The sequence below is a fragment of the Dama dama genome, chromosome 5 (genome assembly GCF_033118175.1).
Source record: "Dama dama isolate Ldn47 chromosome 5, ASM3311817v1, whole genome shotgun sequence".
Taxonomy (NCBI): Eukaryota; Metazoa; Chordata; class Mammalia; order Artiodactyla; family Cervidae; genus Dama; species Dama dama.
In genome coordinates, this window is record NC_083685.1 from 7621412 (window position 1) to 7765590 (window position 144179).

Here is a 144179-nt window from a genome sequence, read left to right on the forward strand (position 1 = left end):
GTGGCTCTGGGGCCACCACCTCCTTAAATTTCTGGCTTAAAGTGACACACGCCATGGGGTCTCTCCGCAGTTTTTTGTGGGAGCAGGGCTAGAGGAGAGGCCTTAACGTCTGGGAGGGAAGCCAGGGTCACCCTGAGAGTACACGCAGGAGGCCTGGCCGATCTCCTAAAAAAACTGGAAACAAGACGGACCCCCCCGGCTCTCCCAGACTCTTTCCTGGCGCCATGCCTTCCACGAGCAGGTTAGTCTCCCAAACCCCGACACTGAACTTGGCTGTGCTCCAGCAATCCTTGAAATTGGCAGAAAAAACTTGTTGGCAGTTCCCTTCCTATAATAAAATCTGCCTCTGCGTGAATTTCCCCCCAAATCAGGATTTCTTACAAACGAAGTCACCTCCTGATAACCGAATAGCTTGATGAAGAAATGTAATTTTTAGCTGGGTGGAAAAACAGCACACCAAAGTTAAGTCTCTTTGTATACAGATCCTGTTTATTGAGGTTTATATACGTAATTTATCAACAAAGAAAACCAGCCTGGCTGCCCCCCAAATGACCATGAAAAACGACGATACTAACCGACGGTGACACGCCACGCACGGGACAGGTGACCTCAGACCTGGCCCAGCATCTCACATGGGAAACGATTTCAGACCAGTAAACACACACCAAGAGGTGGCTGTGACCTCTGCTGGCACAACTGATGGGAAGAGGAAGAAAACCAGATAACAGGTACAATCTTTAGATTTATAATATCCAATTCACTGACCTCTTTTGGCATAGCAATGCATGAGAGAAAACGGATTTATTTCTTCAAAGGTGTTAGTTACCCTTTGGCCACAAACAGAACAAATATGTGACCATGTGGATGGTTATGCAGCAAGGGACACAAGGAGAGAGAAATGTCAGCGTGTGAGGACGGACCTGTCCTCACCCCTCACAGGGACCCATCTTCACTGTCTCACGTGGACCCCTCAAAGGTCTGCTCGAAAATAAGACCTCTTGCAAAGTTTTAACGGTGGACAAGCCCATTTCCCAAATCATTTTGAATTGGCGAGATGGGAAGAGTCATGTTCAAAGAAGCTGCTCCCAGAAGTGCTGCTTTTAAACCCAATCGGCTGTTTTCTGAAGAACGTGGAGTAAGAGGCTTCCATTTAGGGAGCTGATCAATCAGGTGCTACAGTCAAATCTTGAGGCGATGGCAAGACTGGTTGGGGGATTTGGCACAAGGAAGAGTCAGAAGTGATGCTCTGCAGGTAGACTTCAGCTCCTGAAGGCTGGCCATACAAGTACCTACCTGCCCTGCTTGCTGGGGCCCATACGCGCCGCTGTGAGGAGAGGACATCATGAGGAGAGGACACCAACATGCTTTTCTGAAGTTCTTCTATGGTGGAGCTGGTCTAGAGGGACGCGTTCGGGGAACCTGTCCCCAAGCACAGGGCCTTCAGAAGAGGTAGATGAAAGCAGTACCTCATGGCAAGTTCACGGCCAGGTGTTACCCAAGAAGTGCACGTGCCTCTCGGCACAGCTCTGACAGTTAAGCTGTTGTTGAAAAAAGTCTGCGGGCCATGAGAAGGGGTGTCCGCCCCCACACTGCTATAGGCTTCGCTTCAATTTTATTTTGTGAACAAAACAAAATGAAACAGAAAGGAGTGCGTTTTCTTAAATAACAAACTATACAAATAAAAAGGAGCAGAAGCAGTTAAATGTTTTTGATGAGAACAAAGAGAGGGTTCAATAAATAATATAAAATGCTTTTGTGCTAAAATAGAACTCTTGTTTATATATATATATATATGTATATGTAGTTTGGCATCTTAATGTTACCCAGAAAAAAGCCACATCTGTTAGTTAAAACATAGAAAAATACAAACAATAAAACTTAAAAAAAAATGGCCAGTGCTTAGCTTATAAACCATATATAAAATGTACATCATGGAATATATCAACTAAGAAACAAGAAGTTGAATTTCAAGTCCTTTGAAATATGAATACATGATTAGAAATATTTCTCCATTCCCTACCCTCACATGAGAGACATTTTATGTTAGGAAAAAAACTAAAATGGAAGCATAGTTATCAGTTTTTCAGAGATGATTTTGCAATTTCTTAGGTATAAGAGAGTTTACTGTAGAACATGAGTTATTTAAGTCTAAAATGAAGAATTAAATTTTTCCTATATATGGTTTTGACGAATGCATATCCTGTTAATCCATTTTCTGTAACATGTGCGTTTTGTTTTTTTAATAAAGGCAATTTAAAATTTGGGGTGCTACACTTGTCAGTAAGTGCTAACCCAGCCATGCCAGTGAAGTGGCCGGTCACTCGTGTCCCCATTGCCAGAGCTGAGCATCTCTGTCACCCTTTCGTCAGAGAATGGCTCTCTTAAGTCTTTGAGGATGAAGGAAATCTAAAGGCCATTATGATTCGAGGAAACCAAGAAGTATCATTTTAGAGTTCAACTTTCATTCATTCTACAATAAATTTTTTAAAATGTGGCCTGGATACAAAGATTCTTATTAACATGAATTTAAATGATTAATTCTTTAAAGCTTCTCAAGTCAACCCGATGCAGGAGGAAAATCATGTTAGAACTTTAGAGGGAAAAAAAAATGTTCTGAGAAATTCAAACTGTTAGAGCGCACTCCGCCTGGCTCAAGCGGCACGCCTCGTGTTATCGTCGGGGAATCACAGTAACTGCAACGCTTCTGCGGCCATGTCCCCACCCGACCCGCAGGGCAGGGCACTGAGAGCCACCCACACCTCCCTCTGGCCCCCTGCTTGGCTGCCAGGCACACACAGCCAGACGGGCAGCAGCTCTGGGCTCCGTGGGCCTTCCCCAGGGCTGCTGGATGACAAACAGGGGCAACCTAAAGTCCTGGTGGAAAGCAAACAGCCTATTTATTCTAAGTCTAGCAGCTCCACAGTCAAAGAGACCAAGTCTTACAAGAGTTACTGTTCAACTCCTCTTCTTCTAAGAGGAGGACAGCCCTGAAGCCCCAAGTTTAACTGTAACTTCCCTGGTCCTTGATGGTGTAAAGAGATGAGTTTTTACCAGCAAATAAACTCCTTTTTCTCTTTGCCCCACTTCTACCAGGACGTCTCAGGATCTGTCACAGATCTGAATGAAGGCTGCTGACTCCTCTCTGCCATCCCCCGGCAGGCGAGGTGTTCACTTTCCAAGTATCTCTGAATGACACACATACATTTCCCTGAATGTAGGTGAGAAAAATTACAACTAATTAAATCACACAAGAGAAGTTTTATCTTACACCGGCACATTGCACATTTTTAACAGATTTACATAGAGCGAAAAAAGTCCAACTTTGGGAATTTTCTTTTCTTCTTGATGGTTTAAAATTTTGAAACATCAGAAAAGTCAATTCCACAGAAAAAGTCAAACGTTGTATTGGATTGACTAAACTATAAATTCCAAATGAAATTTAAAAAAAAAAAATCCTCGGGGGATTGGGGGGGAACACACTTTGATCTTCAGAGTTAAACCACATTGTCAGTTGGTCAATGACATTTTTTTAAAATGACCAGTGAGGGTCTTCAAACAATTGTTGCCAGGGTCTGTATGGAGTATTTCAAACTGCAAATCAAGGCGAAACGTTGCTTTAAGAAGGTCGTTGTTTGTGGCTGTTGCTCTATTTACTTCTCCAGCTTTGTTGCTGTCTTTCTTGAACAGAATGCTATCTTTCGTCTCTTTACATACAGAACTTGAAGTTGTCGTGTCTGTGAATGGACCAGTTAGAGGCACAAGTAGTGAAACGTTCTCATTAGCAGTGAAATAACAGCTGATTTCTAGCAGTTTTGCTGAAAAATTATACTTAAACATGACAGAGAAGGAAAAAACCATGAGCCCCAGTGACATAAGGGGATAAATGCACCAAGGAGAATGTTAACAGGCCAAAAAAAGAAATAACCTCAGATTCTCCCAAGCTTCTAATTCATTTCATAGATGTCACACAGCAGCGTAATCAATTTTTAGGCTTTGCTTTAATGATTCCTTTGCTTTATGAAATCAAGACATTAACATAGTTTTATAAAAATATCAGCTTCGATGATTTTCTCAAACATTAAAACATCCCAACCATATAAATCTAAAATAATGATAGTACTTGTGCTCAATTTTGTCCTTTTGAACGGTCCAAACATAGTTACAGCCAAACATGAAGACCTAAAACAACCACGTACACCAAGTCTTCTAAAAACAATCGACTTCTTTGGCCATGTGGGTACCAAGTGCTGGCACAGAAGGGTCCCGGAAAGTCTTCCACCTGGCAGTAGAGACACGTACCCCATCAGAACGGCTGCACGAATGAGTCCAGGAGGAAGACTGGCCTCTCTAGGGCTGTCAAACTAGACCCCAACACAACCCAGGACCCACCCTAAAAAAGCCACTCATCCTAACCTCACAGAGTACTTTTAATAAGTGACATCCACGTGACACTTCTCAGCCCTGTCCTTATCCATCCATCTTGAGTTGAGGGAGTTTCCTTGGAATAAATCTGAGGCAACAGAGCTCTCGGGGTGTTTCCAACTCATTTTTCTTTTCCAAAGGGAAGATGACCTTATGTTCTGGTCCAGAGCTTAAATGATGTTTTTCAGAGATGCAAACTGGCATAGCTGGTGCCCTGGGTATGCAGTTTTGGGATGCTAAGCCCAGACCCCTGAGGTTCATGTACCTTCTCCACGGAGAGGTTGCATCTCTCCTCTGTCCAGCAGAGGCGCGAGGCTCAGCAATTTCTAAACTGTAATTTACTCATCTCTGAACTGGAAGCGCTGAGCACACACGAGCTTGCAACAGAGCCGCTAACAACAGCAGTGACAGTGACGGACAATCGCTATGGGAAGATGTTCACTCGTCATGAAGTGCTTTTCCATCTCTGTTTTTTTGTTATTTCAACTTTTTTTAAAAAATGGAATTTGAATACTCTTCTTCCCTTTACACATCAGGAGAATCCATGTAAACAGTAGGCCCCAACTTCTACACTGCAAACAGCAGAGAGCAGAACATGTATATTACACTCCAACTAGCAAGTGAGATAAACAGTAAACCTCGCAGTTTCTTCTCCAAGGAAATTTCTATGAAACAAAAGGCTGTTTCAGTAATTATCTTCCCAAACTCTCAAGACATCGTTTCGTTAAGAAGGACTGACTTTCCCAGTGAGCACGGCACACGAATGTAAACACAGAGATTTGGAACCACTAAAAATATCAAGGACAGGATACAGATAATTACGATGTCAAGTTATTTATATTGTGAGTAGTCGACTTGGAAACAGACAATAAAAGTGCACTAAGAATAGGACAAATATGTTGACTTTGAAAACTACTGTTATTATTTTTAGTCTGATGACACGGAGGACATCACTGGGAAACACACTGGGTTTTAGAACCCAGCACTTATTTGGGGCCTGACACCAACCCCGGGGAGAGGACGGCCACTGGGACCCAGCCATTGCTGTCACGGGATGGCCCGTCCAGGCCCGGGATCACTAATGACAGTTGAACGACAGCACAAGTTCAACACACACAGTTAACCCCTTCTGGCACATTCATCTTCGGCATTCCTTTTTCAATAAAATTCATTTTAAGTTATACTAAAATGTCAAACACAGTTTCTTTCCTTGACTCATTCATTACCGAGATGCTTCCTGAGGTCAGGCAGAGGGAACCAGAGGTGCTGGGTCACATGACCGCTTCTGTCCAAACCCAAGACAGGTGTCCCCCCAGGCGGTCCCGGGCACCCAGACACAGGAAAGTGCTGTGGACTTGGAGGGTTTTGAAAATAGCTATTGCCTTGAGATGTAAACCGCCACTGTCTCTCTTGTAGAGCCACTGCGAACCTTCTGAAGATCTGTGATCTGATGCCTCAGGTGTTGACTGCTCCCACACCCTCAGGGGGTGGGGATGGGGTGGCGGGCAGGGTCCTCAATCCCCAGCTGCCTGAGCTCCCTGTCACAGGCAGGCTGGTACCCGTGGGTGCAGCACCCATGGGGAGGGCCCAGGTGCAACCCTCTAAGAAAACCTCTGCAGCTTTCAAGCCTGGGAGAACAAGAGACACCCCCGGGGTGGTCTGCCATCCCCCTAGTAGCACAGAGCAAAGACAGTCAAAAACCCAGGAGCGGCTGTTGATGGACAGAACGTGGCAGTGCAGGGCAATCTGAACAGCAGACTGCTCGATCCCATCTTAGCAAGTCTGAGATACGCTTGCTAGTGGATGTAAAAAGTGCCGTGATTAGTAGGGAGCATTTCAAGTTCTAGGTTCACCCATAACCAACAGAAACGTATGGCAAAGAAGGAGAATTTCATTTCTTCAGTAGTTTCGAGGACAGAGAGATGCGATGGTGGCAGAGGCCCTTAGGAGGGAGGAGGCACCCCCGAGCCTGACGGTGGTCACCACTCCTAGTGGAAGCATCTCAGAGTCCTGGCCCCAGCCCGGCCACAGAGCACCCTGGATGGGAGCAACTCCGTCTCTCATCCTCACACTTTTCCCCAAGGCTGCACTCTGAGGACTGAGCAGCCCATGTGGACTGCCCGGAGGAGGAGGTGCTTTCTCCCGGGACCCTCTCCATCAGTCTGGGGTTCAGAGGCCGTTGCTGTTCCTGTGGCAGAGAGGTGGCTTTGAGAGTTCCACGACGGCCGAGCGGGATTTGTTGAGGAACTTGGGGGCTCGCCGTAGCAGCCGCTGGGCCTCCGTGAATGTTTCTGTCAGCTCTTTCTTCCACTGCACAAACTCTGGGTCACTCTGAGGGCAAACACATGGAGGGGAGGAGTTGGGACAGTGTCACAGCTCTGCTGACACATGTGGAAGCCTCTGGCCAGTTCAGATGGCCTCGGAACACCCCCCCAGGGAAAGCACACCCCATGTCCCTCCCCTAGGCCAGTGAGGAAGCGGGGAGGCACACAGAGACTTCCTCCAGGGGCCCCTTGCTCAGAGGAGGGACCAAGCCCTTCAGAGGAGCCTCATACGGCCCCACTGGGAGACTTGCTGCCTTGACTTTGTAGAGCAATCACCTGTGATCTCTGATGTCTTACCACAACTTAGGTCTAGAAGATAAAATATGAGGAGTTGGCTTTTTGTGGCTGAGCTGCACAACACATGGGATCTTAGTTCCCCAACAAGGGACTGAACCCGCGCCCCTGCAGTGGAAGCGTGGAGTCTTAACCACTGGACCACCAGGGAAGTCCCCAGGGAGGAGTTTTCACAAATTTAAGAAGCACCTTCGCATGTGTAATGATGTCATGAAGTAATTAAGCATATGTTTTACTATCAGCTATTGGTTTATCTCTCTAAACATGCTCTCTCTTTACACACACACACACACCCCACACACACCCCCCGCCCCAGCAGAAAAGCGTTGAAGTCACAAAATAAGCACATCTTTGTATCTGCTACTGCTCTCTTTCTCTAAAGATGCTCTTCTTCACACCTCCACACCCTCCCTCAATACCTCAGTAGGTAAGTGTTCAGGAACTAAGTCTGAGCTACGACAGAACTTCGGCAAAGAAAAATGGCATTTCCCTGCTCACAGTTACTTGGGGATCTTATGTTTATTTAAACACAAACCTCAATTTAAACATGCTTAAAGAGCAGAGCAGATCTGGGAAACTGTGGAACAAATGCAATTTGAAGCCCCTGTTAATTACTGGATGGTTTCCAGAGAGGGGGTAACCACGTTATTTCCTGTCCTTCCTCCTGTCATCTTCTAAGAACACTTCTTTTAAAATAATTGTTAATTTGCCGAAAACTTGTGTCTTCTGCCTTTCTTGCTAAGTTTGTGAGTGATGAAGCGTGGACTGAGAAAATGTCAGATAAGCAGGCAGGCATCTTTGCTGAACGTTTACATCACTGTTGTAACCTTCACCCCTGTGGGAAATGCAAATGAAGACTCACCTCACACTGCAAGACAAACTGCTTCCCTCCTTTTATCCTCAACAAAATGCACTTTTTGTCTTTAATCTGAGTTTCTTCCACGGACACAATCTGTTCCATTGTCAGTAAATTTTGCTGTTGGTAAAAATAAATGATGAGTTACTTCACTTATTATTGCATGAATTTTTAAGTTAATAAATCATACTGAAAACTACCAGCTCAGATAAAGAAAAAAAAAACAAAACAGCCATCTTTCTTTCTTTGATGATATTCTAGAAGCGGGGGAGAAACAACTACAAGGGAAATGTACAAACATTCAAAATATCTCAAAGAAAGCTGCAAAGAGAGAAATATCTCTATGAGGCAGAAAGCAAAGCTGTTCCCTCAGCACAGCACTGATGTGGGGAAGAGTGTGGAGCACACACCTCTCCGGCATCACACACTCCCCTGGATGCAGTCAATCCTGCTGCGAGGGAACACATGATATGCAGGAGCCAGGGGGGTGGCACTGGCTTTGAACCCACAGCTCAGGAAACGTTTGGGCATGTTAGCTTGTAAGCAACTGCTGTTCTGATCATATCGAAATGATGCCATAAACACAGGTGATGTGCTTAAAAGATGGTCCCTCTGGGTCCATGGCATCATTGCTTCTGGTGAATGCCACAGTGCCTCTGAGCACCTTACCATTTTATGTTTTTTGGGGTAAATACTCCAGGAATCCTAAATGAAAAACAACACCATCATAAACTCACATTTCTTTTCTCCTGACTTAAACTTAACGAATCTACCCAAGCACATGACATAGCTTCATGAATCGACACTAAACATTTTCTTAAAACCAAGGTAATTTATCACATCCAATGGTAAGCAAAATAAGATTATCTTTTTTTAGTATTCGAATATTCTGAAAAGTGAGATAATCTCCCTTCAATGTGTACAAAAGTGACTTACTAAGGTCATTCACTAACTGCAAATAAACATTATATAATGATATATGTATGGATTAACACTAAAGTGTATTATACAATTACATTCTGCAATGTAAAAAATACACATGTAATATTATATAAAATATAATTATATACACATATTTTATATGTGTATTTTATATTACACAATATTTACTAGTACCTGAGTTATAACTGAGGATACTCCCAAAGAGTTTTCTTAATCTCAACTCAGATCCTGGCTGCATTACTTTTTAGAAGATGACTTCTACGGCACTAGCAGTAGTGAGAAGATCCTGCTCATTTGTAAAGAACGTGGTCATGCTCAGACAGCAGTCACTCACAATTAAATGGCATCTTCACCAACAGGGATTTGCAAAACTCATTCCAAAGCCGAATACACCAGGTGTGGGCTCACCACTGGTGGGCTCCACGCTCCAGGCAAGGGGAAGCCGTACTCCAATACGCCAACTACATTTTTCACAGCTGGGACCGCTGTCCTGCTTATGGTGACCAACCTTCCCTCTCCAGGAGCAGAGAGCCTTCCACCTGGGCCACCCCTTTCCAGGGACACGAGCCCCAGCTCCTCACACAGCAGGCGGCTGGCAAATGCTGCCCAGCCTCCCACAAGTGATGGTGGGGATCGGAGATTTCTTTCTTCTCATTCACAAACATCAGCCCTTGAGAGGACCTTACAGGGCTGCCGTGTCTGTCTTCCTGTCTAATTGGATGGAGCCCACTTCCGGTCTTCTAGACAGGTGCAGCAGGACAGGAGGGCAGGTGCTCTGAGCTCGGTGCCAAGCCTCTCGGGCTGCACCAATGACCTTGCTTCACCTGACCCCGACTCGGGAAGGCCTCATCACGGAGACAGGCAGGCCTTGGTCAGAATCACTCCTCACCCAAACCTGTCACTGGGGCCAGACCTTCCCTCTCTAAGTCCTGGTTCTCTCTTTATAAAGGTTGGGCCTCTAAGGGTGCGGAGCAAATTAAATGTGTGTGTGTGTGTTTGTGTGTGTGGACAGCACCTGGCCCAAGATAAATATGCAAAAACTGTAGTAGTTGTTACAATTCCTTTTCTTTTTTAATATTAATTTTTATTGGACTATAGTTTGCTTTATATTGTTACCATTTCCACGTCTCCCCTTTTACAGATGAGGAAACTGAGGTTCAGTCAACAGAATGTGCTTCTGAGTCCCAGAGACACGAACAGTGTGTCTGAACACCTCTGACTCCAAAGTCCCAGTTTTTGTCCCCTTTTGGGATCCACCCAACCGCTCTCCAACCTTCGGCAAACCTGCCTGCTCTGACTTCCCTGGATGGCACATTCTATTTTGAAGGGGTACCAAATCTTTCCTTGCTTCAGAGGAGTCTGAGAGTATGAACATGAGAAATCTCACATACACAGGTTAGAAGAGATACACAGAGCACGGGAGAGCTTTTACAAACACGCCAGCGATACAAAATCACCATGGAAACGCGCTCGGCCGTCGCTGCAGACTTACTCGCGACTCGCCCTCTCCTCTCCACTCAAGTCTGTTCGGAAAGAGGTAAAAATAGCGGCGCTGCCACTGGGTCAGGAAAGGGTTCCCCAGCTTCAGCATGTACCCATGCATGATGCAGTCTCTTCCCAGGGCGTAATCTGAGGCACAGAACACAGCGAAGCGTTCAGCAGGGTCGGAAACAGAATGCCCGTAGGCTTCTCAGAAAAAAAGAATGACACGCTTTCTGGAAAAAGAACAAGTTGCTATAAAGAGAACAGTCTATAGAAATCATTACTTTTGCTTTTAAGCACATGAAAGAACAAACTTCTTCAGCTCTCTACTCACATATTAGATGGCTGTTTCTCCATATTCTGATAAATTCAAGATGCTCCTCTATCACTCTGAGAGGGTAAAAGCCTGTCTGCTAACTAGTTTTTTCATTATGCAGGGTGACAGTTGGGGAACAAAGGGTGATTATACTGTGCCTAAAGTACCTTTGCCTTTACATGGCATTGGGGTTCTCCCTTTAACGGTCTATTAAAAAGAACAGCAGAGAGGCGTCTTTGTCCAAAAAAACCAAAGTAACACAAGGATCAAAACTATTCTTTCTTCCACTTAAGGTTATAATTACCCTTTGAACATGTGGTTATGTAGAGAGACCAAGCTAATTTGGGCTCATGCCAAGTTCTGATTACATTTTTACAGCAAAGTATTGTCTTGAAAAAAAAGGTCAATTTTAAGTAGCTTGCTTTGCCTTCCTTAGAGGCTTTGGTGGTCATGCTTAAATCATTCATTCATTTATCATTCACTCAGTCATTCAGTTATGAAGGGAATGGATGCGTAGGTGCTAGGCACAGCGGTGAATAAAAGAGACAAAAGTCCTAGCCTTCAGGGAGCTAACACTCTTAGTTGGAGATTCATGTAATAAATAAGCAAAACCCACGTTGTATCACATGGACAAAAGCAGGAAAGGGATAAATGAAAGAGGGCATGGTGAGGGTTCGTGGTGATGAGGTACAGTTCACGGAGTTGCCAGTTTAATGAAAAAGGTGTCTGAACTTCTCAATATACTTAAAGTGTAAGTCTTCTATTTTTACTTCAGAGATCTAAGCCTAGACTGTATTTTTGTGTGAGGGTGACCTCTGAGATATTCAGCCAAGATCTAGTTATATCAAAATTACTTACATATATTTGAAGATAAATTCATTGTTCTGCTAGATGTTCTAATTGCAGCTCTAGTTAAAAAGCTACACTTCAACAAGGTCATTAAAATATATATTTTTGTTTTCTGGGTCCAATCTGCCAAGATTCTAGTGACATCATAGGTCTCTCCTGAGCAAACTACTGAGGCTGTAATTTCCTGTGTAAAATCCATTCCAGAAAACGTGGTCGATAGTGATCTCAATGGACCCACTTCTCTAAAGAGCAGCTTAGAAATAAAGCCCCTTCTCCTGCAGAGTGGAGGTGAGCAAGGGTAAAGGGCTGCCATGCTCCCTTGGTGCAAATTCAGGTGAGTTTCAGCCAAGCAGTCATTCATCCTGGGATGGAGGACACTTTTCTAAGTAGGTGATAAATGCTACTAGGAACAGCCGACAAGACCCAGGAACCCTGCATCAAGATGCCCCAATCAAAGCAAGCTGTTCATAGATTGAAATGATTTCTGATCATTCTTACTATATGTTAACCTCAGGAAGGTCTTTGCTTAGAAGTAAAACCAAAGATATCTTAATCACTAACCACAACAAGTTTAAATCCAAAATCCACAAAGTCTTAGAAAAATCAAGACTGACAATATTTGGTGAATCAAAAATGACCAGTTTATTTAATACTGGATGTGATGTATTTCCCTTTGGAAATCCTAGTAGGTCACTCAAATATGGCCAATAAAACTATGGCTTGGTGACTCTTTAATGCTGTTTGTAATATGTATATACTCATGCCTCTGGACAATAAACATGTCTAATAAAACATGTCTAATAAACACCTCACATGTGGTGAGGCTAAGTTCCTCACCACCCTTTTTGGGGCCCAGTGGAAAATGAAAATGCAGGTTCCTTGTTAAAAAATTATTTAGAACGTCAAGATGGTGCCAGCAGAGCATTAACCTGGGGGTGGGGGCTGGGGGCAGGCCTGATGATACCACACAGGCCAGACGCCCATGAAGCTGGCCCTGCTCCTGACACCATCATACTTACTTTTTAAAGGAAAAAAAGCTTCCAAATTGGCTCTAAAATACTCCAAGATAAGAAGGCAAGAGTACTGACAAAATAATGCTGACAAAACCCCCATACATATTACATGTGTGTGGACTAAAGACTTTGAAATATCAAGAATATACATATTTACATATGCACGTGTAACTGAATCACTTTGCTGTGCACCTGAAACTAACGCAATGTTGTAAATCAACTATATTTCAATAAAAATTAAAAAATAAATAAAATAGATGAAGACGAGTGACTCTGCAACATCATTTCATGCTGAACACTCCCAGGCCAGGTAAAATTCAAACAACTGATGGCATTCCCCTCCCTCTCCCACCACTGGAAAGGACTTTATGACCCAGATACCATTTTCTGCTTTACCAGAGATCTTGAAAATTCATCGTATTAGAAATATCTTGAGACACACCGGCTATTTTACCTTCTTCATGGCCAAGCTGCTTATTTTTAGCTCTCTTCCTGGCCTCGATTTTATCCATGTCTGCATTCACTGCTTCATAAACCGTTTCTGCCACTTCCTGCTGCCAGCGCTCAGAGATCACCAGAGGGAAGTTCTTGTAGAGTTCTTGGTCGCAATCAAGAAGCTTGTTATTTTAAGAAATCAAGACATGTATGATTTGACATGCTTACAAAGGCAACAGATTCCAAAGCACCGTAACTGTGTGTGGGAAGATAATGAGGTGACAGGCTATAACCATTAGGAGACTACTTCTCAGCTGTCACAAACCTCTGCTGACGACCATCAAGCGGTCAGGCGTATACTATACAACACGGAGAACATAGCCAGTGTTTCATAAGGACCGCAAACGGAGTAGAACCTTTCAAAACTGTGAATCACTAGTAAGTTATATAATATTGTACATCAACTATACTTCAATAAAGTTTTTCTTGAAAAAAGACAAACTAAACAAAGGACAATCCAACAACCAGGGTCCACCACAGGGTGATATATGATAAGGACACTTCACTTCCAACCCTGTGTCAGTCAGATTCAGGCCAATCTTCTACATCATCCTTACTTTGTTTTTGCCAATGAAAAATTAACATATACAGGGTTTTCTTTAAAGTACTAGAAGAATCTGGCAATAAAAGAATATTTCAATTATAGTGAGGCTATTCTATTCGTGGGATTTCCAGGGGGCAATAAAGCTAAAGAATCCATCTGCCAATGCAAGAGATGCAAGAGATGTGAGTCTGATCCCTGGGTCGGGAAGATCCCTTGGAGAAGGAAATGGCAACCACTCTCGTATTCTTGCCTGGGAAATCCCATGGACAGAGGAGCCTGGTGGGCTACAGTCCATGGGGTCACAAAGAGTGGGACACGACTAAGGGACTGAGCACGCACACACTTTTTATTTGTAAAGACAGGAAAACAGATCTCTGTGGTTTTAGAGACATCAACCAGGGAGAACCCAGGAGGGCCCGCTGCTCTCTACCCACCCTCCATTAATCTGGAAAGTGAGAAATACAGAAAGGTCAACCAGGCTGAATTTACCGTTCAACCCACAAACCTTCCAACAAATCCACCTTGAACAGTAGGATTAATCTCAAGACATGTGAAGCGTTTAGGCAACCTGGCCTTTTAGAGGCGCTATGATAAAAATTACACGTAATGACAGCATCTCTCTGCCAAACTATTACTCAGAGTTCTTCGTTTCTTCCCCCTAAGTGAGGCTGTGCTCTGAAAACGAGCTGGGAAAATGCTTTTTCATATCTGAGCTACAGTTTTGTGGCAGAAAGATAAGCGATCCTACTGATAGAAAATAATAGGCCTGTCTTTCAAAAGCATAGCTCTTTCTAGAAGCTTGACTCACTCACTCCCTTGCCTGAGAGGTGAGTATGGGAGAGATATTACTATAGGCAAGTCACTTAGAAGAAAAATGGAGAAAGACTGAGGGTGAGGCTCTGGACCACAGGCCTTTGGCGCATCCCTAAACCACTGAACCACTGGACGAACCTGCATCCAGGTCCCAACGGGGATGCTCTCCACCCGCCCTTATTGATCTGTTACCCGAAAGTGAAGATTTCTGAGGTCAAAATGTGTACTGTTTTTCCCCTTTCTGCTTTCTTCAGATGCCCAAACCAAGCTGAGTGCTGACCTTTTGGGTGTCCTGAGTGTGAGCACGTGTGTGTGTGTGTGTGTGTGTGTGTGTGTGTGTGTATGTGTGTAGTGGAGTGTCAGAGCATCAAGGCTGGGTGAGCACCCTGTGATAACACCGGGACAGATTCTGGAGTCTGGTGAAAGTGAAAATACCCTCCTTTCCCAAGCAGTTGCTCCGAAATGGATGCCTCTGCTTTATGTATAAAGGGTTCCAGCTCCTGTAAGGCCAGAGAGCCTTGGTCTTTGTGACTCAGCCTATGTGAAAAATGCATAAAACAAAGCCCTACCAGAAGTAAGCTGTTTTTCCTTAAAGATGATGTGCTATTTCGGCTGCTTTTTAAGAGACACAGTCTTCTCAGCTCTGGCTCAGGAAGAAGCAAAACCAGCCCAACAGCAGATCTCAGCGCACCAGCCAGGAGGCGGACACAGGTGACCCACCCCAGAGGGGGCCTGGCAATGGAACCGCTGGCTTCATGGGGGGGAAAACCAGCGCTCCCGAGGCTTCCGCAACAGCCCCGGCTCACTCTGTAATAAGTGAGGGTCTGAGCCCAGCCTGTCTGACTCCAAAGGCCAGACTACAGCTGACAAAACCAAAAGCATGAGAATCCCCTTTGAATACTAAAAACTTCACGGGCTCCCATGTGATATTCACTTTCTTTTTAGTGTCCTTTGCTGGAGAGAAGCATGTCTGATGACAAAACTCTTCCGTGACAGCAGTGACCCTCTGAGAAAACTCTGTACAGGGGCTGTCTCCGAAGCTGCAGGGTGGTAGTTACACCCCGACAAGTCCTGTCATCCAGGCCACAGGAGAGGCCGAGCCCCTGGGCAGCGGTCGGCTGTATCCCCAGGGGCGCCAAGGCTCCAACCAGGGAAGCGGCCGTGGCCCTCTCCGCTGTGCTGCTCCTGGGCTGCTCCGCCATCCTCCATCCTGAGAAACTGACCCCACGAGCACACCAACCACATTTACAGCTGGCTGCCTGGTAGGAGAGACCAGGAGGCGGACACAAGGCCAGGAACGCAGCCCGCTGAGACGACACGGTGGCGGGGTGGGGGCGGCTCTCAGAGGTGTGTGGTGGTGGTGGTGGGGAGACTCGGGGAAGCTGAGAAAGTGGGAGCAGTGAGAACTTGACATGCAGTGACAAGCTTTGACTCAGCAGCCGAAAGAGGGCGACTTTGTCTCGTGACTCATCATCTCTAAATATGCCCTTGTCTACTTGGAAAACAATGATAGGAACCAAAGTTTGAAAAATGCAGAGGATGCTATATGTACAAAAAACAGTGATTATTTCGCTTTTGATTGACAAGTGTGAAATGATTCATGCTGTTTGCCCTTTTCATCCTAACACAGAGAGACTGAGAAATTTGGGAGAATTAAGACGGCTGGCTCTCTGGCTTGAAGCTAGGTAATGTTTGCCATCACATGGTTGTTTTTCCCCCTTCATAATACATCTGAGTTTTCTATTAACCACCAATCTATCCAAATCAATAACAATGTGATTATTTTTCAGTTTATCAAACATGAAATGGGTGGTCAAAGAAAGCTCTCCTACGGGAGGGACTTCCATGACGGTCCAGTGGTTAAGAATTCGCCTTCCAATGCAGAGGATGTAGGTTCCATCCCTGGTCTGGGAACTGACATCCCACACGCCACGGTGCTACTGAGCCCGCACATTGCTAACTAGAGAGAAGCCCGTATGCTGCAACTAAGACCTGACAAAATAATCAAATAAAAAAAAAAAGCTTTGTAGTCTCTAATTCAGGTCTTGATCTCTTCTACATTCATCAAACACGTGGATATTCATCTGCAAGTTACAGTCCAACACAAACAGGCCAGTACTAAGACAGTTATGAAGTCTGATTTCCAAAAGAAAGAAAGAAAAAAAAAAATCCCCCTCCTAAAATCTAGCCTCACAAGTGTACCTTGATGCCTTTGGTATCCTCTTCATCAAATGAGCCAATGTCAAAGGCGTCGGCTGCATTGACTTCCCCTCGGGGAGGGATCAAGGGTGGAGGGTACTGGAAGAGCGGGAGAAGAAGGGTTCGGTTACCAGGGGACTGGACCATAGGCCCAGCCCGCTATCCTATAAAGAGTTTGCTGTGAAAGACATCAAGGTGCCACAGTCTGTGTAGCACTCATTCAAGCTCACACAATCACAGTACAAGGTTCACAATGGCCCCCAAAGGAGATGCACCCTCCACGATCCAGTTGCTAGAGGCTGAACGCCTGCAACAGGGCAGGAGGGGTGTCCCACACCCGCAAACGCCCTGAGGCTGATGCTGGCCGAACCAGAGCCTGGACTCTAGGTCTAAACAGGCAGGACTAGTAGAGCATCAGTCCTCAAGTGAGTCTGTACACAGACGAGTCCAAAGCGGATGATCAACGATGAGAAAAAGAAAAACAACAACTTTAATTTGGGGTGTTTTCCTGTATCAGAGAGAACGTTAAAAAATATCTTACAATAAGCCAAGGAGCTCATGCTGCTACCCAATCATGCTAATTCTTAAATTATGTGGGGCTGGGCTTGAAAGTATAAGTGTACGACGTATCCTGCATATTTTTTACATGTAAACGAAGAGGAAGAAGTGGTCCCAAAGAGAATGAGCTAGGAGACAGTGCTTGGATAGAAGAGCAAGAAGCTGAGCTGTGGATGGGAGAGCTGGGGGCGAACTTGGGACAGAGCCAGGATGCAGAGATGCAGACAAAGATGCAGCTGGAGAGAGTGTCGGGGCTGGTACTGGAGCGGGGTCCCAGCAGGAGTACCTTCTGCAGGTAGACATGCTGCCAGTCGATGCCTCTGAAGAAGTCATGCGTTTTTAGCTCCTGTGCGCTGCGGGAGAGACAGAATCACAGCAGCAGTAAGTATGCATTCGGAAAACTAAGAAATGGTTCACAAGCGTCATCTCCTATTAAGGACACACAGCAACAACTATTTTCAGTTCTTCAAGACAGCAGGTAAAATATGCTTCTTTCCAACCACCCAGGAAACACTGTGATGTTTAGCAATGCTTCACGCTGAGCTTAGGAATATGATCCCATATAATCAGTTACAGGGGATGCTTACCTCGGCCTAAGATGACCTAGGGTTTTTGCAGACTATCTCTGTGTCTGCAATCGTGAGAACAAATTTAACTAGGAATTGAGTTAGAGCGATCTACATATTAAAGAGATTTACAGCAAAGGTCTACAAGTCCTGATAGATCAGATAACAGAGATACAAAGCAACAAGTACTAATTTCGAAGCAAACTACACATCTAACAGAATGGTGCATGCTAAACCCCTTCATAAACTGAAGAAAACAATTTTTCCCAAAGAGCACTGCTGCTTAAACTCAGTTCACTTGGAACAGAAGGAGTTGCAGACTCTAAGGAACACATACCCGTCAAGACACACAGCTCCTACGTGATCCTCCCCTACCCACCCTGAACTGAAATGGCAGATTCTTGATACATTGAAAGGAACTGAACTGCTTTCTGGGGGGAGATGCTGAAATGCAGAAACTTCGGCCTACCCGCCTCCGTGGCAGCCAAGGCGCTTACTGACATCTCGCTGAAGCAGGCCTTCCAGAAGGGACTTGAGCTCCGGGGAGAAGACATCTGGAAGTTCCACATTCTGGGGGTGGGAGGAGGGGAACACGACTTCAAAAACGCATCTGTGGAAACACTGCCCTCACCTTCGACCAGATTTAAAGGCCATTTCTTCCATAAGGATAGTGTTAAAGAAAACTGCAGATACATCACAAGTTAACATTGACTCTATAAAGAAATGCAAGGCCGTTACTCATCACTTTCAGAGTCAATCGACAGGCTGGAGCCAGAAGAATTGGGTTTCCTCCCTCTTTTGCGTCCCAGTCATTTTGCCTTTTTCTTTTTCTTTAGTTTTGGTCTTGATTTTTCTGCATCTTTCTCTTACTGTCTGTTAGCAAATCTTGTTATCTGCCTTGGCATCTATTTCCATTATTTTAAGAAAGCATATTTTTTTTTTTACACTAGTTGTAATGGAATGAGATAGGAAAATTATAATGAGAATAAAAACGGATTTTGACTTTCTTACCATGGTGAGAGTCATTCGGTCTATCTCATGCTTATCTTTGGTTTTATGTTGTCTGAAAGGGCTGTGACTGTAGAAACAAAGAAAATTCTATTACTAGATGGTTTTGGGTAACAGCAAATACCGTTGACTAATATGACAAACTATTATGTTCTGTCACTGCTCATTCAAAACTGCAGGAATACCAAAGCCATAAACATAGACCATTTCTAGAGGAAACCTGATGATCAGGTTGACAATCAGACATATCAGGTCCTGAACGAGCAAAGCTGATGTTTACTTGAACTCTTGATACTCATGTCAGTGAAGTCATGCTACCAGAATAAACTTTAGCAAATATATTCCAAATGACAATTTAAAATATCACTTGGAAAAAAAATCAGCCAACAGGTTTTTATGAAAATGATAGTCATACACATGACATCTGTCACATTAGTATTTGAGATAATAGTAATGTTCACACAGTTTTTTTAGAAAAAATGGATAAGTCCCTCAAACAATGCAAAGAACTGCAGTTGAACCAAAACACAACATGAACACACTCCCCCGCCCCAGAACCCAGTAATTTTAAGAAATACATTCCTTTGGTGGTAAGAGATACAAACCAACCCTGTGCTCCCAGACCCTCCAGGGTCTGAGAACTGCTCACTCCTGTTCTATCTAACTTACAAATGACTCCAGATCTAAGAGTCAGAGACGCTGGGCTCACGCTGTGACTAGGCTATTGGCCATGAGTCATTCATGGAAACCTCGTCTCAGTCCCTTCACCTCTGCATGCCATAGTACCACAAACATCACCGAAACAGTGAAAGGAACGACTGAAATAATGCATGTGCCAACAGCTGAGACCATGGGAGGATACGGTGGGTAACTGACAGACATATGAGACAAATGAATCTAACTTAACAAAATAAATGTCTCTTTGTAAAGATATTATTCTTACTCTTGATTATGTTTTTAAAATGCTGAAGCTAATCTTACATATCTCACACATGACTCTAAAATACGACACAAATGCACTTATCTACGAAACAGAAACAGGCTCACAGACCTAGAGAACAGACTGGTGGTTGCCAAGGTGGAGGGGGGTTGAGGGGAGGGATGGATTGGGAGGTTGGCATTACAGCTGTCTACTATTATATACAGAATGGACAAATGACAAGGTCCTACTGTACAGCACAGGGAGCTATGATCAATACCCCATGATAAACCATAATGGAAAAGAACAGAAAAAAATACACAAATACATGCATAACTGAATCACTCAGCTGTACAGCAGAAACCAGCACAACACTATAAATCAACTATGCTTCAATAAAATATTTTTTAAAATAAAGATGCTCCTAGCATTAAAAGAGACTAGTAAACATGCAAACTAGAAAACCCTGGCCTTATTTACTTACTTGAAAATTAAAGAAGGGACATACATGATAGGATTTTCTGGTAGTAAAGACATGTCTGTAAAATGACCAATCCTACAGATTTATTTGGGCCTTCCCTGGAGGCTCAGACAGTAAAGAATCTGCCTGCAACGCAGAAGACCTTGGTTCTATCCCTGGGTGGGGAAGATCTCCTGAAGAAGAGAATGGCAGCATTCTTGCCTGGAGAATTCCATGGACAGAGGAGTCTGCTGGGCTACAGTCCACAGGGTTGTGAAGAATCAGATACACCTGGGCAACTAACACTTTGACTTTTCACTTTCATAGGTTTATTGATAAGGCATATAAAACATAAGTTGAGGCAAGATATTACACAAAATAGTTCTATAAAACAGAGTAGGATGTTGAATCTATAACTCAATGTGATTTAGGAAAAAAAACTAATTAAAACTGCACCCACCCTTGCAATCAACTTACTGCTACTGAATTAGGTAAACTATGCACTGTACCATCTCTTGAAGAGATGGTTCCACTTCAGAGTATTTATTATTTAAATATTTCAATTTTCACTTTGCACGAGAGGGGGCACTCTAATGGTTCTTTTCTTTCTTATGCAATGAAAAACACATTAATTTCCATCTCTTGAAAGCCTTAATTTGGGAAAAAAAAAAATCTAAATAAGGTGAATCAGTACCAAGCAAACATACACTAATCTTTCAAACAGATTTTGACTGGAAATATTCTTTGCACCCTAAATGTTTCCAAGGAGGAAAAAAATGTAAAATTACTGCAATTAAAAAGTAAATGGGATAGAATAACAAATAATAATGTTATTTATGAGACATTATAATTTTTCAAAACTTGACTTGCATCACTTTCTGTTTCAGATTTATTTTTGGCAGTACTGGGTCTCTGTTGCTGGGTGGACTTTCTCCAGTTGTGACGAGTGGGGGCCGCTCTCTAATTGCGGTGCATGGGCTTCTCGTTGCAGTGGCTTCTCTAGGCCACTCTAGGTGCATAGGCTTAGTTACCCCGCTGCATGTGGGATCTTAGTTCCCTGACCAGGGATTGAACGTGTGTCCCCTGCAGGCAAATTCTTAACCCCTGGACCATCAGCTAAGCCCCGGCTTGTATCACTCCTGTATGCAAAACACGGAGATATGAGCATGTTCACGGCTCAAGAGAAAAGGAGCACAGACTTCTCAGTGCTTACTAAGGCCTCAGTCCGTCTGCGTGAGACACTGCTGCCACTCCCCAGGGGAGTTCCTCCACATGTAAAAGAGGGTGTGGGAAGGTCTCCCCTGTTTCGGCAAATCCTCCTGCTCTGGCTCCTGTGTGAAAAGCCAGGGGACCCCCTCCTGCTCTCGACCCTTGTGTGATGCCGGAAGCAGAGGGCTGTGCCCCACACTTGCAGAGAAGGACGGCTGTGTTCTGACAGGGATGCTCTGTGCTAAATTTAAAAACTCTTTCATGAGACCCGAGGGAGGGCTTTGCGAGGGGACTGGAGTTAAAGTTGGCGGTGCCAAAAACATTCCCAGCACATGCGCATGGTCGCTACAAACCCTGTTTGATAAATATAGCTCTCTGTGTCTGACTCAATAAGAGACGATCGGAAATGCTTGTCGGCTCTCGGGCTCTGGGGTGTCGTGTGGAGAGGGTTTGGTCTTTCAAGTCCTGATGCGCATCTGTTTCCAATGGTTCTTGATTATTCTTTGTGAACAAAACCCAAGATTCCATTTCTATTTTGGAAAATGTTAAAGAAAATCTCCGATAGTAATGATCTCCATTCTGAGGGAGGCACGTGGGGCCCGCAGATCCTGTGTGATCACAGCTGCTCCCGGACGCAGCCGCTTTAAATAGGAGATGGTAACAGGTCTGTCAACAGCTTTCGACACCAGCCAAGCCCTCATGCAACATTTGGGCTGTGTCGAAGGACGCTGTGGAAATAGGATTTGCATGTGCAGTGGTCAGATGTGGCTTTGGAATTACAGAGAGTGCGAGAGCTGAGAATTTCACCCAGATGAGTTGGGAAATTGTTCAAGACATGACAAATGATGGGGAAACATACAGAGACACACACAAATGACACATCATATTCATAGTGAAACCGGAGCTCAGAAACAATCCATTTATAAACACAAGTGATTAAAAAGTCTTACATCAAAAATTAATTTTAGAATACCAAAAAGACGGCACGCAACATCAAATGTGAGTTTTGAACCTAAGCCAACAGCTGCCAAAATATTTATAAACATTCCTTTTTTCCCGAGAGGAGCAAACTCAGTAACCTCAGACAGAGCTCCGCTCTCCCCAGACCACCCCCTGGGCTCTCCCCTCGTGTCTGACCATCAGTGGGGACAAGTTTAAGATCAAGGCTATGGTCACATCAATTGTTTCTCTTAACAGATATCTGAACTCTAGCTTGAGGGTCATGACCACAATTCCGCATAATTGCAACATCTTTGTACACAGATGCTCTCCCATATCTGACAGTCAGCTGAAGTGGAAGCAGTGACCCCACCCAACACATGGTCCAGGGACGCAAACACACTCTCCAGTCTTGTCAGCATCCTCACATCCAGGTTCCTGTCTCTTGTGCCCTGCGGAATCCTTCGAGGGTGTCACGACAGAACGAGAAGTGCAGAGAAATGTTTCAGCCAAGGTGATGGGGCACACTGGTCAGTGTGGGAAGTATCTGATCACAGAAAACAGAAGCGAAAAGACCCTTGGTGACCCCTGGTCACCATCGCTGCACAGACACGGGAAGGATGGGAAGAGACGGGTCTGCAGTGGAGTTACTCCTCCTCGGATGGGTGACCCTTTGTGGGGGCAGTGGGGGCGTCCTCTGCAGCACCCCTGGTCTCGACCTGCCAGATGCTAGAAGGAGCCCCTCCCCTAGCTGGCACCACTAAGAAGCCCCCAAGCATTGCCAGGAGCCCCTGGGGTTGAGTACAAGCTCTGGGGAGGGCTTGGCATGGAGTCTGTTTTATTCCACGAGGACTAACGCTGCTGGAGCTTACAGTGTGGCTGCCGGAAGCACTGTGCCCAGCTCTCTGAACCTGTCCATGTGAGACGCCATTTCTAGCCGCCAACATTCTCATCTCTTGTTATCCATCCATCCCATCCCCACGACCATCCTCTGGATGTCTTCCTGTCAGCCTAGACGCCCTTCCACAGGGGTCACATCAACCGCAATGCTTTAACCGAGCCTGATCAAGGACGTCACAGAGGAAGTAGCACCTTCCAACTCAGTCCTGCAGACTTGAACCGTGACCAAGGAGGACAGAATTCACTTTTTCAGCCACAAATACACTGTTGGCACAGAGTTAACAACTGGACCCATCCTTGGATCTTATAAAAACAGGAATACATGCCAGACTATCCCTAGTCTATACGTGTGGACATTATTATAGACAGAATAACAACATTAGACAGAAATCAATAAACAAAGCACTAAACCAAGGCTCTGCCATATTTCACAACCGACTTTCATAACTTGAGTTCATGCACAACAGTTTTGCTGTTGTGCAGTTTTTTTAAATTGTCTCATGATTCTGTAACTGTGGCTTCTGACCTCTGACTGCTCCCCCCACAACCAGAGGAGACCCGAGTGAAGACAGCGTGTTTGGATGCACTTACCGTGCACGCAGGGACCCCCGCCAGCCGGGGAAACATCCTGGGTGGAAAGTGGTTTTCTCTGGTCTGCTTTGCAGAAACTCTCTAATTAGGTCAGCTAGTCTGATTACATGAATTAAGGCCCTCCAGGCTCCACAAACACAATAATTCAATTAAGGACCAACAGGACCTGAGTCTCTGAGCAGTAATACAATTTCAGTTCCCAAGTGAGGCGGTGAGCAATGAACAACTAGATTATCTGAGTCCTGGGGAAGCAGCCAGGGTGCCTGGAACCTAGTTTGGGGGGAAGACAGGGAATCCAGCCTCTTTCCAGATTGTGTTAAACAACATCTTATGGAAAAACATGAACAAACTTTTTGGTCAACCCAATATAAGAAGAACATGCTGTGATACTCAGTAAGGCTTTCCGGGAAAAACGTGGCAAGTTAAGCAAACTACCAGGCCTGTGTGTTCATAGAGGAAATGTAACAGGGAGAATCCTGACCAGGAAGTTTTAGTATAAACTGCTTTTTTGTGGTACCTCTATGAATGCAGAATAATCAAAAACACAGCTTAAACACTTATGCTCTCTATTAAAATTGACTCAAGACTCTTTAAAACTAATGGAATGTTAACATAATTTGTAAATGTTCAATGTGAGAACACATCTCAAGAGCACTTTCATTCCATCCTCTTTCCACTGTACTTCATCATCTCCAGCAGTTTACATCAAAGGGACAAGTATAACACAAGTGAAGGGCACAGAAATGCACAATTTTATCTTTATGTTTTTAAAAACTGCAGATTTCAGCATGTTCACAAACAAATGCACACTTTTAACACAGGTTCACTTTGGGTCTTCACCCTCTTGTGTAAGAAATGCTTTAAGCTCACAAGACAATCATGAGTAATTCATTTCTAGGGAAAAGAAACTCTCCTACCCTCTTCAATTATCTATATTTAAAAATAGCACTCACTCCCCAAATAAGGCTTAACAATGGAAATAGTCCAACACAGTCTTATTTTACGTCTAAACGTGTTGGAATTCCTTCCTGGAGTGGGACAAAAATACCCAAAGCTTACGGGAAGGAAACTCATTTTTACGGGCAAAAAAAAGCTGTGAGCATTGCCTGGGTCACTGTGTGGCTTAAAGATCACTACGTGATCTATACAGATACTGGCGTCTAATAACACGTAAATATTTCTTATCCTGATCCAAGGGCACACCATGGTTATGGGCTGAAGGGACACATGTCACTCACCCTCTCAGAAGTTTGAAAAGCATACAGCCCAGGGAGAACCAGTCGGCACTGCTGTCATAGGCGGTCCCCTTCTGCAGCACTTCAGGTGCCATGTACCCATGGGTGCCACTGGGGAGAAGAAAGGGCACGTGTGGTTACCAGCGTGTTCCCGCTGACAAACTATTCCCAGCTCGTCCAGAGGTCAGGGTGCCATTCATCAAACAGCTGCAGGATAAACAAGGGGGAGGGGACACCGGTGCTTCCATCAAATATGGTCTGGCAAACACCCAATGGGAAAATGATATTTCCTTCGTTAAAATAGGAATGAATATTAATAAATTACCATATGAGATAAACGTGAGCTATGTGCATGCTCTGGGCACGCTCCACGGTCTGGGAAGGTGAGATCTGAATCTTGTGAGCCTTCCCCACTACAGCGAGGGGCAGCCAAGGGTCTCCTGCCTGCAGGAGAGCTTTTGTGTGGAGACGTGTGGGGCTGGGGAGGTGGTGATGAACAGGTGACCACACTGCAGTGTTCTGGACCTGGAAGTGATGGGGACAGGTTAGTGCCTGTCCCCATTGGTGAGGATAGGTGACCATACTGCAACACTGTGGACCTGGAAGCGATGGGGACAGGTTAGTGCCCGTCCCCATCTATGAGGACAGGTGACCACACCACACACTCTCGACCTGGAAGTGATGGGATCAGGCACTCCTGTGAGGCGCCACCCCCCGTGCTGAGGACTGGGGTTTGCACAGGCGTCCATGGTGGCCCTCACCCCTCCACAGTCACGGTGGTCCCCAAGTGGTGGCAGGGAAGCCGACAGGTATGGAGACAGAGAAATCCCAGGTCTGAAGAGCTGCCAACAGGTCAAAGGACCCAGCTCAGCAAATGTGCAGATGGCTTGCAGGAAGCTGAGGAAAATCACCTCGGAGAACAACCGTTTACATATAATATGTTCTATCTGAGAATCAAAATCCTCTCCCGTCCTACAATGTGAGCACACACCATTCCAAGAGTGAGAGAAGGCTTGTGGGAAACTTTCAGAGGTGTGGGCACAAAAGGGTCCCCCAAAAGCCGTTATCTGCAGCTGTATTCCCATCTTTCATCAATTTTCTTCACTGATAGAATGGGTGATGAGGTGACACCTTCACCCCGCAGAACACATGTGGGATGGGCTCAGGGCAGCGCTGGCACTTGAAAAGAACCCCTTGCGTTCTTATAAGCATTTCTAGTTTGCTTGTGCTCAGTATTGGTGAGAATCTGCTCAGAAGAGTGACCCGGGAGGTCAACACTGGGACTGTGTCCTCTCAGCCTCAGAGTTCCATCTTGAAAGACTTTTCCAAACAGTGGAAATGGGCACCAGTCCATCCGTCGGAAAAGCTCCGCCCCCTGCAATCCAAAGTCTGCCAGTGTGAGGTCAGCGAGCCACGCTGTGAGGACGTCAGAGATTTCCCTAAGGAGCATCCAAGCCATTTTCTGGCAAAGCTTAATTTCGGTGTGGCCAGGAAAACCTTGGTGGCTTTATAACCTGCGATTCTCGGGATCAAAACCCAGTCCTGGGATGGGAAGACCTTGACAAGGAGATATACACAGGGTTGAGGCATATCATGCCTCTGGGCGGACACTACCAAAGCAGAGCTCCGGACCACCTGCCACGTGGATTTCAGCCTCTGCCACTCGGCAGCACCCAAGGCTGCCTGCGCTTCCCACTGCCGGTCTGTGTTGTTCACACTGAAAGAACGTCAAATGCCAGAGCATTTGAAGGCATGGTGACTAGAGACCAAGCCTTGCATTCCTGAAGAACATCAGCTGGGGCTCAGCGAGTCACTGACAATCTGCTTGACTCCACGAAGTTTTCCTGTGTCGTCTGGTGGCTGCTCCATGGGTCACTTTTAGTTTTTGAGAATCCAATTCCATCATTTAAAGGATGGAGTCGGGGTCAAGATGGGGAACTGACCACGACGCTGCTCTGCCAGCATCACATGGAGTCCTGGGATCACACCTACCACTTTGAAAAGACCCGAGAAGCCCAGTCGAGGGTGAGAGTCTGGCCACAAGCCTTCAATCTAGTATCAGGTCCATCCTCAAAGACTCAAGGAGTTCAAACGAGTGTAGGGAGCTCAAGCCTTAGAGCCGGACAGAACTGGATTTTAATTCAAGCCCCACCATCTTCCAGGCCTGTGACTTTGTTCAAGTTCCTTAGTTTCTTGGAACTTCAGATTCCACCCCATAAAAAGTCGATGATTATATCCATGCCCTATGCAGGCTTCTAAAGAGGCTCCTGATGGAAGTCTTGAAAGAGGACAGTGAAAAAATTGGCTTAAAACTCAACACTCAAAAAACAAAGATCATAGCATCTGGTCCCATCACTTTATGGCAAATAGATGGGGAAACAATGGAAATAGTGACAGACTTTATTTTCTTAGGCTCCAAAGTCACTGCAGATGGTGACTGCAGCCACAAAATTAAAAGACACTTGCTCCTTGGAAGAAAAGCTATGACAAACCTAGACAGCATATAAAAAGCAGAGACATGACTTTGCCGACAAAGAACCGTATAGTCAAAGCTATGGTTTTTTCAATAGTCATGTATGTATGTGAGAGCTGGACCACAAAGAAAGCTGAGCACTGAAGAATTGATGCTTTTGAACTGTGGTGTTGGAGAAGACTCCTGAGAGTCCCTTGGACTGCAAGGAGATCCAACCAGTCCATCCTAAAGGAAATCAGTCCTGGGTGTTCACTGGAAGGACTGATGCTCAAGCTAAGGCTCCAATACTTTGGCCACCTGATGTGAAGAGCTGACTCATTTGAAAAGACCCTGATGCTGGGAATGATTGATGGCAGGAGGAGAAGGGGACGACAGAGGATGAGATGGTTGGATGGCATCACTGACTTGACGGATATGAGTTTGAGCAAGCTCTGGGAGTTGGTGATGGACAGGGAATCCTGGTGTGCTGCAGTCCACGGGGTTGCAGAGTCGGACATAACTGAGCGACTGAACGAAACGGAACTGAATGAAGATACTAATAACAACATATTCAGGCCGCCAGCCACGTGTTCCTGGGACAGCCAACGTTCCACTCACAGCATGAATGCTGTCCCCACACCGGTCACTTCCTGGACAGTCCCCCAGGCTGCTGTTCTGGGAGGTCAGGGAGCCCGTCGGCCTCAACCCTGCGGCACCACCAGCGCGTGGCACATGGCCAGCGTCAGCCAGACCCTTTACTACGTGACGGAGGTGGCTGCACCTCACAACGGTCACGTGCAGTGAGCGGCACTGTGACAGCCTCTCTGCATTAGAGAGAGATGAGGCTGGTGCCGCGTGGAAGGATTCAAGCCCACATCTGTCTCGAAAGCCTCTGTTCTCCGCCTCCTCCACCTAAAAACATACTTCTTCATTGAGAGTTTATCCTTTTTAAGTAGCGACCTCACTATCGTCATTTAAACATTCAAGCTTTCCGACAGGGTTGGAAGATTGAACCCTTTATGGATGCGGTTCAGATAACGGACAACACACCACCTTTCAGAGCTGGCGTGTGAATTACAGTAAGACGTGAGCGAGGCCCTATAAGGTAATGAGCAACCCTGCTTCTGAAAGTTAATTCCTTTGAGAGATTAACTCTTATGAGCTCTTGGGTTCATATTCAGTTGTGACTATCCTAAATTGAAGAAATTAGCATATCAAATAGCTGTGGCATTAAAAATTCAAATGACTCTCTTTAAAATGTCTGATGAACTCCCTGGGAGAGGCTGATATATCCAACCCCAGGTTCTGGCCTCATAATTGTCAAGTGCTGGCAAAATGCTAAGGCTTTTATCACCCTGTCCCACATTCTGCAGGAAGGGAGAGACATCTTTACAGAGATGGCACTAATTGCCATTAATATCTGATCACAGCTTTAAATGGCAATTCTGATTTAATGCAGCCCCTCGTAAAGCAGTTTTAGAACCATTTTACTTCTAGTCTCACAAAAAAAAAAAAAAAAAGGATTTATAGTTTATTTTCTGCATGGATGCATGAAACAAGACCCCTGGGAGTTACTTCAAGACCATTCAACACAGCGATGACGCACAATAAGATGGAATGTTAAGACATTCACTGCTAAGACTGATACACTGAAGAAGAAAATAATCAAGGGAACTTTTTCCACAAACTGCACACCTGTCCACACTTTCTACACAGATAACTGACATCAAAGAAATAGGAATGAAAACCAGTACATATTCTGTCCTGCCTCTGTTGAGCCCCGGGGCAGCCACTTCATGCCTGCTGTCACTGCAACGATCTCAGGTTCAGGCAAGTCCTTGGGACAGTGTCAGCACGTGTGGAGATGGCAGGGCCATCACTAGAAGCAGTTCAGGGTCCACCGAGGTGGGGGTAGGGATGGCCAAGGGCACGGGCTCCCGGCAGCTTCCTCTGCATGCAGGACAGATGTAATATTGAAATCTAACAACAGGATCTGCATTAAAAGTTTGAACTGCAAGTAGATGATTCTTTTAATTAAAAAAAAAAATACTCATTTCTTTTTAGGAAAAAAAAAAAAAGGAAATATTTTGAAAAAGAAGGAGAGAGTGGATGGAGAGAGAAGCTCGACCTCTGGGCCTTCCCTGGAAAGTTCTATGTAATTGCCTGTGCCCCTTCTTTGGCACAGAAGCTGTTGGGGTCTACTGCAACTGCTGCTCTGTAGATGAAGAGAGTGAGGGTCACAGAGCCAGTGCGGACTCGGCTCTGCTGCGAAGGCCCCTCCTTCCCTCAGCCTCCCTGCCCCCAGGCAGCTAACACTGTGGGTCCCCTGCATGCCCCCAAAATGGTGAAAGCAATCACGCCACCCCACTTCTTTCCTCTCCCTCTGACCCAGCATCATCACATGTTGGAAACTACTGCTGACAAGAGAAAACTGGGAGAACAAATGACCATGTTGGGGTCTGAGTGAAAAAGTGAGTCGAACTAGGAAACGATAGTGAACAGAGTCAATGTGACTACTCACACACTCGCGTGTGGCTTCTTTTTGGAAAAATCACAGGCAAGACCGAGGTCTGATATCCTCACGTGTCCGTGCTCATCCAGGAGGATATTGGCGGGCTAAAATGAAAGAGAAGGTGATTTCTGAGAGTCCCCAAGGCGTCCCGAGGCTTGGAGAACTTCCAAAATCACAGGCACTTGCTATCATTATTTTTATCACTGTTCATTTGTACACATGAATCCTAGTATTAATTACATCATCACCTCCAAGTGGGGCATGAGACCAGCAATGCTACCTTTCATGTTATCAGTAACTTTAGCAGGAGAGTGGCACTGAAGGATGGAGAAGATGGAACATAGGGCAGGTAACACAGGGGGTTCCCACCACAGCTCATCACTGTTCAAGTACTTCCTTTCCATAGCAAGAGCTGCGATCCCGCCAGAATGGCGTGTCTCTCCACAAAGGCAGTGAGTCCACGGGCTCCTCAGCCTCTGTGAACCACCAGGATTTTGAACCATGGAACACAGCACAGAAAGGAATCTTGTAACAATGTACAAGTGGTGACCTAGGAAATCAAAATCTTCCACGGTGCCACACTAATCCTGATAAACATCATTTTGGTTTATTAGGAGAGAATCTATGGAAGGCCTTACCAAATGACAAGATATGATTTTGACTACAACTCTGATGAAATGTATCCATTAAGATTAGATTTAGTCTGCGTCATCATGGAAAACAAAACTCCCCTCCCTAATATACATTGAATTACAGTCATCTTGGTATTTTTCTGCTGGAGATCAACTATTGTTTTGCTCGAAATAAAAATAATGGCATGCCATTATAAAACTGAAGCATGAATAATCATGAGTGACTAGAATTAAGTTTGAATAGAAATTAGATAATACCACTGCCTACTAAATAGTTTAGAAAACAGAAATACCACATCAAGATGATTTGAGACCGGTTATAGATTTAAATTAAAATGTATTACAATGGCACTTCATAGGCTTTCAGCATGTATTTCATTCTTCTGCAAAATTCACCATGAGGAAATAAAATGTCATGTGCCAACCAGGGTCTAATTATTTCTAATTTGATGAAAATACATTTTTTTCTCTTCTTTATGCTCCTATGAAGGCTCCGGGAGTCATTCTTTGGCTTTGCAGGCTTTGAAAGTTACAGTGTACTTTGTGGGGAAAAAATAATATGCTCAGCTGTGAAATACACCATTTTGGATTCTTAGGAGGTAACCTTTTTTAGAAGCCAATCAAAACACATGAGCTCTTTAGAGAAGGGGGCATTACCAGTACACTTGATCTGGTTAACTTGCGTTCAGTTTAACAGGGAATCGGAGAGAGGAGGCAGACAGGCTTCTCTGCGGGTTTCTCATCCTCTGGAAGCTGCCATGCCCATCACATTTCTTCTCACCATTATTTACACCTTTATGTGCCTGCATGATCATCTCTATAATTTGTCAAGGGCTCTTTCATCTGCTCCCCCACCTTCACGCTGCTGGCTACGTGAATATCACCTCAGAAGTGCCAAGCAAACCACCACCTCTCTTTCTCATGCAGGGTCCTGGACCAAGCAAGCATCGTGCTCTGGAACGGAAAAACTGAGAAAGCACCTGCTTCAGTCTCTTCAAGTCCAGTAAGACTTTTTAAAGGGAAGCATGGTAAAGAAGCCTCAGTGTGGCAGACTGGGGCTATGGAGTTCTGGAACCTGGAAATCTGCTAGTGATTTTTTTTTTTAAAGCAATCTCGAAATCACCTGAGGTTCAGAGGGTGGGGGAAATTCTGCTGGCTGTCAGACACCCCATTCCTACCTGATCAGCCCTGACTCTGGTGAATTAGGACTCAGTCTTTCTATGTGCAAATTCACCAGTAGATATGTCCCACATGACATTGGTTCTCTGCTTCTTTATCTCTGTACACCTTCTGCCCTCACACCGAGCCAGGGCCAAGCCAGCTGCTTGGTGAACATTAACAGAATTATGATCAATTGTAAAGTGGGTGACAACAACAAAAAAAAACCCACCCTGCTTTTCATAATTAACTAACTAAAATATCTGAGCTGGCGTATGTGCTGCACCAGGCAGGGAGGTGATAGGGACAACTGGGAAAGACTGGAGTCCTTAGAAAAGAATTCAGTGTCTGGAGGAGATCGAAATCATGAAGGTGATGTTCTGCTCAGGGCTGAGAGGAGGAAAATGATGGGATGGCATGAAAGAGGGGGAGACGTGTGGGGGACCACAACTACCATACGACACCTACTGCACATGTCGGACAGAAGGCAGGGAATCTGTCAGACCACCTTACCTTCAAGTCTCTGTAAACGACAAACCGATTGTGCATGTGTTCCAGCCCCAGGATGATTTCTGTGGCATAAAACCGCATCTCCTTCTCAGAAAACACCCCGTGCTGTGAAAGGTGATAGTGCAGGTCACCCCCTGGAGTCAAAGACGGAGAATGTAATTCGGTGCGTGAATTCCAGGGAAGTAAGTCACGGGCATCGTGCAGCATCATGATACGGTTGACAACGGTTAACTAACTTTATGCTTTGTCTACATGTATGATATAGATGTATCACTGACTTCTGTAATCTGATGAAACACTTTAAAAATCCCAGAGAAAACTAAACCACTGAGAAGACTCAGATGCGACAGTGGCCGAGACAGCATGAACCCAAGCCTCCGCTCTTGGATGGACACCACAACGCCCATGTGTACCACTTGGGGGAGTGGGACGGGGAGGAGCTGATCTTTTGATGACTACAGTCCTGTCTCCTAACTGAATCACCCTCGTAGTGAGGTAGTATGTGGCTTGGCAACTGGCTCTGTGGACAGTAAATATGGAGACAAAATAAATACACTGCTCATATTGACAGATATTTGAGAAAGCAAATACAGTAAAATTTTAACTGGTAAAACCCAGGTGGTTGGGTGTTTGGGTGTCACCAGTAAAATCCTTTCAATGTTGCAGTACCTTTGAATTTTTAATAATAAACGGTTGGAAAAGGTCAATGATCATATGGCCTCCAGTTACAGAGACAGAGAATGCCACCAACAGGGTAAGGGAATGTTCTCATAAATGATAAAGGTGGAGCCACAGCTGATGTAGAGGTTCACGTGTGTTCAATTCCATTACCTTTGATTCCCTAAGTATCTTCCTGTTCACACACGCATATTCTTATGTAACTATTTTCGATCAGGATGTAAAAGATTTCCAGCATCGCTGAAGGCTCCCTGTGCCCATCCCAGGCAGTATTATCAGCTCACAGCCCCTCATTACAGCCAACTGGACTCTACTCTGACCTCTCCCCTCACTGATTAGCTTTGCCAGTTCTGACAGTCACACAAATCGAGTCATGCAGGAAATATGCTGCTGTGTCTGGCTGGTCTGCTCATTATTACGTCTGTGAAATTCCTTCATGCTGTTGGATGGGTCTGGTTCTAAATCAAAAACTCAAAACATAATTAAAACTTCAACTGAACTTCAAAACAGGTATTCATTTATGGAAATATATGCTTTTCCATTTCAGCCCCTGTTACTAAAAATGCTTTGAATTACATCATGTCACTTTCTAGTATTAGAAAACTGAGTGAGTGAGTGAGTCAAAGCTGCTCAGTTGTGTCTGACTCTTTGTGAACCCATGGACTGCAGCCCGCCAAACTCCTCTGTCCATGGGGATTCTCCAGGCAAGAATACTGGATTGGGTTGCCATGCCTTCCTCCAGGGGATCTTCCCGACCCCGGGATCGAACCCAGGTCTCCCACACTGCAGGTGGATGCTTTACCATCTGAGCCACCAGGGAAGACTCTTAGACAATTACTTTCTGGCTAAAGTTCTTCCTGCATTCTCCAGTTCATCATTGACAGTTTAAAGATTGATATATGGTGGGTCTGGACTAAAGGTACAGACTACTGGGCTAATATCTGAGCTGGCCCAGAGTCAGTCCTTCACAGTTGGTTTTTAAATAGATTCCTATCTTTGGCCTATGAACCTTTAGGAGACATTTCATTCCTAAAGTTGATGGCCAGTTGACTTCAGTCAACTTTTTAAAATGAAGTTGAACTGGAAATTCAAAGAGTGAAAGGCTTCCTTAAACTTGAGGGGGAATCTAATTATCTGAAAGACCCAAATGGCCAGTCTGTCTGGAGCAGTGCAAGCTAAGATCAAACATCCTGAAACAAACAAACAACATCACGGCAGAGTCATTCAATGTATTCAGACTCCCCAAGTCTTGCTTACCGTTCATCAGATCCAAGATGAAGCACAGTTTATCTGGAGTGTGGAAGGCATAGGTCATACAGACGATGAAAGGACAATCCTAGAGTGAAAAAAAATAAAAACTATATATATATATACACACACACATATATATATATATATAAGAAAAGCAAAAGCTGTCCTGGAAAGTACATCTACTACCAAGTGTCATCTATACACTTTTTTTTTTTTTTAAGCCATGACACTGCCCTGTATATGAAACACAGACACCTATGTGGTAACTTTAACAGACCCAGGAAAGCGAGCCTGATTCCATGGGGAAAAAATGCACAGAGATACAAACACCGCTAATTGGAGATGAACTCAGAGATGCTCTGTCACTCTGATTAAATCATGACTCCTCTATCTACATCGTCAAAAGACTCAGATTCTAGGGAAAAATATTACTGCCTTGCTAGTCCTCCTGTTGGTCTACACTTTGGTTCTGGTTATAGTCACATATCCATTTCAATGTCTGATTCTGAGCTGGAAGAACCTTTATCATGGGGAGAAATGTTCCTCATATTACTGTCTTGAAACACTGACAATAAAAATGGAATTTAAAAAAATGGAATTAAATCAGCTTTTGAAAGTGGAAAATATACGAGGGTGGGGGATAGAAAAACTCAATTGTAAAGATGTCAGTTTTCTCCCAAATTAATCTATACATTCCATGTAAACAATTAAAATGGAAACTGACAAACTCATCCCCATATTTATATGGAAATGTAAATAGCTAAGAACAGTTCAGCTAACTCTTGAAGAAAAATAAAGCTAAAACTTCTGTTCTTCAGTAGATACCATTAAGAGAGTAAGAAAGGCAAATAACAGAACGGGAGGAGGTATTTGAAATCCACATATATCGTGAATATATAAAGAACTCTCATCAATCAATAAAGAAAAAAGCAAACAACCCAACAGGAAAATGGCATGACAGCAACAACAACAACGCTGCATATGTGTTACTGAGTATCAAACAGTCTGTAAGTCTTTAAACAGATGCTAGACCTCAGCTGTCCCCCAAGGAAATGCAAACCGCAAATCACAATGCTTCATCACTGAAACAAAGGAGAATGACTAAAATTACAAAGACTGATGATACCAAGTGTTGCAAAGATACAGAGTTAACGGGACTTCCAATATGGTGGCTGAGAGGACACAATCGTACAACCACTTTCACAAGGCGTTTGATGGCATCTGCCAAAGTTGATCACTACCTGCAAAGCCTATGAGCCAGCAATCCCAGCCCGGGGTATTTACCTAACAGTAATCTGTACTCATGTGCACCAAGGGACCTGCATGAGAATGGTCTTCACAGCACTATTCAAAACAGCCCAAACCAGGAAATAATCCCAATGTCTGCCAACAGGTGGATGGACACACGAACTGTGGCACATTTATACGATGGAATACTATAGAGCAGGGGCTGCCAAACTTTTTCTGCAAATGGGCTAGACAGTAAATATTTTAAGCTTTGCAGGCCCCATCCAATCCCTGTCACATAGTCTTCTCTGCTTCTTTTCTTTACAATTTCTTCTCTGCTGCTTTTGCTTTAAAAAAAATTTTTTTAGTTCATAGGCTGTGAACACAAGCCAGATTTGGTCCCCAGGCCACACACATAGCCTGGTGACCCTTCCTATTTAGCTACAGAAGGTGCTGTTGCTATGAGCAACAACTCAGCCTCATCTTGCAAGCAACGCTGAGAGAAGCCAGACACAAAAATACATTTATATAAAGTTCCAACAGGGGCACAGGTAAATTACAGTGTCAGACATCTGGGTAGTAGTTAGCTTGGGAATGGGGTGAGCAGCTGAAAAGGGTAAGGGGAGACTTTTGGGACATCAGTGACTCTGTCTCTTGACCTAGATTCTGGACACACGCATGTGTTCCCTGGTGAAAATCCACGAGATCCAGCACTAGGTCCCACTGAGATACATACACAGTGAACACTTGCCATTCAACCGATTCAAATAACAAACAGCATCAAATATCTACATCTATTTTCTCAACAGAAGCAAAGAATTATTAAATTCTACAGAACATACTCAACTTTCAATAGAGTACACTGTGAATAGAATTCACTTTGCTCACACCTATAGATGAAGGGCATACAGATGAATTTGTGTGGACACATGCCTGTTACTCAGGATTCGTGAACTTGAACTCAATTTCCACAAGTCTTCTGGAGGAAATTCATTTTGTGGTTACCTTGTTTTCCTTAAGAGTTCAGTTGAGATGGCCTTGGTGTTCACTAATTTAGAGATTTACTTTGTTTTATATAGTCGTAAAATAAAGGTGCTGTCCTTTATCTGTTAAAAGCTATCTGGTTCTTGGGGGGCAGGGTGGCACCATCCTAATTGGAGCCCCACCAGTGTTTCACCAGACCTTTCCATAGTCTGCTGGTGACGACTCATTCTGCTCTAAATATCATGCTCCTTCCTTAATGGGGTTCCCCACGTACTCTGGTTCCTGATCTAATGAGCAATTCATCTCTAGAACAGACAAGTGGGTGGACCAGGAACTTAGTAAAGCCTGGGTCTTTTCCCGCTTGAGATAGCAACTCCACTCACTTCACTCAGGGGACCAACAGAGCCTGGAAAGGCGTATTTCTGAACAAACAGTGTTCAATCCTCCTAACGACAGCCCTGAGAAAACAGCAAAACGTCAAAGTGGAGTTAAGATACTATGTCATTAAGATGCAACATAAATTGGAGATTTGAAGTCGTAGGCTACTGGAATAGGAAGTGCTCGTCTAAAAAAAAAAATCACCTGGTCCAAATTCTTTATTTTAAAGATGAGGAAACTAAACACTGTGTCCCCGCCCCCCTCCCCCCACCTCCTAAAAGGGAAATGACTTGCCTGAGGCCACAAAGAAATCTGGTAGCCAGCCAAGATTCAAACCCCAAGTCTCCCACTCTGGACCCTCACCAGACCCTGTCCTATGTCACTCCACTTACAAAGGTAACATTTCCATAGCAATGTAAAATCAAAGCTCAGTTAAAGGGATGTGATTTGGTTATCTCTAAGGAGTTCACTGACCAGGATCCCTCATCTCTTAGGCCCTGAGCAGATGCCATCTTGAGTCTTGGGTGGGGTCCAAGACACAAAGAACTGAATGCTGACCCACACAGACAAACAGGCAGCAGTTTAATAATGGTGTTAGCACAGATTCTAAGATAATTATGGCAATGTTCTGTCTTGATTACAAATTCAAGGTGAAAAGAACTAGGGGGTTCTTACAGGTGGATCCTTAAATAAAAGCTCTTAAGCAAGGAATTATCTCCTTTTTTTTAAGGTTTTTTTTTTTTTTTTTTTTTGGTGGCATGCAGGATTTTAGTTCCCCAACCAGGGATTGAATCTATGCCTCCTGCATTGGAAGCATGAAGTCTTGACCACTGGACTGCTGGGGAAGTCCCTGGAACTGTCTTCTTTGATTTCCTAGTGAAGGAAACAGTCTGCATTTTACAGGAACTTAAACTGTGATAAAATAAGACCACAGAGTAGTCCTCCAGAAAAGTTCTCCACCCTGCAGTAAGAGGAACTCTTTCAGAATTGCAAGGCTTATTCAATAGCTGTAAAGATTTTTTAAATTCCTCGGTACTGGTCCAGAAAGCTCTTTCTGCTGGTCTGGCCTCTGTCTGCTTCCCTCTCTCCCCAGCTTCCCCGAGTGGGCCTCACCGCATCACTTCAGAGCCCAGCGGTGCTGACCTGTGAGTCCCAGAGCTCCCGTGCTCAGGACTCACACACACCCTGGCGTCCCCTCCGACCCCAGAGGACCGCCCTGTTAAACACCTTCTGAGCACTACGGACCTCTCTTTCACAGCTCTTGCCACGTGTTCCAACAATCAACACATGTCTTGAGATTCTCTGAGTAAACACTGCTGTCTCTCATTTTACGCAGCTCTGTAAAAGCAAAGACCAAATTCGCGTTTCGGGACCCCTGTCTTATAGCAGAGTATCTGGCACAATCGAAGACTCAAGGATGATCAGGGAATGAATAAGCAACACTCCTCATGAATAACTTACTGACTTAATGAAGGTGCTCATGGCTCCTCCCGGTAATGGACATACTTGCCCTGATTCCCTTTTCATGACCCAAAAGTTATGGAATAAAACTGGGAACAGTACTTCTTACTGTCTCTTTTGGGGGTGAGAAGTAGGAATTCTCTAAAACAACCTCCAAGCAGAAAGAAAACTCTGATGGTGACTCCAGTTTATTTCCATGCCAACACCTTAGGTAATCATATTGACACAGGCCAATCAACACATCACCTAAGGAGGCAATTTTAAACTAAAGCTTACTCAAATCCTATAAACGGTGGCCTTTGATCAACAAAAATGACTCTAAATAAGTTTACTACAATTCTTTTGGTTAAATAATGCACTTACAATGTTTTAAAAAATGCTAAACGGTCTTGATATTTGAATAAAAAACAGAAACAAGTCTTAAATTAGTTCAAAGCAGTAGCCCAACATAACTGCAATTTTTTTATTTACTCCCTTATGGGCAGACCAGTGAGGAATTCTACAACTACTTAATCACATTCTGCTCACCTAAATAAAACAAAAATGCTACATGAAAATTAAAATTGTTCATATATTTTTCCAACACCCTCAATTTTTTTCCATAGGCTCTCCTGGGAATAAACATCCCAGGCTTTGAGATAAGACATTAAAAATTAATATTTTAATAAAGCACTTAAAGTCTGCAATAAGCACACATTCACACCTGAAATGAAGACAGACATTTCCAACAGATACTAGAAACCAATGTCATTCACGTTGATTCCAATACAGTGTGCAGGCCACTCAGATTCCATTCCAAACAGTTAAAATCTTGGTCACACACACACAGTCACTCTTAATTGAAATGTTTAATGTCTACATGTTGGCAGGCAGAGGTGCATAATTAAGACATTACTGTTCATAGCGATGGCATTTTCATCTGTTATAGTTAAACTAAATTATGATATTCATTGACTTCAATAGTAAATAGCCTTTCTAGAAGCACTTAAAACTAACACTAGAATAACATAAACCACAACACAATAAATGTATCTGGCGACAAGAAAACATGGAGCCTACAAAGGGATGAGAAAAGAACACTGGGATCATCTAGGAAGACCAGGGACTCTGGGCAAAGAAATGATGTCCCTGGATCTCAGGTTCCTTGCTTATCAGCTAAAAGGAATGCCTTGTGTCATCATGAAGACTTGAGTCTGAAAACCTCTGGGTGAAGGTGACCTTAGTTAGAGCCCAGCTGTGACCGCTGGAGGTACCCCTAGGCTCTGCGCCTCACTTGCTGGGGTACACGGGCAATGCCCAGGTTTCTGGGACCGTGGGTTTTCCTGGGTGTCTTTACATATATCTGCCTGAGTAAATAAAAGCTGAGATTTTGGTCCTGGGTGATGCCATTAATAGGAAAACAAATCAGAGCGGGATGTTGCTTAACAAGTCAAGATGACACAGGGTGAAGCTGGCTTTGACACGTGATGAGCCCAAAATGACAGCTGGAATGTATGAATAAACAGACCAGTGGGCAGAAACATGGAGCCGGAGATGGAAAAGACCAGCATCCACAGCAGGGAAAGACGGCAAGTACCAGGAAGACAGGGTCCCTGCCAAGTGAGATATGGACTGGCTGCTGCTGCTGCTAAGTCGCTTCAGTCGTGTCCAACTCTGTGCGACCCCATAGACAGCAGCCCACCAGGCTCCTCTGTCCCTGGGATTCTGGGGGGCACTCCAAAGGGATAGCTGGGGGTTGACGAAGCCACATCACTTCCTCTCTGTTTGTGAAGGAGGGACGCGACGTTCCTCTTAACTTTTTCTCCTCTGGGTTAGTCCTTCGCTGTCATGCAGCCAATTCTTAACTATATTCAGGTGATTTTTTTGGCCACTGATACAATTATATCCTGCCATCTCTGTCATATTCCACAAAGAAGGAAGTCATAAATGTGCAGTGAAGGGACAAGTGGTCAGTGTGAATGGCGAAGGCCGGTAGTATGTTCCTAATTCCCAACTCGGACAGAGGTCATCTCTGAATTATTATTTATATTAACTTAGTGCTGCTGCTCCCTGCTATAAATTCTAATCCCCTCAAGAACTGGCTAGCTGCATAATTCACCAGGGGGAAAAAAAGCTATATTTTAAATAAATTGTCCTGATACCAAAAAAAAAAAAAAAACACCAAATAAATAGAAACACACACACACACACAAATGCAAATGTTCAAAACTGAATACTCACTCCTGTGCTCACCAGGGACAACATGATCCTTTCATTTAAGGCTAAGGTTTCTCCCTGTTTCATCTTGATTCTCTTCTTATCCAAGCATTTCATTGCATACCTAGAACCATAAACATTATTAAAGAAAGTCTATACAGAAAATATATCTAAGTGGACATAAATGATACACATCATATTGGGGGAAGTTCCTAAAAACTCGGGAAGTCTTTTAAAGCAGCAAAATGCTTCTAAGAGACTAAGGGAATCTGAATAAAGTGGAGACTTCAGTCAGTAACAGCACATCAATATCTGTTCATTCATTGTGACGTGTGTCCCGTACTATGGTAAGAGGGACATGGAGTACACAGAAACTCCCTGCACTATTTTTTTGCTCCTTTTCTCCAAACCTAAAATTATTCTAAAGTGAAAAGGCTATTTTTTTAAAAAAATCAAGCAATAATTAAGATATTTCTATTATTATATGAGTTGACATTTCAGTTAAATAAAAGCAATAGAGTAGATACACAAAAAATTCAGGGAAATAAATTTTGTATGTATCCCTACTGTCTAGTACTTGTGTGTGTGTGTGTGTTTTGTAGGGGTTAGGCCTGTACTATAATATTTAGTGTGTAGGAATTGTGAATTAAGCACTGGTCAAGATTTTATAAGCGTGCAGAGGGTAAGATTCTAAAACACTGATCATCAACTAAATGGGATTTTCTTTGAATATGAGTATAAAACCCTCTTAATATTCCCAGCAAAATATACAAGTGTAGAATGCTTACATCTTTCCAGTGTCTGCTTTCCTGCAACCGTATACTTCACCGAATCCTCCTCGTCCAATGATCCGATGCACGCTGAAATCATTCATGGTCAACTGTGAATTTAAAAGGCGACACAGAAACATAAGACTATGTAAAAACTATCCCACTGTTTTCATGCAAAACATACACAGTTATTGAAACAGTGATTCTGACACTGCTGCCCTTTCGGCGCCTGGCCCCACAAGCTGAGAGATAAGAAGCACAGGTGGCAGGACATTCTAGAACTGCCTTCGATGTAAACTGCACAGGATGCAAACCATGGAGGCAACTGGGAAGACAACCTGGTGGGAGCCGGTTGTTTTATCCAGTCCCATGAATCTTAGATTATAAGATGTATACTTTCAAGACAAGTGAATGTGAAATTTCCAGGCAAACTACGAAGTGAGCTTGGCTCCTCTGAAGCTGAAAGTTTGGGAATGGTTCAGCCATTCCAGGAACTTCTGTGGTAGAAAAATAGGTCTGCATCAAGGGCATGTATGCTCTCCTAACAGTTGGACCATATGATCAGAAAGCCCAATAAATGCTGGCCATGTGAATTTTTTTATCAAAAGCATCAGTAAGTAGAGAGGACTCATGCTGGGCACATGAGTGAAAGCAGACCGCGTGTGAGTAACTCGACGAAGAGGCTTTCATTCATAAGCACGAGGCTTTCATCAATACCATCTCAGCAAAGCCTTGCTTCTCAAGAAGTTCTCATAGCACTAGATGGTACAAAGGCAGAGAGATAGTCCTATGTTCATGGTAAGAGGCCATCAGACAATAGCAAATGCTTTTTGTTACGTATCCTGGCAAAAGAAGGGTCAGATCCTGGAAGTGTTTCTCCAGACAACCCTTCAGACATCATGTCTGCAGCCAGGCAGGGGCATCCGGCCCTCGAGCTTCACGTTTGCTGCTCAGAGGACAGGAGGACGTGAAAACGTGAGGACACCACGTCTGCTAAAGGAGCACAGGCACAAGGAAGATCCACAGCAGAGATAAGGGTTTTTTGGTTGTTTGTTCATTTTTTGGCTATGCGGATGCATGCAGGATCTTAGTTCCCCAAGCAGGGATTGAACCCTCGTTCCCTGCAGTAGAAGCACAAGATCTTAATCACTGGACCCCCCCAGGAAGTCCCGTTATTTCATAAAATGTGTCACTGCCTCTTGCTTCTCAATCCTGCTGGAAATGGGGTAGAGAGGGGAAATTAAAAAGAAAAAAAAAACCCACTTCTGTGAATGGTACTGTTCAACTAAAAAATTTTTTTAAAAAATCAAAAACAGAATCCAGTTATTTCTTTTTCTCAATTGCAAAGCTTTGTGGAGAGAGAGCACAGGGAAAGGGGAAGAGACATGAACACTCTAAAAGTGAAGTAAAGAATGTGCCCCAGAAGTCCTGACATGGAAAAGCTAAGAGAAGATGCAGTATTGGGGATACAAGCTAGGAAGTATCCCGCCTTTGAGGACTGCTTTCATCATTCTCAAAACAATAAAAAAAGATGCAACTGCGGTCTAGTAAGAGATATCATCATGTTTATTACATGACTGCACCTAATAAGGAAAAAAAAAAGGAAATATACCAGGATGGCAAATGACACGGGCACAGGAATTACATGATGTAGAAGACTTGTATCTTTACTACTACTTCTATTAAAAGATTAATTACGGTTTAAAATATCCTTCCTTAAATAAATGCATTCTTATATGAATATGAAAAAAAAAGAGGATGAAAACTCAAAGTGTTTACAACTGGATATGGGAGGATGGATTTTCATGCGTAAAGCTGTAAGCACAACATCTGTCTGGGCAGCATGTTACCCTTGGGAGTGTGCTGCCGAATAAAATATTTTCTCACGAAGCTGAGCCAAAGGAAGCTTTTATTTAAAAAAAGAAAGGCAAAGATGATACTCACATGGATATTTAATTCCACGTTTTTCCACTGACAAAATCTAGTGAACTTGTCACTGAAAAGGAATGTGAGGAATTACTGAAAAGTTAAATACCACGTTAACTGAGAAACTAGGACTGTATACTTGTGTGACTTCTCAAAGTGAGCTTTTTGTAAACATTTTTTTCACAAAGCATTCGCCTAGCACTCAAGGCTTTATTTTACGATTCAAATTGAAGACTTCATGTTTCTGCTTTAATTGTCATTATGTTATGGTAACAATCTTTATCTGAGTTGGTACTGTCCAACAGACGGGTAACAGATAACACATAAGTAATTTAATTTTAATAATGTATCTTATTTAAGCCAATATATAAAAAGATTATCATTTCCACATGTAATCAACATAAAATTTTAATGAGATAGTCTACATGCTTATTTTTGTATTGCTTTGAAAGTGAAAATCGCTCAGTTGTGTCCAACTCTTTCCAACTCTATACAGTCCATGGAATTCTCCAGGCCAGAATATTGGAGTGGGTAGCCTTTCCCTTCTCCAAAGGATCTTCCCAACCCAGGGATTGAACCTAGGTCTCCCGCATTACAGGTGGATTCTTTACCAGCTGAGCCACAAGGGAAGCCCAAGAATACTAGAGTGGGTAGCCTATCCCTTCTCCAGGGGATCTTCCCAACCCAGGAATCGAACCCGGGTCTCCTGCATTGCAGGTGGATTCTTTACCAACTGAGCTATCAGAGAAGCCCCTGAAACTGGTTTGAATCCATTGCTTTGAAACTCGGTGTGTATTTTGCATTTATAGCCCATTTTTATGTAAAACTTCATATAGAGAACAGACTTATGGTTCTCTATGTGAGAAAGGATGAGAGGGTTGGGGGAGGGCTCGATTGGGATTTGGGATTAGCAGATGTAAACTATTATATATAGGATGAATAAACAACAGAGTCCTACTGTATAGCACAGGGAACTAGATTCAAAATCTTGTGATAAACCATAATGGAAAAGAACTGAAAAAGAATATATATATATATATATATATATATATATATATATATATATATATATATATATATATGTATAGCTGAATCGCTTTGCTGTACAACAGAAATTAACATTGCAAATCAACTATACTTCAACAAAATTAAAAAAAAAAAAAGTGAATGGTCAATTCAGTGGGAGACAATGACTGTGCAGGTCTACCTGAATACACAGTGGAGTTATAAGACCTCTTTCCCAGTTTCAATTACCATCCCCATTTCTCCCCTCATCCCCAAGGGTCACAGAACAATGAGTTGACCCAAGAGTTTGGGAAAAGTCAGATCTTTAGAATCAGCAGCCATGGAGACGGCCCAAGACTCAGCTGAATCTGAGCCCTGAACCAGGGCCCTGGCCCCTCAATTCCATGCCACTGCTTTTTGGCAAAGCCACTCTGGTCCTGCTCAGAAAATGTAATCATTTGTATGCAGATTTGTTTCCCACAGTACTGACTCTACTCCAAGATAAAATTATCTCTTGAACTCTGGCAGAATCTTGACACAACTTTTTAAAAAATTACTTTAGTTCTGTGAACATGTGGAGAAGAAGGAGAAAAAAAAACACTGAAGCATTTGTTTTTAAAGGGCAATTACTGAACAGCTGGGCTGCTCCCGCCCTGAGGCTCGATCATCATGACAACTGTCTAGAAATTAGCCGAGTTTACAGAGAAGAGCAGAGTCCATGTGAACTCAGATTCAGAGTCAGAAAGTCTGATCCCTAAGGTGCATCATTGCAGAGGAACACTCAAAACACTGAAGGGCTGACTCTTAGGTGCCTGGGAAGCATGTGAACACTTTCATAGGCATCCCTGAAATTTTTTAAATTTACTTTTTAAAAAAATTTTATTTTACACTGGAGTACAGATGATTTACAATGCTGTGCTAGTTTCAGGTGTACGGCAAAGTGATTCAGTTACACGTGTATCTATTCTTTTTCAGATTCTTTTCCCCTTTAGGTTATTATAAATATCAAGTAGAATTCCCTATGCTACACAGTAGGTCCTTGTTAATTACCTAGAAAGTTTTCAGGATTTTATATGACAAACATACTCTATAGTTTGAGTAACCCAAAGGGACACATTTATTGGGTACGTTAATGACAGACATGACAAAAGACATCTGCCAATATACCTAAATTCTACTATGTAAAGAATCAAGAAAAGAGTTGTCTCATTTTTAAGGATATAACTTTAACATATAAACAAATGAACTGAATATAGACTCATGCTTGCATTAGCAAACACATCCCAATAAGATACTTTCAATATTGAGGTTCCCTAGTCTATTTACATTTTGGATCATTTGGAAACTAAAAAACTAAAAGTCAAAGGGATGTTAAGATATACAAATCCTAAATTATAAAGTATAGAGGGCACAAGCTAATACAAAGCCTGGTACAGAGCACATGGATAATAAATGTTTGTTGAATGAATAAATTAACACATTTTAAGGATACCATCTATGGGGTAAAACGAGGTACACCTACATAGGACAAGATTTAAATATCATAGCCTAGTCGGTAAAGAATTGGCCTGCAATGCAAGAGACCCGGGTTTGATTCCTGGGTCGGGAAGATGCTCTGGAGAAGGAAATGGCAACCCACTCCAGTATTCTCACCTAGAGAATCCCACGGACAGAGGAGCCTGGCAGGCTCCATGGGGTCGCAAGGGTTGGACACAACTTAGCAAATAAACCACCATACTGACATAATGTTACATGTCAAACATATCTCAACAAAAAAGACTTTGTACATAAAGTTTCATACCTTTCCATGAATTTTTGAAAAATGCTGCCTCGAAGACTTTCACAAATTTCTTCTATGTATGGCTGGAAAGGATGGAAGAGAAATTCCACACTGCGTCAGTAAGAACACAGTAAAGTGAAAAACACAAGTGGATGAGACCCAGCTGTGGTGAGGTTCCCAGTTATGTGCTCCCATAATCATCAGTAACCTCAGATATGCAGATGACATCACATTCATGGCAGAAAGTGAAGAAGAACTAAAGAGCTGCTTGATGGAAGTGAAAGAGGAGAGTGAGAAAGTTGGCTTAAAACTTAGCATTCAGAAAACGAAGATCATGGCATCTGGTCCCATCACTTCATGGCAAATAGATGGGGAAACAATGGAAACACTGACAGACTTTATTTTTGGGGGCTCCAAGATTACTGCAGATGGTGACTGCAGCCATGAAATTAGGAGACGCTTGCTCCCTGAAAGAAAAGTTATGACCAACCTAGACAGCATATTAAAAGGCAGAGACACTACTTTGCCAACAAAGGTCTGTCTAGTCAAAGCTATGGTTTTTCCAGTAGTCATGTATGGATGTGAGAGTTGGACTATAAAGAAAGCTGAGTGCCAAAGAATTGATGCTTTTGAACTGTGATGATGGAGAAGACTCTTGAGAGTCCCTTGGACAGCTAGGACAGTTCATCCTAAGGGAAATCAGTTCTGAATATTCATTGGAAGGACTGATGTTGAAGCTGAAACCAATATTTTGGCCACCTGATGCAAAAAACTGACTCATCTGAAAAGACCCTGATGCTGGGAAAGATTGAAGGCGGGAGGAGAAGGGGACAATGGAGGATGAGATGGTTGGATGGCATCACCAACTCAATGGACAGGAGTTTGAGTAAACTCCGAGAGTTGGTGATGGACAGGGAGGCCTGGCGTGCAATAGACCATGGGGTCCCAAAGAGTCAGACACGGCTGAACGACCGACCTGAACTGAACTGATAGCACCTTGCACTCGCCCTCCTCAGTGCCTGTCCAGTTTGCATCGATGGATTCCCGGGCATGCCTACTTGCTTAGCAGTCATCTACACCACCCAATGGCATGTCCCCTGAAGGCAAGGACAGGGCTGTCCCGTGTGCCATTGCGTCTCCACTGTCTGGCACAGCTCACGGCAAGTCACAGACACACCTTCAATGACTGGAATGAGCTTCATGGGCATGTGACCCATGCAGCCCCACAGAAGAGCCCAGTCCTCTATATGTACCCTACTGTGGCCATCCTGAAATTCCTGAAAAAGGACTCCCACGTTTACATTGTGTACTGAGCCCTGTAAATTATGTAGTGGCAGTCTGTAAATTACAATTAATGATATCATTGCCATTAATTACAATTACCATAAATGATCGGCATTAATATTGAGTTTCAAAGACTAAAAGTGAAGGAACCCATGGAGTAAACCTTTTTTTAAATTAGCTATTTGCAAGGTCTTTGAGCAAGTTCACGGCTAAGTCGAGATGAAGGCAAGGACTCCTGGCTCACATGTGTGGGGCTCTTTCCCTGTGGAGAACAATCTGCTCCAATTTCATGCCACTTTACACATTACCAAATAAACCACATAAATTTATTTCCCATGGGGTAGTCTTCAAATCAAGAGTGATAAAAATATCAAATGCCAACTCTTCACAACTCAGCCTAGGGGCAATTAGCTAGTTCTGGAAAATATCATGATACCCTACTCTCTTCTTGAATGATGGAAATTTAATGTTGTCTGTGTCTTTCTAGATTATCCCAAAAATGTGCAAAAAAGAAGGACCAGACGTCAGGAGATGTCCAAGGCAAGCCACAGTCACCAACATGGGCAGTGAGATCACTGCAGCTCACCTGGGAGCTTCACCTCCTACCACGGAGCTAGGCTAGCCTCTGCCACTTGGCAGGGCTATCAATGTCCTGGGCAGGGCACTGGGCATAGTTCACTAAAACCAAATGGACTTGTTCTCTCCTTAGTAACAGGGGAAGCTGACCTCTCTCTCTCTGAAGCTTTTTGTAGCTCCAAAGTCCTATGTGTCTATAATGAAAGATAACAGTCACCTTTGCCAAGTCTTCTAGATGCTAAACACCAAGGCCACAAGTCTCAAGAGGTTCAAAAGATATTAAGTGTGCAAAGATGTATGAAAGACTAAATTTGTATGTAACAGATTTTCTATTTACAGAAACTCTTATGTTAACATTTTTTTCATATTTTATAAAATATCCTGTACCAGAAATTCTTAAGACCAGATATGATATACCACACTGCCGCTTTCAACATGAAGGACCACAAAATGTGTCAGGTGAGCAACGCAAAAACCAAAGTTCAATACTGGGGTCATGAGCAAACGACCTCACTGCTCTGATTCTTGGTTTCCTCAATCTGTAAGGTGGGAGAGTTACATCTAATCTTCAAGGCCGTTGTGAGGATTTAATAAGATTCAGAACACTGAGACTCCCCTGTGGCTCAGACGGTCAAGAATCCGCTTGCAATGCAGGAGACCTGGGATGGATCCCTGGGTCGGGAAGATCCCCTGGAGGAGGGCATGGCAATCGACTCCAGTATTCTTGCCTGGAGAATCCCCATGGACAGAGGAGCCTGGCGGTCTATAGTCCGTGGGGTTTCAAAGAGTCAGACACGACTGAACGACTAAGCACAGAACACTCAGGGTCAAACATGGGGCTTGGCACATCCCAGGAATGTAACGTAAGCCAGGACTCCTCCCAACTCTTGCCACCAAATGTACCTATGCAATTAATTATTTCTAAAGTCAATTTTTCAAACAAAAAGAATAAAAAGCATTTTGTATTTATTTTCAGAGCATATTTTTAACTACCTTGTTCTCCTTGACAAGAAATTTCACCTCAGGCATCATATTTCCCAATGTTTAAATATATGATAAACCTATGGCAATCAAAATAGTATGGTACTAACATAAAAACAGGCCTTATGGATCAATGGAACAGAACAGAGTTCAGAAATAAATCCACACACCTACAGTCACCTGATCTTTGACAAGGGCATCAGGTATTCAGTGGCGAAATGACAGTCACTTTAATAAACGGAGGATGAGACTGGACCCTTACCTCACACCATGTACAACAATCAACTCAAGATGAATTAAAGACTTAAATGTAAGACCTGAAACCATACAACTAGAAGAAAACATGGGAAAAAGCTTCTTGACACTGGTTTGGGTGATGATTTTTTGGATATGACATCAAAAGCTCTGGCAACAAAAGCAAAAACAGACGAGTGGGATAGCATGAGACTAAAACGCTTCTGCAGAGCAAAGGAAACAATTAACAGAGTGAACAGGCAGCCTGTAGAATGAAAGAAGTTATTTATAAACTACATGATATGAGGTTAATATTCAAAACATGTGAGGAACTCAACTCGACAGCAAAAGCCCAAATAACCCAATTCAAGATTGGGCTGAAGACCTGAATAGACATTTTTCAAAAGAGATAATAAATGGCCAACAGGCATATGAAAAGGTGCTCAGCATCACTAATCATCATGGAAATGCAAATCAAAACCACAGAGAGGTATCGTCTCACACCTGTCAGGATGACTGTTATCAGAAAGCCAAGAGGTACATGTTGGTGAGGATACAGAGAAAAGGGAATCCTTGTGCACTGTTGGTGGGAATGCAAACTGGGACAGCCATTACAGAAAACAGTATAAAGATTCCTTCTGGTATATATCCAAAGGAAATTAAATCAGTATCTTGAAGAGATACCTGCATGCCCATGTTCACTGCGGCATTACTTCACAATAGTAAAGATAACGGAGATAACCTAAGTGTACGTCAGTGGATGAATGGATAAAGAAAATGGAGGATGGAGATATACATGTATAGATACATATATATGTGAACACCCACACACACAAAATGGTATACTCCATTCTGTTCTCTAAAAAGAAGGAAATCCTGAGATTTACAACACAACAGGTGACTCTGGAGAACACTATGCTAAGTGAAACAAGCCAGACACAGAAAGACAATTACAAGCTGATCTCTCCTGTATGTGAAATCTAAAAAAAGTCTAACTTATAAAAGCAGAGTAGAAGGTTGGTTGCCAAGGGTTAGGAAGTGGGGAAAATGGGGAGATGTTGCTTAAAGGGTACAAAGTTTCAGTTCTGCAGGATAAATAAGTCTTGGAGAGCTAATGTCCAGTATGGGGACTATAGTTAATAGTACTGTATTGTACACTTGAAATTTGCTAAGAAAGTTGATCTTAAGTGTTCTCACCACACATGCATAAACAAATATAACTAAATGAAGTGATGAGTATGCTGATTAGTTAGATTACAACAATCATTTCACAATGAATACACATATCAAAACATCACACTGTATACTTTCAATTATACACAATTTTTATTTGTCAATTATAACTCATTTAAAGCCAGGGGGGGAAATACCAACTCAAAGAATATCAAGTAACTTTAACGTTAGTTAAATGTTATAGAGATCAATGTCCCTCTATAAACAGGGTATCCAAACACATAACTTCTATTTTATACTTTGACCACTATGTTTTAATGGTACGTATTATACTGAATTGCACTAAAATGCTTTCTTATTTAAACCAACATGACTATTTCCTTCACCACTGAAATAAAAATACCAGCTATTCTATATCTGTTTTATCAGAACATTACTCAGTTATTTTCTTATGAACAAATCAGTGAAGTGCTTTTAAAAGATATATTGGAGACATGGCTTCTAAATCAATGTTTCTTGAAGCCACAAAGTTAATTTTGTTGGTCTTTGTATCTCTCATCTGGAACTATCTTTTTAAATGTTATTTATGCTATAGGAAAAGTTAACATCAGAGTTGTAAAATCTATGTATATAATATAGCAATATTAAATGTAACTGACTACACAACTACCTCTGAACCATGTCAAAGTCAGAAAACTGAAATTCTGACATGAAAATTTCACAGAGGCAACAAAAAGCAGGTAATCAAATTGCACTTTCTGACTGTGAGGTGTTAGAGAAGATTGACATTTATGGAGTGCTGTGATAGACAGGCCTGGTACAAAGCAGCTCATATGCACTGGGTCCTCAAAACCCCATTCACGGGACAGGCTGCTGGCGTTTCTACTCCACAGAGGGAAAACCAGAAGTGTGGAGAGGTATGGTGCCTTGCCCAGGGTCTTGAAACTCAGGTCGCTGAATTCAGAGCCCAAGCTTATGACCAACTAGACTATACTAAAAGGTCTGACGTTTTAAGAGATGTCCATCTAATCATTTTGGCAGAAAGGCAGCAGCTGGTTTGGTTACTGTATCCAAATGTTCTCAGAGTCAAGCCAGTATCTTTTCTACAGAATAATCAGATTCATTTTGTATATAAATAAACCCAACCATAAGGCACTAAGGCAAAAATCAACTTATTTCTCTTCAAATGACTGAATAATCCAAGAAAACAATAAACTAGTTGTTTTCATTTATGAAAACCATTACCTTAATAAATGGCATTCTTTCCTATTTCTTGTAACTCCCAGAAACATAAAAAGTACAAGATCCACTTGGAAATTTGACCATGCCCTTGTAAGCTGCCGTCTCTATAGAAATCCCACGGGATAACAAAAAAAGCTCTCATGAAGAAAACCACTGCATCTAAAGAGCAGCCAAGACATGGGCCCATCAGTTGTGGATCGACGTTTTCTGAGCCTTATAATTTAAATCTATGATTCTGTTGTGTTCAAGATAAGAGGAGCTGAGGCAAAATCCAATTTCTCAGTCACGACTCCAAGGCCATTCATTCCCTCTTGATTGCTGAAAATGAATCTGTTTCTTCTGAGGAAGGATCGCCATGGGGACCAACACCTGTACCACTGAAAAGTAAATCTTGCCCAGTCCCTGCTCATCACAGGTGTCTGGGATGTCAAACAGGAAAAGGCTTTTCCCTCCAATGTCTCCTCTTGATTGATTTATAGGAAAAAAACATTAAAAGAATGCTCTAGCAGCCTTTTTCAGGACAGCCTTTATGATGCTGGCATAAGAGCACATTTCAATGAGAAGACAGATGATATTAAACTTTGGTTCTTCCAGATAAACCTCTAGGTAAGAAATACAGTCTCGAAATTCCGCCAGCACTTTCACCCAAGCAAAGAATGCACCCAAATACAACCATTAAGTGAATTAGAAACATTTATTTGGAGAGCATTTTACCTTACCTGAAAAAGAGTTGATGTCACTTGTTTCTTGGATAGATGACTTTGTACATGTTCTACTGCTTGCTTTGAGAATGGCTTTAAAAAAACACACACAATGTTTTCTTTTTCTTTTTCCCCCACAAATATAAAACAGAGCAAACCTCTGTAAATCTTACAGTGTCACAACATACAATTTAACACAACAGTTACTAAGCAGTAACCTATGGTGATCACATCAACATGCATTCTTAAAAAAAAATCTGCTATATGTTTGCGGACAAGCCAAACAGATGATTGTGCCTCAGAGCTTCCAGAGTTCTTAAAAACTATGTCGAGAAGGGTGATACACATGGGGGCATCTAACTGAAATATCTATGCCCACAAGAGATCAAGGCTACTTCAACTTAAAAAGGGTGTAAGGAATCGTATTGTCACCGTATTAATATTAATTGCATCATCTCTCAGTTGGCTGATACTGGGGTCCTAAAAACATAAAATTTCTATTTCATGAGAGAACATGAATGCACAAAGATATACCTAAGAATTAAATGCCAGGATCACAAAGCTAAACCACAGTGTTGGAAAGACTCTAGGTTAAGGAAAGGCTTGCTGTAACCACTGCAAAGAGGAATTGGTTCTAAAAGAATGAAACTCAACACTGACAAAATTAGAAACCCTGTCCTCCCCCTAAACTTCAAATTATGTCTGAAGTAATGCACAAGAAGAAGAGCTTAAAAAAGCATATCACTCTGCTAAAAACCCTCTAAACTGCTGCCCTACATGAAAGCTATGTCTACAGAGGCTTTCTTAGTGAACATGTGGCATTTTCCAAGGTCCAACCATCCCCAGCAAGGCAGCGAGGCACAGAGACTTACGGTAAGCTCTAGCTCAGAAGTTCAGTAAGCACTGCAGACAACACAATAAATACAGAAGCACGAAAGTGTATCATTGTCATGACCAGTGCTGTCCAATCAGACTCGCTGCGATGATGGAAATGCTGTGAATCTGGGCTGATGCCACCAGCCACATGTGGGTACTGCACATTTCAAATGCGGCTCAGGAGGACGTCAGGAATTAAAATTTTAGTTCCATTTGATTTTAATTAATACAAACATACTTCCCTGGTGACTCAGTGGTAAAGAACCCGCCTGCCTATGCAGGAGATGCGGGTTTGATCCCTAGGTCGGGAAGATCCCTTGGAGAAGGGGATGGCAACCCACTCCAGTATTCTTGCCTGGGAAATCCATAGACAGAGGAGCCTGATGGACTACAGTCACGACTTAAGAGACTAAACAACAACAAATGTAAACACAATTAAATACTCGCACAGGGCTAGTGGCTACTGCATTGGACACAGCAGTCCAGGGCTCTTAGGACACTTCTTTGAAAAACAGTTTTCATGTAGAGATATTACAATGTACGTTTTCATTATTAATTATTCCACTCACTTCTGGTGGAAGAATTTCCTAGGAACTTTGTTTATCCTAATGACTGAATAAGATTGTTTCTCTGATTTACAAGCAAAAAAAAAAAGACTTCAAGACTTCAACCATCATTCAACTATTAGTGAACTATATTAACATAATAATTACAATCAACCTTATTAATTCAAAGAAAGCATTTAAGATATTTATCGATCAATATTTGATTAGCCTAATTGTTAAAGGAGAGCTAAATGAAAAACAATAAAGCTTAATTTCCTTAGAGAGTCGAGAACTGAGCTTAGCCTTTTCTTGCACTGATCTGCATTAGCCATTTTATCAACATCTGTACTGAAAGCAACCAAACCTTATTAAAAGTACATGGAGCAGCAGATATTGGATCAGTATTACCAGGAAACAAACGACAAAACTTGAGAAACATGGGTTCCATCCTGGATGAATACCTTTAAACCTTTCCTCCTATTTTAACTTTTATTCTAAAAACATGTGAAGCCTGTCTCATTTACTCATACTGAATTAATAAAATAAGCAGAGGTACTTACATGTGAACAAGACAGCAACTCCTTCATGATGTAAGTATCATAAATTTGTCGACTTCTACAAAGGCGATCTTCCTCATTCTCAAGCTTTTCATATTCTTTTATCTAGACAGTTAAAAGTTATGATTGTTAGGTACTGTCTTCCTAGAAACTTACTTTATTAAAAGATATTACTTGTCTTGGCAAAAACCACTTCCACATGAGATCAAGCAAATTACTTGAACTGGCCAGTGCACAGGAAACAACTACTTCTAATGTTGAAATAATGAAGCTGGAATAATTTAAATTCAACTTGGGACATACGAATGGATTTTTTCCTAAGATGAACCTTGATGCTTAAATTTAGAAACACAATATTAGGAAACAAACACTGCCATGGTTACAATTATCTTATGATATAGCAGCCATGGACCATTCATTCTTGCCAATTCTCCTTTCCAAAGCACAAATAATTTGAACTTGGCAGTAATCCATTTCTATGAGTTATGATGGGGATCATTTTCACTTGACTACAGTGTTACAAAACTCAGGAGGAAAAAATAATAATGAATTGTCAGGATTCCTGCAGAGATTTTTAAAAGTCAACTAAATCTTTTGGAAAGACATTCATCATAGATAAAAGCACTGGTTTTTCACATTGGAACCGTCTCTGCACTCTAAAAGTATTAACAGAAAGGTTCCTTCAAATAGTAACCTGACGTGTGTTAAGATAGACTAAATAATAAAATGGGCTTAGCAAACACGCTTTGTGAGGACATGGTCTCTATTACTTTAACCTCACAAGTTCTCAGATCAGAGAAGTGTTTTTACTCCTTTACAGAAATATGTTAAATCTGAAAGACATTAAAAAAGAATGCATTTGAATCAGTTCTAATGAGGTGGATGAAACTGGAGCCTATAATACAGAGTGAAGTAAGCCAGAAGAAAAACACCAATACAGTATACTAACGCATATATATGGAATTTAGAAAGATGGTAACGATAACCCTGTATGCAAGACAGCAAAAGAGACACAGATGTACTGAACAGTCTTTTGGACTCTGCGGGAGAGGGCAAGGGTGGGATGATATGGGAGAATGGTATATTGCCACATGTAAATTATCATATGTGAAATGAATCGCCAGTCCAGGTTCGATGCATGATACAGGGCGCTCAGGGCCAGTGCACTGGGATGACCCAGAGGGATGGGATGGGGAGGGAGGTGGGAGGGGGGTTCAGGATGGGGAACACATGTACACTCGTGGTGGATTCAAGTCAGTGTATGGCAAAACCAATACAATGTTGTAAAGTAAAATAAATAAATTAATTTTTAAAAATCTAAAAGACAGGAAGAGAATGAAAACAAACGAAATATGGAGTTGGTAGGAAGATTGCAGTGAAGATTTTCAACATAATGACTAATAACTACATAGGACTTATTTCTGAAAAAACAGAAAATTTTCCTACCAAGTAACCAGTTCTACTTTCATTATATCTGAGCACTTCTTATTCTGCTATGATTCTGACCACTCCTAGAGGTGAGAATACAAACTGAATGGAAATAAAAGCTACCTTTTTACTGTATAGTCTCAGCTTGATAAGGCTTCCCTGATAGTTCAGTTGGTAAAGAATCCGCCTGCAACGCAGGACACCTGGGTTCAATCCCTGGGTTGGGAAGATCCCCTGGAGAAGGAAGGTTACCCACTCCAGTATCCTGGCCTGGAGAATTCCAAGGACTGTATAGTGACTGAGTGACTTTCACTCAGTTTGACAAGTTTTGAAATCAAAACCAGTAAATCCTGTGAGAATTTCTGATAATGAAAGGGCATGGTTGGCAGGGAGAAGAGTATGCACAGAGCATGAAGCATATACAGTATGTGTATGAAGGCTAATTGCTTCACACACTGAGAAATTACTGGGATCATCTTAACTGTCCTTAAATATCAATGAGATGGCTGAAATTCACAAGTCTGTAACTGCCTGGGCTTAGAATGAGGTCTTCTTGGGGCAGACACTGAAATTGAACATATAGGCAGGAGGCCTAGGGGAGGTTGATACTCCATCCAAGAGGAAAACACTTAAAAAATTTTTTTAATTCTTTACTTTAAAAAAAAAATTTATTGAAATATAGTTGATTTACCATGTCATGTTAGTTTCAGATGTACAACAAAGTGACTCAGTTTATATATATATATATATATCTACATATACATACACACACACACATACAAATATTCTTTTTACATTCTCTCCATAATAAATTATTATAATCTATTGAGTAGAGTTCCCTGCGCCACACAGCAGGTCCTTGCTGGTTACCCATTTTATATGCAGTAATGTGCACATTTCAACCCCAAACTCCTAACAGACCCCTCTCCCCGCCTTTGGTAACCAGAGCTTGTTTTTATGTCTGTGGGTCTACTTCTGTTTTGAAAATAAGTTCATTTGTATCATTTGCTTTTAGATTCCACATATAAGTGGTGTCGTATGATATTTGTCTTTCTCAGTCTGGCTTACTTCACTTTAGTATGACCATCTCCTAGGTCCATCCTAGGAGATGCTGCATGTTGCTGCAAATGGCATTATTTTCTTCTTTTTATGACAGAGTAATATTTCATTGTATATACAGACCACATCTTCTTTATCCATTCATCTGTCGATAGACGAGGTTGCTTCCATGTCTTAGCTATTATAAACAATGCTGCTGTGAACATCGGGGTATATGGGATCTTTTCAAATTATGTTTTTCTCCAGAAGGAAGATATTTTTTAATGAAAAAGCAATCCAGCAGTGTTGGCATAACCAGAGGACCTGGGCTTAATCATCCTAAGTTAACTCAGGAGAACATGTCTACAAGGTTCAAACACCATCCCAGCCGCAAATACGACAGCTGCAAGAAAACAGAAGCTAGACACCGAAATCTGAAGGAGAGCCAGAAAATAAACAAATGACTCTGGCTTGGCTGATTTCTTTTGTTGTTTTGTCAGGTTTTAGTAAGGTCCAAAAATTAATGTCAGAATGCTAGGATAAAAGAGGTGGACTATCAGTGAACCAAAGGCAAATGTTTCTGCCTAAACATACAAATAAACTCTAGGAATACTAAACCTGCATGGAATTATTACCCTCAAACACAAGTGTAAGGAAACCTAAATCTATGTTCTGGGGCCTGTAAAGCAAGCTGATACCTGATTCAACGGGAGTTTTCTATGAACTGTAAGAGACTGACTATACAGAAAATCCTAGTTTCTTGCGCAAACCGTGCCCTGAACCATAGTTCTGGCTCTAGTGAGTGCCTTGTGCTCCACAAACCCCGACTTGAACAACAGCAAAGGTTAATTCTTAGTAGGCAAAGCAAGAGCTTAGCATCTGGGGCTGTAATTCAAAATTCACTTTCTATTATCAGTCAGACCACTAATTGAAGAACATGCAGTCAACCATCAATTAGCTCTGGACAGGATGCCCTGACCGTGGTACACACAGAGAAAGCGTCACCCCTAATTCTGGCGGGCGGGTTGCCCAGGGAATGGAGCAGGCGGAGGCCCAGGTTCAAGGTGAAAGGTCGCCGCTAGAGCAGAACAGAAGCATCACCACCAGTGACGAACACTCACTGACCGTGTGGTCCCCCTTTCTGCTTTGGTGGTTACAGAGCTCACAGCTCAGCATGTAGCCTAAACACAGAACCCTAAGAGCAAGCCCCTTTGGCCCACAGCTGTCACAGGCCCCCCTCTCTCTGTCTCCCATCTGTCCCACTGCCATTCCAGCCTAGTAAAGTCACAGCGGCCTCTGCCTTGCCCAGTCAAGGGCCTCTCTTTCTGTCCTCAGCTCCCTGACGTGCCAGCAGCGTTCGGCTCAGGGCTGCACTCCTGCCTCGTCTGAGTTCTGGGACCTCCTCTGACTTCTGGGGTCTATACTCCCAGGAGTTTGCCACTCTGGCTCCTCTTCTTCAGTCTCCCTTGATAATTCTTCCTCTTCTGCTAGACTTCTAACTACTGAAGTGCCTCAGAGCATGGTGCTAGGAAACCCCTTTTTCATCCACTATATTCTCCTTGGATAAAGCTATTCAGTCGCACAGCTTCAAACACCAATTCTATTCCAATGACTAAGTCTGGGTTTTCAGGACTCACTTCTCTCTCAGAGGTCCAGAGTCTGGATACTGAGCCACCTATTGGATATTTCCACATCCTCTCTACTCCAGCCAATCATGCCCTTCCCCTAGTCTTCTTAATCACAAAAACGAGTAAAACCATCCTCCCAGCTGCTTATGGAGAAGGAAATGGCAACCCACTCCAGTATTCTTGCCTGGAGAATCCCACGGACAGAGGAGCCTGGCGGGCTACAGTCCATGGGGTCTCAAGAGTCGGACACAATTTAGCAACTAAACCACCACCACCACCACCCAGCTGCTTAAGCCAAACAAGAAATAATCATCATTGATTTTGCTCTTTTGCTCACTGTGTCCCCATCATCCCCTACATTCAATTCATTAGCCAATCACGCTGGTTTGATATTCAAAATGTATCACAAACCCAGGCCCTGATTCAGGTCAACCAATCTCTAACAGAACAATTCCGGACATCTGTAAAACCCAACTACACTGGACCACTGAAGAGTGACCAAAAGTACATAGATTATGGGGAAAGGGTATCAAACAGAAGCCAGAAAGAAAGAGAGGATATTCCTGAAAATAAGGAGTCAGAGGAGAGCTGAAAATTCTGCATATAAAATCTCAAAATCTCTGGTGGACTGCATAATGATGTGTGAGCATGACAGACCCAGATTAGTCCAGCAGAGGTTAAAAAAATTGAACAAGATTAAATTGCTACCCACTGCATGAGAAGACAGCATCAAGTCTGAGTAAGCCAAATTAACTCCTGAGACAATACCCAACAGAGAAGCAGTTTAGAGTACCCATAATACCAATGTACAAGATACAATCTAAAACTGTTCTATGTTTGAAGAAACAGAGAAATGTGGGTCATACGCAAGCGAACAGATCATCAGTGAGGACCTATCCAAGGTGATTCAGAGACTGGAATTACCAGAAAAGGATTTTAAAGCAGCCATTATAACTATACTAAAATATGCACAGAAAATATACATATAATGAACAACAAATTAGAAAATAGCAGCAGACAGATAGTAACTATGAAATAAGCCACACTGGAAATCCTATCTGAAAAAAAATTCAACGGATGGACATAACAACAGACAAGAGATACCAAAAGAGTCAATGAGTTTGAAGACAGCTCCATAGAAATTATCTAATCTGAAGAACAGAAAGGAAAAAAAAATATTTGGGGAAAAATTGAACAGGGTATCAGTGATATCTAGGATAATGTCCAAAGATCAAGCATACATATGACTGGAGTTCTAGAGAAAGGAAAAGAAGATATTAAGGTAGAAATAACATTTTATAATGGCCCAAATTTTACCTGACATGGTGAAAAATATAAACTGACAGATTCAAAAAACTAAGTGAATGCCACAAAGGATAAACACAATATCTGAAATTACTCCACTAAAATGCACCTCCTCAGAGAGTCAGTCTTTGACCCAGCAATTTAAGGTGGCCACCAAATCACAATACATCACATTAAGCTTTGAGTCTGTTTTGAGTCATTATTTCCTAATATCTTTCCTATTTATTTATCACCTGTTTATTGTCTGTTTCAACAAAAATAGGAGCTCAAAGAGAGCACAGGTTTTCTGTCTTGCTCATCCCAACAACACTTCTGAGCATTAGTGTTTGACAAATACAGGTTGAATGAGTAAAGAAAATTCTCTAACTTTACCTCTGATGTTACACTTCCTGTTTTCCATGATTTATTGTGAAATCTAGGGTAATATAACTGTTATTATAAGCTTCCTCTAAGTCCAACTGGAGCAAGGTTAACTAATGCCAGGTGCTGCTCTATGCTGCACACACGCGTGACAACCCCAAGGTTGTACTACTTGGGGTTGTACTACTTAGGTACTATCACCCTACTATCACTACTGATAACACTACTATCCCCCTGGTTTTTAGCTGTGGAAAACCCAGGGAGGGCAAAGCAAGACTGACTGACCAACTTCAAGCAGGGACCAGGATCATAAACTAGAAATTAGAGAATCCACTAGGTGGATAAAAGCAAGGAGTCACACTGATAACCTCAGTCTTAGAGGCTGTACTGACTTAAGAGAACTGTATTTGAAGCCCCAACGTGGATGATGCCGTAAAGAACACAGAGCAAGTTGGTCAGGAGCCCTGAACCATTTTCCTTCAAGGAGATGATCTGACAGGCCAGATCCATCACACCAGCCCAGGACAGAGGCGCTGGGGAGAAAGCCAAGGAAGAGAAGGCCCAGTGTTTAGAGTTCAGGTGGAGACATATCAGCAGGAGTCACCACCACACTGGTGAGAAGTGCTTAGGAAATAACCCAGTAGACTGACCATCTGTTTCATCTGCTGAAGGACATGGCTTTGTATTTAACAAAGCAGCTGAGTACATGCTGAAACTGAAGAGGTGAAGCTTTTAAGAACACAGGAAAGAAAAAAAATTTTTGACAGATCAAGCTGTGATTTTCACACAGATAAAATGCCTGATTCAGATTGAAATTAAAAAGTTATTTTGTACTGAGTGAAACCCTTTCAGATTTAGCTTACTTTTTTTTTTCACATGATGCCAAATTATATCATCATTTCATCACCCTTTCTGGAAATACATTAATACAATAAAAAATGTAGAAAAATATCAAGTTTTCATGTATATCAATAAACCAGGGGAAAAAGGAATATCCTTCCAATTTTCAAATGTACAAAGATTACTAATATCAGCCCTAATTATGCCGTGCTTTCTCTGGACCATTTCAAGTGCTTTAGGGTAACGATACATCATGTTAATACTGCTAGCACATGTCATCTCTAAAATATATTTTAATGAATATATTTCCTAACTTTAATTTTAATTTCCTCTGTGACTCATAAATTATTTAGAAGCTATTTGTTTCCAGACAGCTAAGAATTTCTTAACACTCTTGTGAAATTTGAGCTTAAGTCCACTGTGATCATCAAACATACTCTGAACAATTTCAATCTTGAAATTTGCAGAAACTTGCTTTAGGGTCCAGCATATGTTCTATTTTGGTAAGTGTGCCATACGTACTTTAAAGAACACAAACTGTTTTTGCTGAAAGCAGCATTCTGGATGTCAGTTAAGTCAACTGTATTCATCACTTTATTAAGGTCGTCTATATCCTTAATAATTTTTGCCTATTTGTTTCTACAAGCTCTTGAAGTATGTGTGTGTCCCAGGAGGATTGTAGAATTATTTTGTTTTGAACTTCCTGCCTATTTTTGCTTTATGTATTTTAAAGTTACACTATTTGTAACATACAGATTTAAGATGAAGATACTGACTCCTCTATCATGATGAAATCATCTCTATCTCCAGGTAGCATTGTTGTGTACTTTGTCGGATAGTATGCCAGCTTTGCTTCAGTGAGTATGTATATTACAAATCCTCTTCCATCCTTCTGTTTAAAGTATGTCACTTCCTTAAACATGGAATCACTATAATGTACACCTGTAACTTACATAATATTGTATAGCAATTGTATTTTAATTTAAAAGTAAAGTAAAATACTTTAAAATAAATAAATCATGCCACTTATAAGCAGCACATAACATGGTTTTGGTTATTATCCAGTCTGACAAACTTAATCTTTTACCGGGAGTATTTAGTCCATTTATATTAAATATAGTCATTTATACAAATGGATTTTTAGCTACCACACTTCCTCTTTGTTTTCAGTTTGACCTCCTACTTTATGTCTACCTTCTATTCTTTTCCTTTTTTTGGATTAATACAATGTTGTTTTATTTCATATCCCCTCTATTTCAACCTCCTAGATACACATATTTTATTCTCTTAAATGTTACCTTAAGAGGTTACAATATGCATTCTTTACAAATCAATGCAAATTATTACTTTTACTGGCCCCAATAATCCCAGAATCTTAAAATACTTTAACTTTATTAACCCTCTTCCTGCCTTCTGTGATACTCTCATACATTTTAGTTATACACACAGTTTAAACCCTAAGAACATATAATAGTTTTATATGGTCAACATGTGTATATTTCACATGAATATTTACCCTTTATAATGTCTTTCATTCCTTCTTGCATTTCCATCTAGGATAATTTCCCTTCTGCTTGAAGTAGCTCCCTTTAATACTGACGGTAATGCAGTTCCACTACTGACAAATTCTCTTGGTTTTTGTCCAAAACCATCTTTATTTCATCTCCATTTTTTAAGGAAGTTTTGGCTGGGAAAATAATTCTAGATTGGCAGCTTTTCTCTCTCATTACTTTAAAGATGGCCATTTTATTGTCTTTCTTTTTTCTTAATCGTTTGTTAAGATGTCATAGTTGTGTTGGTCATATTACTGCCCCTTTAAAAACGAGGTGTCTTTTTCTAACCTCTGGCTGCTTTTAAAATTTTCTGTCATGGGATTTCAGAGTCTTATATTGATGAGCAAAGATATGTTTCCTTTGTAGTCATCCTGCTTGGGGTTTTCTATGTATTTTGAATCTTTAAGCTGCTGTCTTTAATCATTTTGTAACAGCATTATATCCTCAAATATTGCTTCTGCCCCATTCTCGCTCCTCTCTTTCTGGGACTCCACCTCTACAAAGACCTTTTTAAGTACATCTCACTTGTCTTTAATCCTGTCGCTCACTGTGACAATCTGCTATTGGTTCTAGCCACTGGGTTCTAAGTTAACTACTGTACTTTATTTTCTAGAATATCTGCTTGGTTTTCCACAATAAATTCAAATTATGCCGAAACTCTCTATCCCTTCATCTAATTATTTTGTCCAACTTTCCCACTATTGTCTTAAACATATTATTTATGGTTATTTTTAGGTACTTGCCAGCTAACTCCAATATCTGACTCATCTGTGGGTCTGCTTCTATTGGCTTGTTTATAAATCATATGATCTTGCTTCTTAGGTATCATATCATTTTTTCCTGTATGGTGAATACTGGAGAGTCTTTAAGTATTGTTATTTTCCACCTAGAAAAGAGACAGAGGGCTCCCCTTGCTCTCTGCTGCCACAGGCAGGGAGGGAGTTCACTGCCCAGCAGGGAGCTGAGCTGAGCTGGTCTGGGCTGCCATTTGTGTAGGACTCAGTCTTGAGAGAGTCAAGTCCTAGGCAGGTTGATAAGAAGTCCGGGGCCCCCAAAGAGGAGAAAGGGGTCTGGGGTTCTCAAGGAGGAGGAAAGGACAACCATCTCTTCTTTTTCTCTACATCCTTAGTCTTAGTCACAGAAAATGTTTTTTCCTTTAAGCTGTAAGCTGATGATTACACAATGAACAACTCAGTTTAAACTCTATACTAAGGATTATATAACAATAATGTATCCTGCTTGAGGACAGTTTCTCCTTCATGAAAACCTTTTGACTAAATCCTGTTACCTTAAAATGTATATTATGGGAGTGGGTCTGGTAAGATCTTTCTATTGTTAGTTCTAATCCTGTCATCTTAAAATGTAAATTGTGGGAGTAGGTCTAGTAAGATCTTTAAAACCTTGAGACATTCTTTTGATTTATTGTAATAACAGAGGATGAGATGGTTGGATGCCATCACTGACTCAATGGACATGAGTTTGGGTAAACTCCAGGAGTTGGTGATGGACAGGGAGGCCTGGTGTGCTGGGTTGCAAAGAGTCGGACACGACCGGGCGACTGAACTGAACTGAACTGAATAACCAATTAAACAGTATATAACTCCCTTGCTTAGACCAGTGAGGGGGGCACTCTCCACCCGCTTCTGATGTCCGTGTCAGAAGCTTACTCTGTTCCTTTTCTCACTTTAATAAAACTCTGCTACACAAAAGCTCTTGAGTGATCAAGCCTGGTCCCTGGTCCTAAAGCTAAATCTTCTTCAGAGATCACGAATCCGACACTGTTCACCATAAGCTATCAGTCTGCCTCTGGTTCACCCCCATTCCTAAGGCCTGGCTCTCCCTGGAGTTCAGTGAGATCTCTGTCTCCTCTACACTAGACTCGGTTCTGCCCTTAAGAAGTCTTCATGATGGCTCTTGGGCCCCTGTCCTATCCAACCTTCCAAACTTGGCGTATGTCTTGAGAAAGGGACTCATCATGTTTTGAGGGCCCCTTCAGTCTCATCTGTTCTTTACTCCAGACCCAGAAACCTCTTCTGGTTTTTCTGTCCCCGAGAAAACAGCCTCCTGCCAGGGGCCAAACTTGGAATCTCATCTGCCCACCACACCCACAACCAACCACTGCCCCAGGTGATAAGTGGTTCTAGATCTTCAGAAGGGTTTTCATCTTCTGCCTGTTCTGTTTTCAGATTCGTGCCACAGCAGGTGTACATTTAAATATCATGTAATCCTGCAAGGCTGTGAGAGGTTTCAATGTGTCTTTCAGAAGCTCCTGGCTCTTCAGTCCCTCCCAATGTCTTGCTGGGAAAACGGGCTGTGGGCTTGAGGCCTGCCTCTCCCACCAAGTCTCCAATTTGTTACTCCAGTAATGCGTGACCATAAAACTTTGCTAGTTACTCTTTTATCCAATAGCAGCCCTCTACCTCAGCTTCTGTCTCCAGAATCTGCAAGCTTCTGCAGAAAATAAAATGAGTGAGAATGTTCTGTCTTCTTCCTCTGGAATTTCAGTCCAACTATTCTTCACTGACTCCAGAACACTATACAGTTTTAAAAATATGTTTTTTATAGTTGGTGCCAGCATCTCTAATAAACTATATATTATATCTTGTAACTACTAATTACTTTCAATGAATTTCTAAATATTTGTAAGATATCTATGAGTATTAATATTTCCCAAAGAACAGTTTAAATATGCTTTTGAAATAAAAGCATTGATAAAACAGTCACTTCTTACCTCTTCATAAAACTTCACCTGAGGTACAGCTTCATTAATTTCATTCAAACAAAAATCTTTAAATAGCAAGAAACCTAAAGAAAGAGAATAAAAAATTTCAGGGTGGGCAGTGGATGGAAACTTTATTCCACAGGGTGTTTTCAAATTCATTTGTTTCAACCTCTTCCTCTCCTACATTAAAGAAGAAATTTTAAAAGGTTTTAAGAGACTACTTAATACCTAATGCCTACGAGAAAATAATCCAGGTTAAATAAGAGTATGATACACCCGTCTCTGGCATTGGGGTTCACTCTCTCTTGGCAACCCCACCTCCCACATTTTATAAAAAAGCACAGTTAACAGTGCACGTGGTCACCGCCACTCAGTGCCGCTGGTCACTGCAGAGAGCACAAGATTAACCAGAGAAATCAGAGATATGGGTAGTGCAGAGGTGCTGCTGAGAGTCACCATGGATCTAATAAATCACACATGCTCACTGAAATAGAACTAAACTCCCTCAAAAAGAACACACAACCAAAGGACCTCCCTAAACTTCCTAGCCTTTTCTCTTACCTCGTATTAGCTCAAGTCCCTCCAGTCCCCACCAAACACCTTTAGCCTGAGTGGATCATCCATTTCCAGATCATGCTTTTCCCCTTCACAACCCCACACCTCATCCTCAAACCATCAGGACCTGCTGCCCAGGGCACCACTCCCATTGCACAGTGCCCGCTATATAGTGGAAGGCAGATAAATTATTTGTTGAATGAATGTTTGCTTGCATGGCCCTTCCAACAAGTCAAAGCACTCAGCACATTCCAGTTAATTATCTGACTTACAAGCTCCCATCCTGTACCAAACCCAGCTCAATGCCTCACACCTAGCCAAGTCTCAGCAAATGACAGAGGCTGGATGGGACAGGCTGACTGAAGGCAGAGATACGGGAAGGTTACAAAAAGTCAAAAACAATGAGAAGGTCCAAACAATTAAAGGATCGCTAGGAGAAACAGAAGTCACAGCGGGGGGAAAAATGAAGAAACACTCACAAAAAGTCTAAAATATTGGACAAGGGTTAGACCAGAACTCCCCACGTAGGAGAGAGCTGGAAGGAGGCAGCTTTGACATGATCTTCATTCAAGTTAACGTAAGAGTAATATGACTTGAGCTTGTCTGTTACTGCCCCGTTAAATTCCCCTCCGTGGTTCCAGGAACACGACCTCTGAAAATGGTAAACGTTTGTTCACTGGAACTAGAAGAAAAGTATCTGAACTACTTGGTTAAATAGGCAAGGCCAGAGTAACAAGGGCTGGAGCAGACCACCAGCAGGGGCACAGCCATGCTCCGTGGCTACCTTGTCAGCTGCAGCGGGGCTGACAGGGCTGGTGTATGAAGGAAGCAGCAAGCTCAAGGAGCAGCCAAACAGGAAGAACTGAAGATGTGATTCTCTACTGATTCACATGTTAACATGTTTATTCTAAACATAAAGGTTTAGAAGGTAGAATAAGAGTAAGGTCGTATTTTTGTTCTCATTCCTCTCAGTAATTTTACACTTCCCTTGTCATGTCTTCTTTGACTCCTGAGTCATTCAGAATGACTGCACATTTGTGCAGTTTTCAGATATTTGGACTTTTTCAGGTATTTTGGGGGATATCGATTTCTGTTTAATTCTGTTGTGATCAGAGAACACATTTGGTAGGATTTCAACATTGTAAAATTTATTGAAATTTGGTTTTGGACCAAAATTGGACCAAATTTGGTCCTTCTAGGTGAGTATTTCAAGGGTACTTGGAAAAAAACCAGTATATAGGGTGGAGTGTTTCATTAAACAGAGTACAAAGGGAACTAAGTTGGTTGACAGGGTTGTCCAGGTCTTCTAAACTCTTACTGAATGTCAGTCTACTTACTCTCTCCATTATCCATGGAGGACTGTTGAAACGTCCATTTGTAAATTGGAGAGGAGAGGAAAGAAGGGAGGAAGGGGATGGAGAGAGGAGCTGAATGAATAAACAACCAATTTAATATGCTGTCACCTACTTTAATGCAACTTCCATCATTAGTGTGTACGATAAGCCAAAGAATTTTTTTTGAATTTTTATTTATTTAATTTTTGGCTGCACTGCATCTTTGTTGCTGCACAGGGGTTTCTCTAGTTGCGGCAAGCAGGGGCTACTCTCTAGTTGTGGTGCGAGGGCTTCTCATTGCAGTGGTTTCTCTTGTTGCAGAGCACAGGCTCTAGGGCACAAGGGCTCAGTACTTGTGGCACATGGGCTTAGTTGCTCCTGGAACGTGGCCTCTTCCTGGACCAGGGATCGAACTCTGTCCTCTGCAGTGGCTGGCAGGTTCTTTACCACTGAGCCCCCAGGAGAGCTGTAAAGAATTATTTTCACATTGTATGTGGGGGACAGTACTTCCCTCCTGTCTGTACATAAACTGAAGTGCTACTTTCTATCACAGCAGCTGCTAAAATGGAGCAGCCAGAAGAAAGATACTTTGATATTTTGCCTTTAGGATAAATCCTAGGTCACTGTGTTCCAGGCTGAAAGCAATTTACCTTCATTAGACTTAAATCACACTTTTAAAAAAGAGAAATATTACTGATTAGAACAAAAGCTAAAAGGCAAAAATAAGGAAATAATTTGCCTAGCTGGTTTGCTTCATCAGTGTGATTTCTCCAGATTTAAAAGAATAAAAAACTATGACCCAACACCTGCTTACTAGATAACTGTGTGGAATGTGTTTATTCTTGTTTCTATATTTGAACCACTGCAAACTGTCTGGATACTGATTAACTTCCGAGTGTATACGATATCCAGGAAAGGCAAACTATCCCAATGTCTCACCACAATATTTTGCAAAAATCAGTAGAAAGAATGGTATTGTCTTTTATAAAACATCAATTAAAAACTTGAGATATTAAATATAAGTGGTTTCTATGAGAAATTAAAATTTAGCCTCCTAAAAAAATTTAAAGAAAGGAAAGAGAACAAGAAAAAACTTTTCTAAGAAATAATGCTTGGGACTTCCCTGGAGGCTCAGTGGTAACGAATCCACCCGCCAGTGCAGGAGACAAGGCCTCCGTCCCTGCTCCGGGAAGACTCCACGTGCCGCGGGGCAGCTAAGCTCATGTGCCACAGCCACTGAACCTGTGCTCTAGAGCCCGGGGGCTGCAGCCACGAAGCCCGTGTGCCCTAGAACCCACGCTTCACAACAAGGAAGAGCCACTGCAATGAGAAGACCACGTACCACAGCTAGAGAGTAGACCCCACTTGCCACAACTAGAGAAAAACCTCTGCAGCAACACAACCCAGCACCCCCCCCCCCCAACCCCACAACAAAGAAATGAGACTTGTCTGGGGTTTTATCAAGTAAGTTCAAACACTGGGAAGGAGGACAGACTGTTTAACTGCTACAAGTTTCCAACAAAATGTACTGATTTGACAAAGCATTTCCTGTGCTTACTAAGGGTCACTGTGTTGTATGTTGGTGAAGGCAGAGTTCTTCTCATATGAGACTTACTGGTTGATGGAAGGGGCAGACAACAAAGTAGTAAACAAACAAAATAATTTCAATGTATAGTAAATGATATAAAGGAATTAAATGTGGTGCTGAGATCAAAGATAAAACAGGATGTCAACAAGACCTCTCTGAGCTATAGGATGAATAAAGTACAAAGCACTTCAAATTAGAAAAGGCCAGTATGCCTAAACTCACACCTTCTATTCAATATTGTATTAGAGGTCTTTGCCAATGCAATAAGAAAATGAAATAAAAGTTATCAAAATTGAAAAGTTACAACTATTTTTATTCCTAGACAACCTAGTTAACTATGTAACACATCCTAGCTACAAAATAGCTACTAGAATATATAAGTGAATTTAGGAAGATCATAAAATACAAGGTCATTAACTAAGAATCAATGACATTAGATATACTCACAAAACACAATTTTAAAATGGAACTTTGAAACAAGTCCACTTGCACTAACATCAAAAAATAATCAATATTTAGGAATAAGTAAATAAGAGCTATTCAAGGCCACTATGTGAAAACTGCAAAATATCACTGAACAATATTAAAGAAGATCTAAATAAATGGAAAGATATATGGATTGGAAGACTCAGTATTGCTCAGATATTAATTCTCCCCAAACTGATCTATGGGGTCAATGTAATCCCAATCCTAATTCCCGATCACAGGCTTTTTAATGAAACTGACAAGCTGATTCTAAAATGGATATGGAAATGCAAAAAACCTAGAATACTCAAAGCATCTTGAGAAAGAAGAAAAAAGTTCAAGGACGTACACTGTCCAGTTTCAAGACTCACTCGTTATACAGCCATGGTCATCAACAGTGTGGTACTGGCATAACACTAAATCAGTGAAACACAGCAGAGGGTCCGAAAACACACTCAGCGCACACATGGTCAGCTTACTTTCAACAAAGACAGCAAAGCAGTTCATGGGAGAAAGGAAGCCTTTTCAAAAAAAAGGTACTACGAAAAAACTTAAAAACTTCTATCGAAATGGGAGAAGAAAGAAACTTAAATCTGAAAAAGGCCTATATTCAGTTTACATACACATTTAAAAAAAAAGAAAACTCTTACAAATCAATTTTTAAAAGGAAACAACCCAATAAAAGAATGGGCAAAAAAATGTGACCACTTCACAAAGGCAAAAATGAACAGACGAAAAGCACATGAGAAGGGTCCGAGGCTGCCGTGTGTGCACTACGTTGCTTCAGTCCCGCCTGACTCTCTGCGGCCCATGGACTGCAGCCCGCCAGGCTCCTCTGCTCACGGGATTCTCCAGGAAAGAATACTGGAGGAGGCTGCCATGCCTTCCTCCAGGGGAGCTTCCCAAATCAGCAATCAAGCCTGCATCTCTTACGTCTCCTGTATTGGCAGGCGTGATTGACCGTTTATGTGGCACCATTTACCACTGATACCACCTGAGAAGCCCATGACTGTTGGTTATCATGCAAATATAAATTAACTCACTTTGAGATACCACTTCACAACTATTGGAAGGGCAGAGTTAAGAAGACTGATACTATCAAATTTTGGCAACCAGAAGCCTTATTCGCTTTGAAGAATATACCATGTTTTGGACTCCTCATGCCACTGAATCAATAGTCAGAGAAGGAATGACTGTGTTGGCTGGGATGACTGATCCTGATACCAAGGGGAAACTGGGCTGTGACTCCACAATGGAGGGAAGCAGGAGAAGGGAAGAAGGGGAAGCTCTTCCTTAGCACAAAAACCATAGAAGGACTGATGGAGTTGGAAAATCAATAGGTGCCAAAATCAGTGGGTATACGTTTAACAAGGAATAGAATATTCACACAGTCTCAAAAGTAATTTCCCATACATTACTTATTACTTACAAAGGGAAAGCAAAGATAGACCACACATTTGGAGAAAAGTAATTACAAATTAAGTATCTGACAGAGAACTTGTATTCAAAGCATGCAATGAAGTCTGAAATTCAATAATGAGAACACAAATAATCCACTATAATCCACTATTTTTTAAAAATGAGATTTGAATACTTGTACCAAAGATGATATATAAATGTAAAATAAGCGCATGAGAAGATGCCCAACATTAGTATTCATTAGGAAAATGCAAATTAACACCACAATAAGATATTACTATATCCTTCTTAGAATAGCAAAAAAAAAAAAAAGAGAGAGAGAGAGAAACAATACCACTGCTGATTAGGAGAGAAAGTGGAGAAACTGGGACTCTCCATTGGGAAACATTTCTTAGTTAAAGATCCATTTGCCATTCAACCCAACAATCCCACTCCTAGATATTTATCTAAGAGGAATGAAAATTTATGTTCACACAAAAATCTGAGCACAGATATTTATAGCAGCTGTATATATAATATCAAAAAATTGGGTATAACCCAAATGTTCTTCAGCTGATGACTGAATAAAGTGTGACATATTGATACAAGGGAACCCTACTCAACAAGACAAAGGAATGAACTACTGATACATCCAACATAAATGAATCTCTAATGCACTGTGCTAAGTGAAAGAAACCAGATTCAAAGGCTACATACTAAATGAGCCCACTTTTGTGTCATTCTGGAAAAGGACACGGGAACAAATACAGGAACAACCAGATCAGTGGTTGTCAAGGGTTAGGGTCTGGAGTGGGAGTTGACTTATAAATGGCCCTAAAAATTTGGGGAGGCGATGAATTACTCTACACCTTGACTTTTGTAGTTGTTATATTGATACAACTTTATGCATTTGTCAAAACTGATAGCACTGTCCATTGTAGATGGTGAGTTTTACTTAAATTATACTTCAAATGCCTGAATCTGCCTGCCCCTCCAAAAAAAAAGCTGGTGCTAAAAAAGAAAGAAAAGTAAGATTGGGTGAATATAGCTGAGCCAGGGACAAGGCTCAAAAGGTGTTCCTGAATAGTGGCTTTAAGATGATCACAAATTGGGATCTAGAATTTCTAGAAGTCAATACCAGATCACTTACATGGTTGTCAATGTCTACAAGATGCTTTTCATAAAGCACAAGTTTCTATGGAAGAGAAAAATCATTCAAACACAGAGCCATGGGACTAAAATAAGTGATTACAAAGGTTCTGGCTAACAGAGAGGTTGAAAATGACTCTGACATATTCAGGATACACAATATTTTCTTACAGGTGAAAATAAAGGAAATTGTAAATGATAACTCATGAATAAACTCCCAAAGGGTATCATGCCCCTTCGAGACGAATATGACCGAGCTAACTTCCCAATAAATAATACTCCTTTTCATTTCTTCCAAGTCCCAACAGGAATAAATAAATATAAAAAAAATTTAGTTAATTATATTTATCTACTTCATGCAAATCTTAAACCATATTTTTTTTTTATTTCACTCTGCTTGTCAAACTAGAACTTTCACCTTCCTGACTTTAAAACTTACAGGATAGAATTAGAAACAAAATGTAGTTGAGGAATATTATAAATAGTTAGTTCTTCTAAAATCCAAGTTACCCATTCCACCTCCAATTTAAATTTGGCATATTCATGTTCAATAAAATATTCTTAGATTAATTAAAGGGATCACTCGTTTAGATAATAGAGAGATTTGGGACCCTGAATAGTAACAGTCTAGTAGACAAAAGCACAAATGGTAATGAATCTGGCCAAAGAAAAATTCATAGAAGGTTCTGAGCAATTGGCTCTCAATTCAAAAGGGAACAAAGGAAACTGGGACTGGGAGGAAAATGCGAAATTACAGAGGCAAGAAAAGTATATCTAAATCCTTGCAATAGTTGGACTACTTTAAGTCTTTACAAACAGGAAAATGATTGAAGAGAAAAAAATATTTCTGGCTAAGCACATCATGCCAAAACTCTTTCCAGACTGGGGTCAATTTTTTTTCATCTATCACAGTTTAATGCACATCTAATAGCAAACAAGCAAACTGACAATTAAAATAAAGTGAGATTTAAAGCAACTTAAAACAAATTATCCCAACAATCCACCTGATTTATGTTTCCCAAAGACATCTCAAAGAACAATGATTAAAGCTGGCAGTATGGAAATCAGAGTATGTGTGTACATCACAGGATAAATGCGACAGGGACAAGGTGGGGAGGGTGTGGCAAACAAGCTGGGTCTAACCATAATTTTATCAAGGAAGAAACAGAATAGGAGTCCACCAATTAACGCATGTGTGTTCACTCTGTGATAATTCATGAGCCTATGCACTTGGACTTGAGCACTTTCCTATATGTATATTCCAATAAAGATTTATTTAAAACAAAAGAGGATCGATCAACCAGTAAGTTTTTAGGCCCAGATACTGTAAGCATAAGTGTAACATGAAGGGGCTCTCAGAGCAACTGTAATCTGACTGGAGGAACTGACCAACGTACATAAAGACAATACCTAACTGTACTGCATCAGTTACGAGCCATGTTCGCTTTGCAGGAGAGGGACTTGCTGCTTCTGAGATCACCGCTCGGCCACTCAGCTCCCATCATTTGCCCAGTGTCCCTTCTAATCTGTCCTGTGAGCTGCTGCCCCAGATCTGACCATGCTGGTCGCTCGTCATCACTGCACAGATGCCGGATGAGAACCAGCCTCCATCATCTGCAGCACAGCGCCCACTGCGCTCTGCCCACCACCTCCTGAGCTACAGCGCCCACCTGCCCAGCAAGGCCGGACACAAGCACAGCTCACTCAGCCCGCCACGAGCCCTCTGTCCCTTCACAGGGCTGACTTCTCAGCACCCGCTCCCTTCTCGCCACCCACCCCTCTGCCCGCTTCCCCGGCCCCTCTTTCTCCCAACCACCCCATCCCCTGCAGACTTGACCTGGTTAACAACCACTTAGCCTTCAGGACTTCAACTGAGCATCACGTAACACTGTAAACTTCCCAGGACCAGCCCCCCTCCCCATCTCAGCAAGGTGGAGCAGCTGTCCCTCTTTTCTGCTCCCACAGCCCTGGGTGCTTAGTGCTTCCAAGGACACTAAATTACAACTATCTCTTTTTATTTTAGGAATGGACGAAATGGCACGAAATTGTAAAACTGTATTAAGAAGGTACAAAGTGAAAAGCTGCCTTCTGGTCCCTGTCCCTCATCTTCCCAGTAGCATGCCCACCACCATCAACCTCAACGTAACCTCTATTATTGGTTCCATGTGTTTTCAGGGAAGGGGTGGGCATCAATTCTTGGCCAGGTGCTAGGAAATCCATGTGGCTGCTTCACCCAGCTCGATGCAGGGGACTCCGAGTTCTAAGGGACACCAGTGTCACAACGTGGCAAGAGCTTGGCACATGGAGGGTGGGCAGGGTGGCCGCTCGCTCACCCTGCACCATTGTAGATGAGAAACACCCATGGGTGGGTCTCTGTTGCAGACGCTGTGTCACCTGCTAACACGCCACAAAGGCAGGTGCAAAGACAAACTCTGGCTTCCCTCCATACTATCTCCATCAGACTTTGTTTCCATAACCCAAGACCTTATGGATCTTTCTAGACAAGTCACGAAGAGCTACTCGGCCACTCCTTCCAGCTGCCTCATTCCATCAGATGGAATATGGGAAGTCACGTAACTTGTTTCCTAATGGTGAACATTTGGGCTGCAGCAAAAAGCTTGCTTTTACAAAACTGCAGAAATAAATTACCTTCTCCGCACATCATGTCTCATGTGTTCAAGCCTATCTGTAGGTTACATTCCTCAAAGTGAAACTCCTAAGCTAAAGATTATATAGATGCTTTGTTATTTTATCAACAATAGACTTGGCCAGATTAGCCCCATCGGATCAGCACCTGTTTGTACACCTACTAACAATAAATCAACTTCTGTTCTGAAACCCACAGCTATAGGGGGTGCAGGTTCAATCCCTGGTTGGGGAGCTAAAATTCTGCATGATGTGTGATGCAGCCAAAAAACAGAAATAACAACAACAAAAAAGGAATCCTTTGGGCCCTCCACCTCTCGGGTACTGGCCCTGTCTGGTTCCTTGTTTGCTCCTGGTGTTCAGTGCCAGCACGTCCAGCATCTCCTTAGACCTGACACCGGCCTTGGGAACAGACAGCAGCATCGTGTTAAGAAAGGGTGCTCTTCTGACATCACTGAGGAGCTGTTTGCTCATAGGCTCTGGGAGGGAAGTGGCCCGCTCTTGTGTGGCTTTCTCCTTATCCCCAGCACAATGGACAGGACTTCATCCGCTCAATAAACATCTGATAGTTAAGTACTAAGGGCAGATCAATATGGCTCGCACTTCGGTAACAAATGGTTCAGGAAGAAGTGAAGTACAGGCTGGGCGGGGAGAGATTAATGGGTGGTGGAGTTCAGAGGAAGAACAAGTGGTCAGAGGCAGGAAATTTCCATGGGATAATGAAGGAGGAAGACTTCGCATCTGGACGTAGCATGCTCCCATGGGGAAGAGGTGGGGGGATGGTCTACCCTAGTGCTGAAACCTGAACGGACGGGGAGGGCTGGGAGACTGGGGGATCCTTCCAGAAGGATTTCAGTGCTAGGCACTTCTCCCTCACACATGCTCTGTGAGTGCTGAGAGCTCTGAATGCCAATGAGCCTGCTGCGGAAGAGTTAATGTAAGTAGGCAGCTGTTTCAGAAAAAATTAAACTCGGCTCTCAAACTGGGAGCTGAGGATTTTAGAGCTGGGCCTCTTTCTCAACACGGCAAAGTTGGATCCTTCTTCCCGCCTCTTTCTCAGGACACTCATCCACCACCACGTCTGTCCCCAGGTGACCCTTTCATCCCATCCCCTAAGCTGACCTGTCACCGCTAACAAGTACTGACCCCTATGTACTCTAACAGTGCCTGCCTCTCACCTCACCTGAATATTTTCACTAGAATTCAAAGATGTTAGCAAAAGCCTTCGAGGCTCAAAAAAGCAGAACCTTGACAGCAGACGCAGGTGGTGAGGCTGCCACTGCCAACCCCCGGTGGCATGGAGGCCCACAGCGCACTGCTGCGGCCCCTCCTGGGGTGTGTGCACGGCTGGAGCTGCTTCTCAGCTCTGGGTTCGAAATGCAATGAGCATGGAATGATCTCTTACTAGGGCAATGAGACGGTCTCTATGATTTTCAATCCAAATTTATTTTAACTTAGAGCCTGCTGACTCTAGTAATTTCTTAATCAAATGACCGAGGTATTTAATTTTAAAAGTTAGACAGTACCTTTAACTGTTGTGATTTTTGTGCACTCGGGGCCTTATACCTTCTCCCAGGAGTGGGGATATAGCTATGAGAAGCTCCCTCCCCTCTCTGCACAGTGGGGACAATCACCCGCTGCTCTCCCAGGAGCCATCTACTCAATACACCGGCCCCACTGGGGCCCCACTGTGGACGCTCGTCCTAGCGCTGGTCCCAACAGGGCCCAGGTGCCCACAAGGGTCACGCGGAGGTGATGGACAGGAAACTGGGGGTATCACTGGTGGGCCATTCACCCCTGGAATGCTGTCATCATGCTGAGAAAATAATCACAGTGTACGGACATACTTCGGCTCTTTACACAAAATGCTACCAATGAGAGTTTTACAGTAATGGCAGCTGAAAGGATTTTACGCTAAAAAAAAGACAATCCTCGTCCCTCAAAAAGGGTCCATTCCTCTGATGTATAAGCTACTGAACTAGCTGCTTTCGAGTCACCAAGCGGAAACAGCATCAGAGATTATCTTTGTTCTCCAATCTGGACTCCAGTTAGGGAAACAGCGTGGAAGGGTTAGGGTTGGACTAGACCATTTACACTGACCTAGCTGGATTTAAATCTCATATCCTATCATTTGTTTCCTTGTGACTTTTTTCTTTTCTCATCTTCTTTTGGATTTGGTACATTCCAAACACACGGAGTGGGCTGTCATCACCACTGGCTTAGTAGCTCCACAGCTCTTCATTTCATGTGCTTCCTGGAGTTTCCAGGCTCCTGCCTTCCCTGGGCTCCTGGTGCCCTTGCCTCAGCAGGACCACCACGGGAGCACATTTCACAAAGTAACTCCAGGCCAAGAGCGGACCCAGCCCAGTTTATCTCCCTTCTTTCAAAGATCATAGCCCTTTCTATGTCTGAAAACAGTTACTTCATATATTTTGTCCAGTTTTCTAGTTGTTATGGTAGGAGGCCAAGTCTGGATACTGTATTATGTCCTGAAGTGCAATTTTATTTTTGAAATAATGTATTTGGCTCTTGGCAGGAGAGTGGGTTAAATGCACAAAACTGGGACTATCTGTAAAACCCTCAACATATAACTCCATCCATGTAACTTCACACAGTGATACAAAGATGGTGAAGACCAATTTCCGGCTTATCATAGCAGCACAAGTAAACCTCAGAAGCAGAAGCTTTGAAGAGGTCCATATCAATAATGTCTGAATGATAGCAGCCCATAATCAAGCCCTTAGGTGCTCAGTGTTCTATACACAGATCTCATTTAGTCTTCAGAATAACCCAAGCTGAGACAGACCTGGTCTCACTCTCCAGGTGAGAGGACCAGCACTCAGAGGTGAAGCCACCTGCCCAGCGTCTAGTAAACAGTGATGGCTGAGCTGGAATTGACCTTACAGAGTTGGGGGTTGCCGCCCTCCAGAGCGCAGGCTCTCTGTCACTGTCCTGAGCTGACGACGTACATGAACCGTCTTAGGAGACGGCAGTAGAATTCAGCTTGACTAGTGCCGGAGCTTCCACACGTGAAGTGGTTAGCTTCTTCCTGAAATAACTATCTGTGGCTGGGACAAAGCAGTACGAGTAATTTCCCATAAGAAGTGGTTCCGTGAAAACCCTCACTCTCTCTTCACCTTTTCTTCCTCCTTTGTTGCCTCCCACCTTTCTTCCTCTAAGCATATGTGCTCAGTCATGCCCAACTCTTTGCAACCCCATGGACTGTAGTCTGCCAGGCTCCTCTGTCCATGGGATTCTCCAGGCAAGAATACTGGAGTGGGTTGCCATTTCCTTCTCCAGGGGATCTTCCTGACCCAGGGATCAAACCTGAGTCTCCTGCATTGGCAGGTGGATTCTTTATCACTGAGTCATCTGGGAAAGCCCTTTCTTCCTCTACTTTTCTTTTTTTCCTTTTATCTCTTTTCCGCCTGTCTCCATCTGTCAAAACAGCAGGAAGGGCAACAGCAAAAAAGAATGAAAGAAAATCAACTCAAATTTAATTCGTGAAACCATGAAGTGTTAGGCTTAAATGAAACATTAGATTTTATCTATTCCAGTCCCTTTGTTTTGCTGATCAGGAAACTAAGGAGTATTAAAAGGGTTGATGAAAACACCCAGCTTGTTGGCTACCACAGGAGCCAGAGTCTAGCGCCCACTGCTAGCAGAGAGTGAGCAGAATCAGGACAAAAGCTCTGGGCTTTAAGGCTGACCTAAAAGCATCAGGTAGAATACAATGGTGTGACAATACTCTTCAGCAGATGGCCCACAAAGCAAGCAAGTTAATTCCAAGATGCATGAGCACAATCACTTCCTAGTCCTGACTTGGATTAGAAGTAGGGATACTAAGAAAAGATCACAGATAAGGTATAAAACCCTCAGGAAAGGTATTTTCAAAAGAGCTAACACAAGGGGATATTATGACAGTGCACTGCCACCTGGAATTCTACAGGCAGTGGGGGCTCCTCAAGTCCAAAAACCGCCCAACCACCTCTCCACTGCCAGTTCAAAAGGCCGACGAACAACTTTTCCAGTAGAGGTGATGTTTCCTAGGTCCCTGGAACCGTCTGGGAGTATATACCAAGAGGCCAGCTTCACTAACATTGCTAGAGCATGTAGTATTTTCCCTGAATTATGTGGACCCTCGCAGCGAGAGACCTACAAAGCTGAGTTAGCTGCAGATGTTGGCTGATTGGCTAGACTTGCCTTTTGGCTAAGAGTGGTTTCCCATACCTGCCTTGGGGTCTAAACTCATGACTCAGAAATGTCACCAGTAGCCCCTTCGAAGAAGTTCAGAACTCTTTACAGCTGCCCGATACCGACATGCTAGAGATCCATGGGTTTCACATCTATCCTTTCGTAGGGTGAGCTAGTGGCAGATGGAAAGTCCCCTGGGGGCCTGTGGTCTTAGTCTTCCCAATCTGCCTTCTTGTTTAATGAGACGTTTCCAACGAAGCACTTAAAACACACTTGATTCTCCATGTCTCATTTGGCAAAAGCATATAAAGCAGAGCTGCCACAGAAAGATCTTTGCGCGTTATTCCCAAATTCTGGATGTCAGAATCATGAGACATTAAATAGGAACTGTACAGCTGATATTTTAAAACTCCAGTACTATTTCCAAGAGCCAAGCCAAGCAACCTAAATGTCCATCAATAGATGAATGGTTAAAGAAGATGTGGTACATATATACAACAGAATATTAGTCATAAAAAAGAATGAAATGCCATTTGTTGCAACATGGATGAACCTAGAGATGATTATACTTAGTAAAGTAGATCAGAGAAAGACAAATATCATAGGATATCACTTATATGTGGAATCTAAGAAAAAAGATGCAAACGAACTTACTTCCAAAACAGAAACAAATTTATGGCTACCAATGGGGAAAGTAGGAGGTGGGATAAACTAGGAGTTTGAGCTTGGCAGATACACACTCTACGTGTAAGACAGACAGACAGCAAGGGCCTACTGTGTGGGGCAGGAAACTGTATTCAATGTCTTATAATAATCTATAATGGAAAAGAACCTGAAAAGTGTGTGTGTGTGTGTGTGTATGACAATCACTTTGCTATACACCTGAAACTAACACAACATTGCACATCACCTTCAATTAAGAAAAAAACTCCACATGCATACTAACTTCCAAACTAACGTTTCCTGGTAACAGGTAGAAAATAGCAGCTGTGAAGAACCCAAGTTCAATTCAGGCTCTGCTTTCTAGGGGTTAGGTGAGCTTGGTCGCGTTATTTTACCTAGCATAGATAACACTCATGTGGTGTTAATTAACAGTATGCAGGTAGCCATTACTGTCTTAAACCAGTAGTTCATTCCAATCAACCATAGGCTCAGAAGAGCTCAAGAAAAATTAAACAGCAACCGTCTAAAAAGTACATAGGTTTCCCAGGTGGCACAGTGGTAAAGAACCTGCCTGCCAATGAAGGAGACTCAACAGACAAGTTCGATCCCTGGGTCGGGAAGATCCTCTAGAGTAGGAAATGGCAACCCATTCCAGTACTCTTGCCTGGAAAATTCCATGGAGAGAGGAGCCTCGTGGGCTATAGTCCATAGGGTCCAAAGAGTCTGACACAACTGAGTGACTGAGTACACACGCAGCACAAAAAGTAGACAAAGTTGCCAGCCTGCAGATCAGGGGTCTGGTGGTCACATGCCAGTGTTCCTATAGTTTTAGTTACGATATGTTAAAGGATTGCGTCTTTCTAGTAAACACTGTAGCTCTTCTGAGTTTTTCTGCGAATAGATAATAATGGCTGATCTTAGAACCTGAAAGATGGCTTTTAAAATGAAAACCAGCCCAAGAAAACTACTTTAAAATGAACAAGAAAAAAAAAAAAAACCAACTTAATTTCTCAGAGGACTGGGTTAAGCCTTTTTACCCTCTTTGAAAGCGGCCGCAAATCTCTCAGGTCCCCAATTTTCGGAGCCATTCAGGCTGACTCCAACACGAGACACCAATCCCCAGGCTTGTTGGAGCCAAAAAAGATAAGGAGTCAGCTAAAGGACTGCCTGCCAGTGGGGTTTTAAGTAACAGCCTTTCCCTCTTCTGCAGCATATTTCCTCTCTGGGCGGCATTTCTGTTAGGAGATGCAGGTCGAAAAGGGTACAGAAGCTCTGCCCATCGTTTCTATGGGTTTCCTCACCACCGGTGGCCTGTGCCTGCCTGGCCTCTTCAACTGAAAATCCAATTAGCTGTGCTTAGTCAAGTGTTTACCTCTGCTACTGGAAAGTTTAAATAGATCTTTAACTCTTTCCCTCACTAAAAGTCCTCACAAAGACAGGGATAATTGAAGCGGAATTGAACAGGGCCCCAGGTTTTTCTTCTCTGTCAGGACAGGTGGCTGTCAGCCAGAGGAAGCTTTACAGATGAGCTGGGGGGACTGTGGTCGTCTGTGACTGTCAGTCAGGGAAAATATTTGTCTGGGGAAGGCCCCGCACTGGGACATAAACAAACCCTTCCAAAGAAGGGTGGAAACAAAAGAGAAAACAAAGCCTGAAGCAGGTTCCCAGGTTAAGACTTCCAGCCCTGCAAACACGTACAAAAGGGCTCAACCTGCTATCACTTAACTCTGGTCAGAAGTCGCAGGGTTTTAAGTACTTGCAGATTTTAGCCATCTAACATGTTTTGAAGCACAAAGCACCAAGAAATGATTTTATACTTATAAAATAGATTGGTAACTTCATTTTCTGAAACTGACAAAACAGTAACCCTAAAATGTTTTCTTTTGTCTCATATCTTCTTTTTTCAGTATTTCTGTGGTTTTGTATAATTACTAAATTAAAAAAATAGGTCTCCTGACATGTGTGTCCAGTTTTCTTTCTATAGCCCTGCTCAGAAAATCCTTTTAAAAAAGAACTTTGTAAGGCAGCAATTTCTGTCTTTCCAAAATATTCTTTTTATAACAAAACATAATTTTTTCAAAGTCCATGGCAAGTATATTTCTTATGCCTTAACCCCAAATGCCAAATATAATTTATGCATTCTTTTACACAAATGTTCTTTGAAATTTTCAACAAAGGTGCCAAGACAATCCAATGGGAGAGGGGGGGAAGCTGTCTTCTACAAAGAAGAAAACTTTTTTCAAATAACTAGATAGTCACATGCAAAAAAAGATGAATTTAGACCCCTACCTCATATTATACAAGACAATTAACTCAAAAATCAACCAAAGACCTAAGATCTAAAATGATGAAACTTCTAGAGGAGAAAAAAATGTTTGTGGAATTCAGTTAGGCAAGAAATTCTTAGATTCTACACCAAAATTCTTTAAAAATTTGTAAACTGGACTTTAAAATTAAAATCTCCTAAAAATAAAATAAAATTAAATTAAATTAAAACCTCCTGTACTTCAAAAGTCACCATGAAGAAAATGAAAAAGAAGCCACAGACGGGCAGGATGTATTTGTAAATTAGACATAAATAACAAATAAAGACGATCATTTTTTTTAAGGGCATAAGATTTAAATAGACATTTCAACAAGAAGATTTATAAGAATGCCTAATCACCACAAACATGTACAATATCACTAATTGTTAGGGAAATGCAAATCAAGACCCCAATGCAGCACCACTTCATACCCACTAGGATGGTCAGAATCAAAAAGATCACAGCAAGTGTTGAAGAAGCTATGGCAAACCTGGAACTCTCATAAAATGATGGTGAGAATGTAAAAATGACACAATTTAGAAAACAACTAGTGATACCTTAATAAGTTAAACTTGAATATACCATACAGCCCAGCAATTCCACTCCTAGTAACATGCCCAGGAGAAATGAAAACATACATCCACACTTTTATGTGAATATTCACAGCAGCGTCATTTGTAACAGACCAAAAGTGGGAATAATTCAAATGTCTATCAACTGGTGAAGGGATATGCAAAATGTGGTCTATCCATATAAGGAGGTATCACTCAGCAACAGAAGGGAAAGAAGGATTGGTACGCACAGTGTGGATGAACCTCCAAAACCTGATGTGAAATGAAAGAAACCAGATGCAAGAGACTAACAGTCTACAGCCTGCAGGATTCCACTCACACGAAATGTTTCAAAAAGGCAAATTGCTATTGAGACAGAGAGATTAGTGGTTGCCTGGGGCTGTGGCTGGAAGCAGGAAGTGACTACAAGTGGGCACAGGGGGTCTCTTTGAGACGTGGTTTACTAAAACTCATCAAATTATACTGACTCATAATGGGTGAATGATACGACATGTAATATCATGCCTCAATAAAGCTGTTTTTAAAAGAGTAAAAGTTGCAAAGTTTTGTTCTTGACCAAAACCATGCCTCAGACACCAACATTATCTCACACAAACTCTGCAAGATTAATATGCAAACTTGGGATTAGGTCCTCGAGTCAGTGTGAGAAAAGGAAATATCTTCCATGGCAATAATGATATGATGTCATATTACATTAAACATGATGCTCTTTATACATGAGAGCAATATTTGCATACTTTATGAATTAACTGTCTATTCTGGAGTCTCCTTATGATGAGAAACATCCTTCTCTAACAGGAGACGGGATGCAGTCAGAGGAGCTGAGCAGTCTGTCGATAGATGGAATTCATCAAAACTGGAAAATTCTTAAACAGATGGGAAAACCAGACCACCTGACCTGCCTCCTGAGAAATCTGTATGCGGGTCTGGAAGCAAAAGTTAGAACTGGACACGGAATAACAGACTGGTTCCAAATAGGAAAAGGAGTACGTCAAGGCTGTATTATTGTCACCCTGCTTATTTAACTTATATGCAAAGTACATCATGAGAAACGCTGGGCTGAATGAAGCACAAGCTACCATCAAGATTGCCGGGAGAAATATCAGTAACCTCAGATAGGCAGATGACACTACCCTTATGCAGAAAGTGAAGAAGAACTAAAGAGCTTCTTGATGGAAGTGAAAGAGGATAGTGAGAAAGTTGGTTTAAACTCAACATTTTAGAAAACAAAGATCATGGCATCTGGTCCCATCACTTCATGGCAAATAGATGGAGAAACAGTGGAAACAATGGCAGATTTTATTTTGGGGGGCTCCAAAATCGCTGCAGATGGTGACTGCAGCCATGAAATTAAAAGACGCTTACTCCTTGGAAGGAAAGTTATGACCAACCTAGACGGCATATTAAAAAGCAGAGACATTACTTTGCCAACAAACGTCCATCTAGTCAAAGCTATGGTTTTTCCAGTAGTCATGTATGGATGTGAGAGTTGGACTATAAAGAAAGCCGAGTGCCAAAGAATTGATGCTTTTGAACTGTGGTGTTGGAGAAGACTCTTGAGAGTCCCTTGGACTGCAGGGAGATCCAACCAGTTCATCCTAAAGGAAATCAGTCCTGAAGATTCATTGGAAGGACTGATGCTGAAGCTGAAACCCCAATACTTTGGCCACCTGATGAGAAGAACTGACTCTTTTGAAAAGACCCTCATGCTGGGAAAGACTTAAGGTGGGAGGAGAAAGGAACGACAGAGGATGAGATGGTTGGATGGCATCACCGACTCAATGGACATGAGTTTGAATAAACTCCAGGAGTTGGTGATGGACAGGGAGGCCCGGTGTGCTACAGTCCATGGGGTCGCAAAGAGTAGGACATGACTGAGCGACTGAACTGAACTGAACTGAACGTGCCCCACTTGCATATGATGAAATTATTACTCCAGTTGATCACAGAAGAAAATGATATCAAAATCATCTTAACCATATCTACTGGATAACCAGTATCCCTTTAAAATCATTCTTTCGTTGAGCCAAACCAAGGACATTTGTCAATATCTAAGTTTTACTGACAGCAAATTAGGAATCAATTTAATTGATGTCCATTAAGATGGTTGATTGCTATGTAACCATTAGAAAAATAAAGACAACTGTCACTTAACCTTTTTCATTTGGGAAACTGGCAATTAAAAACAGAACTAAGCATTTATCCTGCTCTATTAGTTTTTTTTAAGGTTACTGCTTTTTTTTTTTTGGCCAAGCAGCATGTGGGATCTTACTTCCCTGACCAGGAATCAAACCTGCACCCCTTGAGGTGGAAGCATGGAGTCTAAACCGCTGGATCTCCAGAGAAGTCTCTCTGCTCTATTATTTTCTACTGCTGTGTAACAAATATTCACAAACTCAGTGACTTAAAAATGCCACTAACAAATAGCCCCTGGTTCTAGAGATGAGAAGTCCTGGCTGGCTCCTCTGGCTTTTCTGCTTATGTAAGTGCTAAGTCACTTCAGTCCTGTCCAACTCATTGTGACCCGAAGGACTGCAGCCCGCCAGACTCCTCTGTTGATGGGATTTGCCAGGCAAGAATACTGGAGTGGGTTGCCCTGCCCTCCTTCAGGGGTCTCCCCGACCCAGGGACCAAACGTGCGTCTTTTACATCTCCTGCATTGGCAGGCAGGTTCTTCACCACTAGCGCCACCTTTCTGCTTAGGAGCGAATAAGGCCAGAATCAAGGTGCTGACAACCTGGGTTCTTATCGAGAGACTCTGGGGAGGCATTTGCTTCCAAACTCATTCAGGTTGTTGGCAGAATGCAGTTCTGATGGCTGTAGGACTGTTTCCCTGCTGTCTGCCATAGACAACACTTAACAATCCTTTTCATGGGGTCCCTCAACCTGCAAAGTCGGCAAGGGAGTGTCCAGTCTTTCTCGTGTTAGTCTCTCTGGCTTCCTCTTCTGCTGCCAGCCTGAGGACATTCTCTGCTTTTAAAAGGCTGGTGTGAGTGGATTCAGCCCACCTGGAACAGTCTTAACTGTATTTGCAAAACCTCTTTCAGCGGGTTACCCTTGGGAATAACACACCTGGAGGCAAAAGTCATGGGAGACATCTTAGACATCTGCCAACCATACCTGACTATCTCTTCAGGCAAATAAAGAGCTTGAGTTGATGAATTAAAAGCAGTAAACATGGAAGGAATGGCACGGTTAGCAAGCTCACCGCTTTGTTACTTCCTAATATAGTAATCGATTTAGGCAGAGATCATCAGTGAAAATGAAACGAATGGTGGATGACAGCTGAATGAGGAAGCCGAGAGCTGACCGCACCTGAGCCGCTTTGGAGAAGTGACGGCAGAGCGACACCTACGTATCACGTGCCTCCCGCTACAAAGTCCGAACCTGACACGCTCGTGCAGCTGTTGGAGCTGGCTTTCAGTTCACGGGAAATTTAGGAAGCAGAAGTGCAATTCATTGAAATGACACCTTGAAAAAGCAAGCAGAAAAATCCAGGATGTGGAACACTCTACAGTACAACCGGCCTGGTTTCTTTAAAATGTCAATTACTTGTGGGTGGGGGACCATTCTAGATTAGCAGGATGTTATTACCAATTACATTACAAGAACAATATATGGATCCTGATTCAAAAAAACCAAGAGTAAAAGGACATTTTTAAGTTAATCAGAAAAACCTGAATATAGACTCGGTATTACAGTAAGAATCATCATTTTCGTTGGTTGGGACAAAGGTATTCAAGTTGTAAAAGAAAATATTCAGATATTCTAGAGATGCACATAGGGCTGAAATGCTATGAGGGGTTTGCTAAACGCCTTAAGATATTCCGGCAACCAAAAAAAGAGGAGATGGACAAAGCAGGTACACAAAATGTTGAAAACATATTGAGTTTTGGTGGTGTATAAGAATGTGCTGTGCTTAGTCACTCAGTCATATCTGACTCTTTGTGGCCCCATGGACTGTAGCCCACCAGGCTCCTCTGTCCATGGGGATTTTCCAGGCCAGAATACTGGAATGGGTTGCCATGCCCTCCTCCAGGGAATCTTCCCAACCCAGGGACCAAACCCAGGTCTCCCACATTGCAAGCGGATTATTTATCATCTCAGCCACCAGGGTAGCCTGGTATATAAGCATGGGGGATCATTATTCTGGTCCAGTTTTACCCAAGACTAAAACTTTTCATAATAAGAGATTTCATTTCAGAGATTTCATTCACTGAACATCTGTGAAGAACAATCACCATGTTCAGGGCTTTGCATCCATTCCCTGCTGGATCTTCACAAGGGCTAATGAAGTGGGTACCATTCGTATCCCCACTTTTACAGCTAGGGAAACAGCTGAAATGACCACCAGTCTGGGTGTAACCAACAGGCCTGCCAATCACTTGCCACCCAGCAAAGCCTCAGAAGCCAAGTAAATGGAAGATTTCTATATATTTTGTTTGTTTCAGAAAGCATTTTGACACGTCGGCTATAGCCCACATTGGAGGTTGGTCCCCAAAACTGTGTGTCAACTGCCAGCCAACATGGGGGATGCTGGCAGGCTTGGAAAAAGAGACAAGGAGGGGAGTAGCGGGGGATCAACGGTGAAAGAGAAACAAGGGGAGCACAGAAAAGCGGCAAGGCGGAAACACACGGAGAGAGTCATGGAGAGGGGCGGAGGGAAGAGATGGGGAAGGCAGAGGAGGAAGCCAGAGACCAGGAGACTCAGAGGGACTGCAGTCTCGGTCCACCTTCCACTCGCCCCATCTCTCACACCAGCCAGAAAATGGGAACGCCATGGAGCAGGAAAGCAGCAGACACGTTAAATACAGAGCTCTGTCCACACGTAATTACAGATCTGTGTCTGCACGCTTACCTTGTCCTCCTTCCCCACCCCAGCCCCCACCGAGTTCAAACCTGGCTTCTCCCCGACAGGCTCACCAGCTCCAGGCTCAGGAGTCAGGAGGAAGGGAGGGAGGAGTTCTTTATCCGAACCACGTTTCGGTTTTTTACTAACTTAATTGAGATAAAAGCCACAGACCACCAGTGCCTGGTGAAGCTACTCTCGGGAGGAGAATCTGTGAGGCCGGAGTTAATGCCATTAGGGGCTCAGATCAAAGGCTCCTGGGGCCAGCTTCAGGTGAGGGTTTAATCACAACCACGGAAAAGACAGCTCTGGGCCTCGCACATTTGATGAGGGGGCTGATGGGTGAGAGACTCAGAAGCAGTTCCAGGAGGCAGAGCGAGGGGCAGAAACGACATAGGAAGAAAGAGACCTTGATGCATTTCAGAGACTGGAAACTAGAGCTGCAGGGGAGGGCAAGCCTGTCACAATCTCCAGGGCATCTCAGTAACACGAAACCACCTGCTCAAATTACACGCTGAAAATCACCTTCCTCTTTTGGCCTTAGGGCCCTCTTTTGAGAAATCTCCGCGCCACGAGAGTGAAGTGCAGGAAGAAGAGAATGTGCAGACGGAAGAGCAGAAGAAGAAAGATGAGGCAGAGGTCCAAGGAAACTGGTACACCATGGAGGCCACAGAAGCAGAAACAAGGGAAGCCAGAGGCCAGGGACACTGGTACAGACTGCCGGACTGCATGCCTACCATCTCGAACTTGTCTCGGTGGGTCTGGGAACATCTATGGCCGTACTGATCACCTCCACCACCTCTGAGAGACCCATCTTGCTCATTATTGAGGCGGTCCCTCTTTCGGTCCTTTGCCCTGGACCCACATGATATTCTACAGTAATTCTCTTCTCAGTTGTGGCTGAATGTAACATGTGTACAATAAATCATCTCTTTTGCTGTCTTAGCTGAAGAAAAAAGAAAAAAAATAAAACAGCATTCCTCTCCTAGCGGCATTATTCCTAAGAGCCAAAACTGGAAACATCTGGCAGATGAGTGGATGAAGGAAACATGGCTCGGTGGAGCAGGGGCATATTATGGGGAAGAAGAAAGGAAGGCAGTGCCGATACACACGCAACAACATGGATGAACCCTGAAAACATCATGCTGAGAGACGCCAGATGCAAAAGACCACGTTACATGATACTGTCTATGTGGCGAGCACAACACGGCCAAATCCATAGAGGCGGAAATTAGATGAGTGGTACTTAGGGGTTAGGGGCACAGTGAAGGTGGAGAGGGAGGGACTGCTCATGGGTGCTTCTTCCCCGCCCCCGCCTTTGGCCGGGGAGGCAGGCGAAGGGAGGTATTTTGTTTTGTTTTATTTATTTGTTGATCTTTTGGCCACGCCTTGCAGCATGTGGGACCTTGGTCCCCCAACCAGGGATCGAAGCCTTGCACCCTGCAGTGGAGGCACTGGAAGCACAGAGTCTTAACCCCTGGACCACCAGGGGAGTCCTGATGCAGTTTCTTTTTGGGATACTGAAAATGTTCCACGATGAGACTGTGCTGATGGTCACATAACTCTGTGAATACACCAAAACCCACTGAACTGGATAGGTGAAATATACTGTATCAAATGTACCTCAACAGAGCTGTAAAACATCTGAAAAATTTTAAGTCACCATTAAAGAATTCCTTTTTTTCCCTTTCCTCCCAAAGATATGGAGTTTCTTTCTCTGGTCATCAGGACAGTTTAATCTTCTGCTTTTTGGTACAAACTCAGAAGCAAAGGAGAGGCTTTGTACAGATGGCAGTTAACCAAACACCACGAAAGCGACAAGAAGAGGCAATGGAGGACGAGATGAAAGCTGAATCTGTGCCCCCACCAAACCCCTACACTCAGGGTGAAACCTTCCGTGTGGCTAAGGGCTCCCCTAAGTCGTCCTCAGAGCAGACGGGCCACTCCTGATCGGCTTCTCCAGAGCACGCCACCTGCCTTTTGCCCACTGTATTTAGTGGGTCATTACAGAAGGCAAATCTACAGCCTCATGTTGTTCAGTGGCTCAGTCGTGTCCAGCTCTTTGTGACCCCATATGGACGGCAGCACGCCAGGCTTTCCTGTCCTTCACTATCTCCCAGAGTTTGCTCAAACCCACATCCACTGAGTCAGTGATGCCATCCAACCATCTCATCCTCTGTTGCCCACTTCTCCTGCCCTCAATCTTTCCCAGCATCAGGGTCTCTTCCAATGAGCCGGCTCTTCACATCAGGTGGCCAAAGTATTGGAGTTGCAGCTTCAGCATCAGTCCTTCCAGTGAATATTCAGGGTTGATTTCCTTTAGGATGGACTGGTTGGATCTCCTTGCAGTCCAAGGGACTCTCAAGGGTCTTCTCTAGCACCACAGTTCGAAAGCATCAATTCTTCAGCACTCAGCCTTCTTTAAGTCCATCTCTCACATCCACACATGACTACTGGAAAAACCATAGCTTTGACTCTACAGACTTTTGATGGCAAAGTGATGTCTCCATCACTTTTTAATACACTGTCTAGGTTTGTCATAGCTATTCTTCCATGGAGCAAGTGTCTTTTAACTTCGTGGCTGCAGTCGCTGTCTGCAGTGATTTTGGAGCCCAAGAAAACGAAATCTGACACTCTTTCCACATTTTCCCCATCTATTTGCCATGAAGTGACAGAATGCCATGATCTTAGTTTCTTGAATGTTGAGTTTTAAGCCAGCTTTTTCACTCTCGTCTTTCACCCTCATCAAGCGACTCTTTAGTACCTCTTCATAGGTGGTCACTTTGTGACAGACAGTGGTTCACAAAAATCCAAAGACTTCCCATACCAGTTTCTGCTTTACTTGAATAAAGGAGGTCACTGTAACTCTTTCTTAAAAAAAAAACAAAAAACAAATCTATCCAATTCTTACCGGGTGGCCTTCTACAGTACATTTTATAGTAACGGAGCCTTCAAAGAATTATCAGAATGTAATATCAGAACAAGTCACTTCATCAACCTGAGTCTCGCCTCCTGACCTATACACAGAAGGATGACCCAGGCCTATCAGAATATTCAGTCTCAAAGGGACAAGTCGGCCTGTGTCTGCACATCATGGGAGCAGAAACACTTGCAGAAGCAGAGTTCCAGGAAACTTCAGAAAGACTATAATTTCTTGGAATTTTAATAATTTCCTCTAGTATTATATTAATTTAAAAACTAAGACACAGTTTCCCTGCAAAGCTCCTCTGAACATTTGTGGGAGGCAAACAAGATGCAAAGAGAGGACAGATTCCTGGTCTCTTACATTCAGCTACACTGATTTTTTTGTAAAAACTCGAGCATAATCTGTTTATTACATCACTGTAAGTTAACAATAGAGCAAGTTAACAACAGAGCCAGCTGACAGGCCAAAGATGAATTCTATCATTGAGAACAAAGATTGTTCAGGAAATTTCTGGACAGGGGGGAACTGATTTGGGGGGATGTAAAACAGAAATACATAGTTGATAGCACTCCTCTAACCCAGCTGACAGGCACCTTTGAACAAGCTGCTAGTCTTTCAGAAGGCAGGTGGGAAAAAAGGATCTCATTTCTTCATGGGCCTTGAAATTCCCACTAAAGCAATTCCTGTCTGGTCCCAGCTTCTCCAGGGCACTAGCTGCTGGGGACCACGGAGCACTCCTACAGAACCACACGTCTGCACGGGTCGAGGCCATCAGCCAGTGGGCGACGGGTCGGTGAACTCTGCGTACACAACAGGAGCAGTCCTGGTGACCTGCGAAGCAGAAGTTCCAAACAGAGCCATAGGAATAAGGGAGACTGAGGTGGAACTGACAAGAGTGAGCGGCAAACAGAACCCATGGACCCTTGAGAACTGATCCAGTAAGCCGACCCCACACTTTGGAAGCACGCGGCCACCCACAGGCGGGGTGAGGGTAATGAAGACACATGCCGACACCTGTGATCATGGAAAGTACAAGGTCAGTGAGAGAAGATGAGGACCTCAGGCACAGACCTGAACAGAAGATTCCTCTCTGGGTATCAAGAACCCGATCCTTGGACCTGGGGAATCTTCCACACTGCCTTAAAACCTACACCCAAACTTGTCTGTTTCCCAGTAGCTTATTTACAAGAGACGTTACTACGGACATAAGAAGTCACTTAGGATCTTATTAATTACATGCCATTTCCTTCACCCCCAGCTTGAGCTATAACACATGACAGCATCGGGGGCTGCGTTTACACTTTACTGTAGTATCACAATTAGAATTAACGGTCTGCCAAATGAACAGCCAGACTTACCAATTCTCTGATTAAAAATCTTGTCAAAGGTGATTTCGTGTCTCTCCTCAAGATACTTCTGCATCACGCTCCGGATACTAGAAGAGAAGAGTAACATGTTTTTAACAATGCCAGTCCCCATCCCTAGAATGGAAAATACACGATGTCTTCATTTGAGGGTACTGGCTTGATTAACTCTATTCTGGTATTCACTGTACACTTTAAACATATATAATTTTGTCAGTTATACCTCAATAAAAAAAATGCTCCCCTCAGAAGGATATTGGCTTGACAAAAGACGCCTGTTACTGACACCCACAGCTGCATGAACAGCTGACTAAATTTAAAGCTCACACCTCTGGCTAGTAGTCTCTCCTGCAACCCAGGGCCAACCTTACATGTCAAGTTTGCTGTTGTCTAGTCATTAAATCGTGTCCGACTCTTTCGTTACTGCATGGACTATAGCCCACCAGGCTCCTCTATCCATGGGATTTCCCAGGCAAGGTTACTGGACTGGGTTGCCATTTCTTTCTCCAGGAGATCTTCCCTACTTAATTAAAAAAATAATATAAGGAATTTGGGGAAGTTCTCCTTCAACACCACCACTTTCCAAAAATAATAAAGATGTGCGTGCACACACACATGACAAATTCTGCTAACCGATCAATGAGATTCTTTCTAAAGAAAAAGCCAACGTTCCCTGGATATATTAATATCAAAAAATCACACTACTACACAGCAAGTATAAACCACAAGAAAATATAATTAGAAAGAAGATTTCACTTACACCAGAGTAAGAAACATTGAATGTCTTTAAATAAATCTTTCAAAATATGTGCAGGAATGTTATAGGCAAAATTACAAAGTTGTACTGAGAGACAGTAAAGAAGTTTTTAATAAATAGAAAGATATAGTATGGTAAGGAACAGAAAGATTTAATATCGCAAAAACTCTAATCAGATTCATCTACAAAATCAATATAACTCCCGTCAATATTCCAACAGGATTTTCCATAGAACACGGAAACAGATAAGCTTTTTATAAAGTGCATGCAAAAAAACACAGGCTCAAAAATAACCAGGACATTTCTGAAGAAAGAGAATGATGATTAAAAGGCCCATTATGAAGCTAAAATAGTCAAGACAAGATAAACAAACTGACCAATGAAATGGAGCAGAAATCACACAAACTGACCCGCACATGCGTGGAACTTTGAAATGTAACTGAAGTGGCAGGAAAATGGAGAAAGGAGCAATTATTCAATAAGCAAACCTCCAAAGCTATTATCCAAATAGAAAAAGCAGAAATTAAATCTCTGTCATCTACTGATGGGCAATAGTTTGGCATCATTTCCCCTCGCCACCCTTTCTTTTGCTTTTTGAAACAAACTGAGGTAATTAAATGCATGTTTAAGTGTACCGTTAAATGAGTTTTTCACATACACGACTGTCCTAATCAAGATACCACATATTTATATTTTCCAAAAAGTGCTCTTTTGCAATCTATCTCCCCAAATTCTAGGATCTGAGCACACTATAGATCTCCTCCTTTCTGTTTAATAAAGACAATTTGCTATAGTTCTAGAATTCTATATAGATAAAATAATGCACTATATTGTCTTTTGTTTTTGGTTTCTTTCCCTCAGCATAAACAAGCTTCACCTGTATTGCTATGTGCATAAGTTTTTAGTTCCTTCTTATTGCCAAGAAGTGTGTTATTGTATGAATATTCTACCGTTTGTTTATCTGTCCATCTGTTGAGAGACGTTTGGGCTGTTTCCAGTTTGGGGCTACTATAAATAAAACCGCTTTAAACATTTGTGTACAAGTTTTCTCATGGGCATGTGTTTTCATTTTTCATGGGTAAATATCTAGAAGTGAAACTGTTGGTCATATGGTGAATTATATTGAACATTATGAGACATTATGAGAGACGTTATAGAACCATATTCCGAACTAGGTGTAGGATTAATTCTTCGGTAGATGGTCTGTGCTAAGAAATCTCTCACATCCTAATCTATTTTCCCTTAGAAATTTTAAAGTTTAGATTTTATGTTTAGGTGTAAGATCCATTTCATGTTATTTCTGTGTACAATGCAAGGTAAGAACCAAGGTTCTTTTTCTCCTTCTAATACATAATTGTTCTGATATCATTTGTTGAAAAACCTATCCTTTCTCTACTGAATTTTCTTGGCATCTTTGTTGATTCAACACTAAATATGTGTTGGTCTATCTTTGGATTATTGTGTTACATTAATCGATATGTCTATTCTTCACAAAAACACCACCGTATCTTGATTGCTTTAGGTTTAAAACACAAGCTGATACCAGGAGGCTTAGTTATCTAAGTGTTCTAACATAGTTCTACTGCCTTTGGTTTCGTTTTTGTTTGTTTTTTGGCTATCCTGGGATCACTGCATTTAAGTTTTATAAGTCAACATGGAAATTTCTTCCCAGAAAAAGCTTACTGAGACTCTGATGGGGATTTTCTTGAATTTATAGATCAATTTTAGAGAAATTAACCTCAAGATATTAAGTGTACTACACATAAATATATTTTTCCATTTATGTAAGCTTCTTTAATTTCTCTTAGTACTATTTCATACCTTTCAGTGTAGAAGTCTTACTCTTTCTCTTATAATAGCTTTCTTTGGTTTTGGTATTAAGATAGCATGATTCATAAAGTGAGATGGGAATTATTCCTTTTTATTTAATTGTTCTGAAAAAGCTGGTATAAGACAGTATTAATTCTTCAAATGTTTGACAGAACTCATCAGTGAAGCCATCTGAGCTTGGAATTTTCTTTTTGGGAAGGTTTTAAATTACAAATTTCATTTATTTCACAGATATAGGGCCATACATATTTCCTATTTATTCTTGTGTTGGCAACTTTTATCTTTTAAAGAACTTGTCCCATTCACCCAAATTGTCAGATTACTAAGATTTGATCTTATTTCTTTGTTGTTCTTTCTTTGGCTTTGTTTCAGTTGCTGCAGGCGGGATCTTTAGATGAGGCATGTGAACTCCTAGTTGCAGCACGTGGAATCTAGTTCTCCAACCAGGGATTGAACCTGGGCTCCCTGCACTGGGAGCTCGGAGTCTTAGCCACTGAACCACCAGGAAAGCACCCCCCCTCCCTTTTTTTTTAATTGTCCTTTTAATGTCTGTAAAAGCTCTTCAGTCATTCTTTATACTGTTAAAGTGTATGTTCTTTTTGTTTTCCTTTGATCATACTAGCTAGACGTGTATCAATCATACTGATCTTTAGTTTTTGTTTCATTCATTTTCTCCTATTATTTATACTTTTTATATTTATTGATTTCCACTCTGTTATTTAAATGCTTATAATTTACTATGGGATTAAATTGCTATTTTTCCAATTTCTTAAAAAGTCAGATCAATGAATTTAAACATTTCTAATATAACCATTTAAAGTTATAAAATTTTCTCTATGCACAGATTTAACTGTATCTCACAGATACTAATACAGTCTGTTTTCATTTTCATTCAATTCAAATTATTGTCTAATTTCTCTTGGTGTTTCTTTCTTGAACTATGAGTTAGTTATAACTGAATTGACTCATTTCCAGATATTTGGAGATTTCCGGATATCTTTCTTACTGAAATTTGCTTCAAAAACAGAAATTTTCATTCTGCTCTTCAAAAGACACTGGAGAAAAGTCAAAGACAAAGCATAGACAGAGAAAATGCTGGCAAATCATATTCTGATTGAGGAATTGTATTCAGCATATATAAAGGCTTTTCAAAGTTCAAGAATAACAAAACAAACAACCTAATTTTAAAAAATGGGTAAATGATGTATACAGACACTTCACCAAAGAAGATAAGTGGATGGCAAATAAGCATATGAAGATATTCGCAACAGTGTTAGTCATTAGGAAAAGGCAAACTAAACTCACAGTGAGATGTTACTACACACCTATAGACTAGCTAAAATTAGAAAAGACTGACCACACCACATGTTGGCAAAGATGTGGAATAACTAGAATTCTCACACAAAACTAGTGGGAAGGTTAAAAGGAAATAACTGGGCAGTTTCTTAATAAGTTAAAACACAAACCAGTATATAACCAACCCATCAATTCCACTTCTAGGTATTTATCCCAGAGAAATGAAAGCATATATCCATAAACAGACTTGTACATGAACGTTCTTAGTAGCGTTACTTGTGATGATCAAACACTGGAAACCCAAATGCCACCAACAGATGAGTAAGTATGAGTGGATATCCATATTATGAAAGAATATTCAACAATAGAAAGGAATAAATTATTGATATAACATACATGATCTCAAAATAATTATTCTTAGTATAAGGAGCCAGGAGCCACAACATAAAAAAATAAAAAGAGTACATATTGTTTGATCACAGAGTGGCAGGAGCAAACTTCTAGAGATGATATACATAGCCCTCCCCCCCCCCCCCCCCCCCCCGCCCACCAAAACAATGTATCTGGGGCTTCCCTGGTAAAGAATCCAGCAGCCAGTGCAGGAGATCTGGGTTTGATCCCTGATCCAGGAAGACTCCACATGCTGCTGAGCAAAAGCCTGTGTGCCACAACTATTGAGCCCGTGCTCTAGGGCCAGGGAGCTGCAACTACTGAGTCCACACGCCCCAGAGCCTGTGCTCTGCAACAAGAGAAGCCGCCACAGTGAGAAGCCTGCGCACTGCAGCTAGGGAGCGGCCTCCACTCTCTACAACTAGAGAGAAGCCAAAATAAATAAAACCACACACAACGTATCTGGTCTCTCTCCTGGTTCTCAGCACAGAGCTCCTAAGGCCTGCGGCATTCCCTGAGTGACAGGGATGTCTTATTCATTAGGAGTCCTTTTCATCCATACTTGAGTTTATGCTGATGAAGTGACTAAGAGGACTCTCTGGTATGATTCTTTCTTGTGCATGTTTGAAATTTTCATTACAGAAAGCTTATTACTTATTTTTGCTTCACCCTGCACAGCATATGGGCACTTAGCTCCCTGGACCAGGGGTTGAACCCACGTCCCTGTAGTGGAAGCATGGAGTCTTAATCACTGGACCACCATGGAAGTTCCGAGATAATTTAAAAATATCAAAATATGGCCTTCAAATACCTCCTCATCAAAATAAGGCATAGATACTTACTATGTATAATACTATACCAACTGGAGGTGTAATGTTGGTTTTTTTTTTTTTTAATATCAACTTGTTGGTAATATACCAGCCTTACCTATCATAATCTGTTGGGGTCCTGCTATAGAAATACAAAGGCTTCCCTAGTGGCCCAGATGGTAAAGAATCTGCCTGCAATGCAGGAGACCTGGGTTCAATCCCTGGGTCAGGAAGATCCCCTGGAGAAGGAAATAGCAACCCATTCCAGCAATAAATATTATATCATATTTTAAAGAATTTTTCTACTACTAAAGTAGTTTAAGGACCAGATGTCTGCTCTCTCCTGGCCAAAGGACGGCTGCAGATATCCCTCCTTATTAAAACTCTCTATGTTCTATGTGAGGTTTACTTCTGTTTTATTCTGATGTTCAAAGCGAAATGCATCTAAACAAGTATTTCAATACTGTGTAACACATCACCTAAAAAAAGCAGTTATACATAAGGTAGTTGTGAAGATCAAGCAAGCCGGCTTTGTTAGGAGCACCACCCAAATAAGAGCTGTTAAAATTATGACCATCAAGAAACCTAAAAGGCAGAATTTTTTTTTTAAGATAGGATGACTAAGCAGTTACACTAAGATTCAATTCCCCTGAAAGAAAACTGCTTTCTTTCACACGTAGTTACTAAACATTTTCCACTAGCTGTTCATTAAATACCGGAAATGGAGCAATATTATCCAAAACACAAGGAAGACTTTACCGCTAGATTTAAAACCACCAAACTCTGCCAGACACAGGCTCGGATGTGTGTGCCCGGCTGCTTTAGTCGTGTCCAACTCTTTGAGACCCCATGGACTGTAGCCCGCCAGACTTCTTTGTCCATGGGATTCTCCAGGCAAGAATACTGGAGTGGGTTGCCATTTCCTCCTCCAGGGGATCTTCCCGACCCAGGGATCAAACTCCACTGCAGGTGGAGTCTTCACCACTGAGCCACAGGGGAAGTCCCATAAACTCTGAAGGGGTCTTTAAAAGTATCTGGTAGAGCCGACTGTCAGCTCTTCCCAAGGTTCCTCAGTTCACCAGATCTTGGGCAAAAAGTCTTGCATATAATCCGCATAGCACTAATGCACATGAGATGATCTATATCCAGGAGATCACAAGCCAATTAAGCTAAATGTGAATTCCTTTGTGTCTTTTCCTCCCATATTTTGACAGCCCACATCCTGTTTTGAGATGCCTTTCTTCTGCAATATATTACCTGATGTTAAGTGACACTAAATATAACTGAATTTCACTGACCAAAAAGAAAAAAATCATATATAAAAGTCACACTTGAACAGATATAATTTGAAGGATGGACACATTTATGGGGTCAATCAAGTTTACCTAATTAAAGCTACCAAAACTTTGTGATCTAAACTGTTTCTTCAAATTAGTTACAATAATCATTTTAGAATCCATTTATCTGTTTCTCAAAATACTTTTGCATCAGCAATGATATAGAAGTAGCTTCATCCTAATGGTTACGTTGTAATCTATGTGAAATAAGCATCAGAGAATAGGAAGACAGGGGCCAAGGAGAGTCCCTAGGAGGGTCGAGAGCATCTTGCCTGGTTTCCAAGATTAATTTTTTATGGAATTATCTCATTTAAAAGATCCCAATGCATAGCAGCACTACTCTCAATAGCCAAGACATGGACACAACCTAAACGTCCATCAACAGATGAATGGATAAAGAAGATGTGGTGCGTACATATGATGGAATACTCCTCAGCTACAAAAAAGGAAATAGTGCCATTTGCAGAAACATGGATGGACCTAGAGACTATCACACTAAGTAAAGTAAGTCAGACAAAGACAAATATAATATGACACCACTTATATGTGGAATTTAAAATATGACACAAATGAACTTACCTACCAAACAGAAACAGACTCACAGACACAAGCGAGCTGACTTATGGTTGCCAAGGGGGAGGGTGTTGAGGGTGGGAAGAATTGGGAGCTTGGGATTAGCAGATGCCAACTATTATATATAGGATGGATAAACAAGGTCCTACTGTATAGCACAGGAAGCTATATTCAATATCCTGTGATAAACCGTAATGGAAAAGAATATGAAAAAGAATGTGTGTGTGTGTGTATATATGTATGTATAACTGATTCACATTGCCATACAGCAAAATTTAACACAACATTGTAAATCAACTATATTTCAATAAAATAAATAAATGAAAAGATCCTGAGGGTCTCACATCCTGACCAGGGTCCACACTCCTCAGCACCTCACGGGGAGCATGTCCAAAGAGGCCCCAGGAGACCTCATCAGTCACACCTTCCCTCTGACCGCACACAGGAGCCATGCAGGATTTCTTCACTGCTGAGTCATTCTGTAAATGCCATTCCCACTCTCCTCGCATGAAAGCCTTCTGCTCATCCTCCAGGACTCAGGTCGGGGTCACCGGCCTTCCCCAAGCCCTGCAGAGGCACGCCCTCTCAATTCCAATCTCCACTGTGTGTCGGGTGGCAAGGCTGTTTCATTCCCCACAACGTGCTTGTAAATATACACACCTCCATATCCATCCCCTGCTCATTTAATCACTAGTTCATTGAAAACAGGCAGTGTGTCCTTTCCACGAGCCAGGCACCATGCGCGACACTCAGAATGCAGAGTGAGTCCCACCTGGTCTCTGCCCTGAAGGGGGCCGTGTCTAGAAGGGTGAGCAGGGAGCCCCAGTGCCGTGTGACAATGCAGTGTCCCTGGGGCGTCAACAGGGACAGTCACAGGGGGCTGCAGAGTCCAGGGCGGCACGGCTGAACTCCAGACCTGGGGGGCCCCTGGCCAAGACGAGGTGACAGAGAAAGCAACGGGGCAACCTGTGCAGCATCTGATAAACCATGCCTGCCTGCACCGAATAACCGAAGGAAATGGACAAAGGACAGCAGCAGGTAAGAAACACACACAGAGAGAAAAATGCCAGACAACACAGAGCCTCCACTTTTGGATTCACTTATTTTTCTAACTATGCAAGAATACCTAATTCACCACCCTTGAGATTAATGTCCAGCTCTTCAAAGTTTCTTTTCTTTTTTTTTTTTAAAGCAAACACTTCCTTTATAAGGACTGACAGATGACATGTTGTTTCTATAACTGGCAAAATTGCTGACTTGGACACAAACTGCTATGCTTCCCTGACCCCACTTCCCTAAGAGAATGTGAACCAGGCAAGACTATCAGTGACCAAGCACTCCCCAGGCAAACAGATCTACAAACTAAAATATTCTCCGTACAAGACCAACCAATGGAATTCATCGACTACTCGCCTTCTAATTTGGCACACGACGCCATTCGTCACATGAAAACTTCATCTGAGTTTTGTATTCATTTTCTCCTTGATGGTTTCCAGGTTTGGGGGTTTGCCTTGGACAGCCCTTTGTACTCCAGAATAATAAAAATATCTTCTCTCACATTTTTCTATCTTCAATAATTTTTATGATTATCTCATTAAACACTGGGGAACTTTTGTGTGTGTGTACAATGTGGACTTGATCCGACAATCAGCTATCACACACAATCCTCTCCCTAACAGACTCAAAATGCCACCTTTGCTCATAAGCCAAGTTCAAGTTCTGCTATAGAGATGAACATAAATACACATATACACACGATTCTGCATGCCCTGCCATCAATGTGTCTGTGCCTGGAACAAGACCATGTGATTTTAATTCCTATAACAATGTCTCATGTTTGCTAAAGCAGATCCCCATTATTCTATTGGTCATTTTTTTCCCACTTATCTCTTCTGGATGAATCACATTTATCACATTCTTTAAAATTCTTCTGCGGATCTGGATTGTGATAAGGTTAATTTGAAGAGAATTGACATCTTTTTAATACTGAGTCTTCCAATCTAGAAATACCTTGTAACCCCCGCCCCCCGCTGCACCATTTATCCAGATTTGCTCTGACTTAAAAGTTTTGTTTTTCTTTATTAGTAATTAGTTGGTGAGGTCTGGTTTAGAGCAATGCATTACAAAATATCTATTTTAAAGAAATTATTTTGACAAATTAATATTCATGTAATTTAAATATAGAAATTTGTTCAAGTAATCTCAGTGAGAGAGAATTACATTACAGAGTCTCATTAGGCATGGAGCATATGCTTCAAGGGTAGACCATCTTAAACAGCTCAGGCTGTCATTTTTTTCCTGCTAAATGTAAACATCAGAACTATGATTTAATAGATATTCATGACTGAATGAAGTTCGCTGAAATCGTTTTGTCTTCAGTGAGTAAACGGGTAAATCACTTTCTAAAGTTTCATGTCTTAATATGCTTTCTCTCTTGGATATTTTTGCATCTTTTTTCTTCCCCCTCATCCTCCAATGAGAAGTCTTCTGATCCAAAGGTTGTAAATTCATCCACAAGGACTTGGATTAGTCAGAACTCTGGTTGCAAATGAATTCACTACAACTCTACCCATGTCTTTGAAATCAGTGCCACGGAGCCTCTTCTTGAGTCATCTAATGCAGTTTTCAAAGAGCTCATCAGTCTGTTCTTTGAGATGCAGGACGTTTAGAATCTCTGTGGGGTGCGTCGTACGAAGTTATATCCTAAGTCATCAGCGCTGGTTACACATGACATTGGGACAACATGAGGCTATCACCAGCCCTATCCAAAGACAATCATGATCCTCACACGGAGTCATCTACCCTTGTTTTTAAAAACTTTTGTAAAATTTTTCAAACGTGCAAAAGTACAGACTGGTAGTGTGAAATCCCATGATCCATCAATCAACACCTTGTGGACAGCTGTTAAGATTTTAGCTGGCTTCCATTCTCCCCCTCACTTTTCATGTTTTGTTTTGCTTTTTTAAGTATTTTAAAGCAAATCTCAGACTGCATATCATTTTACCTTTACTACTTCCGCCTGCATTTCTGAAAATTACAGAAACTTTCCTTCCATAAACATGGTCCATTGTCTCTTCCCAACCCCACCCTGGAAATCACAATAATTCCTGAATACCCATTTCCTAAATCAAATTTCCAGGATTCTCTCAGAGGTGTCTTCTGTAGAGCCAGGTTTGAAGTGCAGTGCAGTGCTCAGCCTTGTCTGACCTCATGGATTGTAGCCCACCAGGCTCCTCTGTCCACGGAATTTCCCAGGCAAGAACACTGAAGTGGGTTGCCACTTCCTACGCCAGGGGATCTTCCTGACCCAAGGATCGAACCCACATCTCTTGTGTCTCCTGCATTGGCAGGGAGATTCTTCAGCACTGCACCATGTGGGAAGCCCAGCTGGGTTTGAATCAGGATCAAATCAAGATGTGCACATTCATTTGATTATTATCTCTTAATTCTGTTTTACTCTCGATCACCCCTCCACCCCTACCAGTCACTTCTCATCTTCATGCCAGTGACTCACTGAGGAAACCAAGACGGCAGTCCTGAAGGATGGCCCCCATCCTGGATATGCTTGTTTGCTTCCTCATAAAATCACTCAATGTGTTCCTCTGTCTCCTCATTTCCTGTATGCTGCAAGTCAGCTCTGAAGACTTGGATATGTTCAGGTTCATCTTCGAGGGAAGGACTATTCACTACACAGTCTTCAGGTTGCCTCATATCAGGAGACACAGGGTTGGAAAGGAGGATGTTTCCTCCCCACCTTTCTTGAGTTCTTTTGGCTGGTCTGATAATTAAATGGATGCAAGACAGAGTAACAGGAGGAAAAAAAAACAAATTTAATTCACATGTACAGAGGTCTCATAGCAATAGGATCTAAAGAAATGATCAAAGCCGTCAGCTTTTATACCTTTTAGACAAAGAAACAATACATTTGTGAGACCTGAAAGCAATTTGGGCTTAGGGTAGTGAATGAGCGAGGAAGAAACAAGGCTTGTCTACACGGCCTTCTCGGCCTGGGCGCTCCGTCTCAGGCGACAAGGGCTGTCTGTCTCCCTCAGTGCCAGGAGGGTACCTTTCACCTGCGAGATTTATTTCCTGCTCTCAGGGGCACGAAGGAGGGCCAGAGTGTCTTTCTTACAGTGGTTGTTTCTTAAGTAATCTTAATTCAAAATAATCATTGTATCACTTTGGCCCATTTGGGGATTGGCCCGTCCTGAGCCCCAACATTAGTGAGGTGAAAATTCACTAATTGGTGAAAGTCTGACCTCTCCATTTAAAATTCCGAATCAACCTTTCATTTAATGGTTTTATACACTGATGATCTTTACTTAAATCTACTTTCAGCAAAAGTTGCAAAATGATGTTTGTTTTTTTTTTTTCCTAATTCTATCATTCCTTCTGATTTTCTGCAATTTCCTCTTGATTTGCTGCCAGTCCTCTGTAAAGATGAATCTCTTATGATCAGCTAGGAATTTTTGTTGTTGTTCAGGTGCTCAGTTATGTCTGACTCTTTGCAACCCCATGGACTACTGTAGCCCACCAGACTCCTCTGTTCATGGGATTTCTCAGGCAAGAATACTGGAGTGGGTTGCCATTTCCTTCTTCAGGGGATCTTCCCGACCCAGGGACTGAACCCACGTCTCCTACACTGACAGGCAGGTTCTTTACCACTGAGCCACCAGGGAAGCCCCATCTCTACATTACTGACAAGGAAGGGCTGAACACACATCACCAGGCGAAGGCGGCGAGCTCTAGATGGACTTGCTGAAGTGTCCCTGACAGAGTTCCATCCCCATGTGAGCTCAATGACCTTTCTATGAGGGTTACATAGGCAACCTGTCCCATTAATTTTCTGTCATAATTTAGAAGGTACCACTAACAAGATTAATCAATGTAACATAAAAAAAAAAAAACTTAATGCATCTCAAGTACCTGACAAGTGTCTTTAAGCTGAGGATCCCCATTTACCTACTGACAGGCAGAGACGTGAATTTTAATTTTGCTTTTTGAAATAAGGGTGCATCAGAAATTAAGAAAATGAGTTTGGGGTTAAGAAAGTACCATGAACCCCTGACATGTAGCTATTCTCAATTTAAAAGTGTCATCACTAGTAATAAGTATCCTATTATTTAACATGAAATTTATGACATCTCATTTTTTCAGGAAATATGCATATACTTATGATTAACTCAACATCTGGTCAAAGTATATGTAACTACTGGAGCAGCACCTCATCAGATCCCAGCAGTTGACCTCCGGATTGAATGAAGACAACGAATCTCCAAATTGTGTTACTGAAGTCTGAAACTGACAACGTTCCTCTACCCAAACCCGAGAACCTTCTTTGTTTAGAAGATTCATTCAAGACTACCACAGAAGGTAGTCTGTGGGTGTCCATCAAAATGCACAGAATTTGAACTGAGGCTCAACTGTACCATTTGCTACCAAGGTGACCTTGAGCCATCACCCTCACTCTGAACCTGGACTTTCTCCTCAAACGGGAATGCTGAGTATCATGGAGCTGTTTCCCAGAACGTGGAAATAAGGGAAAAAGCTTGCCCTTGGAGAATGAAAATCTTAAATCAAGGCATAACACAAAGGGCAGAGAAATGCCCGAAGCTCCTCGGCTAGCAAGCCTTAGCTGCGACTTCAGCAACTGTGCTATGACTCCAGTGGAGGCCTGGCACCAGTCAGAACAGGAAACGTGGAAGTGTAGACGGGGCATCTCACCGTCAGGGGACTCACGGATTTCACACCCAGGGTAAAGCCCAGAGAAACGACCTGGTCCTGGCTCCTGCGGCTGCCAGGCCAGGGGCCAGGCCTTCTGAGCCCTCCGGCCACTGGCCTGTGCCACCTGCGTCTGCACCACGTCCACGGGGCGGCCTTCCGAGGCGGACGCTTGGGTCACAGGGCCTTCGGGCAGCCGGGCTCCTTGAGAGCCTGTGCTGAATCAATCTGACACTCCAGCTACAGTCGGGCTTTGAGATGAATCGACCAGGTGAGCTCGTGCATTTTGGGGTGGGGGAGGGGGAGCCTCTAGCTCATCAGATTCTCCAAGGGGTCTTTAAATAAGAACCACCGGCCTCAAAGAAGAGAAGGTGTTAGTCGGACCTGACTCAGCTTATGGATGCGAACTTCACGGTAGGAGGCAGAGAGAGACTCTGATGACAGAATCCAGTTTCTGAGTCTGCGGGGGGAAGACCACCCCTGGGACCACAGGAAAGACCGTGGTGTCCGAGGAGAGCACTAGCTGTCCCTCCAGACAGACAAAGTGCCCTTCTCAATGTCCCCACGTGGACATGTCTCAAGTAGTTGTCTTTTTCCTTTCTCAATTGTCTACCGACTACAGAGGACAACTTGAAAAACTAACAAGAAAGATCCAATACATGTAAAACTGCAAAGCACTATACACAAGCACTAATGCAGGTTTTTTTTTTTAATCTAAATTCAAATCTCTTGCATAAATGTGAAAGAGATGAACAACAGATGTCATTGGGTTTAATAAGATAATGTGTTCAAACCTAACTGATAAGCCCAACAAGTAGATCTCCCATCAGGATCACTGTAATTAATTCTGATCTGGTTTAGACCCTAGTTTTGGAGAATGTCTCTTAAGAGTGGAGGAAGAATTTTATCAGGTTAGGACCATTGAGGCGCCTCAAAACTAGAGTCTGGCTTTTTTTTTACTGTTCCGCCACCACCTACCCCATGCTAAAGAGTCGCGAGATACCCATAGGGCCAGAATGTTTACCTTAAAACTCTGACCTTACAGAAAGGAGTGTGTACCAGCTACTTCATCAGATCTTTCTGGTAGGACAGAGCCAAAGAAAATAACCTTCTCTTACAGAGTAACTTGAATTTTTTTTTTTTAATAATTTGAAACCTCAATCCCCTGTCAAGCAAGACACTCTATTTAAAGGATGGAAACATAAAGATGCTACCTGGTTTTCCACATGGAATTAAAAAAAACAATCAACCAAATGATTAAACCCTAAGAAATCCCTGAACACAAAAGTCTCAACAGTTTTTTTGATGTTTTTTTTTTTTTTGGCGGGGGGGGGGGGGGGGGGCACTTCCATGATGACTCAGACGGTAAAGATCTGCCTGAAATGCAAGAGATTTGGGTCTGATCCCTGAGTCAGGACAATCCCCTGAAGAAGGAAATGGCAACCACTCCACTGTTCTTGGCTGGAGAATTCCATGGACAGAGGAGCCTGGCAGGCTATAGTATATTGGGTCACAAAGAGTCAGACATGATTGAGCTACTAGTAACATTTTCACTTCACTTTTTTCATTAGCATAAACATCCTCTCATCCTTTGCTTAGAAACTGCTATTGTGCAGAGAACACCTTTCTTTTCTAGCTCAATTCTAGAGGGATGTTTTGATAAAATAATGAGTTTTCCTCCACGGCCACTGGCAACAAAAGAGAAGGCAGTGCTTCCAAAATGGAACACAACAAGGGAGCAGGGAAAACTTTCCATTCTATTCTATACTCAGGGTTGCAATGACAAGATTCACTGTGTAATCCCCTTTCCCACTTAGGGTGTCATTATAATAGGAGAAAACAATCAGTATGTGTAGCTGAAAAAAGCAGGGCCTTTTAAAGATGAAAGTCCCCTGACCTTTTCTATTAGGATAAGTTCCTTTTTAAATGCAGTACAGATCCCCCCCACCCCACCACCAAAAGCCTCACATTTGGGAGACCTTCCTGGTGGTCCAGAAGTTAAGACATCTTGCTTCCACTGCAGGGGGCACAGGTTCGCTCCCTGATCGGAGAACTAAAATCCCACATGCTGCGTGGAGAGGCCAAAGAATAGAAGGAGAAAAAAAGCCCCATACTTTTAAAAGAAGAGCCACTGAAAATGTCATAGATGCCTTGAGACATTTTCATGATGCAAAATGAAAGCCTACACTATTTAACAGCTGTGCAAATGCCTTCGCATCTCAGTTCATTTTTAACTTAAATCCTTATCAAAAGCAATACAGATACAGAAGATGTAGAAGAAATGACCTGAAAATATCACCAGTCATCTTTCTAAATAAAGAGCAATGGACTGACTTAATGACACAAAATACAAACACTATGAACATGTCATTCAAGAAAGTTTTCTAGCTGAAAATAAAGAAACTAGCTGCTTTCCCCAGCTAACGGAGTTGTCAATTTTTGAACACATGAAACAAACATTCTCTAATCCTCAGAAGATGGATCTTTTCAGCTTAATGGAAGCTCACTTTCTTCCTTAAATAGTTTAGCCTATGATTATCTGAGAAATAGACAGTGCCAGGCACTCAGCACTAGTCAAAGACAGTCCCTGTCACAATACTCATGCAGCCCATGCTTAGCTTCCAAACTCTGACCGTTTATGGAAACAACCGATCCCCTAACCAAACCAGTAAAATGAAATTTAAAAGTCATTCGCAGGACCAAAAATGTTCTCCCTGTAATGGAACTTTCAGAGGGACTCAACCATACACTTGATTTTGGATTTAACAGCTCTGCCATCACCGTATTTATTACAGTAATTTTGCAGATACCTTTTTCGTCTTCATAAATTTTAATATTCCTACTCTGCTAGGTAATATTCAGACTGATGAGCGTAGATTACAGAGCAGCGGGCAGGCTTCGGCGTGACACGAAGAACAACTGAAGGCACGTAAGTCAGCTCCCCACAGCAGCTATGGGGGCTGAGGCAGCTGCCTTCAAGAGACTGAAGATCTATTACTTTACGGACGAATTAAACTTGTTTTACAGGATCACGAAAGGAACAAGAGCTATCTGTGCACAGGATGAATTACAAGAGAGCTTTCCATTATACTTCAATTAAAAAAAAAATCCTATGAAAATAAAAAGGTTGGGGGAGGAAGTGGTGGGAGGGAGGCTCCCCAGAGGGAGAGGATGCATGCATACATAGAGCTGATTCACACTGTTGCAGAAGCTAACACAACATTGTAAAGCAATGATCCTCCAATTAAAAAATATATATATCCTGTGGTGGGGGTGGGGGGAAAGAAAGCGCTTTCCAACACCATATCTCTTCCAGAGATGCTCCCAGAAGATGACCCTGGCTGGATGCTGGAGAGGGAAGTCACCTACCCAACACAGGACTAGACTGGACGCCCTCCAAGATCTTTTCAAACATTATCTACGACAACGCCAGGTTATTAAGATGTATCTGTGGATGTCTGAGGAAGACGAGAATGCATCACCTTATGCTCAATGCACTGAAGCCAGCTGCTTTCAGATTATGATTTTTGGTTCATTTTACTGACACAAAGACTTTCTGAGGATGTCAACTCTCTCAATTGCTAAATTATCTATTTTTAAGAGTGGCTCGCTTATGAACTCTTAGGTACTGAAGCCAACATAGCCCAGAGCCTACTGGATGGATGGATGGAAGGAAGAAAAGGGAGGGACAAGAGGGAGGGAAGAGAGGGAGAGAAGAAAAAAGAGAGAAGAAAGATAGGAAAAGAACCAAGCGAGGCACCACGAGCAGAAGGTTCTAGACAAACAGCACTCCCACAAACAGTTAGAGGAAGAACACTGAGGAGAAACCTGAGATTCACCTACAAAACCTGAGAAATTCACCTACTTGGGGTCAACAATCTAACTTTTCAGAAGTCCTGCTTTCCAAGCCCACCTGCTCTGAGCATGGAGTTCACAGTCTCCATGCAACACGGGCCTTTATCTGCTACTGTTTTTTTTTACTTTTTTTGGTAATTCCAACCACAACCACCTATGGTGTAAATAAAGAAAAACTATCATTTCACATTGCTTCCACTTTTTTTCTCTTGAGTTTTCTGTGTTTGAAATTCATCTCCTCTCCTGCTCACAAATGTATGGATAGAAAATGCTCTAAAAAGACAGAGATTTGGGGGACGGTTTGTGATCAGAAAAGAACAGATATCATGTTGTACAGATGGGGAAACTGCATACACTGAAATTAAGTGATGTACTGAGGGTCTGTGGCAAACTGCCAGTGGAATCAGGGCTGTACTTCCTAGTCTAGAACTTTCTCTCCTAGGACAATATGGCAGGTAGGAGGGAGGGCACAGGAAAATTAGGGCCCAGCGATAAGGACAGCTGGCCTTCGAGTTCACTGAGGAGGAAGGTCTGGCCAGGCAACTTTCCTATAATCAGTTTTTCCTGCTCTCGAAACCCTGTAAGAAGGAAATGGGAGCGAACAAGAGTACAAGTCCAAGGCTGGGCCAAGGCTGACTCTTACAAACCACCAGTCACAAAACAGATGAGCTGCAGAAATATCTTCACTGTGTTCTCTAATGGGCTTTTTCTTTACTGTCTTATAAAGTACTAAAACGTGCTTTGGCTTCACACTGAAGCCGAAGCACAGGTGACCCAAAAGATTATTTCCAAAATCAGGAGGAATATTTAGAGGAGATGAGGGGCTTGCATTTCAGACCCATTGTTGTTCAGTCGCCCAGTCGTGTCCAACTCTTCTCAGCCCCATTCTGGACTGCGGCACACCAGGCCTGCCCCTCACCATCTCCCGAAGTTTGCCCAAGTTCATGTCCGTTGCATCGGTGATGCCATCCAGTCATTTCGTCTTCTGACACCCTCTTCTCCTTCAGACCCATGCTGCTACTGCTGCTAAGTTGCTTTAGTCGTGTCTGACTCTGTGCAACCCCATAGACAGCAGCCCACCAGGCTCCGCCGTCCCTGGGATTCTCCAAGCAAGAACATTGGAGTGGGTTGCCATTTCCTTCAGCAATCCAAAAAGGCCCCAGGGTTCTAAATTCTAATCGGTAATAAAAACAGGGGGCTTCCCTCATAGTTCAGTTGGTAAAGAATCCGCCTGTAATGCAGGAGACCCCGGTTCGATTCCTGGGTCGGGAAGATCCGATGGAGAAGGGATAGGCTACCCACTCCAGTGTTCTTGGACTTCCCTTGTGGTTCAATCCCTGGGTTGGGAAGATTCCCTGGAGAAGGCAAAGGCTACCCACTCCAGTATTCTGGGTTGGAGAATTCCATGGACTGTATAGTCCATGGGGTCGCAAAGAGTCGGACACGACTGAGTGACTTGCACTTTCACTTTCTTTTCTTTCAATAAAAACAGAGAAGGATAAAGAAGCGAAAAAGAGGAGAGGCAGCGGACTCTGGATCACATAGCCTCATCAGCATGCAAATGACTTTGCAGGCAAATGACTTGACAATAAGAAAGCCAGAGCTGCCAAGTTCATCATCTCCATTTCCCCACCACCCATGTCCAGAAAACAAGGACAGACCATCAGGCACAGAAAATGCATTTTCACCCACAGCTGTCTTCAAAGACAGTTTTCTAACAGAGGAAGATTAATCGAACGAGAAAGTAATTTTTATTGCAAATAAAACCAAAAATACAGTTTTGTTCCTTTTATCCTTTTCCTGGAAATGGAAAAACTATTGGGGGCGGGGGGAGCAGGTGGAGGAGAGTGGGCAGCCTGGGCTGCCCTTTTCTCTAAATGATAACAGACAGAAATCCTGTTGGGCAGCCAGAGGGTGAGGCAGTCTATTATTATACAATTTCTCATTAACAGCAGTGAGATCGCACTTCTCGTGTTAAACAGAACAGGCATTTAACCCCCGAGCTCCTCCTGGGAAATAAGGCAGAAACTGCTTATTCACTTAGTCATAATTACCGTTTTCTCAGGTCCCAGAGGAATAGCTGTTCTCTATCAGTCTCTGAGGATGGTCCTGACTTTCCAATGCTGCCCTGGCCGCTGGCTGAATCCGCACCCAGAAGTGTGAGATGGCAGAGCATGATGGAGAGCTCTGGGAAACCTGGGCTGAATCCGCTCCTGCCTCAGCCACGGTAAGTGGTCACCTGGGCTGGGTTCCTCAACCTTCCCGGGCACCTGCTTCTTCAGGCGCCTGCTTATTCGGGCACCTGCTTCTTTGGGAAACGGAAACGAACCGATGCTAATCGCCTGACAGGGCTCTTGTGGGGAACACACACCCTCAAGGTGCAGACTGCCCACAGAGGGGGCGCTCTCAGTGAATGGCGGTTATCACATCACTGCCTCGGGGAATTTAAGCTTCCCTCTCGCTTGACGGGACTGCAGGGACCCCAGGGGTCCTCTCTGCTCTAGGCCATCTCTTCCTCTGCTTGCCATCCACCTGCTGAAGACTGAAGTGTCCCTTCTTAGGGCCTCTAAGACACTGGATCCAAACAGATGTTTGCCGAAGCCCGATTCAGGGTACCGAGGAGGTTCTTTTAAGAGGCCAGCTCAGAACACATCGCTTCTAAGAGCTGGGACTGCCCGAACTCAAAGACATCAACCGGTCTCTCGACACAAGCCTTTTACAATGCTTGACTTGGGCAGATTCTGGGTCCCAAACTGAATGCAAGGGAACATCTATTTCTAAGAACTCCTGACTGCATGCAGTCCTTACCTTTTCAAGTCGCTGGTGCAAATTAACTTTGACCAAGAATGAAGTAATACCTGAAAGGTCAGAATAAATTACATTTGGAAAGTATAGTTTAGAGAAAAAGAAGCACACACTGTTTCATACATAGAAATGCTCTTATTGACAATAAAGAGTGCTTTTTTTCCTGAAGGCTGTTCGTTTGTTCAACCCTGACTCTAGTTCAGAGACGGCCATGCAGGCATAGAATACCCTCTAACTCAAATAGAGAGGAATCTTTCAAATCATCCTCTGGTCACTCGCTGACTGGAGCTGGGAAATTACAGAATAAATCCCATTTCCACATTAGAAGAAAACGAAGCTATTTTTCAAGACCAATCACCTATGATAACTTTAAAAGTAGACGGGTGCACAGTACCATATTACTACGTATATTATGGCTCAGCAGCTTTTCAAGGGGGATTATTAAAAAATCACTGCAAAACACAGAGCAGGCCTAATGAATTCCGTGAAAACAGAATAGTACAGGCCACTCTGTGCTACCTGTCCACAGTTAAAAAGAATCCCTGGCAACTGCGCATGAAAGTCAACATCTTTCTCAACGCCCTGTGTATTTCCAACTAGACTGTGTTGTTCTGTTGCTCAGTCACTAAGTCATGTCCGACTCTTTGTGACCCCATGGACTGCAGCACACCAGGCTTCCCTGTCCTTCGCTATCTCCCGGAGCTTGCTCAAACTCATGTCCATTGAGTCGGTGATGCCATCCCACCATCTCATCCTCTGTCACTCCCTTCTCCTCTTGCCCTCAATCTTTCCCAGCATCAGGGTTTTTTCCTAGTGAGCTGGCTCTTGTAAGCCCCTTGAAGGAAGATCTGTCAGGCCAGGCCTTGCCTGCCTCAGGAAAACAGCTCTACAACCGTGCACTGAATTCATGGGATAAACAGTACCACAAACCTTCTTCAGGACAGTCGAAAATGTTTCCAGAAAATTATAAAGGCTCTTTAAACACTTTCAGGCTTTCCCATGACTTGGAAAGGACAAGTTTTGCGATGGATGAGCCTGAATTTTCAATGTCCACTGAATAGAAATGAAACTCTGGAGGAGAGATCGATTTTGTGACTGAACCTCTTGCAAGAATGTGTCAACTCAAGTCAACTGAATCCTGCTGTTCAGAAAAGATTATGAGAGTAATGAGACGAGAGGAAAAGCTGCCTCGACTCTACAGGGCTTAAGGTGCTGACCCTTTGTAGGCCTTGGTTTCTGAATTAGTCCCTATTAAATGTTTCTTCCCTAACATGGCATAAAATGACTGGCACACACATCTGACACTGTGTGTTCTCAACTGGGCATGCGCAGAGTGTCCATGGGTCACAGTTGCCTGTCACCAATAGACCCCATTATCACCTACATTAGCGCAACAAATGTTTCAGTAAACTAGAGCAGTTGTATAATTTGAACAAATAGGCAGTTTTCACAGGATTTACACTCATTGGTTCACTAACTGAATAACGTGTCAGTCTAACAAAATGGTTGCCTCTTTGCCGTCTCTGAGAAGCAAAATCTCCCCTGGGCGGAATGTTCCATTTTGTGAGATTCTCCCGTAATAGGCAGGGGACTGCACACTCCTCATTTCATTGAAATTAGCTGGATAGTGCTTTGTTCTGTTGTCTCTCTGTGCAAAACTGGAGGAAAAGGTGAAGTAAGTGAAATAAGGAAGCACAAAAAATGCTACCGTGGCTTCAAATAGTTAGCTGGAAAAAAGAGTCACTGGGGATCAACCAATGGCGAGTTTTATGCTTCCCATTTAGAAACTGAACACATAAAGCTAAACCTCTTGCTCAGGAATGCCAGAGACTGGTGACCACACAGCTTTCCTCAAAATGAAGCTGAAACAGACTCTTATCAGAGAACATCTGACCTGTACCCTTCACCAAAGAGTGAAATCACACTAGTCTTTTGAGTCATGATGCTGAGGCATTTTCATGTGAAATTTACTTTCTTACCAGATCTAGAAATCCCCCAGCCTCCCACCCCATCCCCAAATAAAGCAGGTAAGCCACCAACTGCCATCCAGTTGGAGAAAGATGTGCAGATGTTTTACCTGATGATCTCAATGTACAGAATCCTAGCTCAGCACAAGGAGTGGCAGTGACCATGTGAATGGTCACAGGAGAAAAGTAAAGCCAGCTGAGATAAATTCAAAACAAGTTAGAATCTCTGGAGAACATTCCAATGGCCTAATTCAAAAGTCTATTTGGGGGAAAAAAAAAAAAAACAACAACAAAAAACCAGCAACAGAATAACAATTACTAAAGAGCTGCTTCCTAAAATCACTCTCCTGTTTCTATGTCTCAATTCTAAAATGTCATGAGAAATCTGCTGGCCCAGTCACTAATTCTGCCTTAAAGAGAGCATTACCAAAGAATGTCACTGACAACAAAGGCCTTCACACAAGGAAGTGAAGACCCTAAGCACTAAGGATGTTCTTAGGAGGGACATTAAAAAAGCAGAAGTCACATTAAGTTCAAAACACCAAGAAAAACAAAATGAACAGAAGTTCCTAATTTTAATAATAGTATATATCACCCCTCCCCCCCAAAAAAAAAACTGTCCATGAGTTAAGATTTGTTGATTTTACATACAGATACTTTATATACTTAGGATTCCCTGTCCTTAAGGAAGAAAAAGAGGAAAAGAAACTAAGCATTATATATGACATTTATAGAAATGCAGGGGGTTTTTTTGGTTTTGTTTTTTTTTTTAATGAAATTCAGGTTTCGTTCGGGGTTCCTGTTTTACTTAGTTTTCCATTTGCCAGAAATTTTAAACACCACTGCTTGTCAGTGAGCTCCAGACATGTTAAAGTCTGGAACAAGAGTGCTGTATTCACGATGCTCCAAAGGGCTTCCACTCTTTCTGACATTTCCTGCCTGTTCCTGCTCATCAAAGTAGGTTTTCCCCTGCAAAGCCAAGATGCAGGGGCTAAGAAGGGCAAGCGAGCCAAAAACATTCAGGACACACACCTTCATGTACACAGTTTGACTTTTCACAACAAACAGCACAAAGGGACTGATATTTTCTATATCGTGGGGCTCAGGTTCCTGGACTTGTAAAAAATAATCTGATGATCACTCAGCATCACAAGAAAGATTCTTTTTTTCCCCTTATGCCAAGGTAATATTTAAGCAATCTTAGACAGAGAACACATGAAGGGCTGATGCTTTCAAATGGAGAATGGCTTTTAGTTTTAGTTTTCAGTAATATACAAAAATACATAGTTTTAAATTCACCGTTAAGAAGATGCCTCATTGTACCATCAACTCCACCAAGAGCTATTAAGCGTCAAGGAGCCACATTTGCTGTACCACTGGTGATGGTGTTATTTAGGAAGGAAGCTAAGGGAGGGGAAAAAAAGAATCCAACTCCAATCCTCTGATACACTTATCTGAAACTCACTATTAACCTGATAAATGACCCTTTCTGGGGTAATGCCAATGATATGGACTAATCAAGTCTTTTATTACTTCACCAATAATAAATCATTTCTGAGGCAAAAAAATTACAACTTGGTATGGACTTCACCAAGACCCTTGCCAATTCAATCGGGTCCTTGGCTAGTAATTTAAACAAAATTTCTGCCTGGAATCACCCATCCAACATGCGTTTTGAAGTGATTCCCATTTCAACCTTTTTATAAAGTGCCGCCAGTGGGACCTGTCACCACGTACCAAAGAGAAAATCAAGTGGGTCAGAATTCACTACTTGCTGCCTGGTGGACCTTAAAAGGGGGAGCGAGCATGGAAAACGGTAATTTAAGTGCCCGGGGCAAAAAAAAAAAAAAAGGCAACTCGCCTGCACTCCCCAACTAAGGCGCCCAGAGGGAGCTGAGGAGAGGACGGAGGTGGGAAGGGGCACAGCCGCAGGAACTCTGTAAGGAACGGCCGGGATGGAGCGCCAGGGAAAGAGAGGCAGCGGCGGGCAGAGGGACGGACGCGGCAGGCGGGGGACCGAATCGGGGGCTGGAGGGGAGGACGGGGATGACACAGGTGCGGCAGGAGGGAAGCACAGCACTTAAACAGGGAGGACCACAGGGACTGGGCTGGCCCGAGAGAAAGGCATGGGGCAGGAAGGGGGGCAGGGGCCGGGCTTGGTCCAGCGAAGTCACACCGCAGCCGAACAACCCCTCACAGGGGCGCTCGCTGCTCGCCGGCCGCCGCGCCGGGCACTTCGGGGCGCTCTCTCCCGGAGTCCCCTCCCAACAGCCCTCCGAGGCCCCATTTCAGAGACGGGCACGGCGAGGCGGTCCCCTCAGCGCCCGCTCCCCACTCAGCGCCGGCCCGGGGGTCAGAGGCGGACTGAGCGCCCGACCCTCCCGGACGCGGGGGGTCGCTGGCGGCCGCGCGGGGGGCGGCGGCGGCGCCCGGGCGCGGGGAGCCGGTACCTGGGCTCGGGCAGGACGATCTTCTTGCTGGCGCGGGCGGCCGGGGTCGCCTTGCTCTTCTCCATCGCCATCAGGTAGCTGACATCGGCCAGCACGGCCTCCAGGTCCGCCATGTTGGCGAGCGGCGGCGGCGGCGGCGGCGGCTCCTCAGGACCCGGACGGGACGCGCTCCCGCCGCCGCCGCCGCCGCGCCCCGACGTTGGGGGGGCCGCCCCGGGGCAGCCCCCCCGCGCCCGCCCCGCGCGCGCCGCCGCTCAGCGCCCCACGCGCGCCGCCGCGCTCCCGCCCCGCCCCCGTGCGCGCGCGCGCGCCGCCGCCACCCCGCCTTCCGCGGGGGTCGGCGGGGAGCGCGCGCGCCCCGCGGCCAGTGCCCCTCGGCGCCCGAGCCCAGCAGCCCCGCTTCGCGCCGGCTGACCCGCTCCCTGTGGGCGCCGTCCCGCCCTCCCTTCGGGGTGGCCACGGGGGACTTCCTCTACTCCTCCTCCTCCTGCTCCTCCTCCTGCTCCCGACTTCCCGCCCGCAGCTCCAGGCGCTCTCACGCCGCTCTCTCTGCCCCCCTGGCGACCCCTGCGAGCTGAGGGCGCCCAGGACGCCCCCCCGCCGGGACCCCTGCGAGCCGAGGGCTCCCAGGGCCCGATGCCCAGCACCCAGTGGGCAGCGAGGAGATCCCTGTTTCCCGGACATGGCAGTTTTCAAACTGGACAGAACCCATCAGCATCCTCTAGACGGTCTGGGGTGGCTCCAGAGATGCGCGAGCCCCACCTGTCCACGCAGGTGATGCTGAAGCCTCGGTCCAGGTCGGCTTTGAACAGCCCCCGGCGGGCCGGCCCCTAAAGCCTCAGTCCTGACCCTGAACACCCCAATCCCCCGCCCCCCCCCCCCCCCACCATACACCCTATAAACTCTGCAAAGAGAAAAGGAACAGCCGGAAGGTTACTTGTCTCAAGTTAAGGAAGCAGGGCAAATTGGGCTGAGAGCTCCCTAGTGGGAGTGGAGCTGGCCTTAGGAGCCCACTGGTATAGGCGCTGTCTGTCCAAGGTGGTCACCGCGCCCCTGCATGCAGAGGTTTGCCTCTGGATGTTAATAATGGTCGCTGAGAACTAGAACTGGCATTCAGGCTCTTGTGGTTTTACCATCAAATTAGGGGAGCCCTACTTCCCCTGGTGGCTCAGTGGTAAAGAATCCACCTGCCAATGCAGGAATTGTGGGTTCGATCCCTGGGTTGGGAAGATTCCCTGGAGGCAGAAATTACAACCCACTCCAGCATTCTTGCCTGGGAAATCCCATGGACAGAGGAGCCTGGTGGGCTACATTCCATGGGGTCCCAACAAGTCGGATACGACTTACCAACTAAACAACACTGCACACAGACCCAACAGAAGGATGGTATAGGGAAGTGGGAAAGCTGGAGGCCAAATACCCAGGCAGGAGGGAATTTCCAGCTTCTCTGATCCTCAGTCTTGGTGCCCACATGGGCCTGGGGTTTTCATTTACGTCTTAATTTTTCACAGCGACGCATACAAGTCCGTGTTCAGAACCCACCACTCCGGCCAGAGTGAAGTTAGGGGACACCCAGGATGTTGTAAGAAAACCTGAGCTGAGAATCCATTAAAAAAAAAAAAAAAATCCTTTAAATGCATTCACCTCGGTCACATTGTAGCAGGAGCCTTGACTTTAACTACTATTTGAGCAAACCTTCTGTCAATAGCTTACATGGTCCACAGAGTGCCCCAGACACGCTTAAGGTCAAATTCTAGATGTTAAATGCAATGTCACAGCAGAAACAGCCTGATTTGGTCATCCCAAGGGCCCTGCCCTCTTTTTCTCTGCCTCTCCCACCAAGTCACACCTCTCCCCTGTCTTTCCCCCTGTATGCTTGTCATCACAACTGGCTGGTTTTCTCAAGACCAAAGGCACAACATTCAGTGAACTTGTCCAGAAAAGGATAAGAGGTGTGTAAGAAGTAGGCACTCAGCTCAAAGGAGCTTGGTCAGGCATCAGAAAGCCAAAATGACAAGGGGGCACCAAATTCACTGATGATTTGCATAAGCCAAATATCAAACTTTTGTCTTCCACCCACTTTTTTTTTGCGGGAGGGGGAAAAAAGGAACACAGAAGGCCTTGTCAAGGGTCACCCCAGGAGGAAGGGTAAGTCCCCCCCGCCAAGAAATAACACATTTTTATAATTCATACAATTTCTTTCAATATGTCTTTAAAAAAAATCATCCCTTGCTTTCACATGATTCAGTCATCAAATAAATACATACTTCTGCCTACATTTTCACAGTCTTCCAAATACTGAGATTTTTAAACTTGCCTCTTTGAATTCAGTTTTTCGTTTGGCAGTGGATGGTTTCTCTTTCTCTCTTTCTTTGGGGAGGAAGTGGGTGGGCTGCAGCATAGAGCAGTAAGTCTGGAACAAGAGACACACCTGAATTCTAACCCAAGCTCTGCCCTGACTAGCTGGCGTGATCTTCAAGGTAACACTTTTATATTTTATTGTTCTCATCAGTACAGGGGGAACAAAACCACCGACAGGACCCCCAGGTTGTTAGAAGTGGAGGACATAATGCTCATAAAAATGCACTGTGCCTGACACCCAATAGGTCCCCAACAAAGTCACTGCATTTCCTCTATTTTGCTTCATTTTACCTTTGCCTGCTAGAAAAGATACTGAAACGAGAGTCATTCCCAGACACCACCCTTGAAGCAGAAAGGCCCTTTGGGGAAAGGGTATCTCCTTAGTGCATTTCTAGGAACCCAAATTTGCACCAAAAAAAAAAAAAAAAAGATTAGTCTTTACAGACACAACCAATGACTCTTCTAATAAAAAGAACAGCGAGTCAAAATTGAGGCCTCGCCCCGAGTGAAGTTAGTGACCGGAGCACCCACTACTTTTAATGTGAATTTGGGATTCCTGGCTCTCTCCTTTACTGTCTCACTTTGTCCCCACATTTCGCCCCTCCCCTTCCTCCTTTCCTTGGACTTTCTTAATACTGAACAGCTTTTCATGTTCACTGCAAACAAAAGGCGCTAATGACAGTGATGGGGCTGTCATCACTGACCTGCTGGATCCTGTTGCTAAACACCAAGGCCAGCCTGTAATCATTACGGACAAACAGAGAAAACAAATAAAAAATAGCAACCCATTTGTTCTCAGCCAATAAGGCTCCCTTGCAAATAAGCACGCTTCCCGCCCTCCCACTCCCTGAGATGATTTCAGTGACTCGGGGTTCATGCTGCTTGTGATAATTGATAAAACTCCAGAGTTCCTGCAAGGTTCATAATGTTCTCTTTTTCTCTTTTCTATGGCTTCCCAAGATAAGAGGGGGTGGTGCTGAGATGGATGCATTAAATTTATGCTTTGATTTATAATTTTGATAACAGCTTCAAGGGACAAAAGCTAACTAAAGAACTAACTCATATTTGTTTTAGATTCTACACTTTACTGGGGCTTCCTACTCACAGTGAGAATCCCCGGATTATAAAAACTGAGGAGGGAGGGTTGTTCTGTAAAACCAATCATGGACACAGGAAAAAAAAAGTCAACTTTAAGATTCCAATTAGAAGATTTTTGAGGGGGAAGGGATAAATTAGGAATTTGGGTTTAACATAGACACAGTACTATATATGAAACAGATAATCAACAAGGACCTACTGGATAGCACAGGGGACTCAATAATCTGTAAAAACTTGTATGGGAAAAGAATCTGAAAGAATGGATACATGTATACGTATAACTGAATCACTTTCCTATACACCTGAAACTAACACAACATTATAAATCAACTGTAATGTAACATAAAATTTAAATTAAAAAAAAAAGAAAGGTTTTGGGGACCGGCAGAATGTGCCTGTGCTTAATTCATTAATATCAGTGTTTCATCCAATCCCTGCTAAGAGAGAGGGTTTTTTTGGCAAGTGATCCCCTATATATGAGCCTCCCCGGTGGTTCAGCAGGAAAGAATCCGCCTGCAATGCAGGAGATGTACGTTCAATCCCTGGGTCAGGAAGATCCTCTGGAGAAGGAAATGGTGACCCACTCCAGAATTCTTGCCTGGGAAATCCACGGACAGAGGAGCCTGGCGGGCTACAATCCATGGGGTCGCAAAAGAGTCAAACACGACTTAGCAACTAAACAATAACAACAACAATCCCTAAATATAGTTGCTTCTTAGAAAAAGTGCACAGTACTGGGGTTTGGATGGGCTTATTTCCAAACATCTCATTCTGTAAAGCGTGTGGGTGTTTGCAGCCACGCCAGGGCCACTATCCCGATTCACCTGTCACTGAGATCACAGTTCTGCGCGTTGTCACATGCATCACAGCAACTGCTTTTCACGCTGTCTTAACAGCAAAGCTTCACAAACTAACAGAGGTTCTACATAGCACTTCATTCCTTCAAAGAACTACAGAAAGGTCTAATACCAAACTTCGGTTCACAAACCAAATCACAATTTGGTTCACAAGCTGAAATTACATTCAATACAGAAGGACCCTTAAATAAATGGGGGGAAACACACTTCTCTGCAGGGCGGAGCAGAGGGGCGGGGAGGTGGGTCAATCCCTCTCTGTAGAGCAGCTCTGGAGCGATGCGGTTCAGAATCTGGGCTCAGGAGCCAGGTGACCCGGATTGGAACTCCTGGGGCCAGTACTTCTAAGTTGTGTGATCTTAGACAAACTGCTTAACCTCTTTGAGCCTTGGCACTCTCAGTGGTATTAATGAGACTCCTGTGAGAACCATGTTGTAACATGAAAAACACTTACAACAGTGTCAAAGAAAAAAAAGTTATCATTCTTATTATCCCCATCATCAGCAGAGTATCTCTACAACGGCACAGCATGGTGGAAAGTAACCAGTCCCAGGAATGGAAAAGCAATGTCGGACATGACCCTCTGACTTTAGCACTGCTGACTTACTGTAAGCAAGTTGTTCAGCTTTTTAACTCTCACTGTCCACTGCTGCCTAATGAAAGGGCTGAATGAGCTGCTCCCCGAGACCCCGTCAAATTGTAAAATACTCTGGCTTTACTTTATCCGACAGTGAAACCCTTTGCATGGTGAAGAATACTCACACCTCTCAAAAACCATCTTGTGAGCTTTGGTCTTACTGTATCAGGACAGACCTAGAGCATTAGCAATCACCGGTGGCACAGTGTGTGGGGGAGGTGAGCAATCGATCCATCAGCAGGTTTCCAGAAGAGAAACTTTTCCTCCAGCACCTGCAGTCAGCACACTGACCTCGCTTAATAAACACATATTGGATGGATGGCTGGCTGGATGAAAGGATGGATGGATGGATGGATGGATGGATGGATGGATGGATGGATGGCATAAAAGATTACAGGTTCTTTGCCTCAAGAACTTTCTATCAGAGAAAATCTAAAGGTGGGGGGGAGGATACGCTACTGAAAACCATAATTGCCTACTAAAGAGGGAGCTCCCTGGTAGAGGACAAGCCCTGCCCAAGCAATTCCAGGGCACCCTGAAGGATGAAAAGCCCTGCTCCCAGTCACCCTGGAACCTTCAGTTCAGGCTCTGAAACAGTTCAAGCAGGCGTCACCCAGGAGGACTCGCGACAGAAGGGTCAGATCAGCTGAGCCTGAATGGGAAATCCTGAGAGAAAGGAGGAGAAGCAGGAGAAATAGCCCAGAGAGGTCAGCAAGACAAGATTAGACATGGCCTGGGAGCCACAGAGGGGAGCTGAAGCTACCTGAGCGGCAGTGGGAAGTCAGCAGAAGGTTTCAAAGAGAAGAGTGACAACATCAGAGGTGCCTGTGTAATAAGAGTCTGCTGGCTGGATATACAGGACAGGTGAACGAGAGGGGACCCTGGAGCCATCTAGGGTAGCAATCCAGGAGGTCTGGATGCCGGTGGCTGCAGTAGGCCGACCAGCACATCACATGCAGAGGTGCACAGGTGTGTTACAACACAGAGGGGAGCTACCCACGGTGATCTGCAGCAGTAAGAATGAAAGGAAAGTCCTCCTTGCGTTCCTTCTAGAACCTCCAGCACAAGTCTTTTATTCCTCATCCAGAAGATGCCCACAGTCTGCCAACTATTCATCCTGCTTCCACACCCTACCTCCTTCAATCCATCTGACGCCTCCCTGCTCCTACTCAAGAGCCTTCAGCAGCTCCCCACTGTCCACCAAATCATCTTCAGAGTCCTCCATCGACACTTCCATGCTCTCCTTTCTATTTCTGCCTGATTCCTGCCACATTAGTTCACGCTTTCACTCATTCAACAAATGTTTACTGAGTACCTTCAGTGTGGTAGGCTGAGACACAGAATCACTCCCAGGAGGTTTCTAGGTACGCTGAAACGCTCTTCCAAGTAAGCCACTTTGACTATGTAAAATAGGAATTATAATAGCCAACAATTATTAAGCACTTATGTGTGCCAATTATCACACTGAACACTTTGTGTAACTATCTCATTAAATCTTCCCCAAATGCTCAAGATGAAGATGGCTGGTCTCCGTCAAGTCACCTGCAAAACAAGTATCGATACAATAACTAAATCAATAGGATATGAGCCCAGGCAGTCTAAGCCCAGAGTTTGGGCCCCCGATTCCTGTCTTCTAAATGTCCCGATACTCTAAGTCATGAGGCTGCTGGGTCAAACACGACTTTCCTGGTGGTCCAGTGGTTAAGGATCTGCAGGGGACACAAGTTAGACCCCTGGTCCAGGAAGATTCCACATGCTGCGGGGCAACTAAGCCCGTGCATCACAACTACAGAAGCCTGCATCCTACAGCCCGTGCTCTGCAATAAGAGAAGCTATCGCAGTAAACAGCCCCTGTATCGCAACGAAGAGTGGCCCCTGCTGGCTGCAGCAAGAGAAAGCCGGCCGGCAGCAATGAAGACCCAGCACAGCTATAAAAAAATATTTTTTAAGAAGATAGCATAGCACATGTTCAAGTGTGTAGTAAGCTATAAAAATCCCATTAAAATGCTCTTTCCAAATCACTTCCTGCTATTCACTGAGCCCAGATCACTCTGGCCAAACTAAGTCTAGGTTCAAAGGTTTTTCCTCCTGGTCCCTTTGCCTGGAACACTCTCCTTTTCAAGGTCTTTTCTTGGTCTCCCACCACTCAGTTCTCTGCTCAAATGCCACCCCTGGCATCTCTTTGAGAGAGACTCCACTTAGTCACCTCGGAGCAGTGAGCAAAGCTGTCAAGGAGTCTTTCCTGGGTCTCCTTTAATTTCCCAAGCCCTTTTCTCCTTTCTTCCCCTCTTTTCGCTCTTCCTCTCCCCTTCCTCCCATCTCCTCCTGCCCCTTGAGCCCTTCAGGCACAAATGCCCCCTTTCCACTTCTCCATGTTCTCCTCCCTCATCAAAAGATGCTCTCAGGGAAAGATTTCCTATCAGTCATTTACACGCTAGTATGAATTTGTCAGGAAGTCAACTTTCCCCCAAATGTCTGTATTTCTAAGCCATCTGATTATAAAATAACAGGCTCTGCTCTTCTTAAAAAAATTTTTATCTACCAGGATTATTTTGTGTGTGTACATGTGATATATCAAGGGTAGGAGGGTTTTCTACCCCAGGAATCATTCAGCTGACACTGGACTAGAGTGATTTCAGGGTGGTGGTACAGTTGAGAGGAAAGAGGCTGGATACTGATGGAATTCTCCATGTGACCTTACTTCCAACATTACTTGCATGATCTTAGACTAAGCAACTTCCCCTCTCTGAATTTCCATCGTATCTTCTGGAATTGAGGGTAACTAGCTGGCTCACTGGGTAAAGAATCCGCCTGCAGGGCAGGAGACTCAGGTCCAATCCCTGGGTTGGAAGACCCCCCTGGAGGAGGGCATGGCAACCCACTCCAGTATTCTTACCTGGAGAATCCCATGGACAGAGGAGCCTGGCGGGCTACAGTCCTTGGGTCGCAAAGAGTCAGACATGATGGACGCAACTGAGCATGCAGGCATTGCAAAGATGACTGCGAGGATTAAACAAGATAAGAAGACACACAGTAAGGGCTCCACGGGACTGAATGAGTGACGTCCCCTCCCCTGCAGTCAGGTCTGATGGACCCCGTGCCTAGAGGCGCCAACACCTACGCGCCCTCCCAGGGCCCCCACCATACTACACTGTTTCCGGAAAGAATGGAGCATGGAATTTGGCAGGAGACCAGAAAAAGTCCTCGAATCCTGACCACTCTTAGGTCTAGAATACTCTCCTTCAGAGAATCACATTCTCAGGGCCAGTTTCAAGCATTTAAGACTTAACTGAGGATTGGAACTACTCCAGCCCCAAAGCCTGTGACTATGACCAGCCAATGTCACTCCCGCCAGGCCAGTCATAACCCTCGTTGTCAGCATCACCAAAGCTGACCCCTCTGAGAGCAGACACTAGTCCCCTAGAGCAGCGGTCCCGGACCTTTCTGGCACCAGGACTGGTTTGGTGGAGGTCAATTTTTCCACGGATGGAGTGAGGGACCTGGTTTCAGGATGATCCAACTGTGCACTTTATTTCTATTATTATTACATCAGCTCCACCTGAGACCATCAGGCTTTAGATCCCAGAGGCTGGGGACCCCTGCCCTAGAGGAAACCATGATCCAGCCACCATAAACCTCAGAGCTAAAGTGGTAATTATCAGAAGATGAGGAAAGCTCTTCTCATAGTCTCTGGGAAATGAAGTAAAGTCTCAGAATAAAAAAAAACACATTAAAAACATTACATTGATCTCCATTCATTCATCTGTTCATAGATTTCTTTACTCTATCAATCATTTATTTGGCAAATCTTTATTGGGGTCACTGGATGATAGTGGAAGCCAGGTAATACTCTCTACCTTCACAGAATAACATTGGCACACGGGGACTCTGTCAGCAGCTCACTGAAATCCTGCTATGTGCCAGAAGGATGTAGGTATCTGAGAGTCAGACCTCACAGTCAGGTGTGGATCCAGGAGGGCTTCTCTGAGGAGGTGACATTTAAGCTGAGAACCAAAGGATGAGCAGAAAGGGAAAGAGCAATGGCTCTTCCCCGGTGGAGGATGCAGCCTGGGGAAAGGCCCCGAGCAGAAGGAACATGGATGGAGAACAAGGGCGGTGAGGTGAGGCCTGAGACAGGGCGGAAGTCAGACCTTCCAGGGCCATGGAGCGCACATTCTGTCCTGACAGTAATGGGGAGTCATGTACAGAGTCAAATAGGGATCTGACATCCTAAAGGAGATCAGTCCTGAATATTCACTGGAAGGACTGAGGCTGAAGCTGAAACTCCAATAAGTTGGCCACCTGATGCAAAGAACTGACTCATTTGAAAAGACCCTGATGCTGGGAAAGATTGAAGGCAGGAGGGGAAGGGGACGACAGAGAATGAGATGGTTGGATGGCATCACTGACTCAATGGACATGAGTTTGAGTAAACTCTGGGAGTCGGTGACGGACAGGGAGGCCTGGCATGCTGGAGTCCATGGGGTCGCAAAGAGTGGGATATGACTGTGTGACTGAACTGAACTGACAATGATCGCCTGACCACGTGAATGAGAGCTCTGGCAGCTCTGTGGAGAATGACGTTCCCCTTCCGTCAACATGGTCCCCAAAAAAGGCATGTGGGGTGGGGGTGGTGGGAAAGGTGTGGAGGTGAGGGTGAGGGGAGAGATTGGGTTTTTTGAAGGACTTTTCTTATAAACCGCTTTAAACAAGAATGGGAAGGAAGCTTCCCTGGTGGTCCAGTGGTTAAGACTTCTACCTTCCAATGCAGCAGACTTGGGTTCAATCCCTGGTCAGAGGAGCTGAGATCCCGCATGCCCTTTGGCAAAAAGAACAAAACATAAAACATAAACAATATTATAACAAATTCAATAAAGACTTTTAAAATGGTCCACATAAAAAAATCTTTTTTTAAGAAAAAAAAGGGGGGAATGAACAGCAACCCACTCCAGTATTCTTGCCTGGGAAATCCCATGAACAGAGGAACCTGGTGGGCTGCAGTCCATGGGATCCCAAAGAGTTCGACATGACTGAGTGACTAAAGGCACAAAATTCAACATTCAGACACAGAGGCTGTTTTGTGGGGTTTCCTGTGTTTTGTTTCATCGTTGCAAATCTTACTGATGACTTAGTCAACTAAATGGTTGGGCTGCAAGAATCTGACCACTAAGCCAGTGGGCAACTGGATACACTGCTTCTACTTACATAACTGTCAGCATTTATGTCATAAGACAGCACTGTCGATGCAATTCAATTTATCAACATATTTAACAAGTAAATATCACGCAGTTATTAAGGAAAATGGTCTTATACTGAGTAGCTGTGTCACTTCTAAAGTGGTCCATTTTTGGATGCATATTCACGCTCTTCGTTATTGAATATTTCTTCATCCTCACTATCTGAGATGCTGAAATAAAGATACATTTTATGAAAATGAAAACGGAATGAGAGGGAGCAAACAGATGACAGTTCCATCCATCCAAGCCTTCGTGTTTCTAAACAAATAAGAAAGACGAGCAACATCAGGCCCAAGTGTTCGCACGCTTGAGGACATGAAGAGACGTGTCCGTTTTACCTCCTTCTCCAAAGCGCACCGGTGTGTGCTATGCGATGCCACACGCAAATGGCAACTTGTGGGGCTGAGCAGCTAGGGACCGAGGTTCTGTGGGGTCACTGCCGGATCTGGGTGCCAGAGCGCTGACAGCGTCTGACCTCTCCCTTGGGCTGGACCACTGTTGTTGCCCCATCAGTGCAGCTGCCATCGGTGTGGACGCCCAGCCTGTGATCAAGACATTTCTCCAGCGGAGCCCTTGCTCAAGAAGTGTTGCCACAACTAACAGCCCACTTGGGAGTCTTGGCGACTATTCTGATCACAATCAGAACCCAACAGAGCTGTCAGAGAGAAAGTGATTTCCCAGGACTGTGTGGGGTCACAGTCCCGACATCATGGGATGTTTGACTCCAAAAGCCTTCATCTGCTGGTCATGAGTTGCAGGACTTCAGCGCCTCCACAGGGAGGTTTCTTTCCCCTCTGGGCTGTCTGTTACCAGCACTTAAACTGGAAAAGATCTGTTGGTAGATTAAGTTAGATTTCTGTATCACATTCTGTATCTCCATGCAGACACAAGGCCTTTGGGTCAGTTATTGCTATGCAGCAATAATACACATTTGTTTAGCATCTCAAAGACCCTGCAGGTCAGGACTCTGGTTATGGCTTAACGGGGTCCTCTGATCCTGATCTCACAGGGCTGCTATCGTGTGTCAAGTGTCACCTGGGGCTGTGGGCTCATCTGAGGCTCAACTGTGGAAGGCTATGCTCCACATTCACATGGGTGCTGTGAACATTTCCAACAGTTCCTAATGGCCTGCTGGATTTAGGGCCTTGGATTCTTGCAGACTGTTGACCATAGGCTACCCTCGGCTCCCAGAAGCTGCACTCAGATCCATGCTACACAGGCCTCCCCAACACAGCCTCACATTTCATTGTTTCAGAGGTGCATGCAAGTATGTGTGTGTGTTATGTGCGTACTAGGCTGCTAGATAAAACGTACTTCATACTGTGAGCCATGACCACAGCCTTTGAAAAATCCCTGAGCCAGACACTGTATACACAAGCCCCCCAGTCACTGCAAAGGTAAGTTAATAAGCTGACCTCACTTGACTTGTAATATTGAGTCTCTGAACCAGGGACCCATCCCTGACACAATTCATGGTTGCCCCCACCAAGATACAAGGGCCCCACATGAGGTTCTGATAATGACCCTCACTCTGCCCACTTTAATGGAGAAATGGAAATTGTAACCACAATGATCAATGCAAATTGTTTTAGATGAAGACACTCCCAGACCTTTTGGGTGGACAATCAGCATTTCAGAGAACAGGCTTTCAGAGTCTGGCCCTTTGAGAGATGGGTCACTCCTAAGAGGCTCCATTACAGGCCAAAATGAGTGTTATGTGATTTAGAGCAAGGCACTTAACCTCCCTGGGCTTCTGCTTTTACAATGATGAAACAAGGAGTAAGTGGGGCTGGAAGGGAATAAGGGAGACAGAACTTACTTTTTTTTAATATTAATTATTTCTGTGTTGCTGTATTTCCAAGAAGGTGTTACTTTTGTAACTTTAAAATACAAGAATTTTTTTTTTTCATTAAACTTCTAAATTTTGTACGGGGGTATAACCGATTAGATGTGATAGTTTCAGGCGGACAGTGAAGGGACTCGGCCATACATATACGTGCATCCATTCTCCCACAAACTCTTCTCCCATCACATGGCACTGAGCACAGGTCCATGTTCTATACAGGAGGGCCTTGCTGGTTATCCATTCTATTTGATTTTTTTTTTTTTTTTTTGGTTACCCATTTTCAATACAGCAGCGCATACATGTCCATCCCAAACTCTCTAACTGTCCCTTCTCCCCATCCTCCCCCTCTGGCAACCATTTAAATACAAGATTTAAAATTAACATAGAAGGAGAGAGTTGGCCTAGACTGTGATTTCTCAACACTAGAAACTCACATTCCCCTTTAATAAAGTGGAAAGTACATGTGCTCCGGCCAACTCTGCAGACTTTGTTCTTTCCCATGTCAATTTCAGGCCAGACTCAGATCACCTACAAGGAAGGGCGCGGGGGCGGGGTCGGTGTAGGGAGGAAGGAAAAGGAAAAGAAAGCAAAGTCAGCGGAGTGTGGATTTCACTGAAGACTTGGTGGAGAGGCAGACGGAAGAATTTTATCATACATCACACAGCAGAAATGCCCAGATACCATCTTGGGATGCATCCGCTCTTTGTCTCTGTTCCTTGAGCACAGGGACTGTGTCTCTATTTCCCACCCCATCCCACTCCTACGGACTATTCCATTAGCAGCTTCGCTGTGCTGGGAACCGCGATGGCCAGACTGCCTTTCTACGCGTGCTTCTGGGTTAGAGGTGCTAAAAAGTGACGTTGTGCAAGACCAGGGAGACCCAGGTGACGCAGCAGCCAGTGTGTCCTTCCTCTCTGCTGCCCTCCGTCCCGGCTCTCCCCGACCCCACTGATCAGCAAGGGTGTTCAGCCCGTCTCTGGACACTCAGCTGCAAAGTCACGCAGGCGGCAGCCACAGACCTCTATGGGCTTCCGTGGACTTCTACATCAGTCCCTTTCACGGGGTCCCTGTGTCAGCCAGACACACCAAGCTGCTAGAATTCGCTTCCTCCTCAGCTCCCATCTGTGAAACTCTTCTTCCCCCACCTCCTTCCTCATCCCTGTATGTTCTGATTCCTGTAACGCCGACCTTAGTTCACAGCACCACGTGGTCCCGCCTCCTGACTGGCCCCTCAAGACACACCAGGGTCTGCCCTCACAGACAGGAAGCATAAAATGGGGCTGGAGAACTCCATGAAAAGCCAAACCCTGACCGATCTTAAAATCTGGACAGAGACTTCCATGGTGGTCTAGTGGCTAACACTTCGCCTTCCAATGCAGGAGGCATGGGTTCGGTCCCTGGCCAGGGAACTAAGAGCCTGCATGACTCGAGGCCAAAAGAACAAAACACAGAACAGAAACAATGGTGTAAAAAAATGCAACAAAGACTTTTAAAGTGGTCTGCACCAAAAAAAAAAAAAAATCTTTAAAAAAAATTTTGGATAAGGTATGTGGACTGAATCCTGAGGGCACCAGGGAGCCATAGAATATGACACACAGGCTGTGGCATGACTATATTTTTGTTTTCAAAACAAAGTGCTATGAAGAGAATAGATTAGTGGGGAGCCACAGAGACTTTCAGGAGACAGTGAAAGGGCCACCACACATGTTCCCAAATATTTATTTGTCTCGATATAGATGGAGTGGTTGTTCAATGAAAGTTAAACTTTAATCGTGGCATGAAAGGTGACAAATCACTTGTCAAGCAAATATTTACTATTCCGGGGCTACGGCTCCTCAGTGATAGGTGGATGGTCACCTCTTTTTCCATCCGAGGTCTAGATCGTAAGAACTCTCTAAAATAGCAACAGCATGCATCAGGTCAGCAAATGAACCAGAAAAGATGGATGAGTTACACTGAGATGACAGGCGAGAGGGGACAGTTTAAACAATAGCCATGTGGCAGTATCAGGGACCATGTTTGCAGAGGCTGTTCGTTGACAACAGTAAGAAAAGGCTCCAAAAATGAACACTGGGAGGAGATGAAAGAAAAAGAAAATTCTAATCTCCCTTGCCATCCAACCATTGCCGTTTCAGCTCAGTTCCAACATTCGTATTTCTATTCAGTTCACTGAGAACAGACTGTGTGCGCATCAATTTTCTGAGCAGTTTTCTGAGGCTACAACTCAATATGGCATTACCTTTCTGAGAATTCAGCCTTAAAACAATCACCTGCATTTTTCCTCATCCACTAGGAAAAGAGAGAAAAAAAAAGAAACATGAAGAAGAGAAAGGTGGGTTTTGACTGTATATTCAGTTCTCAGTTTTTTAAAAAAGATATAGCTGCCTTGAGTGTCATTCTTTTGAATTCCTGCTTTGAGGTTTACATTCAATAACAACATTTGGTGGAGAAGGGCCTCCCGAAAACCTATAAGGACATGTGAATCTGAGCTGGCAGCAGACAGAGGAGGTGGGGGAAGTTACCCCACAGCCCGGAGAAAAGTCATTTTCATTTCTTCTGAAATTAAGGGAACTATCTTTATTCCCACCTCATAATAAGGAAGTGGAAAGAAATGATAATGCTGAACTGTAATGGCCCAGGGTGTCCTTTTGTTTCCCCAAGTGGATCCTCTCAGATTGCAGCTTGGAGGAGAGGCTCTTGTGGGTGATTAAAGCTTGGAGAGAGCACACACCCTGAAATATCAGGCAGAAATTAAATGATGGGCTTCCCTGGTTGCTCAGCAGTAAAGAACCCGCCAGCCAATAAGGGAGATGCAGGTTTGATCCGTGGGTCGGGAAGATTCCCTGGAGAAGGAAATGGAAACCCGCTCCAATATTCTTGCCTGGGAAATCCCAAGGACAGAAGAGCCTGGTGGGCTACAGTCCATGGGGTCGCAAAGAGTCGGACACGACTTACTGACTAAACGACACCAACAATTAAGTGATACATGCTATGACGTTGCTAATGTCAGTTCTACTATATTCTGGACAAGGATGCTTCTTTTCTCTCTCACACACACACATTCACACTCATACCATTCCTTTGTCTTCATTTTACTTTAAAAAAAAATATTCATTTGGCTGTACTGGGTCTCAGTTGTGGCACCAGGGATCTTCAATCGTGATTGCAGCAGGTGGGATCTTTCAGTTGCGGCATGTGGGATCTAGTTTCCTGGCCAGGGATTGAACTCAGGCCCCCTGCATTGGGAGCATGGAGTCTTAGCCCCTGGACCGCCATGGAAGTCCCACATACCATTCCTTTTAGAAATACTCTATGAATAAACTTGAATAACCATCACCAAGCGGCAGCCCTCCCCCACTCCCTTTCACACTTGCCCTCTCTCCAGAGAAGCCCCAGCCCCCCAGCCATGACAATATCACAGGTCCCTCCCATTCCCTATCCTGCTCCAAAGGACACTGCTGCCTCCACTTGGCTCCAAAGGTTCAGACTCCTTTTTACTCAGTGCTGGTATGGTGCCAGGTGCTGGAGACACTGGGGCACTGGAACAAGCAAGGGAGGATTCTTATTCTATCAGGAGACAGAGACAGCAGGTAGACGGATGAACCAGATCCTGTTAGACTGCAGAAAGTGCTGTGAACAGTGATGTGTAAAGACTGCCATTGGCGGGGGGGGGGGGGGGGGTGCGCGTGGTGGTGGTCTCTGTTTAGCTAGGTGGTCAGGAAAGGTCTTTCTGAAGAGGAACTGAGATCTGCATAGATGCCAAGAAAAGGAGAAGCCAAAAGAGCACTATCCACAAAGGAAATAGCAGGTGCAAAGGTCCTGGGGCAGGAATGAGCTCTGAGAATTTAAAGTTCAGTGAGCCGAGGAGAATGGGAAGGAAGACAGCTGATAAGAGAAGAGAGGTAGGTGCAGGCCAGGTTATACAGAGTTTTACAGAACCTGTTAAATTAGGAGCTTGGGATTAATGTATACACACTTTATTGTTCTTTAGTCACTAAGTTGTGTCCAACTCTTTTACAGCCTCATGGACTGCAGCCCACTAGGCTCATTTATCCATGGGATTCTCCAGGTAAGAATACTGGAGCGGGTAGCCATTTCCTTCTTCAGGGGACCTTCCTGACCCAGGGATCGAACTTGAGTCTTCTGCACTGGCAGGCAGATTCTCTACTGCTGAGCCACCAGGGAAGCCTGTAACATATACACACTACTATATATAAAATAGATAAACAAGGACCTACTATATGGCACAGGGAACTGTATTCAATATCCTGTAATAACCTATTACTAGAGTGGGAAAGAATCTGAAAAAGATTATATGTATATATACTTGCTATACACTTGAAAGTAGCATAACATTGCAAATTATACTTCAATAAATAAAAAGACATGCTTCTTTTTGTATGCGACTGAGCTGTTGTGCTTGTTTGTTGGGCAGCAATAATCCAATAGGGCAGGACTCCTCAAGCTTGCAGAGGACACATTTCCCCAGGTTATGGTATGCTGGAGACAATGTGAGGTAGGAAGAAGTTCACAGAAAGCTGTGAGCAGGCACGGAGGTGCCAGGCACGTGTTGGGAGAAATGCTCCAGACTCTTTTGCTGAAGACAACACATTCTGAGTGATTACACGCCACAGAGGGGTGGAATTAACAGAGCCATGGTTAACTTCATCGCTCGTGACCCGAATCCAGAGCCATGCATCGGCCAGAAGGGGCCGGCATCGAGACAGAAAGCAGCCTCCCCACCGCCCAGAACCATGAAGCCTTTGCATCTAGAAGTCGCCGAGCCTCTCTGCTTACAGAGGAACCAAGAAAGGTAGAAATGGAGCTGGAAGAGCTTCAGACACCAAGGGCTGAGAGGAGCTACAGAAGAAAGTCTTCCATTCTGAACAAAAAAATAATGATATTCTTTGAAATATCATTGGAGAAAAGATCTGACGTTTAGGTGAAAGGAGACAGCCACCACCAAAATACCAGAACCAGCATCTACCCTCAGCTCTTTTATTAAACCTTTCTTTATTTTTGGCCGCACCATGCAGCATGTGGAATTAGTTCCCTGACCAAGGATTGAACCCATGGTCCCTGCATTAGAAACAGAGAGTCAACCACTGGACCATCCTTTAGCTTTTGATTTCTAATGCCATTCTCAAAAAAAAAAAAGAAAGAAAGAAAGAAAGGAACCAGGGATCTCTGGAGAAATGGCTTTTCTAGGACTGGCTTAGGAGACACAAGGTGAGTCTGAAAGATCTGACAATCACAGAAAGTAAGAAAGTGCTCGAGCAAAAATAACACACAAGATGATGGGGGCATATCAAAGGAACTGCAAGAACCGACTGAAAGAGCTCCCAGGGACCATCACTGGGAATGATCTGAGCTACAAAATGAATAAAGGAATACTGGATTATAACCCAGAGTATAAAATAAATATCCATGCATCCATACTGATATAAATATTATAAGTGATTAAATTAATTAAGGAGGGACACAGACAAATCTCCTATACAGAACACCCAAAAATGTAGGTAGCTACCCTACCCTCAAAGAGATGGGTAGGGTAGCTTCCCCCTATGTGAGGGCTGGGCACAGCACCTTCCCTCCAAGGAGGGGGTGGGGGGCAAGGTAGGGGAAAGAAAAACTTGGTTGTGGTGAGATCTGACCAACACCACTTCAGCCAGGTGACCAAAGTTAAGGCATGTTTGTATGTATCCTTCCCACTCCAGTATTAATGCCTGAGGAATCCCATGGACAGAGGAGCCTGGCAGGCTATGGTCCACAGGGCTGCAAAGAGTCAGATGTGCATGCACACGTATCCTTGGTATGATGTAGCAAGAATGACACTTTATCCCCATGGTCTTTCTCCTAAAAAACCATTACCCCAGCTCACCATGAGAAAGATACCAGACAAATCCCAACTGAGGTGCATTCTACGAAATGCCTGACCAGGACCCCTCAAACTAAGGTCATCGAAAACAGAGTCTGGAATTTGCTGTATTGATCAGGAAACTCAAACAGGGGTTCTGTATCAACCTAGAGGGGTGGGACGGGGAGGGAGATGGGAGGGAGCTTCAACAAGGAGGAGTTATATGTGTACCTATGGCTGATTCATGCTGAGGTTTGACAGAAAACAACAAAATTCTGTAAAACAAGTATCCTCCAATAAAAAAATAAATTTAAAAAACAAACAAAAGAACTGTAAATGAAGGACACAAGGGGAAAAAAAGGAAAGAACAAAGTTTTGGGTATAACTTAAAAAAAAAAAAAGAAACAAAAAGGAGAATCTGAAGAGTTGGTGTAGCCAAGAAGAATCTGAAGAGATACAAGTAAACAGAACGTAGGATTCATCCTGGATGGGAGCCTGGAACAGAAGGATGTTCAAAAATGATTAAGAGGCTCTGAATAATGTGTGGACCTCAGTTAATAACGTATCAGTATTGGTACATTCCTTAGGGCAAATTTACCATAATAATGGAAGATATGATTAGTGTTAATCATAGGGGAAATTGAGTGGTATATGAGAACTCTCTGTTCTAGCTTCAGAGTTTGTAAATCGAACTCTGTCCTCAAATTTAAAAAATGTATTTAGATGCAGAAGCAGAGAAGGGGCTTGTGGACACAGCAGGGAAGCAGAGGGTGGGGTGAACTGACAGAGTAGTGTTGACAGCTAGTGGGAAGCTGCCGAACAACACAAGGAGCCCAGCCGGGCAGCCTGTGATGACCCAGAGAGATGGATGGGAGGTGGGAGGGAGGTTCAGACGGGAGGGGACTTATACATTTAACCGTGTCTGATTCAAGTGGTTGTACGGCAGACACCAACATAACATGGTGAAGCAATTATCTTCCAATTTAGAAAAATCCTTTTTAAGGTTGAATAAAATTCCATTGTATGTAAACAAAAAATTAGTAAAAAATTAAGAGATAACAATAACATTTAAACATTACAAAAAAATGTGTTTAAAAAATAATAAACTATGGGCCTCCCTGGACGATAGAGGAGGAAGTGCAAGCATAGATTTTAGTTTCACTGCCTCACAGTTACTAGCTGGGTGCCCCTGGGGAAGTCATTTAACTTCCGAGCATTTCAACTTCCTCATCAAATGTGATCACCATGGTTTCTTCCTCACGGAGGGGGAAAGAAGTAATGATCACATGCTTCAGCTGTGGGGGATGCAGCAAACATTCCATTATGACTATGGTCAGCATTTATTTCTTTTTCAGTGAGAAAATTAAATCAGGAGAATCCTACTCTCTCTTTTTTAAAATTTGAATTCTATTTTTTTTTTTTTAATAAAGTCTTCATTTATTATTTATTTATCTGGATACATGGCATGTGGAACTTGCCCAACCAGGAATCAAACTCATGTACCCAACACTGGAAGTACAGAGTCTTAACCACTGGACCACCAGGGAAATCCAGGAAAATCATACTTTCTTAGTCAATGATAAACAAGGGAATAACTGCCCCCTGGAAGTTATGTATGCTGAACGTACAAAAGAGTTTTAACCCTTGTTGTGACCAATGTATGGATATGTGAGTTATGGTGGAAAGGCAGATGGTAAAGGTATTATTTATGACTCTTCCATCCCCCCGTCTCTTGCTTCCGTGTAGACCAAGTGGATACCTATCCCACTGACCTGAGGCAGGACCCTTTGTTTCCTTCAATGGCGACACAAACAGAGGCCTTGTGTATACTTGTGAGTTGTGACTTAGCCTCGCTCCAGCTAGCCACTGCTTCCACGGCCTGGTCCCAGCCCGAGAGTCACATGGAGCTGCAGTGAATCCAAGTGAACACTGGCTGATACCCAGACTCATGGAACAGAAAGAAATTTTGTTTGCTATAAACCACAGAGGTTTGGGGTTGCTATGCAGCGTTATCACAGACATAGTTGACAACGAGTGCATTATGACAGAAATATTTGGGCAGTGTCCATTATGTCTGCTTTTAGGTTTTATGTTGACTCTGTAGAGATGAAATTATCTTTCTAGGAAAAGTAGGCAATGCCCCTCAAAGCACAACTCACCAAAGAGGAGGAAGAGTTGCTCTTATACAAAAACCTCAGGCTGCTCAAAAATTTGTCAGTCTTTTCCTTGAATCCTGCTGTTTCTCATCTATTTCACTTATTTTTTTATACTTATTAATCATCTAAACTGGAGTCATGTATAAAGTAGCTATTAAATGTTAAAGCAGATACTTCATGGAACACCTAGATCGTGCAATATTCCTGTAAAACTAGCTTTGAGCTGTGTGATCAGTCTCTCAGCCGTGTTCGACTCTTTGCAACCACACAGACTGTAGCTTGCCAGATTCCTCTGTCCATGGAATTTTTCAGGCACTCTCCCCAACTTACAGAGGAGGAAAAGAAGGCCCAAAGAACTTGAGTCACACAGTTCGTAAGGAGCAGCCCTCAGATTCAAGTACATGTCTTGGGTTTCCACTGTCTTTGCCAGAAGGAGGGGGGAGTATTACAACTCTCTTTCTTTTAATGGATATGCCTTTTAAAAGTGGACATGTGGAATTAAGGGCTGAAGTCAGACATAAATTGCTAATTTAGGGACATCAGCAGCTTGGTGAGGGGGACACTAGCAGAGAAGAAGACTTCTCAGAGGTCAAGTCGCCACCTAACTTATCAGTGACTGCTGCATACCTGTGACAGGTGTGTTGTCTGCTGAGACGCAAAGAGTTTGAGTTTTATTCTAAAGTAACGGAGATTCAGAGAGAAGTTTTAAGCTACTTCGGACCAGGAGGAAGACTATTGCAAGAAACCGAGAAAAATATGATGATGACCTTTTAGGTAAAGCTTAATTTCAGAGGCATGTTGGAGGTGAAATGAACATGGTTGGGTTATGGGGGGTGGATAAGAAAAAGGAAATGATGACTCTTAGATTTCTGATTTGGACAGCTGGATGACCAGGGGTGACATTTCCTTACATAGACAGGAACTGATCTCTGTTTATTTGAAAGGGAGAGAATGAATTCAGTTTTAGGTAGGTTAAGTTATAGGCAGATGCCTGTAGACAGAAACTTAAGATAGGATATCTAAAGGCAATTGGACATATGTGTCTAAAGTGCAAGTCATTATCTACTCTGTTCAAATAAGATCATCCCATTCCAATTAGGTAAGGGTCCAAGCCCAAATTTCTTAGGGGAAGTTCCCCACAGATGAGTTTGAAATAGCCATGAAGCTCTGGTGTCTGAAGTATAAAAAAGAATCGTGAGACACCTGTCCTAGGATACCTCACTAAATGTAAATGCTGGTTTTTCTTTTTTTCTAAATGTTTTATTATGGAAAATTTCAACTATATGCAAAAGCAGAGATTCAAAAACTGTCATTCATGGTCATTCTTGTTTCATCTATCACTACCCACCTCTTTCCCCCAGAGTAGATTATTTAAAGCAAATTCCAGACATTACATTATTTCATCCAGGTACATTTTAGAAGGCACCTCTAAAAGACAGGGATTTGTTCTCTCTCTTAAAAATATCACCAGAATATTGTTAATAGCCCTAAAAACTTAATGATTCATTAATTCAATCAGAAGGTCAAATTTTCCTTCTTTCTCTCCATTTTTTTCCCACCTGATTTGATTGAGTGAGGAGTGCATCTGGCTGATATGCCACTTTATTTTCCTTTATGTATAGCTTCTTTTTTATTTCCCTTGCAAACTGTTATGGAAAAACTGGATCATTTGCTCTGTGGAGTTTGTCACAACCTGGATTTTGTTGATTTGCATCTATGTAGTGTCTTTGAATATGTTCCTCTACACTTTGTATTTCCTGTACAAAGGCTTAGAGCTTTGTACTTTAGAGCTATAGAGCTCTATAGAGAGCTCTATATAGAGCTATAGAGCTCTACTTTGTACTATAGAGCTTTCTATAGGCTTAGAGCTTTGACTGAATCAGGTTTGAGTATGGTGCAAGGGGAGGAGAGTGAAAAAGCTGACTTAAAACTTAACATTCAAAAAACGAAGGTCATGGCATCCAGTCCCATCACTCCATGGCAAATAGATGGGGAAACAATGGAAACAGGGACAGACTTTATTTTCTTGGGCTCCAAAATCACTGCAAATGGTGACTGCAGCCACAAAATTAAAAGATGCTTGCTGCTTGGAAGGAAAGCTATGACAAACTTAGACAGCATATTAAAAAACAGAGACATCACTTTGCTGACAAAGGTCCATATAGTCAAAACTATGGTTTTTCCAGTACCCATGTACGGATGTGACAGTTGGACCATAAAGAAGGCTGAATGCCAAAGAACTGACGCTTTCAAACTGTGGTGCTAGAGAAGACTCTTGACAGTCCCTTGGACAGCAAGGAGATCAAACCAGTCAATCCTAAAGTCAATTCAGGTCAACCCTGAATATTCATTGGAAGGACTGATGCTCAGGTTGAAGCTCCAATACTTTGGCCACCTGATGCGAACAGCAGAGTCACTGGAAAAGATGCTGGGAAAGAATACCCTGATGTTGGGAAAGATTGAAGGCAGGGGAAGGGGATGACAGAGGATGATATGGTTGGATGGCATCACCAACTCAATGGACATGAGTTTGAGCAAACTCTGTGAGACAGCAAAGGACAGGGAAGCCTGGCATGCTGCAGTCCATGGGGTCACAAAGAGTTGGACACAACAGCAACCGAATATCATGGAGCAAGAATATTCTAGAGGTAGTTGAATTACTCCATCAGAATACACATTAATCTCTGGCAATCCATTTGGGGGGATGTTAGCAACCAATGATGACCACTGCCTAGATCCACTATTTCCTTGGACATGGCAAAATGCAGCTATTTTAATTCCACAGAGAAAGTTTTTCTTCATCAACTGTTTGAACACAAAGATAGTTTCCACAGGAAAGGTAAGATAAATGCTTGATTTTTTTTATTTACCAATATCAAGGATAAAGACTTGGTTCTTTAACATCTTCTGAAAATGTCCAGTGAGTTTTGGGGGTTTTGTTGGTTTGTTTGTTTTGTATTGCTTTTGCTATCATCACAAACTCACTTACTATATTTGATGTATTTCAGCACACTGCAGTATTATTCTTTTAGATGCTCAAGCAGTCTCTTTTGCCAGGAGAGCCAGTGGGTTGGTTCCTGGGTCCATTTTATTTCCACAAATACATGACAAAGACAAAGATAACCACAGTTATCTTTGATGTCTTCCTTGTTTTCTGACTTAATACAATGTCCCACCGTCATCTTGTACATTTCCTGCACCAGTTCTAGAATTAGCCATTTCTCCAAGGAGCTCCAGTTCCTTTTATGGTCCTGAGAATTTGCTCTTAGAGACCACAGTCTGGGTCATTACTTCTGGGTTGGTCATTGACTCCAGGTATTAACAGTGACCAAAAACTGGGAAGTACAAAAATGTTTGGACAGAAAATGTATCATGAGTTTATACTATTTCCAGTTCAAGTTTATGATTACAAGACTGTATTCACTTGGTTGACTTCAGGTTTATACCTTTTCTGTTAAGCCGAAAATCTTGGTTCCTAACAACATTAATATAAGAATGTATTTACTTTATACATCAACATAAGAATGTATTCATATAACAGTGTACCTAAAATAGCTTTGAAATAACAAGGTATTACTAATAGTATGATTAATGAGAATGGTTTAAGTTTTTTGGTTGTTTTTAGGTTTTTTTTTTTCCTTTGGGGTATTTCCCTCTAAACTGCTGAGTTCTAAAGTTGCTTATATATGGTTAAGTCACCAAACCAGCACACAGTTAGGTTTCTCTGTTTCACTAGGTTCTTGATTTTAAAATTTTACTCTTCATTTCTACTTCAACTTTTTAAAATTATGAAAGAAATTTACATGGCTCCCAAGTCAAATCTACAAAACAAGGTATTTTTAGATGTTAACTATTTTTTATACGTGTCAGCAACTCTTCTCTGATGCCTTCTATTTTCTGGAAAATCTTACATTATATCTACTAAAAGAAAGAAATAATGCTAACTGTCATTCAGACTGTTGGAAATGATGGGGTATAATTTTTTTCCTACGAAAAGAAAAACATTCAACCCCGCAACTTGGAAGCATTTTTGTTTCCCCTAACAAGGGCCTGTCTGTCATTTTCCCACAGTTTTAAAGCCCCATTGCACAGCCTGAATGAAAACACAATGTCATCACGATTACTGAAATCAATTAAATGTCAAGGTTTTTCCATTTGCATGCAGCTTCCTTTAGACAAGAATGCTTTTCAGAAAATCTCTATTCCCTTTGGAATTTTTTTCCCCTTAAAGCTTTTATAATTAATGTGACAACACAAACCCAGCCGTGGCTATAACTTCCTTTCACAGACACACAAACAGAATGTACCAAGCATCCAAGTGTGATGCTGGTTGTCCTGTAGGACCGGTATAACTCAGCTAGGAGACTTGCCTGCATCATCCCTCTCTCTTCCCTCATCACTAGTTTCCTGTCTGCTCACTGGTTCTACAGTTCAGGGTCTCAGGGATCTAGCCTCCCTCTCCTTCCTCCTTATCCAAGGGAGGGAACTGGAGCTCGGCAAGCTTCAGGTTTTACTTAAGGAGGTAATAATCTGTCCTCTTTCTTGTCAGAAAGGTTATAAAGATGAGAGGGCAGCCGAAGAGCATTTCTTGTGTGTTTCTAAAACACAGTAGGTAACAACACAGAGGACGTGCACTTTTCTCAACAGCTGAATTACCCTCCGGGAAGTCTTGGTTTTGTCAGCCAGATACTTCAATGAGTTCCTTGGGCTAGGGTTGGGAGCAGGTTGGAGGGGAAGAAGATGGCTGTTTTTTTATTACTGCTATTGTTTTGTATAGAGTGGAGAACATCAATGTGGGATGAGAGTGGAATTACGAAAGAGGTGGAAGGAGCTGAAGGGAGAGGGGGCAGAGGAAAGAGGAGACAAGTATCTTTGGCAGGAGGTCCTATGAGGATGAAAGATGAAGAATTTTAAGGTTTTACGTTTTCACATGCCACATGCTTCCCCAGCATTCTACTAACAACTAAAGTAAAATATTCATCGCTCATTAACATAGTCTGCAGGTAGACCTTGCTTGGTTGTTTTTTTAAGACTGAACCTAAGTGGAGAGTTGGCTTAAAGATGGGCTCACCATGAAAGCAGGGCTCCCCATTAGGACCTGCTCATATTTAAACTGCAGGTGTGATGCTTGATGTAACAGCTAGATTGCTTTTAGTTGTAGAAACAAAACCTCAGCTTAAAATGACATGGCAAACAAAAGAAACGTGTTGATTCATACAAATGAAAATGGTCAGTTGGTTGTAGGAACAGCTCGATCAGGGTTCTGACTTCACTTCTCTGCAACTGTCTTGATTCTGCCTTCTCTCACATGATGGCTTAGTTTTCAGACTCACTTTCATTACAACGACAAAAATGAGAAAGTTCCACACAGCACGTCTTCCTGAAGAAGGGAGGGTTTCTATTTCACAACTGCCAAATAAAATTCTGGGATTGACTCTAAATGAACCCACTTGGGTCGCACGCCCACCTCTGAACCCATCACAAGGCCAAGGGAAACATAATACCATGTTCTCAGTGCTTAGACTGGGGTTGTGTGACCATCTCTGAGACAAGCATGTGCAAGAGTAGAATTTCTTTTTAAAAATTTAAATTTTCCCCCCATGTTTATGGAGATACAAGTGATGTGTAATATTATGTATATTTAAGGTGTACAATGAGATGATCTGAAACACACAGATCCTGCAAAATGTTTACCACGATAAGGTTAGTTAATGCACCTTTCACCTCATATAATTACCATTTTGTTTTTGTCATGGTGAGAACATTAAACCTGGACTCTCAGGCATCTTTCAAGTATAAGGGGAAGTACTGTTAGTTACAGTCACCATGCCGGACCGTAGATCCCTGAAACTCGTTCACCTTATACCTGAGTGTCTGTATCCTAGGACCAACATCTCCCCATTTTCCCCACCCCTAGCCCCCCGCAACCACCATTCTAGACAGTGGGATTATCTGATTGCATTAGGCCAGTTTGGGAGGGGTGGGGGGCTTACCTCTGGAACTGGGGAGTCACTAAATCCTAAATGACATGACTACCATGCATACCTTGCTGACAAAGGTCTGTCTAGTCAAAGCTATGGTTTTTCCAGTAGTCATACATGGATGTGAGAGTTGGACCATAAATAAGGTTGAGCACCAAAGAACGGATGCTTTCAAACTGTCGTGCTAGAGAAGACTCTCGAGAGTCCCTTGGACAGCAAGGAGATCCAACCAGTCCATCCTAAAGGAAATCAACTCTGAATATTCACTGGAAGCTCTGATATTCACTGAAGCTGAAGCTCTAAAACATGGACCATCTGATATGAACAGCCGACTCATTAGAAAAGACCCTGATGCTGGGAAAGATTGAAGGCAGAGAGAGAAGGGGACGACAGAGGATGAGATGGTTGGATGCCATCACAGACTCAAAGAACATGAGTTTGAGGAAACTCCGGGAGATGGTGAAGGACAGGGAAGCCTGGCATGCCGCTGTATGCGGTGTCATAAAGAGTCAGTCATGACTGAGCAAGTGAATGAACATACCTTGAAATCACATCACCCCATGCCTTCAGGAAGCAGATACACAAGGGCTGCTAAGAGACGTCTCCCTGAGCAGAGATTTTCCACTGGCTTTTATAATATATTTTTTGAAGATTTTTTGAAGTGGATCATTTTTAAAGTCTTAATTGAAGTTGTTACCATATTGCTTCTGTTTTACCTTTGGTTTCTTGGCTGCGAGGCATGTGGGAATCTTAGCTCCCCAATCAGGGATTGAACCTACACCCCCTGCATTGGAAGGTGAAGTCCTAACCGCTGGACCACCGGGGAAGTCTTTTTGGGTTTTAAAAAGTGCCTTTCTAGGTGGCATCGGGGCTGCTCCTGGCAGCGCTCAGGTCCCACCATGCACCTCTGCAGTAATAATAATGTGAAAAATAAAAAGTGACTTTTGCTTTGGCCTTTCACCCTCCCATGCAATAGTAGACTGCTCTGATACATCTCCAGCGAGCACGGGTGTGCTCACCACCTTTCTTTGATCAATATTTTTTATCAAGGACTCCAAACACTGTCAAAAAGCTATCTGGGGATTTGGATGCGATTTAAAAACAGCTTTGGTGTCGGGCATACACTTAACAATATATTAATATATCTAGCCACCTTGTACCTTCCGCTTCTTCTTTCAGACAGGATGCCCAGTGGTTAGGGGTTGGGGCTCTGGAGGTGGACTGCCTGATTCTGTACTTTGGCTCTGACACACACCAGCGGTGGAGCGTGCGTAGCTGACTTGACTTTCCTGAGCCTCCGTTCCCCTATCTGTAAGATGGGGGTAATATGATCATACATGCCATGGAGTGGCTGTGATGACCACATGCTATGCTGGAGGACAAAGCTGGGTCCAGTGCCCGGCACATCACAGATGTTCCACAAAGGCGACAGTGATGATGATGATGGGAAGTAATTGGCCTTGACTCCTACTCTGTCCTCAGTTCCATGGAGCCCCGATACCACAAAATGTGCCATTTTCCATAGTTCACCTAAGAAAATCTAATGGTCACGTGTCCTACACATCAGCTCTTTGGCAAGAATTTATAGAACCACAGACGTTTAAGTCCAAGGGACACTCAGATCTGAAGCTGGCATTTGCCTAGCACTGTTATAAAAATAAATCTTCAAAAGGGAGACTGGAGAGAGTTGAACAAGTGATTGTGGCCGTTGAAGTATTAAAATATTCATATCAAATTATTAATAACAATAATGAATGATGTTGGTATTAAACTATTCAGCAGCTCCTCCCACAAAGGTTAGGTCAATCCTACATGACAAACGGGCAGCGGCCACTTCGACAAGAAGGGACAGACAGCAGCTGCCAGACAGGAAGATGCTGGAAGTCATGTATTTTATTTAAAATGGACTCAAGTTTTCAGCAGAGCAATGTCTCTCTCTCTCCCCTTTTCACACAGAAATCCAACGTTTAAAGTATGTATTTGTGTTTGGCTGTGCTGGGTCATTATTGCTGTGCTCCGGCTTTCTCTAGGTTCAGTGAGTGGGGGGCTACTCTTGTTTGTGGTTCGTGGGCTTCTCACTAGTGAGAAGCTTCTCTTGTTGTGGACAAGGGCTCAGCAGCTGTGGCACACGGGCTTAGCTGCCCTGTGGCGTGTGGGATAGTCCCAGATCAGGGATCGAACCCACGTCTCCTGCATTGGCAGGTGGATTCTTATCCACTGCACCACCAGGGAAGTTCAAGAAATTCAATTAAAAAAAAAAAATCCTGGTTCACCTGGATTATCTTCCCCGTTTCTTGCTTTTCCTCCACTAACTGAAATGGAAGCTCATCAAATCTGTGCTCCAACTACCACTGTGGTCAGAAGGCACATTTGAGAAACAGCATTTTGAAGGGGTATCTGTTCTTTCACGATCGCTGTGCATCATCCACAATAACCAAGCTATGGAGCCAACCTAAGTGTGCAACAATGGATAAATGGATAAACGGAAATGTGATCCACAGTGGAACAGATACACAAGGGAATATTGTCTAGCCATGAGAAATAAGGAAATCCTGCCATTTGTGACAACGTGGATGGAACTCGAGGGCATTATACCAAGTGAAATAAGTCAAAGAGAGAAAGGCAAATACTGCATGGTATCACTTATCTTTAAAAAAGTTGTCAGATCCATAGAAACAAAGAGTAGAAAAGTGGTTGTCAGGACCTGGGCTGCAGGGGAACAGGAAGAGCTTGGTAAAAGAATACAAATCGTCAGCTGTAACATGACTAGAGTCTGAATAGCCAACGTAATACATGATGACTACAGTTGGTAACACTGTATAATAATTGAAATTTGCTAAGAGAGTACAACTTAAACATTTCCACTAAAATAAAATAAAGGATGGAAGGTGATGGGAGTGTTAATTAACTAGATGGGAGGAGTCTTTCACAATGTACATACACATCTACCAAACAGTCACGATGTACAGTCCAAGGGGTCGCAGAGTCGGACACGGCCGAGCGACTAAGCACAGCCCAGCACACTGTAAATATCTTACAGTTTTATTTGTACACTGTACCTCACACACAGCTGAAAAGGAAGAATGAAAGCACATCTCACAGCGTGCTCAGCTTTTATCCTATCACATAGCTTTAGTTTTTATGATCAGTACCTAAACATCAGCTTTAACGAGACAAACCAGGTTCCAAAAATCTCCAGAGGATGCAGAAGCTTAGAGCAGTGATTCTTGAGATTTAAAAGCTACTAGAATCTTCCAGACAGATGTGTGGAGGAGGGAAGAACTGGTTAAAATGCATATTCCTAGGCCCATTGCCAGAGACCGCCCCCCCCAACCCTAGGGTGTGGCCTGAGAGTCTGCATGTTGCACTGCCTTTTTGAACAATTCCTTCTTGAAGCAGGGATGGCTTGGATCATTTAAGGGCCTGGTCTGGATGCTCAGAGGACTGGACCCCTTG

General features: G+C 43.2%; 1 protein-coding gene across 2 annotated transcripts; it reads right to left on the reverse strand.

The window, feature by feature from the left end:
- Positions 1-467: 467 nt before the first annotated feature.
- Positions 468-114869, reverse strand: GRK3 (G protein-coupled receptor kinase 3). 2 transcript variants are annotated; one of them, XM_061141658.1, is made up of 21 exons: positions 114697-114869; positions 90901-90977; positions 64907-64980; positions 54027-54128; positions 52064-52138; positions 45876-45937; positions 43088-43139; positions 41162-41253; positions 40398-40497; positions 34134-34212; positions 32202-32332; positions 29908-30002; positions 24938-25045; positions 18685-18751; positions 18143-18243; positions 17394-17460; positions 16553-16648; positions 12953-13115; positions 10331-10467; positions 7903-8016; positions 468-6753 (listed from the first exon to the last, which is right to left on the reverse strand). In XM_061141658.1, the coding sequence occupies exons 1-21, from the start codon at positions 114807-114809 to the stop codon at positions 6592-6594; spliced, it is 2067 nt and encodes a 688-aa protein (XP_060997641.1). In that variant the 5' UTR covers positions 114810-114869; the 3' UTR covers positions 468-6591. The 2 variants fall into 2 exon arrangements, with proteins under 2 accessions (XP_060997641.1, XP_060997642.1); XM_061141659.1 differs by lacking the exons at positions 64907-64980; positions 114697-114869 and having other exon boundaries at positions 3239-6753.
- Between the last annotated feature and the right edge of the window lie 29310 nt (positions 114870-144179).

Coding starts and splice junctions, on each gene's coding strand:
- GRK3 (XM_061141658.1), bottom strand. CDS start 114,809: ATGGCGGACCTGGAGGCCGTGCTGGCCGATGTCAGCTACCTGATGGCG. Junction 52,139..54,026: donor AGTTGCTGTCTTGTTCACAT/GTAAGTACCTCT, acceptor GTTTTTTTAAAG/CCATTCTCAAAGCAAGCAGT. Junction 34,213..40,397: donor TGTCCCTGGTGAGCACAGGA/GTGAGTATTCAG, acceptor TTTTCACTCTAG/GATTGTCCTTTCATCGTCTG.